The sequence below is a fragment of the Passer domesticus genome, chromosome 7 (assembly GCF_036417665.1).
Source record: "Passer domesticus isolate bPasDom1 chromosome 7, bPasDom1.hap1, whole genome shotgun sequence".
Lineage (NCBI taxonomy): Eukaryota > Metazoa > Chordata > Aves > Passeriformes > Passeridae > Passer > Passer domesticus.
In genome coordinates this window covers 24,943,434-25,086,688 of record NC_087480.1, presented here as the reverse complement: position 1 = coordinate 25,086,688, position 143,255 = coordinate 24,943,434, and positions in this window count along the sequence as shown.

Genomic DNA, 143,255 nt, shown 5'->3' with positions numbered 1-143,255 from the left:
AAACAAAAGTCACCAGGTCAGGTTCCTGATGTCAGTGTGCAGGAGGCACTTGGCACTGTCAAACCAGCCACAGTTGCCTGTGGGGGCACCTTGCATCTCGGCGGCATCCTGATCCATGCCGAATTCCAGCAGGCAGCCGGCCACTCCGGGCCATTAGACCTTGGACACGTACAATGGCCTTTCCCCAGAGAAATAAAAGTCACCCGGCCAGGTTCCTGATGTCAGTTTGCAGGAGGCACTTGGCACTGTCAAACCAGCCACAGTTGCCTGTGGGGGCTCCTTTCATCTGGGAGTTATCCGCATCCGTGCGGAATTTCAACAGGCAGCCGGCCACTCCAGGCCACCTGGCCCTGGAGTGGAGCGATGGCTTTTCCCCAGAGAAACAAAAGTCACCCGGCCAGGTTCCTGATGTCAGTTTGCAGGAGGCACTTGGCACTGTCAAACCAGCCACACGCACCTGTATGGGCACCTTGCATCTGGGAGGTATCCTCATCTGTGCGGAAGTTCAGCAGGCTGCCGGCCACACCAGGCCACCGGGCACTGGACACGAACGATGCCCTTTCCCGTGAGAAACAAAAGTCACAAGGCCAGGTTCCTGATGTCAGTTTGCAGGAGGCGCTTGGCACTGTCAAACCAGCCACAGTTGCCTGTGGTGGTACTTTCCATCTGGGAGGTATCTTCAACAGTGCGGAATTTCAGCAGGCAGCCAGCCACTCTGGACCACCCGTCCATGGATAGGAACGAAAGGCTTTCCGCTGAGAAACAAAAGACACCAGTCCAGGTTCCTGATGTCAGTTTGCAGGAGGCACTTGGCACTGTCAAACCAGCCACAGGTGCCTGTGGGGGCACTTTTCATCTGGGAGGCATCCCGATCCATGCGGAATTTCAGCAGGCAGCCGGCCACTCCGGGCCACCAGGCCCTGGACAAGAACCACGGCTTTTCCCTAGGGAAACAAAAGTCACCCGGCCAGGTTCCTGATGTCAGTTTGCAGGAGGCACTTGGCACTGTCAAACCAGCCACAGTTGGCTGTGGGGGCACCTTGCATCTCGGCGGCATCCTGATCCATGCCGAATTCCAGCAGGCAGCCGGCCACTCCGGGCCATTAGACCTTGGACACGTACAATGGCCTTTCCCCAGAGAAATAAAAGTCACCAGGCCAGGTTCCTGATGTCAGTTTGCAGGAGGCACTTGGCACTGTCAAACCAGCCACAGTTGCCTGTGGGGGCTCCTTTCATCTGGGAGTTATCCGCATCCGTGCGGAATTTCAACAGGCAGCCGGCCACTCCAGGCCACCTGGCCTTGGAGTGGAGCGATGGCTTTTCCCCAGAGAAACAAAAGTCACCCGGCCAGGTTCCTGATGTCAGTTTGCAGGAGGCACTTGGCACTGTCAAACCAGCCACACGCACCTGTATGGGCACCTTGCATCTGGGAGGTATCCTCATCTGTGCGGAAGTTCAGCAGGCTGCCGGCCACACCAGGCCACCGGGCAATGGACATGAACGATGCCCTTTCCCGTGAGAAACAAAAGTCACCAGGCCAGGTTCCTGATGTCAGTTTGCAGGAGGCGCTTGGCACTGTCAAACCAGCCACAGTTGCCTGTGGTGGTACTTTCCATCTGGGAGGTATCTTCAACAGTGCGGAATTTCAGCAGGCAGCCAGCCACTCTGGGCCACCCGTCCATGGATAGGAACGAAAGGCTTTCCCCAGAGAAACAAAACTCACCCGGCCAGGTTCCTGATGTCAGTTTGCAGGAGGCACTTGGCACTGTCAAACCAGCCACAGGTGCCTGTGGGGGCACTTTTCATCTGGGAGGCATCCTGATCCATGCGGAATTTCAGCAGGCAGCCGGCCACTCCGGGCCACTGGGCTCTGAACAAGAATGATGGCCTTTCCCCAGAGAAACAAAACTCACAAGGCCAGGTTCCTGATGTCAGTTTGCAGGAGGCACTTGGCACTGTCAAACCAGCCACAGTTGCCTGTGGTGGCACCTTACATCTGGGAGGTATCCTGATCCGTGTGGAATTTCAGCAGGCAGCAGGCAAGTACGGGCCACCGGGCCCTGGACATGAACCATGGCCTTTCCCCTGAGAAAGAAAATCACCAGGCCAGGTTTCTGATGTCAGTTTGCAGGAAGCACTTGGCACTGTCAAACCAGCCACAGTTGCCTCTGGGGGCACCTTTCATCTCGGCGGCATCCTGGTCCGTGCAGAATTTCAGCAGGGGGCCGGCCACTCAGGACACCAGGCTCAGGATATGAACCATGGCCTTTCCCCAGAGAAACAAAAGTCACCAGGCCAGGTTCCTGATGTCAGTTTGCAGGAGGCACTTGGCACTGTCAAACCAGCCACAGGTGCCTGTGGGGCACCTTGCATCTCGGAGGTATCCTGATCCGTGCGGAATTTCAGCAGTCAGCCTGCCACTTTGGGCCACAGTTTGTAGGATATGAACCATGGCCTTTCCCCAGAGAAACAAAAGTCACCAGGTCAGGTTCCTGATGTCAGTGTGCAGGAGGCACTTGGCACTGTCAAACCAGCCACAGTTGCCTGTGGGGGCACCTTGCATCTCGGCGGCATCCTGATCCATGCCGAATTCCAGCAGGCAGCCGGCCACTCCGGGCCATTAGACCTTGGACACGTACAATGGCCTTTCCCCAGAGAAATAAAAGTCACCAGGCCAGGTTCCTGATGTCAGTTTGCAGGAGGCACTTGGCACTGTCAAACCAGCCACAGTTGCCTGTGGGGGCTCCTTTCATCTGGGAGTTATCCGCATCCGTTCGGAATTTCAACAGGCAGCCGGCCACTCCAGGCCACCTGGCCCTGGAGTGGAGCGATGGCTTTTCCCCAGAGAAACAAAAGTCACCCGGCCAGGTTCCTGATGTCAGTTTGCAGGAGGCACTTGGCACTGTCAAACCAGCCACACGCACCTGTATGGGCACCTTGCATCTGGGCGGTATCCTCATCTGTGCGGAAGTTCAGCAGGCTGCCGGCCACACCAGGCCACCGGGCACTGGACACGAACGATGCCCTTTCCCGTGAGAAACAAAAGTCACCAGGCCAGGTTCCTGATGTCAGTTTGCAGGAGGCGCTTGGCACTGTCAAACCAGCCACAGTTGCCTGTGGTGGTACTTTCCATCTGGGAGGTATCTTCAACAGTGCGGAATTTCAGCAGGCAGCCAGCCACTCTGGGCCACCCGTCCATGGATAGGAACGAAAGGCTTTCCCCTGAGAAACAAAACTCACCCGGCCAGGTTCCTGATGTCAGTTTGCAGGAGGCACTTGGCACTGTCAAACCAGCCACAGGTGCCTGTGGGGGCACTTTTCATCTGGGAGGCATCCTGATCCATGCGGAATTTCAGCAGGCAGCCGGCCACTCCAGGCCACCAGGCCCTGGACAAGAACCACGGCTTTTCCCTAGGGAAACAAAAGTCACCCGGCCAGGTTCCTGATGTCAGTTTGCAGGAGGCACTTGGCACTGTCAAACCAGCCACAGTTGGCTGTGGGGGCACTTTCCATCTGGGAGGCATCCCGATCCATGCGGAATTTCAGCAGGCAGCCGGGCACTCCAGGCCGCAAGGCCCTGGACATGAATCATGGTCTTTCCCCAGAGAAAGGAAAGTCACAAGGCCAGGTTCCTGATGTCATTTTGCAGGAGGCACATGGCACTGTCAAACCAGCCACAGGTGCCTGTGGGGGCACCTTGCATCTCGGCGGCATCCTGATCCATGCCGAATTCCAGCAGGCAGCCGGCCACTCCGGGCCATTAGACCTTGGACACGTACAATGGCCTTTCCCCAGAGAAATAAAAGTCACCCGGCCAGGTTCCTGATGTCAGTTTGCAGGAGGCACTTGGCACTGTCAAACCAGCCACAGTTGCCTGTGGGGGCTCCTTTCATCTGGGAGTTATCCGCATCCGTGCGGAATTTCAACAGGCAGCCAGCCACTCTGGGCCACCCGTCCATGGATAGGAACGAAAGGGTTTCCCCAGAGAAACAAAAGTCACCCGGCCAGGTTCCTGATGTCAGTTTGCAGGAGGCACTTGGCACTGTCAAACCAGCCACAGGTGCCTGTGGGGGCACTTTTCATCTGGGAGGCATCCTGATCCATGCGGAATTTCAGCAGGCAGCCGGCCACTCCGGGCCACTGGGCTCTGAACAAGAATGATGGCCTTTCCCCAGAGAAACAAAACTCACAAGGCCAGGTTCCTGATGTCAGTTTGCAGGAGGCACTTGGCACTGTCAAACCAGCCACAGTTGCCTGTGGTGGCACCTTACATCTGGGAGGTATCCTGATCCGTGTGGAATTTCAGCAGGCAGCAGGCAAGTACGGGCCACCGGGCCCTGGACATGAACCATGGCCTTTCCCCTGAGAAAGAAAATCACCAGGCCAGGTTCCTGATGTCAGTTTGCAGGAAGCACTTGGCACTGTCAAACCAGCCACAGTTGCCTCTGGGGGCACCTTTCATCTCGGCGGCATCCTGGTCCGTGCAGAATTTCAGCAGGGGGCCGGCCACTCAGGACACCAGGCTCAGGATATGAACCATGGCCTTTCCCCAGAGAAACAAAAGTCACCAGGCCAGGTTCCTGATGTCATTTTGCAGGAGGCACATGGCACTGTCAAACCAGCCACAGGTGCCTGTGGGGGCACTTTTCATCTGGGAGGCATCCCGATCCATGCGGAATTTCAGCAGGCAGCCGGCCACTCCAGGCCACCAGGCCCTGGACAAGAACCACGGCTGTTCCCTAGGGAAACAAAAGTCACCCGGCCAGGTTCCTGATGTCAGTTTGCAGGAGGCACTTGGCACTGTCAAACCAGCCACAGTTGCCTCTGGGGGCACTTTCCATCTGGGAGGTATCCCGATCCATGCGGAATTTCAGCAGGCAGCCGGCCACTCCGGGCCATTAGACCTTGGACACGTACAATGGCCTTTCCCCAGAGAAATAAAAGTCACCGGGCCAGGTTCCTGATGTCAGTTTGCAGGAGGCACTTGGCACTGTCAAACCAGCCACAGTTGCCTGTGGGGGCTCCTTTCATCTGGGAGTTATCCGCATCCGTGCGGAATTTCAACAGGCAGCCGGCCACTCCAGGCCACCTGGCCCTGGAGTGGAGCGATGGCTTTTCCCCAGAGAAACAAAAGTCACCCGGCCAGGTTCCTGATGTCAGTTTGCAGGAGGCACTTGGCACTGTCAAACCAGCCACACACACCTGTATGGGCACCTTGCATCTGGGAGGTATCCTCATCTGTGCGGAAGTTCAGCAGGCTGCCGGCCACACCAGGCCACCGGGCACTGGACACGAACGATGCCCTTTCCCGTGAGAAACAAAAGTCACCAGGCCAGGTTCCTGATGTCAGTTTGCAGGAGGCGCTTGGCACTGTCAAACCAGCCACAGTTGCCTGTGGTGGTACTTTCCATCTGGGAGGTATCTTCAACAGTGCGGAATTTCAGCAGGCAGCCAGCCACTCTGGGCCACCCGTCCATGGATAGGAACGAAAGGCTTTCCCCAGAGAAACAAAACTCACAAGGCCAGGTTCCTGATGTCAGTTTGCAGGAGGCACTTGGCACTGTCAAACCAGCCACAGGTGCCTGTGGGGGCACTTTTCATCTGGGAGGCATCCTGATCCATGCGGAATTTCAGCAGGCAGCCGGCCACTCCGGGCCACTGGGCTCTGAACAAGAATGATGGCCTTTCCCCAGAGAAACAAAACTCACAAGGCCAGGTTCCTGATGTCAGTTTGCAGGAGGCACTTGGCACTGTCAAACCAGCCACAGTTGCCTGTGGTGGCACCTTACATCCGGGAGGTATCCTGATCCGTGTGGAATTTCAGCAGGCAGCAGGCAAGTACGGGCCACCGGGCCCTGGACATGAACCATGGCCTTTCCCCTGAGAAAGAAAATCACCAGGCCAGGTTCCTGATGTCAGTTTGCAGGAAGCACTTGGCACTGTCAAACCAGCCACAGTTGCCTCTGGGGGCACCTTTCATCTCGGCGGCATCCTGGTCCGTGCAGAATTTCAGCAGGGGGCCGGCCACTCAGGACACCAGGCTCAGGATATGAACCATGGCCTTTCCCCAGAGAAACAAAAGTCACCAGGCCAGGTTCCTGATGTCAGTTTGCAGGAGGCACTTGGCACTGTCAAACCAGCCACAGGTGCCTGTGGGGCACCTTGCATCTCGGAGGTATCCTGATCCGTGCGGAATTTCAGCAGTCAGCCGGCCACTTTGGGCCACAGTTTGTAGGATATGAACCATGGCCTTTCCCCAGAGAAACAAAAGTCACCAGGTCAGGTTCCTGATGTCAGTGTGCAGGAGGCACTTGGCACTGTCAAACCAGCCACAGGTGCCTGTGGGGGCACCTTGCATCTCGGCGGCATCCTGATCCATGCCGAATTCCAGCAGGCAGCCGGCCACTCCGGGCCATTAGACCTTGGACACGTACAATGGCCTTTCCCCAGAGAAATAAAAGTCACCAGGCCAGGTTCCTGATGTCAGTTTGCAGGAGGCACTTGGCACTGTCAAACCAGCCACAGTTGCCTGTGGGGGCTCCTTTCATCTGGGAGTTATCCGCATCCGTGCGGAATTTCAACAGGCAGCCGGCCACTCCAGGCCACCTGGCCGTGGAGTGGAGCGATGGCTTTTCCCCAGAGAAACAAAAGTCACCCGGCCAGGTTCCTGATGTCAGTTTGCAGGAGGCACTTGGCACTGTCAAACCAGCCACACGCACCTGTATGGGCACCTTGCATCTGGGAGGTATCCTCATCTGTGCGGAAGTTCAGCAGGCTGCCGGCCACACCAGGCCACCGGGCACTGGACACGAACGATGCCCTTTCCCGTGAGAAACAAAAGTCACCAGGCCAGGTTCCTGATGTCAGTTTGCAGGAGGCGCTTGGCACTGTCAAACCAGCCACAGTTGCCTGTGGGGGCACTTTTCATCTGGGAGGCATCCCGATCCATGCGGAATTTCAGCAGGCAGCCGGCCACTCCGGGCCACCAGGCCCTGGACAAGAACCACGGCTTTTCCCTAGGGAAACAAAAGTCACCCGGCCAGGTTCCTGATGTCAGTTTGCAGGAGGCACTTGGCACTGTCAAACCAGCCACAGTTGGCTGTGGGGGCACTTTCCATCTGGGAGGCATCCCGATCCATGCGGAATTTCAGCAGGCAGCCGGGCACTCCAGGCCGCAAGGCCCTGGACATGAATCATGGTCTTTCCCCAGAGAAAGGAAAGTCACAAGGCCAGGTTCCTGATGTCATTTTGCAGGAGGCACATGGCACTGTCAAACCAGCCACAGGTGCCTGTGGGGGCACCTTGCATCTCGGCGGCATCCTGATCCATGCCGAATTCCAGCAGGCAGCCGGCCACTCCGGGCCATTAGACCTTGGACACGTACAATGGCCTTTCCCCAGAGAAATAAAAGTCACCGGGCCAGGTTCCTGATGTCAGTTTGCAGGAGGCACTTGGCACTGTCAAACCAGCCACAGTTGCCTGTGGGGGCTCCTTTCATCTGGGAGTTATCCGCATCCGTGCGGAATTTCAACAGGCAGCCGGCCACTCCAGGCCACCTGGCCTTGGAGTGGAGCGATGGCTTTTCCCCAGAGAAACAAAAGTCACCCGGCCAGGTTCCTGATATCAGTTTGCAGGAGGCACTTGGCACTGTCAAACCAGCCACACGCACCTGTATGGGCACCTTGCATCTGGGAGGTATCCTCATCTGTGCGGAAGTTCAGCAGGCTGCCGGCCACACCAGGCCACCGGGCAATGGACATGAACGATGCCTTTCCCGTGAGAAACAAAAGTCACCAGGCCAGGTTCCTGATGTCAGTTTGCAGGAGGCGCTTGGCACTGTCAAACCAGCCACAGTTGCCTGTGGTGGTACTTTCCATCTGGGAGGTATCTTCAACAGTGCGGAATTTCAGCAGGCAGCCAGCCACTCTGGGCCACCCGTCCATGGATAGGAACGAAAGGCTTTCCCCAGAGAAACAAAACTCACAAGGCCAGGTTCCTGATGTCAGTTTGCAGGAGGCACTTGGCACTGTCAAACCAGCCACAGGTGCCTGTGGGGGCACTTTTCATCTGGGAGGCATCCTGATCCATGCGGAATTTCAGCAGGCAGCCGGCCACTCCGGGCCACTGGGCTCTGAACAAGAATGATGGCCTTTCCCCAGAGAAACAAAACTCACAAGGCCAGGTTCCTGATGTCAGTTTGCAGGAGGCACTTGGCACTGTCAAACCAGCCACAGTTGCCTGTGGTGGCACCTTACATCCGGGAGGTATCCTGATCCGTGTGGAATTTCAGCAGGCAGCAGGCAAGTACGGGCCACCGGGCCCTGGACATGAACCATGGCCTTTCCCCTGAGAAAGAAAATCACCAGGCCAGGTTCCTGATGTCAGTTTGCAGGAAGCACTTGGCACTGTCAAACCAGCCACAGTTGCCTCTGGGGGCACCTTTCATCTCGGCGGCATCCTGGTCCGTGCAGAATTTCAGCAGGGGGCCGGCCACTCAGGACACCAGGCTCAGGATATGAACCATGGCCTTTCCCCAGAGAAACAAAAGTCACCAGGCCAGGTTCCTGATGTCAGTTTGCAGGAGGCACTTGGCACTGTCAAACCAGCCACAGGTGCCTGTGGGGCACCTTGCATCTCGGAGGTATCCTGATCCGTGCGGAATTTCAGCAGTCAGCCGGCCACTTTGGGCCACAGTTTGTAGGATATGAACCATGGCCTTTCCCCAGAGAAACAAAAGTCACCAGGTCAGGTTCCTGATGTCAGTGTGCAGGAGGCACTTGGCACTGTCAAACCAGCCACAGGTGCCTGTGGGGGCACCTTGCATCTCGGCGGCATCCTGATCCATGCCGAATTCCAGCAGGCAGCCGGCCACTCCGGGCCATTAGACCTTGGACACGTACAATGGCCTTTCCCCAGAGAAATAAAAGTCACCAGGCCAGGTTCCTGATGTCAGTTTGCAGGAGGCACTTGGCACTGTCAAACCAGCCACAGTTGCCTGTGGGGGCTCCTTTCATCTGGGAGTTATCCGCATCCGTGCGGAATTTCAACAGGCAGCCGGCCACTCCAGGCCACCTGGCCCTGGAGTGGAGCGATGGCTTTTCCCCAGAGAAACAAAAGTCACCCGGCCAGGTTCCTGATGTCAGTTTGCAGGAGGCACTTGGCACTGTCAAACCAGCCACACGCACCTGTATGGGCACCTTGCATCTGGGAGGTATCCTCATCTGTGCGGAAGTTCAGCAGGCTGCCGGCCACACCAGGCCACCGGGCACTGGACACGAACGATGCCCTTTCCCGTGAGAAACAAAAGTCACCAGGCCAGGTTCCTGATGTCAGTTTGCAGGAGGCGCTTGGCACTGTCAAACCAGCCACAGTTGCCTGTGGTGGTACTTTCCATCTGGGAGGTATCTTCAACAGTGCGGAATTTCAGCAGGCAGCCAGCCACTCTGGGCCACCCGTCCATGGATAGGAATGAAAGGCTTTCCGCTGAGAAACAAAAGACACCAGGCCAGGTTCCTGATGTCAGTTTGCAGGAGGCACTTGGCACTGTCAAACCAGCCACAGGTGCCTGTGGGGGCACTTTTCATCTGGGAGGCATCCCGATCCATGCGGAATTTCAGCAGGCAGCCGGCCACTCCGGGCCACCAGGCCCTGGACAAGAACCACGGCTTTTCCCTAGGGAAACAAAAGTCACCCGGCCAGGTTCCTGATGTCAGTTTGCAGGAGGCACTTGGCACTGTCAAACCAGCCACAGTTGGCTGTGGGGGCACTTTCCATCTGGGAGGCATCCCGATCCATGCGGAATTTCAGCAGGCAGCCGGACACTCCAGGCCGCAAGGCCCTGGACATGAATCATGGTCTTTCCCCAGAGAAAGGAAAGTCACAAGGCCAGGTTCCTGATGTCATTTTGCAGGAGGCACATGGCACTGTCAAACCAGCCACAGGTGCCTGTGGGGGCACCTTGCATCTCGGCGGCATCCTGATCCATGCCGAATTCCAGCAGGCAGCCGGCCACTCCGGGCCATTAGACCTTGGACACGTACAATGGCCTTTCCCCAGAGAAATAAAAGTCACCAGGCCAGGTTCCTGATGTCAGTTTGCAGGAGGCACTTGGCACTGTCAAACCAGCCACAGTTGCCTGTGGGGGCTCCTTTCATCTGGGAGTTATCCGCATCCGTGCGGAATTTCAACAGGCAGCCGGCCACTCCAGGCCACCTGGCCTTGGAGTGGAGCGATGGCTTTTCCCCAGAGAAACAAAAGTCACCCGGCCAGGTTCCTGATGTCAGTTTGCAGGAGGCACTTGGCACTGTCAAACCAGCCACACGCACCTGTATGGGCACCTTGCATCTGGGAGGTATCCTCATCTGTGCGGAAGTTCAGCAGGCTGCCGGCCACACCAGGCCACCGGGCAATGGACATGAACGATGCCCTTTCCCGTGAGAAACAAAAGTCACCAGGCCAGGTTCCTGATGTCAGTTTGCAGGAGGCGCTGGGCACTGTCAAACCAGCCACAGTTGCCTGTGGGGGCACTTTTCATCTGGGAGTTATCCGCATCCGTGCGGAATTTCAACAGGCAGCCGGCCACTCCAGGCCACCTGGCCTTGGAGTGGAGCGATGGCTTTTCCCCAGAGAAACAAAAGTCACCCGGCCAGGTTCCTGATGTCAGTTTGCAGGAGGCACTTGGCACTGTCAAACCAGCCACACGCACCTGTATGGGCACCTTGCATCTGGGAGGTATCCTCATCTGTGCGGAAGTTCAGCAGGCTGCCGGCCACACCAGGCCACCGGGCACTGGACACGAACGATGCCCTTTCCCGTGAGAAACAAAAGTCACCAGGCCAGGTTCCTGATGTCAGTTTGCAGGAGGCGCTTGGCACTGTCAAACCAGCCACAGTTGCCTGTGGTGGTACTTTCCATCTGGGAGGTATCTTCAACAGTGCGGAATTTCAGCAGGCAGCCAGCCACTCTGGGCCACCCGTCCATGGATAGGAACGAAAGGCTTTCCCCAGAGAAACAAAACTCACAAGGCCAGGTTCCTGATGTCAGTTTGCAGGAGGCACTTGGCACTGTCAAACCAGCCACAGGTGCCTGTGGGGGCACTTTTCATCTGGGAGGCATCCTGATCCATGCGGAATTTCAGCAGGCAGCCGGCCACTCCGGGCCACTGGGCTCTGAACAAGAATGATGGCCTTTCCCCAGAGAAACAAAAGTCACCCGGCCAGGTTCCTGATGTCAGTTTGCAGGAGGCACTTGGCACTGTCAAACCAGCCACAGTTGCCTGTGGTGGCACCTTACATCTGGGAGGTATCCTGATCCGTGTGGAATTTCAGCAGGCAGCAGGCAAGTACGGGCCACCGGGCCCTGGACATGAACCATGGCCTTTCCCCTGAGAAAGAAAATCACCAGGCCAGGTTTCTGATGTCAGTTTGCAGGAAGCACTTGGCACTGTCAAACCAGCCACAGTTGCCTCTGGGGGCACCTTTCATCTCGGCGGCATCCTGGTCCGTGCAGAATTTCAGCAGGGGGCCGGCCACTCAGGACACCAGGCTCAGGATATGAACCATGGCCTTTCCCCAGAGAAACAAAAGTCACCAGGCCAGGTTCCTGATGTCAGTTTGCAGGAGGCACTTGGCACTGTCAAACCAGCCACAGGTGCCTGTGGGGCACCTTGCATCTCGGAGGTATCCTGATCCGTGCGGAATTTCAGCAGTCAGCCGGCCACTTTGGGCCACAGTTTGTAGGATATGAACCATGGCCTTTCCCCAGAGAAACAAAAGTCACCAGGTCAGGTTCCTGATGTCAGTGTGCAGGAGGCACTTGGCACTGTCAAACCAGCCACAGTTGCCTGTGGGAGCACCTTGCATCTCGGCGGCATCCTGATCCATGCCGAATTCCAGCAGGCAGCCGGCCACTCCGGGCCATTAGACCTTGGACACGTACAATGGCCTTTCCCCAGAGAAATAAAAGTCACCAGGCCAGGTTCCTGATGTCAGTTTGCAGGAGGCACTTGGCACTGTCAAACCAGCCACAGTTGCCTGTGGGGGCTCCTTTCATCTGGGAGTTATCCGCATCCGTGCGGAATTTCAACAGGCAGCCGGCCACTCCAGGCCACCTGGCCCTGGAGTGGAGCGATGGCTTTTCCCCAGAGAAACAAAAGTCACCCGGCCAGGTTCCTGATGTCAGTTTGCAGGAGGCACTTGGCACTGTCAAACCAGCCACACGCACCTGTATGGGCACCTTGCATCTGGGCGGTATCCTCATCTGTGCGGAAGTTCAGCAGGCTGCCGGCCACACCAGGCCACCGGGCACTGGACACGAACGATGCCCTTTCCCGTGAGAAACAAAAGTCACCAGGCCAGGTTCCTGATGTCAGTTTGCAGGAGGCGCTTGGCACTGTCAAACCAGCCACAGTTGCCTGTGGTGGTACTTTCCATCTGGGAGGTATCTTCAACAGTGCGGAATTTCAGCAGGCAGCCAGCCACTCTGGGCCACCCGTCCATGGATAGGAACGAAAGGCTTTCCCCAGAGAAACAAAACTCACAAGGCCAGGTTCCTGATGTCAGTTTGCAGGAGGCACTTGGCACTGTCAAACCAGCCACAGGTGCCTGTGGGGGCACTTTTCATCTGGGAGGCATCCTGATCCATGCGGAATTTCAGCAGGCAGCCGGCCACTCCGGGCCACTGGGCTCTGAACAAGAATGATGGCCTTTCCCCAGAGAAACAAAACTCACAAGGCCAGGTTCCTGATGTCAGTTTGCAGGAGGCACTTGGCACTGTCAAACCAGCCACAGTTGCCTGTGGTGGCACCTTACATCTGGGAGGTATCCTGATCCGTGTGGAATTTCAGCAGGCAGCAGGCAAGTACGGGCCACCGGGCCCTGGACATGAACCATGGCCTTTCCCCTGAGAAAGAAAATCACCAGGCCAGGTTCCTGATGTCAGTTTGCAGGAAGCACTTGGCACTGTCAAACCAGCCACAGTTGCCTCTGGGGGCACCTTTCATCTCGGCGGCATCCTGGTCCGTGCAGAATTTCAGCAGGGGGCCGGCCACTCAGGACACCAGGCTCAGGATATGAACCATGGCCTTTCCCCAGAGAAACAAAAGTCACCAGGCCAGGTTCCTGATGTCAGTTTGCAGGAGGCACTTGGCACTGTCAAACCAGCCACAGGTGCCTGTGGGGCACCTTGCATCTGGGAGGTATCCTGATCCGTGCGGAATTTCAGCAGTCAGCCGGCCACTTTGGGCCACAGTTTGTAGGATATGAACCATGGCCTTTCCCCAGAGAAACAAAAGTCACCAGGTCAGGTTCCTGATGTCAGTGTGCAGGAGGCACTTGGCACTGTCAAACCAGCCACAGTTGCCTGTGGGGGCACCTTGCATCTCGGCGGCATCCTGATCCATGCCGAATTCCAGCAGGCAGCCGGCCACTCCGGGCCATTAGACCTTGGACACGTACAATGGCCTTTCCCCAGAGAAATAAAAGTCACCAGGCCAGGTTCCTGATGTCAGTTTGCAGGAGGCACTTGGCACTGTCAAACCAGCCACAGTTGCCTGTGGGGGCTCCTTTCATCTGGGAGTTATCCGCATCCGTGCGGAATTTCAACAGGCAGCCGGCCACTCCAGGCCACCTGGCCCTGGAGTGGAGCGATGGCTTTTCCCCAGAGAAACAAAAGTCACCCGGCCAGGTTCCTGATGTCAGTTTGCAGGAGGCACTTGGCACTGTCAAACCAGCCAGACGCACCTGTATGGGCACCTTGCATCTGGGAGGTATCCTCATCTGTGCGGAAGTTCAGCAGGCAGCCGGCCACTCCGGGCCACCAGGCCCTGGACAAGAACCACGGCTTTTCCCTAGGGAAACAAAAGTCACCCGGCCAGGTTCCTGATGTCAGTTTGCAGGAGGCACTTGGCACTGTCAAACCAGCCACAGTTGGCTGTGGGGGCACTTTCCATCTGGGAGGCATCCCGATCCATGCGGAATTTCAGCAGGCAGCCGGGCACTCCAGGCCGCAAGGCCCTGGACATGAATCATGGTCTTTCCCCAGAGAAAGGAAAGTCACAAGGCCAGGTTCCTGATGTCATTTTGCAGGAGGCACATGGCACTGTCAAACCAGCCACAGGTGCCTGTGGGGGCACCTTGCATCTCTGCGGCATCCTGATCCATGCCGAATTCCAGCAGGCAGCCGGCCACTCCGGGCCATTAGACCTTGGACACGTACAATGGCCTTTCCCCAGAGAAATAAAAGTCACCAGGCCAGGTTCCTGATGTCAGTTTGCAGGAGGCACTTGGCACTGTCAAACCAGCCACAGTTGCCTGTGGGGGCTCCTTTCATCTGGGAGTTATCCGCATCCGTGCGGAATTTCAACAGGCAGCCGGCCACTCCAGGCCACCTGGCCTTGGAGTGGAGCGATGGCTTTTCCCCAGAGAAACAAAAGTCACCCGGCCAGGTTCCTGATGTCAGTTTGCAGGAGGCACTTGGCACTGTCAAACCAGCCACACGCACCTGTATGGGCACCTTGCATCTGGGAGGTATCCTCATCTGTGCGGAAGTTCAGCAGGCTGCCGGCCACACCAGGCCACCGGGCAATGGACATGAACGATGCCCTTTCCCGTGAGAAACAAAAGTCACCAGGCCAGGTTCCTGATGTCAGTTTGCAGGAGGCGCTTGGCACTGTCAAACCAGCCACAGTTGCCTGTGGTGGTACTTTCCATCTGGGAGGTATCTTCAACAGTGCGGAATTTCAGCAGGCAGCCAGCCACTCTGGGCCACCCGTCCATGGATAGGAACGAAAGGCTTTCCCCAGAGAAACAAAACTCACCCGGCCAGGTTCCTGATGTCAGTTTGCAGGAGGCACTTGGCACTGTCAAACCAGCCACAGGTGCCTGTGGGGGCACTTTTCATCTGGGAGGCATCCTGATCCATGCGGAATTTCAGCAGGCAGCCGGCCACTCCGGGCCACTGGACTCTGAACAAGAATGATGGCCTTTCCCCAGAGAAACAAAAGTCACAAGGCCAGGTTTCTGATGTCAGTTTGCAGGAAGCACTTGGCACTGTCAAACCAGCCACAGTTGCCTCTGGGGGCACCTTTCATCTCGGCGGCATCCTGGTCCGTGCAGAATTTCAGCAGGGGGCCGGCCACTCAGGACACCAGGCTCAGGATATGAACCATGGCCTTTCCCCAGAGAAACAAAAGTCACCAGGCCAGGTTCCTGATGTCAGTTTGCAGGAGGCACTTGGCACTGTCAAACCAGCCACAGTTGCCTGTGGGGGCACCTTGCATCTCGGCGGCATCCTGATCCATGCCGAATTCCAGCAGGCAGCCGGCCACTCCGGGCCATTAGACCTTGGACACGTACAATGGCCTTTCCCCAGAGAAATAAAAGTCACCAGGCCAGGTTCCTGATGTCAGTTTGCAGGAGGCACTTGGCACTGTCAAACCAGCCACAGTTGCCTGTGGGGGCTCCTTTCATCTGGGAGTTATCCGCATCCGTGCGGAATTTCAACAGGCAGCCGGCCACTCCAGGCCACCTGGCCTTGGAGTGGAGCGATGGCTTTTCCCCAGAGAAACAAAACTCACCCGGCCAGGTTCCTGATGTCAGTTTGCAGGAGGCACTTGGCACTGTCAAACCAGCCACACGCACCTGTATGGGCACCTTGCATCTGGGAGGTATCCTCATCTGTGCGGAAGTTCAGCAGGCTGCCGGCCACACCAGGCCACCGGGCAATGGACATGAACGATGCCCTTTCCCGTGAGAAACAAAAGTCACCAGGCCAGGTTCCTGATGTCAGTTTGCAGGAGGCGCTTGGCACTGTCAAACCAGCCACAGTTGCCTGTGGTGGTACTTTCCATCTGGGAGGTATCTTCAACAGTGCGGAATTTCAGCAGGCAGCCAGCCACTCTGGGCCACCCGTCCATGGATAGGAACGAAAGGCTTTCCCCAGAGAAACAAAACTCACCCGGCCAGGTTCCTGATGTCAGTTTGCAGGAGGCACTTGGCACTGTCAAACCAGCCACAGTTGCCTGTGGGGGCACTTTTCATCTGGGAGTTATCCGCATCCGTGCGGAATTTCAACAGGCAGCCGGCCACTCCAGGCCACCTGGCCTTGGAGTGGAGCGATGGCTTTTCCCCAGAGAAACAAAAGTCACCCGGCCAGGTTCCTGATGTCAGTTTGCAGGAGGCACTTGGCACTGTCAAACCAGCCACACGCACCTGTATGGGCACCTTGCATCTGGGAGGTATCCTCATCTGTGCGGAAGTTCAGCAGGCTGCCGGCCACACCAGGCCACCGGGCACTGGACACGAACGATGCCCTTTCCCGTGAGAAACAAAAGTCACCAGGCCAGGTTCCTGATGTCAGTTTGCAGGAGGCGCTTGGCACTGTCAAACCAGCCACAGTTGCCTGTGGTGGTACTTTCCATCTGGGAGGTATCTTCAACAGTGCGGAATTTCAGCAGGCAGCCAGCCACTCTGGGCCACCCGTCCATGGATAGGAACGAAAGGCTTTCCCCAGAGAAACAAAACTCACAAGGCCAGGTTCCTGATGTCAGTTTGCAGGAGGCACTTGGCACTGTCAAACCAGCCACAGGTGCCTGTGGGGGCACTTTTCATCTGGGAGGCATCCTGATCCATGCGGAATTTCAGCAGGCAGCCGGCCACTCCGGGCCACTGGGCTCTGAACAAGAATGATGGCCTTTCCCCAGAGAAACAAAAGTCACCCGGCCAGGTTCCTGATGTCAGTTTGCAGGAGGCACTTGGCACTGTCAAACCAGCCACAGTTGCCTGTGGTGGCACCTTACATCTGGGAGGTATCCTGATCCGTGTGGAATTTCAGCAGGCAGCAGGCAAGTACGGGCCACCGGGCCCTGGACATGAACCATGGCCTTTCCCCTGAGAAAGAAAATCACCAGGCCAGGTTTCTGATGTCAGTTTGCAGGAAGCACTTGGCACTGTCAAACCAGCCACAGTTGCCTCTGGGGGCACCTTTCATCTCGGCGGCATCCTGGTCCGTGCAGAATTTCAGCAGGGGGCCGGCCACTCAGGACACCAGGCTCAGGATATGAACCATGGCCTTTCCCCAGAGAAACAAAAGTCACCAGGCCAGGTTCCTGATGTCAGTTTGCAGGAGGCACTTGGCACTGTCAAACCAGCCACAGGTGCCTGTGGGGCACCTTGCATCTCGGAGGTATCCTGATCCGTGCGGAATTTCAGCAGTCAGCCGGCCACTTTGGGCCACAGTTTGTAGGATATGAACCATGGCCTTTCCCCAGAGAAACAAAAGTCACCAGGTCAGGTTCCTGATGTCAGTGTGCAGGAGGCACTTGGCACTGTCAAACCAGCCACAGTTGCCTGTGGGGGCACCTTGCATCTCGGCGGCATCCTGATCCATGCCGAATTCCAGCAGGCAGCCGGCCACTCCGGGCCATTAGACCTTGGACACGTACAATGGCCTTTCCCCAGAGAAATAAAAGTCACCAGGCCAGGTTCCTGATGTCAGTTTGCAGGAGGCACTTGGCACTGTCAAACCAGCCACAGTTGCCTGTGGGGGCTCCTTTCATCTGGGAGTTATCCGCATCCGTGCGGAATTTCAACAGGCAGCCGGCCACTCCAGGCCACCTGGCCTTGGAGTGGAGCGATGGCTTTTCCCCAGAGAAACAAAAGTCACCCGGCCAGGTTCCTGATGTCAGTTTGCAGGAGGCACTTGGCACTGTCAAACCAGCCACACGCACCTGTATGGGCACCTTGCATCTGGGAGGTATCCTCATCTGTGCGGAAGTTCAGCAGGCTGCCGGCCACACCAGGCCACCGGGCAATGGACATGAACGATGCCCTTTCCCGTGAGAAACAAAAGTCACCAGGCCAGGTTCCTGATGTCAGTTTGCAGGAGGCGCTTGGCACTGTCAAACCAGCCACAGTTGCCTGTGGTGGTACTTTCCATCTGGGAGGTATCTTCAACAGTGCGGAATTTCAGCAGGCAGCCAGCCACTCTGGGCCACCCGTCCATGGATAGGAACGAAAGGCTTTCCCCAGAGAAACAAAACTCACCCGGCCAGGTTCCTGATGTCAGTTTGCAGGAGGCACTTGGCACTGTCAAACCAGCCACAGTTGCCTGTGGGGGCACTTTTCATCTGGGAGTTATCCGCATCCGTGCGGAATTTCAACAGGCAGCCGGCCACTCCAGGCCACCTGGCCTTGGAGTGGAGCGATGGCTTTTCCCCAGAGAAACAAAAGTCACCCGGCCAGGTTCCTGATGTCAGTTTGCAGGAGGCACTTGGCACTGTCAAACCAGCCACACGCACCTGTATGGGCACCTTGCATCTGGGAGGTATCCTCATCTGTGCGGAAGTTCAGCAGGCTGCCGGCCACACCAGGCCACCGGGCACTGGACACGAACGATGCCCTTTCCCGTGAGAAACAAAAGTCACCAGGCCAGGTTCCTGATGTCAGTTTGCAGGAGGCGCTTGGCACTGTCAAACCAGCCACAGTTGCCTGTGGTGGTACTTTCCATCTGGGAGGTATCTTCAACAGTGCGGAATTTCAGCAGGCAGCCAGCCACTCTGGGCCACCCGTCCATGGATAGGAACGAAAGGCTTTCCCCAGAGAAACAAAACTCACCCGGCCAGGTTCCTGATGTCAGTTTGCAGGAGGCACTTGGCACTGTCAAACCAGCCACAGGTGCCTGTGGGGGCACTTTTCATCTGGGAGGCATCCTGATCCATGCGGAATTTCAGCAGGCAGCCGGCCACTCCGGGCCACTGGGCTCTGAACAAGAATGATGGCCTTTCCCCAGAGAAACAAAAGTCACCAGGCCAGGTTCCTGATGTCAGTTTGCAGGAGGCACTTGGCACTGTCAAACCAGCCACAGGTGCCTGTGGGGCACCTTGCATCTCGGAGGTATCCTGATCCGTGCGGAATTTCAGCAGTCAGCCGGCCACTTTGGGCCACAGTTTGTAGGATATGAACCATGGCCTTTCCCCAGAGAAACAAAAGTCACCAGGTCAGGTTCCTGATGTCAGTGTGCAGGAGGCACTTGGCACTGTCAAACCAGCCACAGTTGCCTGTGGGGGCACCTTGCATCTCGGCGGCATCCTGATCCATGCCGAATTCCAGCAGGCAGCCGGCCACTCCGGGCCATTAGACCTTGGACACGTACAATGGCCTTTCCCCAGAGAAATAAAAGTCACCAGGCCAGGTTCCTGATGTCAGTTTGCAGGAGGCACTTGGCACTGTCAAACCAGCCACAGTTGCCTGTGGGGGCTCCTTTCATCTGGGAGTTATCCGCATCCGTGCGGAATTTCAACAGGCAGCCGGCCACTCCAGGCCACCTGGCCCTGGAGTGGAGCGATGGCTTTTCCCCAGAGAAACAAAAGTCACCCGGCCAGGTTCCTGATGTCAGTTTGCAGGAGGCACTTGGCACTGTCAAACCAGCCACACGCACCTGTATGGGCACCTTGCATCTGGGAGGTATCCTCATCTGTGCGGAAGTTCAGCAGGCTGCCGGCCACACCAGGCCACCGGGCACTGGACACGAACGATGCCCTTTCCCGTGAGAAACAAAAGTCACCAGGCCAGGTTCCTGATGTCAGTTTGCAGGAGGCGCTTGGCACTGTCAAACCAGCCACAGTTGCCTGTGGTGGTACTTTCCATCTGGGAGGTATCTTCAACAGTGCGGAATTTCAGCAGGCAGCCAGCCACTCTGGGCCACCCGTCCATGGATAGGAACGAAAGGCTTTCCCCAGAGAAACAAAACTCACCCGGCCAGGTTCCTGATGTCAGTTTGCAGGAGGCACTTGGCACTGTCAAACCAGCCACAGGTGCCTGTGGGGGCACTTTTCATCTGGGAGGCATCCTGATCCATGCGGAATTTCAGCAGGCAGCCGGCCACTCCGGGCCACTGGGCTCTGAACAAGAATGATGGCCTTTCCCCAGAGAAACAAAAGTCACCAGGCCAGGTTCCTGATGTCAGTTTGCAGGAGGCACTTGGCACTGTCAAACCAGCCACAGGTGCCTGTGGGGCACCTTGCATCTCGGAGGTATCCTGATCCGTGCGGAATTTCAGCAGTCAGCCGGCCACTTTGGGCCACAGTTTGTAGGATATGAACCATGGCCTTTCCCCAGAGAAACAAAAGTCACCAGGTCAGGTTCCTGATGTCAGTGTGCAGGAGGCACTTGGCACTGTCAAACCAGCCACAGTTGCCTCTGGGGGCACCTTGCATCTCGGCGGCATCCTGATCCATGCCGAATTCCAGCAGGCAGCCGGCCACTCCGGGCCATTAGACCTTGGACACGTACAATGGCCTTTCCCCAGAGAAATAAAAGTCACCAGGCCAGGTTCCTGATGTCAGTTTGCAGGAGGCACTTGGCACTGTCAAACCAGCCACAGTTGCCTGTGGGGGCTCCTTTCATCTGGGAGTTATCCGCATCCGTGCGGAATTTCAACAGGCAGCCGGCCACTCCAGGCCACCTGGCCCTGGAGTGGAGCGATGGCTTTTCCCCAGAGAAACAAAAGTCACCCGGCCAGGTTCCTGATGTCAGTTTGCAGGAGGCACTTGGCACTGTCAAACCAGCCACACGCACCTGTATGGGCACCTTGCATCTGGGAGGTATCCTCATCTGTGCGGAAGTTCAGCAGGCTGCCGGCCACACCAGGCCACCGGGCACTGGACACGAACGATGCCCTTTCCCGTGAGAAACAAAAGTCACCAGGCCAGGTTCCTGATGTCAGTTTGCAGGAGGCGCTTGGCACTGTCAAACCAGCCACAGTTGCCTGTGGTGGTACTTTCCATCTGGGAGGTATCTTCAACAGTGCGGAATTTCAGCAGGCAGCCAGCCACTCTGGGCCACCCGTCCATGGATAGGAACGAAAGGCTTTCCCCTGAGAAACAAAAGACACCAGGCCAGGTTCCTGATGTCAGTTTGCAGGAGGCACTTGGCACTGTCAAACCAGCCACAGGTGCCTGTGGGGGCACTTTTCATCTGGGAGGCATCCCGATACATGCGGAATTTCAGCAGGCAGCCGGCCACTCCGGGCCACCAGGCCCTGGACAAGAACCACGGCTTTTCCCTAGGGAAACAAAAGTCACCCGGCCAGGTTCCTGATGTCAGTTTGCAGGAGGCACTTGGCACTGTCAAACCAGCCACAGGTGCCTGTGGGGGCACCTTTCATCTGGGAGGCATCCTGATCCATGCGGAATTTCAGCAGGCAGCCGGCCACTCCGGGCCACTGGGCTCTGAACAAGAATGATGGCCTTTCCCCAGAGAAACAAAACTCACAAGGCCAGGTTCCTGATGTCAGTTTGCAGGAGGCACTTGGCACTGTCAAACCAGCCACAGTTGCCTGTGGTGGCACCTTACATCTGGGAGGTATCCTGATCCGTGTGGAATTTCAGCAGGCAGCAGGCAAGTACGGGCCACCGGGCCCTGGACATGAACCATGGCCTTTCCCCTGAGAAAGAAAATCACCAGGCCAGGTTCCTGATGTCAGTTTGCAGGAAGCACTTGGCACTGTCAAACCAGCCACAGTTGCCTCTGGGGGCACCTTTCATCTCGGCGGCATCCTGGTCCGTGCAGAAGTTCAGCAGGGGGCCGGCCACTCAGGACACCAGGCTCAGGATATGAACCATGGCCTTTCCCCAGAGAAACAAAAGTCACCAGGCCAGGTTCCTGATGTCAGTTTGCAGGAGGCACTTGGCACTGTCAAACCAGCCACAGGTGCCTGTGGGGCACCTTGCATCTCGGCGGCATCCTGATCCGTGCGGAATTTCAGCAGGCAGCCGGCCACTCCGGGCCATTAGACCTTGGACACGTACAATGGCCTTTCCCCAGAGAAATAAAAGTCACCAGGCCAGGTTCCTGATGTCAGTTTGCAGGAGGCACTTGGCACTGTCAAACCAGCCACAGTTGCCTGTGGGGGCTCCTTTCATCTGGGAGTTATCCGCATCCGTGCGGAATTTCAACAGGCAGCCGGCCACTCCAGGCCACCTGGCCTTGGAGTGGAGCGATGGCTTTTCCCCAGAGAAACAAAAGTCACCCGGCCAGGTTCCTGATGTCAGTTTGCAGGAGGCACTTGGCACTGTCAAACCAGCCACACGCACCTGTATGGGCACCTTGCATCTGGGAGGTATCCTCATCTGTGCGGAAGTTCAGCAGGCTGCCGGCCACACCAGGCCACCGGGCAATGGACATGAACGATGCCCTTTCCCGTGAGAAACAAAAGTCACCAGGCCAGGTTCCTGATGTCAGTTTGCAGGAGGCGCTTGGCACTGTCAAACCAGCCACAGTTGCCTGTGGTGGTACTTTCCATCTGGGAGGTATCTTCAACAGTGCGGAATTTCAGCAGGCAGCCAGCCACTCTGGGCCACCCGTCCATCGATAGGAACGAAAGGCTTTCCCGTGAGAAACAAAACTCACCCGGCCAGGTTCCTGATGTCAGTTTGCAGGAGGCACTTGGCACTGTCAAACCAGCCACAGGTGCCTGTGGGGGCACTTTTCATCTGGGAGGCATCCTGATCCATGCGGAATTTCAGCAGGCAGCCGGCCACTCCGGGCCACTGGGCCCTGAACAAGAATGATGGCCTTTCCCCAGAGAAACAAAACTCACAAGGCCAGGTTCCTGATGTCAGTTTGCAGGAGGCACTTGGCACTGTCAAACCAGCCACAGTTGCCTGTGGTGGCACCTTACATCTGGGAGGTATCCTGATCCGTGTGGAATTTCAGCAGGCAGCAGGCAAGTACGGGCCACCGGGCCCTGGACATGAACCATGGCCTTTCCCCTGAGAAAGAAAATCACCAGGCCAGGTTTCTGATGTCAGTTTTCAGGAAGCACTTGGCACTGTCAAACCAGCCACAGTTGCCTCTGGGGGCACCTTGCATCTCGGCGGCATCCTGATCCATGCCGAATTCCAGCAGGCAGCCGGCCACTCCGGGCCATTAGACCTTGGACACGTACAATGGCCTTTCCCCAGAGAAATAAAAGTCACCAGGCCAGGTTCCTGATGTCAGTTTGCAGGAGGCACTTGGCACTGTCAAACCAGCCACAGTTGCCTGTGGGGGCTCCTTTCATCTGGGAGTTATCCGCATCCGTGCGGAATTTCAACAGGCAGCCGGCCACTCCAGGCCACCTGGCCCTGGAGTGGAGCGATGGCTTTTCCCCAGAGAAACAAAAGTCACCCGGCCAGGTTCCTGATGTCAGTTTGCAGGAGGCACTTGGCACTGTCAAACCAGCCACACGCACCTGTATGGGCACCTTGCATCTGGGAGGTATCCTCATCTGTGCGGAAGTTCAGCAGGCTGCCGGCCACACCAGGCCACTGGGCACTGGACACGAACGATGCCCTTTCCCGTGAGAAACAAAAGTCACCAGGCCAGGTTCCTGATGTCAGTTTGCAGGAGGCGCTTGGCACTGTCAAACCAGCCACAGTTGCCTGTGGTGGTACTTTCCATCTGGGAGGTATCTTCAACAGTGCGGAATTTCAGCAGGCAGCCAGCCACTCTGGGCCACCCGTCCATGGATAGGAACGAAAGGCTTTCCCCTGAGAAACAAAAGACTCCAGGCCAGGTTCCTGATGTCAGTTTGCAGGAGGCACTTGGCACTGTCAAACCAGCCACAGGTGCCTGTGGGGGCACTTTTCATCTGGGAGGCATCCCGATCCATGCGGAATTTCAGCAGGCAGCCGGCCACTCCAGGCCACCAGGCCCTGGACAAGAACCACGGCTGTTCCCTAGGGAAACAAAAGTCACCCGGCCAGGTTCCTGATGTCAGTTTGCAGGAGGCACTTGGCACTGTCAAACCAGCCACAGTTGCCTCTGGGGGCACTTTCCATCTGGGAGGCATCCCGATCCATGCGGAATTTCAGCAGGCAGCCGGCCACTCCGGGCCATTAGACCTTGGCACGTACAATGGCCTTTCCCCAGAGAAATAAAAGTCACCGGGCCAGGTTCCTGATGTCAGTTTGCAGGAGGCACTTGGCACTGTCAAACCAGCCACAGTTGCCTGTGGGGGCTCCTTTCATCTGGGAGTTATCCGCATCCGTGCGGAATTTCAACAGGCAGCCGGCCACTCCAGGCCACCTGGCCTTGGAGTGGAGCGATGGCTTTTCCCCAGAGAAACAAAAGTCACCCGGCCAGGTTCCTGATGTCAGTTTGCAGGAGGCACTTGGCACTGTCAAACCAGCCACACGCACCTGTATGGGCACCTTGCATCTGGGAGGTATCCTCATCTGTGCGGAAGTTCAGCAGGCTGCCGGCCACACCAGGCCACCGGGCACTGGACACGAACGATGCCCTTTCCCGTGAGAAACAAAAGTCACCAGGCCAGGTTCCTGATGTCAGTTTGCAGGAGGCGCTTGGCACTGTCAAACCAGCCACAGTTGCCTGTGGTGGTACTTTCCATCTGGGAGGTATCTTCAACAGTGCGGAATTTCAGCAGGCAGCCAGCCACTCTGGGCCACCCGTCCATGGATAGGAACGAAAGGCTTTCCCCAGAGAAACAAAACTCACCCGGCCAGGTTCCTGATGTCAGTTTGCAGGAGGCACTTGGCACTGTCAAACCAGCCACAGGTGCCTGTGGGGGCACTTTTCATCTGGGAGGCATCCTGATCCATGCGGAATTTCAGCAGGCAGCCGGCCACTCCGGGCCACTGGGCTCTGAACAAGAATGATGGCCTTTCCCCAGAGAAACAAAAGTCACCAGGCCAGGTTCCTGATGTCAGTTTGCAGGAGGCACTTGGCACTGTCAAACCAGCCACAGGTGCCTGTGGGGCACCTTGCATCTCGGAGGTATCCTGATCCGTGCGGAATTTCAGCAGTCAGCCGGCCACTTTGGGCCACAGTTTGTAGGATATGAACCATGGCCTTTCCCCAGAGAAACAAAAGTCACCAGGCCAGGTTCCTGATGTCAGTTTGCAGGAGGCACTTGGCACTGTCAAACCAGCCACAGTTGCCTGTGGTGGCACCTTACATCTGGGAGGTATCCTGATCCGTGTGGAATTTCAGCAGGCAGCAGGCAAGTACGGGCCACCGGGCCCTGGACATGAACCATGGCCTTTCCCCTGAGAAAGAAAATCACCAGGCCAGGTTCCTGATGTCAGTTTGCAGGAAGCACTTGGCACTGTCAAACCAGCCACAGTTGCCTCTGGGGGCACCTTTCATCTCGGCGGCATCCTGGTCCGTGCAGAAGTTCAGCAGGGGGCCGGCCACTCAGGACACCAGGCTCAGGATATGAACCATGGCCTTTCCCCAGAGAAACAAAAGTCACCAGGCCAGGTTCCTGATGTCAGTTTGCAGGAGGCACTTGGCACTGTCAAACCAGCCACAGGTGCCTGTGGGGCACCTTGCATCTCGGCGGCATCCTGATCCGTGCGGAATTTCAGCAGGCAGCCGGCCACTCCGGGCCATTAGACCTTGGACACGTACAATGGCCTTTCCCCAGAGAAATAAAAGTCACCAGGCCAGGTTCCTGATGTCAGTTTGCAGGAGGCACTTGGCACTGTCAAACCAGCCACAGTTGCCTGTGGGGGCTCCTTTCATCTGGGAGTTATCCGCATCCGTGCGGAATTTCAACAGGCAGCCGGCCACTCCAGGCCACCTGGCCTTGGAGTGGAGCGATGGCTTTTCCCCAGAGAAACAAAAGTCACCCGGCCAGGTTCCTGATGTCAGTTTGCAGGAGGCACTTGGCACTGTCAAACCAGCCACACGCACCTGTATGGGCACCTTGCATCTGGGAGGTATCCTCATCTGTGCGGAAGTTCAGCAGGCTGCCGGCCACACCAGGCCACCGGGCAATGGACATGAACGATGCCCTTTCCCGTGAGAAACAAAAGTCACCAGGCCAGGTTCCTGATGTCAGTTTGCAGGAGGCGCTTGGCACTGTCAAACCAGCCACAGTTGCCTGTGGTGGTACTTTCCATCTGGGAGGTATCTTCAACAGTGCGGAATTTCAGCAGGCAGCCAGCCACTCTGGGCCACCCGTCCATCGATAGGAACGAAAGGCTTTCCCGTGAGAAACAAAACTCACCCGGCCAGGTTCCTGATGTCAGTTTGCAGGAGGCACTTGGCACTGTCAAACCAGCCACAGGTGCCTGTGGGGGCACTTTTCATCTGGGAGGCATCCTGATCCATGCGGAATTTCAGCAGGCAGCCGGCCACTCCGGGCCACTGGGCTCTGAACAAGAATGATGGCCTTTCCCCAGAGAAACAAAACTCACAAGGCCAGGTTCCTGATGTCAGTTTGCAGGAGGCACTTGGCACTGTCAAACCAGCCACAGTTGCCTGTGGTGGCACCTTACATCTGGGAGGTATCCTGATCCGTGTGGAATTTCAGCAGGCAGCAGGCAAGTACGGGCCACCGGGCCCTGGACATGAACCATGGCCTTTCCCCTGAGAAAGAAAATCACCAGGCCAGGTTTCTGATGTCAGTTTTCAGGAAGCACTTGGCACTGTCAAACCAGCCACAGTTGCCTCTGGGGGCACCTTGCATCTCGGCGGCATCCTGATCCATGCCGAATTCCAGCAGGCAGCCGGCCACTCCGGGCCATTAGACCTTGGACACGTACAATGGCCTTTCCCCAGAGAAATAAAAGTCACCAGGCCAGGTTCCTGATGTCAGTTTGCAGGAGGCACTTGGCACTGTCAAACCAGCCACAGTTGCCTGTGGGGGCTCCTTTCATCTGGGAGTTATCCGCATCCGTGCGGAATTTCAACAGGCAGCCGGCCACTCCAGGCCACCTGGCCCTGGAGTGGAGCGATGGCTTTTCCCCAGAGAAACAAAAGTCACCCGGCCAGGTTCCTGATGTCAGTTTGCAGGAGGCACTTGGCACTGTCAAACCAGCCACACGCACCTGTATGGGCACCTTGCATCTGGGAGGTATCCTCATCTGTGCGGAAGTTCAGCAGGCTGCCGGCCACACCAGGCCACTGGGCACTGGACACGAACGATGCCCTTTCCCGTGAGAAACAAAAGTCACCAGGCCAGGTTCCTGATGTCAGTTTGCAGGAGGCGCTTGGCACTGTCAAACCAGCCACAGTTGCCTGTGGTGGTACTTTCCATCTGGGAGGTATCTTCAACAGTGCGGAATTTCAGCAGGCAGCCAGCCACTCTGGGCCACCCGTCCATGGATAGGAACGAAAGGCTTTCCCCTGAGAAACAAAAGACTCCAGGCCAGGTTCCTGATGTCAGTTTGCAGGAGGCACTTGGCACTGTCAAACCAGCCACAGGTGCCTGTGGGGGCACTTTTCATCTGGGAGGCATCCCGATCCATGCGGAATTTCAGCAGGCAGCCGGCCACTCCGGGCCACCAGGCCCTGGACAAGAACCACGGCTTTTCCCTAGGGAAACAAAAGTCACCCGGCCAGGTTCCTGATGTCAGTTTGCAGGAGGCACTTGGCACTGTCAAACCAGCCACAGTTGGCTGTGGGGGCACTTTCCATCTGGGAGGCATCCCGATCCATGCGGAATTTCAGCAGGCAGCCGGGCACTCCAGGCCGCAAGGCCCTGGACATGAATCATGGTCTTTCCCCAGAGAAAGGAAAGTCACAAGGCCAGGTTCCTGATGTCATTTTGCAGGAGGCACATGGCACTGTCAAACCAGCCACAGGTGCCTGTGGGGGCACCTTGCATCTCGGAGGTATCCTGATCCGTGCGGAATTTCAGCAGGCAGCCGGCCACTCCGGGCCATTAGACCTTGGACACGTACAATGGCCTTTCCCCAGAGAAATAAAAGTCACAAGGCCAGGTTCCTGATGTCAGTTTGCAGGAGGCACTTGGCACTGTCAAACCAGCCACAGTTGCCTGTGGGGGCTCCTTTCATCTGGGAGTTATCCGCATCCGTGCGGAATTTCAACAGGCAGCCGGCCACTCCAGGCCACCTGGCCTTGGAGTGGAGCGATGGCTTTTCCCCAGAGAAACAAAAGTCACCCGGCCAGGTTCCTGATGTCAGTTTGCAGGAGGCACTTGGCACTGTCAAACCAGCCACACGCACCTGTATGGGCACCTTGCATCTGGGAGGTATCCTCATCTGTGCGGAAGTTCAGCAGGCTGCCGGCCACACCAGGCCACCGGGCAATGGACATGAACGATGCCCTTTCCCGTGAGAAACAAAAGTCACCAGGCCAGGTTCCTGATGTCAGTTTGCAGGAGGCGCTTGGCACTGTCAAACCAGCCACAGTTGCCTGTGGTGGTACTTTCCATCTGGGAGGTATCTTCAACAGTGCGGAATTTCAGCAGGCAGCCAGCCACTCTGGACCACCCGTCCATGGATAGGAACGAAAGGCTTTCCCCTGAGAAACAAAAGACACCAGGCCAGGTTCCTGATGTCAGTTTGCAGGAGGCACTTGGCACTGTCAAACCAGCCACAGGTGCCTGTGGGGGCACTTTTCATCTGGGAGGCATCCCGATACATGCGGAATTTCAGCAGGCAGCCGGCCACTCCGGGCCACCAGGCCCTGGACAAGAACCACGGCTTTTCCCTAGGGAAACAAAAGTCACCCGGCCAGGTTCCTGATGTCAGTTTGCAGGAGGCACTTGGCACTGTCAAACCAGCCACAGGTGCCTGTGGGGGCACCTTTCATCTGGGAGGCATCCTGATCCATGCGGAATTTCAGCAGGCAGCCGGCCACTCCGGGCCACTGGGCTCTGAACAAGAATGATGGCCTTTCCCCAGAGAAACAAAACTCACAAGGCCAGGTTCCTGATGTCAGTTTGCAGGAGGCACTTGGCACTGTCAAACCAGCCACAGTTGCCTGTGGTGGCACCTTACATCTGGGAGGTATCCTGATCCGTGTGGAATTTCAGCAGGCAGCAGGCAAGTACGGGCCACCGGGCCCTGGACATGAACCATGGCCTTTCCCCTGAGAAAGAAAATCACCAGGCCAGGTTCCTGATGTCAGTTTGCAGGAAGCACTTGGCACTGTCAAACCAGCCACAGTTGCCTCTGGGGGCACCTTTCATCTCGGCGGCATCCTGGTCCGTGCAGAAGTTCAGCAGGGGGCCGGCCACTCAGGACACCAGGCTCAGGATATGAACCATGGCCTTTCCCCAGAGAAACAAAAGTCACCAGGCCAGGTTCCTGATGTCAGTTTGCAGGAGGCACTTGGCACTGTCAAACCAGCCACAGGTGCCTGTGGGGCACCTTGCATCTCGGCGGCATCCTGATCCGTGCGGAATTTCAGCAGGCAGCCGGCCACTCCGGGCCATTAGACCTTGGACACGTACAATGGCCTTTCCCCAGAGAAATAAAAGTCACCAGGCCAGGTTCCTGATGTCAGTTTGCAGGAGGCACTTGGCACTGTCAAACCAGCCACAGTTGCCTGTGGGGGCTCCTTTCATCTGGGAGTTATCCGCATCCGTGCGGAATTTCAACAGGCAGCCGGCCACTCCAGGCCACCTGGCCTTGGAGTGGAGCGATGGCTTTTCCCCAGAGAAACAAAAGTCACCCGGCCAGGTTCCTGATGTCAGTTTGCAGGAGGCACTTGGCACTGTCAAACCAGCCACACGCACCTGTATGGGCACCTTGCATCTGGGAGGTATCCTCATCTGTGCGGAAGTTCAGCAGGCTGCCGGCCACACCAGGCCACCGGGCAATGGACATGAACGATGCCCTTTCCCGTGAGAAACAAAAGTCACCAGGCCAGGTTCCTGATGTCAGTTTGCAGGAGGCGCTTGGCACTGTCAAACCAGCCACAGTTGCCTGTGGTGGTACTTTCCATCTGGGAGGTATCTTCAACAGTGCGGAATTTCAGCAGGCAGCCAGCCACTCTGGGCCACCCGTCCATCGATAGGAACGAAAGGCTTTCCCGTGAGAAACAAAACTCACCCGGCCAGGTTCCTGATGTCAGTTTGCAGGAGGCACTTGGCACTGTCAAACCAGCCACAGGTGCCTGTGGGGGCACTTTTCATCTGGGAGGCATCCTGATCCATGCGGAATTTCAGCAGGCAGCCAGCCACTCCGGGCCACTGGGCTCTGAACAAGAATGATGGCCTTTCCCCAGAGAAACAAAACTCACAAGGCCAGGTTCCTGATGTCAGTTTGCAGGAGGCACTTGGCACTGTCAAACCAGCCACAGTTGCCTGTGGTGGCACCTTACATCTGGGAGGTATCCTGATCCGTGTGGAATTTCAGCAGGCAGCAGGCAAGTACGGGCCACCGGGCCCTGGACATGAACCATGGCCTTTCCCCTGAGAAAGAAAATCACCAGGCCAGGTTTCTGATGTCAGTTTTCAGGAAGCACTTGGCACTGTCAAACCAGCCACAGTTGCCTCTGGGGGCACCTTGCATCTCGGCGGCATCCTGATCCATGCCGAATTCCAGCAGGCAGCCGGCCACTCCGGGCCATTAGACCTTGGACACGTACAATGGCCTTTCCCCAGAGAAATAAAAGTCACCAGGCCAGGTTCCTGATGTCAGTTTGCAGGAGGCACTTGGCACTGTCAAACCAGCCACAGTTGCCTGTGGGGGCTCCTTTCATCTGGGAGTTATCCGCATCCGTGCGGAATTTCAACAGGCAGCCGGCCACTCCAGGCCACCTGGCCCTGGAGTGGAGCGATGGCTTTTCCCCAGAGAAACAAAAGTCACCCGGCCAGGTTCCTGATGTCAGTTTGCAGGAGGCACTTGGCACTGTCAAACCAGCCACACGCACCTGTATGGGCACCTTGCATCTGGGAGGTATCCTCATCTGTGCGGAAGTTCAGCAGGCTGCCGGCCACACCAGGCCACTGGGCACTGGACACGAACGATGCCCTTTCCCGTGAGAAACAAAAGTCACCAGGCCAGGTTCCTGATGTCAGTTTGCAGGAGGCGCTTGGCACTGTCAAACCAGCCACAGTTGCCTGTGGTGGTACTTTCCATCTGGGAGGTATCTTCAACAGTGCGGAATTTCAGCAGGCAGCCAGCCACTCTGGGCCACCCGTCCATGGATAGGAACGAAAGGCTTTCCCCTGAGAAACAAAAGACTCCAGGCCAGGTTCCTGATGTCAGTTTGCAGGAGGCACTTGGCACTGTCAAACCAGCCACAGGTGCCTGTGGGGGCACTTTTCATCTGGGAGGCATCCCGATCCATGCGGAATTTCAGCAGGCAGCCGGCCACTCCGGGCCACCAGGCCCTGGACAAGAACCACGGCTTTTCCCTAGGGAAACAAAAGTCACCCGGCCAGGTTCCTGATGTCAGTTTGCAGGAGGCACTTGGCACTGTCAAACCAGCCACAGTTGGCTGTGGGGGCACTTTCCATCTGGGAGGCATCCCGATCCATGCGGAATTTCAGCAGGCAGCCGGGCACTCCAGGCCGCAAGGCCCTGGACATGAATCATGGTCTTTCCCCAGAGAAAGGAAAGTCACAAGGCCAGGTTCCTGATGTCATTTTGCAGGAGGCACATGGCACTGTCAAACCAGCCACAGGTGCCTGTGGGGGCACCTTGCATCTCGGAGGTATCCTGATCCGTGCGGAATTTCAGCAGGCAGCCGGCCACTCCGGGCCATTAGACCTTGGACACGTACAATGGCCTTTCCCCAGAGAAATAAAAGTCACAAGGCCAGGTTCCTGATGTCAGTTTGCAGGAGGCACTTGGCACTGTCAAATCAGCCACAGTTGCCTGTGGGGGCTCCTTTCATCTGGGAGTTATCCGCATCCGTGCGGAATTTCAACAGGCAGCCGGCCACTCCAGGCCACCTGGCCTTGGAGTGGAGCGATGGCTTTTCCCCAGAGAAACAAAAGTCACCCGGCCAGGTTCCTGATGTCAGTTTGCAGGAGGCACTTGGCACTGTCAAACCAGCCACACGCACCTGTATGGGCACCTTGCATCTGGGAGGTATCCTCATCTGTGCGGAAGTTCAGCAGGCTGCCGGCCACACCAGGCCACCGGGCAATGGACATGAACGATGCCCTTTCCCGTGAGAAACAAAAGTCACCAGGCCAGGTTCCTGATGTCAGTTTGCAGGAGGCGCTTGGCACTGTCAAACCAGCCACAGTTGCCTGTGGTGGTACTTTCCATCTGGGAGGTATCTTCAACAGTGCGGAATTTCAGCAGGCAGCCAGCCACTCTGGGCCACCCGTCCATGGATAGGAACGAAAGGCTTTCCCCAGAGAAACAAAACTCACCCGGCCAGGTTCCTGATGTCAGTTTGCAGGAGGCACTTGGCACTGTCAAACCAGCCACAGGTGCCTGTGGGGGCACTTTTCATCTGGGAGGCATCCTGATCCATGCGGAATTTCAGCAGGCAGCCGGCCACTCCGGGCCACTGGGCTCTGAACAAGAATGATGGCCTTTCCCCAGAGAAACAAAACTCACAAGGCCAGGTTCCTGATGTCAGTTTGCAGGAGGCACTTGGCACTGTCAAACCAGCCACAGTTGCCTGTGGTGGCACCTTACATCTGGGAGGTATCCTGATCCGTGTGGAATTTCAGCAGGCAGCAGGCAAGTACGGGCCACCGGGCCCTGGACATGAACCATGGCCTTTCCCCTGAGAAAGAAAATCACCAGGCCAGGTTTCTGATATCAGTTTGCAGGAAGCACTTGGCACTGTCAAACCAGCCACAGTTGCCTCTGGGGGCACCTTGCATCTCGGCGGCATCCTGATCCATGCCGAATTCCAGCAGGCAGCCGGCCACTCCGGGCCATTAGACCTTGGACACGTACAATGGCCTTTCCCCAGAGAAATAAAAGTCACCAGGCCAGGTTCCTGATGTCAGTTTGCAGGAGGCACTTGGCACTGTCAAACCAGCCACAGTTGCCTGTGGGGGCTCCTTTCATCTGGGAGTTATCCGCATCCGTGCGGAATTTCAACAGGCAGCCGGCCACTCCAGGCCACCTGGCCCTGGAGTGGAGCGATGGCTTTTCCCCAGAGAAACAAAAGTCACCCGGCCAGGTTCCTGATGTCAGTTTGCAGGAGGCACTTGGCACTGTCAAACCAGCCACACGCACCTGTATGGGCACCTTGCATCTGGGAGGTATCCTCATCTGTGCGGAAGTTCAGCAGGCTGCCGGCCACACCAGGCCACCGGGCACTGGACACGAACGATGCCCTTTCCCGTGAGAAACAAAAGTCACCAGGCCAGGTTCCTGATGTCAGTTTGCAGGAGGCGCTTGGCACTGTCAAACCAGCCACAGTTGCCTGTGGTGGTACTTTCCATCTGGGAGGTATCTTCAACAGTGCGGAATTTCAGCAGGCAGCCAGCCACTCTGGGCCACCCGTCCATGGATAGGAACGAAAGGCTTTCCCCTGAGAAACAAAAGACTCCAGGCCAGGTTCCTGATGTCAGTTTGCAGGAGGCACTTGGCACTGTCAAACCAGCCACAGGTGCCTGTGGGGGCACTTTTCATCTGGGAGGCATCCCGATCCATGCGGAATTTCAGCAGGCAGCCGGCCACTCCGGGCCACCAGGCCCTGGACAAGAACCACGGCTTTTCCCTAGGGAAACAAAAGTCACCCGGCCAGGTTCCTGATGTCAGTTTGCAGGAGGCACTTGGCACTGTCAAACCAGCCACAGTTGGCTGTGGGGGCACTTTCCATCTGGGAGGCATCCCGATCCATGCGGAATTTCAGCAGGCAGCCGGGCACTCCAGGCCGCAAGGCCCTGGACATGAATCATGGTCTTTCCCCAGAGAAAGGAAAGTCACAAGGCCAGGTTCCTGATGTCATTTTGCAGGAGGCACATGGCACTGTCAAACCAGCCACAGGTGCCTGTGGGGGCACCTTGCATCTCGGCGGCATCCTGATCCATGCCGAATTCCAGCAGGCAGCCGGCCACTCCGGGCCATTAGACCTTGGACACGTACAATGGCCTTTCCCCAGAGAAATAAAAGTCACCAGGCCAGGTTCCTGATGTCAGTTTGCAGGAGGCACTTGGCACTGTCAAACCAGCCACAGTTGCCTGTGGGGGCTCCTTTCATCTGGGAGTTATCCGCATCCGTGCGGAATTTCAACAGGCAGCCGGCCACTCCAAGCCACCTGGCCTTGGAGTGGAGCGATGGCTTTTCCCCAGAGAAACAAAAGTCACCCGGCCATGTTCCTGATGTCAGTTTGCAGGAGGCACTTGGCACTGTCAAACCAGCCACACGCACCTGTATGGGCACCTTGCATCTGGGAGGTATCCTCATCTGTGCGGAATTCCAGCAGGCAGCCGGCCACTCCGGGCCATTAGACCTTGGACACGTACAATGGCCTTTCCCCAGAGAAATAAAAGTCACCAGGCCAGGTTCCTGATGTCAGTTTGCAGGAGGCACTTGGCACTGTCAAACCAGCCACAGTTGCCTGTGGGGGCTCCTTTCATCTGGGAGTTATCCGCATCCGTGCGGAATTTCAACAGGCAGCCGGCCACTCCAGGCCACCTGGCCCTGGAGTGGAGCGATGGCTTTTCCCCAGAGAAACAAAAGTCACCCGGCCAGGTTCCTGATGTCAGTTTGCAGGAGGCACTTGGCACTGTCAAACCAGCCACACGCACCTGTATGGGCACCTTGCATCTGGGAGGTATCCTCATCTGTGCGGAAGTTCAGCAGGCTGCCGGCCACACCAGGCCACCGGGCACTGGACACGAACGATGCCCTTTCCCGTGAGAAACAAAAGTCACCAGGCCAGGTTCCTGATGTCAGTTTGCAGGAGGCGCTTGGCACTGTCAAACCAGCCACAGTTGCCTGTGGTGGTACTTTCCATCTGGGAGGTATCTTCAACAGTGCGGAATTTCAGCAGGCAGCCAGCCACTCTGGGCCACCCGTCCATGGATAGGAACGAAAGGCTTTCCCCTGAGAAACAAAAGACTCCAGGCCAGGTTCCTGATGTCAGTTTGCAGGAGGCACTTGGCACTGTCAAACCAGCCACAGGTGCCTGTGGGGGCACTTTTCATCTGGGAGGCATCCCGATCCATGCGGAATTTCAGCAGGCAGCCGGCCACTCCGGGCCACCAGGCCCTGGACAAGAACCACGGCTTTTCCCTAGGGAAACAAAAGTCACCCGGCCAGGTTCCTGATGTCAGTTTGCAGGAGGCACTTGGCACTGTCAAACCAGCCACAGTTGGCTGTGGAGGCACTTTCCATCTGGGAGGCATCCCGATCCATGCGGAATTTCAGCAGGCAGCCGGGCACTCCAGGCCGCAAGGCCCTGGACATGAATCATGGTCTTTCCCCAGAGAAAGGAAAGTCACAAGGCCAGGTTCCTGATGTCAGTGTGCAGGAGGCACATGGCACTGTCAAACCAGCCACAGGTGCCTGTGGGGGCACCTTGCATCTCGGCGGCATCCTGATCCATGCCGAATTTCAGCAGGCAGCCGGCCACTCCGGGCCATTAGACCTTGGACACGTACAATGGCCTTTCCCCAGAGAAATAAAAGTCACCAGGCCAGGTTCCTGATGTCAGTTTGCAGGAGGCACTTGGCACTGTCAAACCAGCCACAGTTGCCTGTGGGGGCTCCTTTCATCTGGGAGTTATCCGCATCCGTGCGGAATTTCAACAGGCAGCCGGCCACTCCAAGCCACCTGGCCTTGGAGTGGAGCGATGGCTTTTCCCCAGAGAAACAAAAGTCACCCGGCCATGTTCCTGATGTCAGTTTGCAGGAGGCACTTGGCACTGTCAAACCAGCCACACGCACCTGTATGGGCACCTTGCATCTGGGAGGTATCCTCATCTGTGCGGAAGTTCAGCAGGCTGCCGGCCACACCAGGCCACCGGGCACTGGACATGAACGATGCCCTTTCCCGTGAGAAACAAAAGTCACCAGGCCAGGTTCCTGATGTCAGTTTGCAGGAGGCGCTTGGCACTGTCAAACCAGCCACAGTTGCCTGTGGTGGTACTTTCCATCTGGGAGGTATCTTCAACAGTGCGGAATTTCAGCAGGCAGCCAGCCACTCTGGGCCACCCGTCCATGGATAGGAACGAAAGGCTTTCCCCAGAGAAACAAAACTCACCCGGCCAGGTTCCTGATGTCAGTTTGCAGGAGGCACTTGGCACTGTCAAACCAGCCACAGGTGCCTGTGGGGGCACTTTTCCTCTGGGAGGCATCCTGATCCATGCGGAATTTCAGCAGGCAGCCGGCCACTCCGGGCCACTGGGCTCTGAACAAGAATGATGGCCTTTCCCCAGAGAAACAAAACTCACAAGGCCAGGTTCCTGATGTCAGTTTGCAGGAGGCACTTGGCACTGTCAAACCAGCCACAGTTGCCTGTGGTGGCACCTTACATCTGGGAGGTATCCTGATCCGTGTGGAATTTCAGCAGGCAGCAGGCAAGTACGGGCCACCGGGCCCTGGACATGAACCATGGCCTTTCCCCTGAGAAAGAAAATCACCAGGCCAGGTTTCTGATGTCAGTTTGCAGGAAGCACTTGGCACTGTCAAACCAGCCACAGTTGCCTCTGGGGGCACCTTTCATCTCGGCGGCATCCTGGTCCGTGCAGAATTTCAGCAGGCAGCCGGCCACTCAGGACACCAGGCTCAGGATATGAACCATGGCCTTTCCCCAGAGAAACAAAAGTCACCAGGCCAGGTTCCTGATGTCAGTTTGCAGGAGGCACTTGGCACTGTCAAACCAGCCACAGGTGCCTGTGGGGCACCTTGCATCTCGGAGGTATCCTGATCCGTGCGGAATTTCAGCAGTCAGCCGGCCACTTTGGGCCACAGTTTGTAGGATATGAACCATGGCCTTTCCCCAGAGAAACAAAAGTCACCAGGTCAGGTTCCTGATGTCAGTGTGCAGGAGGCACTTGGCACTGTCAAACCAGCCACAGTTGCCTCTGGGGGCACCTTGCATCTCGGCGGCATCCTGATCCATGCCGAATTCCAGCAGGCAGCCGGCCACTCCGGGCCATTAGACCTTGGACACGTACAATGGCCTTTCCCCAGAGAAATAAAAGTCACCAGGCCAGGTTCCTGATGTCAGTTTGCAGGAGGCACTTGGCACTGTCAAACCAGCCACAGTTGCCTGTGGGGGCTCCTTTCATCTGGGAGTTATCCGCATCCGTGCGGAATTTCAACAGGCAGCCGGCCACTCCAGGCCACCTGGCCCTGGAGTGGAGCGATGGCTTTTCCCCAGAGAAACAAAAGTCACCCGGCCAGGTTCCTGATGTCAGTTTGCAGGAGGCACTTGGCACTGTCAAACCAGCCACACGCACCTGTATGGGCACCTTGCATCTGGGAGGTATCCTCATCTGTGCGGAAGTTCAGCAGGCTGCCGGCCACACCAGGCCACCGGGCACTGGACACGAACGATGCCCTTTCCCGTGAGAAACAAAAGTCACCAGGCCAGGTTCCTGATGTCAGTTTGCAGGAGGCGCTTGGCACTGTCAAACCAGCCACAGTTGCCTGTGGTGGTACTTTCCATCTGGGAGGTATCTTCAACAGTGCGGAATTTCAGCAGGCAGCCAGCCACTCTGGGCCACCCGTCCATGGATAGGAACGAAAGGCTTTCCCCAGAGAAACAAAACTCACCCGGCCAGGTTCCTGATGTCAGTTTGCAGGAGGCACTTGGCACTGTCAAACCAGCCACAGGTGCCTGTGGGGGCACTTTTCATCTGGGAGGCATCCCGATCCATGCGGAATTTCAGCAGGCAGCCGGCCACTCCGGGCCACCAGGCCCTGGACAAGAACCACGGCTTTTCCCTAGGGAAACAAAAGTCACCCGGCCAGGTTCCTGAGGTCAGTTTGCAGGAGGCACTTGGCACTGTCAAACCAGCCACAGTTGCCTGTGGGGGCACCTTGCATCTCGGCGGCATCCTGATCCATGCCGAATTCCAGCAGGCAAGTACCGGCCACTCCAGGCCATTAGACCTTGGACACGTACAATGGCCTTTCCCCAGAGAAATAAAAGTCACCAGGCCAGGTTCCTGATGTCAGTTTGCAGGAGGCACTTGGCACTGTCAAACCAGCCACAGTTGCCTGTGGGGGCTCCTTTCATCTGGGAGTTATCCGCATCCGTGCGGAATTTCAACAGGCAGCCGGCCACTCCAGGCCACCTGGCCTTGGAGTGGAGCGATGGCTTTTCCCCAGAGAAACAAAAGTCACCCGGCCAGGTTCCTGATGTCAGTTTGTAGGTGGCACTTGGCACTGTCAAACCAGCCACACGCACCTGTATGGGCACCTTGCATCTGGGAGGTATCCTCATCTGTGCGGAAGTTCAGCAGGCTGCCGGCCACACCAGGCCACCGGGCAATGGACATGAACGATGCCCTTTCCCGTGAGAAACAAAAGTCACCAGGCCAGGTTCCTGATGTCAGTTTGCAGGAGGCGCTTGGCACTGTCAAACCAGCCACAGTTGCCTGTGGTGGTACTTTCCATCTGGGAGGTATCTTCAACAGTGCGGAATTTCAGCAGGCAGCCAGCCACTCTGGGCCACCCGTCCATGGATAGGAACGAAAGGCTTTTCCAGAGAAACAAAACTCACCCGGCCAGGTTCCTGATGTCAGTTTGCAGGAGGCACTTGGCACTGTCAAACCAGCCACAGGTGCCTGCGGGGGCACTTTTCATCTGGGAGGCATCCTGATCCATGCGGAATTTCAGCAGGCAGCCGGCCACTCCGGGCCACTGGGCTCTGAACAAGAATGATGGCCTTTCCCCAGAGAAACAAAAGTCACCCGGCCAGGTTCCTGATGTCAGTTTGCAGGAGGCACTTGGCACTGTCAAACCAGCCACAGTTGCCTGTGGTGGCACCTTACATCTGGGAGGTATCCTGATCCGTGTGGAATTTCAGCAGGCAGCAGGCAAGTACGGGCCACCGGGCCCTGGACATGAACCATGGCCTTTCCCCTGAGAAAGAAAATCACCAGGCCAGGTTTCTGATGTCAGTTTGCAGGAAGCACTTGGCACTGTCAAACCAACCACAGTTGCCTCTGGGGGCACCTTTCATCTCGGCGGCATCCTGGTCCGTGCAGAATTTCAGCAGGGGGCCGGCCACTCAGGACACCAGGCTCAGGATATGAACCATGGCCTTTCCCCAGAGAAACAAAAGTCACCAGGCCAGGTTCCTGATGTCAGTTTGCAGGAGGCACTTGGCACTGTCAAACCAGCCACAGTTGCCTGTGGGGTCACCTTTCATCTCGGCGGCATCCTGGTCCGTGCAGAATTTCAGCAGGGGGCCGGCCACTCAGGACACCAGGCTCAGGATATGAACCATGGCCTTTCCCCAGAGAAACAAAAGTCACCAGGCCAGGTTCCTGATGTCAGTTTGCAGGAGGCACTTGGCACTGTCAAACCAGCCACAGGTGCCTGTGGGGCACCTTGCATCTCGGAGGTATCCTGATCCGTGCGGAATTTCAGCAGTCAGCCGGCCACTTTGGGCCACAGTTTGTAGGATATGAACCATGGCCTTTCCCCAGAGAAACAAAAGTCACCAGGTCAGGTTCCTGATGTCAGTGTGCAGGAGGCACTTGGCACTGTCAAACCAGCCACAGTTGCCTGTGGGGGCACCTTGCATCTCGGCGGCATCCTGATCCATGCCGAATTCCAGCAGGCAGCCGGCCACTCCGGGCCATTAGACCTTGGACACGTACAATGGCCTTTCCCCAGAGAAATAAAAGTCACCAGGCCAGGTTCCTGATGTCAGTTTGCAGGAGGCACTTGGCACTGTCAAACCAGCCACAGTTGCCTGTGGGGGCTCCTTTCATCTGGGAGTTATCCGCATCCGTGCGGAATTTCAACAGGCAGCCGGCCACTCCAGGCCACCTGGCCTTGGAGTGGAGCGATGGCTTTTCCCCAGAGAAACAAAAGTCACCCGGCCAGGTTCCTGATGTCAGTTTGCAGGAGGCACTTGGCACTGTCAAACCAGCCACACGCACCTGTATGGGCACCTTGCATCTGGGAGGTATCCTCATCTGTGCGGAAGTTCAGCAGGCTGCCGGCCACACCAGGCCACCGGGCACTGGACACGAACGATGCCCTTTCCCGTGAGAAACAAAAGTCACCAGGCCAGGTTCCTGATGTCAGTTTGCAGGAGGCGCTTGGCACTGTCAAACCAGCCACAGTTGCCTGTGGTGGTACTTTCCATCTGGGAGGTATCTTCAACAGTGCGGAATTTCAGCAGGCAGCCAGCCACTCTGGGCCACCCGTCCATGGATAGGAACGAAAGGCTTTCCCCTGAGAAACAAAACTCACCCGGCCAGGTTCCTGATGTCAGTTTGCAGGAGGCACTTGGCACTGTCAAACCAGCCACAGGTGCCTGTGGGGGCACTTTTCATCTGGGAGGCATCCCGATCCATGCGGAATTTCAGCAGGCAGCCGGCCACTCCGGGACACCAGGCCCTGGACAAGAACCACGGCTTTTCCCTAGGGAAACAAAAGTCACCCGGCCAGGTTCCTGAGGTCAGTTTGAAGGAGGCACTTGGCACTGTCAAACCAGCCACAGGTGCCTGTGGGGGCACCTTGCATCTCGGCGGCATCCTGATCCATGCCGAATTCCAGCAGGCAAGTACCGGCCACTCCAGGCCATTAGACCTTGGACACGTACAATGGCCTTTCCCCAGAGAAATAAAAGTCACCAGGCCAGGTTCCTGATGTCAGTTTGCAGGAGGCACTTGGCACTGTCAAACCAGCCACAGTTGCCTGTGGGGGCTCCTTTCATCTGGGAGTTATCCGCATCCGTGCGGAATTTCAACAGGCAGCCGGCCACTCCAGGCCACCTGGCCTTGGAGTGGAGCGATGGCTTTTCCCCAGAGAAACAAAAGTCACCCGGCCAGGTTCCTGATGTCAGTTTGCAGGAGGCACTTGGCACTGTCAAACCAGCCACACGCACCTGTATGGGCACCTTGCATCTGGGAGGTATCCTCATCTGTGCGGAAGTTCAGCAGGCTGCCGGCCACACCAGGCCACCGGGCAATGGACATGAACGATGCCCTTTCCCGTGAGAAACAAAAGTCACCAGGCCAGGTTCCTGATGTCAGTTTGCAGGAGGCGCTTGGCACTGTCAAACCAGCCACAGTTGCCTGTGGTGGTACTTTCCATCTGGGAGGTATCTTCAACAGTGCGGAATTTCAGCAGGCAGCCAGCCACTCTGGGCCACCCGTCCATCGATAGGAACGAAAGGCTTTCCCCAGAGAAACAAAACTCACCCGGCCAGGTTCCTGATGTCAGTTTGCAGGAGGCACTTGGCACTGTCAAACCAGCCACAGGTGCCTGTGGGGGCACTTTTCATCTGGGAGGCATCCTGATCCATGCGGAATTTCAGCAGGCAGCCGGCCACTCCGGGCCACTGGGCTCTGAACAAGAATGATGGCCTTTCCCCAGAGAAACAAAACTCACAAGGCCAGGTTCCTGATGTCAGTTTGCAGGAGGCACTTGGCACTGTCAAACCAGCCACAGTTGCCTGTGGTGGCACCTTACATCTGGGAGGTATCCTGATCCGTGTGGAATTTCAGCAGGCAGCAGGCAAGTACGGGCCACCGGGCCCTGGACATGAACCATGGCCTTTCCCCTGAGAAAGAAAATCACCAGGCCAGGTTTCTGATGTCAGTTTGCAGGAAGCACTTGGCACTGTCAAACCAACCACAGTTGCCTCTGGGGGCACCTTTCATCTCGGCGGCATCCTGGTCCGTGCAGAATTTCAGCAGGGGGCCGGCCACTCAGGACACCAGGCTCAGGATATGAACCATGGCCTTTCCCCAGAGAAACAAAAGTCACCAGGCCAGGTTCCTGATGTCAGTTTGCAGGAGGCACTTGGCACTGTCAAACCAGCCACAGTTGCCTGTGGGGGCACCTTTCATCTCGGCGGCATCCTGGTCCGTGCAGAATTTCAGCAGGGGGCCGGCCACTCAGGACACCAGGCTCAGGATATGAACCATGGCCTTTCCCCAGAGAAACAAAAGTCACCAGGCCAGGTTCCTGATGTCAGTTTGCAGGAGGCACTTGGCACTGTCAAACCAGCCACAGGTGCCTGTGGGGCACCTTGCATCTCGGAGGTATCCTGATCCGTGCGGAATTTCAGCAGGCAGCCGGACACTTTGGGCCACAGTTTGTAGGATATGAACCATGGCCTTTCCCCAGAGAAATAAAAGTCACCAGGCCAGGTTCCTGATGTCAGTTTGCAGGAGGCACTTGGCACTGTCAAACCAGCCACAGTTGCCTGTGGGGGCTCCTTTCATCTGGGAGTTATCCGCATCCGTGCGGAATTTCAACAGGCAGCCGGCCACTCCAAGCCACCTGGCCTTGGAGTGGAGCGATGGCTTTTCCCCAGAGAAACAAAAGTCACCCGGCCAGGTTCCTGATGTCAGTTTGCAGGAGGCACTTGGCACTGTCAAACCAGCCACACGCACCTGTATGGGCACCTTGCATCTGGGAGGTATCCTCATCTGTGCGGAAGTTCAGCAGGCTGCCGGCCACACCAGGCCACCGGGCAATGGACATGAACGATGCCCTTTCCCGTGAGAAACAAAAGTCACCAGGCCAGGTTCCTGATGTCAGTTTGCAGGAGGCGCTTGGCACTGTCAAACCAGCCACAGTTGCCTGTGGTGGTACTTTCCATCTGGGAGGTATCTTCAACAGTGCGGAATTTCAGCAGGCAGCCAGCCACTCTGGGCCACCCGTCCATGGATAGGAACGAAAGGCTTTCCCCAGAGAAACAAAACTCACCCGGCCAGGTTCCTGATGTCAGTTTGCAGGAGGCACTTGGCACTGTCAAACCAGCCACAGGTGCCTGTGGGGGCACTTTTCCTCTGGGAGGCATCCTGATCCATGCGGAATTTCAGCAGGCAGCCGGCCACTCCGGGCCACTGGGCTCTGAACAAGAATGATGGCCTTTCCCCAGAGAAACAAAACTCACAAGGCCAGGTTCCTGATGTCAGTTTGCAGGAGGCACTTGGCACTGTCAAACCAGCCACAGTTGCCTGTGGTGGCACCTTACATCTGGGAGGTATCCTGATCCGTGTGGAATTTCAGCAGGCAGCAGGCAAGTACGGGCCACCGGGCCCTGGACATGAACCATGGCCTTTCCCCTGAGAAAGAAAATCACCAGGCCAGGTTTCTGATGTCAGTTTGCAGGAAGCACTTGGCACTGTCAAACCAGCCACAGTTGCCTCTGGGGGCACCTTTCATCTCGGCGGCATCCTGGTCCGTGCAGAATTTCAGCAGGGGGCCGGCCACTCAGGACACCAGGCTCAGGATATGAACCATGGCCTTTCCCCAGAGAAACATAGTCACCAGGCCAGGTTCCTGATGTCAGTTTGCAGGAGGCACTTGGCACTGTCAAACCAGCCACAGGTGCCTGTGGGGCACCTTGCATCTCGGAGGTATCCTGATCCGTGCGGAATTTCAGCAGTCAGCCGGCCACTTTGGGCCACAGTTTGTAGGATATGAACCATGGCCTTTCCCCAGAGAAACAAAAGTCACCAGGTCAGGTTCCTGATGTCAGTGTGCAGGAGGCACTTGGCACTGTCAAACCAGCCACAGTTGCCTGTGGGGGCACCTTGCATCTCGGCGGCGTCCTGATCCATGCCGAATTCCAGCAGGCAGCCGGCCACTCCGGGCCATTAGACCTTGGACACGTACAATGGCCTTTCCCCAGAGAAATAAAAGTCACCAGGCCAGGTTCCTGATGTCAGTTTGCAGGAGGCACTTGGCACTGTCAAACCAGCCACAGTTGCCTGTGGGGGCTCCTTTCATCTGGGAGTTATCCGCATCCGTTTGGAATTTCAACAGGCAGCCGGCCACTCCAGGCCACCTGGCCCTGGAGTGGAGCGATGGCTTTTCCCCAGAGAAACAAAAGTCACCCGGCCAGGTTCCTGATGTCAGTTTGCAGGAGGCACTTGGCACTGTCAAACCAGCCACACGCACCTGTATGGGCACCTTGCATCTGGGCGGTATCCTCATCTGTGCGGAAGTTCAGCAGGCTGCCGGCCACACCAGGCCACCGGGCACTGGACACGAACGATGCCCTTTCCCGTGAGAAACAAAAGTCACCAGGCCAGGTTCCTGATGTCAGTTTGCAGGAGGCGCTTGGCACTGTCAAACCAGCCACAGTTGCCTGTGGTGGTACTTTCCATCTGGGAGGTATCTTCAACAGTGCGGAATTTCAGCAGGCAGCCAGCCACTCTGGGCCACCCGTCCATGGATAGGAACGAAAGGCTTTCCCCTGAGAAACAAAACTCACCCGGCCAGGTTCCTGATGTCAGTTTGCAGGAGGCACTTGGCACTGTCAAACCAGCCACAGGTGCCTGTGGGGGCACTTTTCATCTGGGAGGCATCCCGATCCATGCGGAATTTCAGCAGGCAGCCGGCCACTCCCGGCCACCAGGCCCTGGACAAGAACCACGGCTTTTCCCTAGGGAAACAAAAGTCACCCGGCCAGGTTCCTGATGTCAGTTTGCAGGAGGCACTTGGCACTGTCAAACCAGCCACAGTTGGCTGTGGGGGCACTTTCCATCTGGGAGGCATCCCGATCCATGCGGAATTTCAGCAGGCAGCCGGGCACTCCAGGCCGCAGGGCCCTGGACATGAATCATGGTCTTTCCCCAGAGAAAGGAAAGTCACAAGGCCAGGTTCCTGATGTCATTTTGCAGGAGGCACATGGCACTGTCAAACCAGCCACAGGTGCCTGTGGGGGCACCTTGCATCTCGGCGGCATCCTGATCCATGCCGAATTCCAGCAGGCAGCCGGCCACTCCGGGCCATTAGACCTTGGACACGTACAATGGCCTTTCCCCAGAGAAATAAAAGTCACCAGGCCAGGTTCCTGATGTCAGTTTGCAGGAGGCACTTGGCACTGTCAAACCAGCCACAGTTGCCTGTGGGGGCTCCTTTCATCTGGGAGTTATCCGAATCCGTGCGGAATTTCAACAGGCAGCCAGCCACTCTGGGCCACCCGTCCATGGATAGGAACGAAAGGCTTTCCCCAGAGAAACAAAACTCACCCGGCCAGGTTCCTGATGTCAGTTTGCAGGAGGCACTTGGCACTGTCAAACCAGCCACAGGTGCCTGTGGGGGCACTTTTCATCTGGGAGGCATCCTGATCCATGCGGAATTTCAGCAGGCAGCCGGCCACTCCGGGCCACTGGGCTCGGAACAAGAATGATGGCCTTTCCCCAGAGAAACAAAACTCACAAGGCCAGGTTCCTGATGTCAGTTTGCAGGAGGCACTTGGCACTGTCAAACCAGCCACAGTTGCCTGTGGTGGCACCTTACATCTGGGAGGTATCCTGATCCGTGTGGAATTTCAGCAGGCAGCAGGCAAGTACGGGCCACCGGGCCCTGGACATGAACCATGGCCTTTCCCCTGAGAAAGAAAATCACCAGGCCAGGTTCCTGATGTCAGTTTGCAGGAAGCACTTGGCACTGTCAAACCAGCCACAGTTGCCTCTGGGGGCACCTTTCATCTCGGCGGCATCCTGGTCCGTGCAGAATTTCAGCAGGGGGCCGGCCACTCAGGACACCAGGCTCAGGATATGAACCATGGCCTTTCCCCAGAGAAACAAAAGTCACCAGGCCAGGTTCCTGATGTCAGTTTGCAGGAGGCACTTGGCACTGTCAAACCAGCCACAGGTGCCTGTGGGGCACCTTGCATCTCGGAGGTATCCTGATCCGTGCGGAATTTCAGCAGGCAGCCGGCCACTCCGGGCCATTAGACCTTGGACACGTACAATGGCCTTTCCCCAGAGAAATAAAAGTCACCAGGCCAGGTTCCTGATGTCAGTTTGCAGGAGGCACTTGGCACTGTCAAACCAGCCACAGTTGCCTGTGGGGGCTCCTTTCATCTGGGAGTTATCCGCATCCGTGCGGAATTTCAACAGGCAGCCGGCCACTCCAGGCCACCTGGCCTTGGAGTGGAGCGATGGCTTTTCCCCAGAGAAACAAAAGTCACCCGGCCAGGTTCCTGATGTCAGTTTGCAGGAGGCACTTGGCACTGTCAAACCAGCCACACGCACCTGTATGGGCACCTTGCATCTGGGAGGTATCCTCATCTGTGCGGAAGTTCAGCAGGCTGCCGGCCACACCAGGCCACCGGGCAATGGACATGAACGATGCCCTTTCCCGTGAGAAACAAAAGTCACCAGGCCAGGTTCCTGATGTCAGTTTGCAGGAGGCGCTTGGCACTGTCAAACCAGCCACAGTTGCCTGTGGTGGTACTTTCCATCTGGGAGGTATCTTCAACAGTGCGGAATTTCAGCAGGCAGCCAGCCACTCTGGGCCACCCGTCCATGGATAGGAACGAAAGGCTTTCCCCAGAGAAACAAAACTCACCCGGCCAGGTTCCTGATGTCAGTTTGCAGGAGGCACTTGGCACTGTCAAACCAGCCACAGGTGCCTGTGGGGGCACTTTTCATCTGGGAGGCATCCTGATCCATGCGGAATTTCAGCAGGCAGCCGGCCACTCCGGGCCACTGGGCTCGGAACAAGAATGATGGCCTTTCCCCAGAGAAACAAAACTCACAAGGCCAGGTTCCTGATGTCAGTTTGCAGGAGGCACTTGGCACTGTCAAACCAGCCACAGTTGCCTGTGGTGGCACCTTACATCTGGGAGGTATCCTGATCCGTGTGGAATTTCAGCAGGCAGCCGGCCACTCCGGGCCACTGGGCCCTGGACATGAACCATGGCCTTTCCCCTGAGAAAGAAAATCACCAGGCCAGGTTCCTGATGTCATTTTGCAGGAAGCACTTGGCACTGTCAAACCAGCCACAGTTGCCTCTGGGGGCACCTTTCATCTCGGCGGCATCCTGGTCCGTGCAGAATTTCAGCAGGGGGCCGGCCACTCAGGACACCAGGCTCAGGATATGAACCATGGCCTTTCCCCAGAGAAACAAAAGTCACCAGGCCAGGTTCCTGATGTCAGTTTGCAGGAGGCACTTGGCACTGTCAAACCAGCCACAGTTGCCTCTGGGGGCACCTTTCATCTCGGCGGCATCCTGGTCCGTGCAGAATTTCAGCAGGGGGCCGGCCACTCAGGACACCAGGCTAAGGATATGAACCATGGCCTTTCCCCAGAGAAACAAAAGTCACCAGGCCAGGTTCCTGATGTCAGTTTGCAGGAGGCACTTGGCACTGTCAAACCAGCCACAGGTGCCTGTGGGGCACCTTGCATCTCGGAGGTATCCTGATCCGTGCGGAATTTCAGCAGTCAGCCGGCCACTTTGGGCCACAGTTTGTAGGATATGAACCATGGCCTTTCCCCAGAGAAATAAAAGTCACCAGGTCAGGTTCCTGATGTCAGTGTGCAGGAGGCACTTGGCACTGTCAAACCAGCCACAGTTGCCTGTGGGGGCACCTTGCATCTCGGCGGCATCCTGATCCATGCCGAATTCCAGCAGGCAGCCGGCCACTCCGGGCCATTAGACCTTGGACACGTACAATGGCCTTTCCCCAGAGAAATAAAAGTCACCAGGCCAGGTTCCTGATGTCAGTTTGCAGGAGGCACTTGGCACTGTCAAACCAGCCACAGTTGCCTGTGGGGGCTCCTTTCATCTGGGAGTTATCCGCATCCGTGCGGAATTTCAACAGGCAGCCGGCCACTCCAGGCCACCTGGCCCTGGAGTGGAGCGATGGCTTTTCCCCAGAGAAACAAAAGTCACCCGGCCAGGTTCCTGATGTCAGTTTGCAGGAGGCACTTGGCACTGTCAAACCAGCCACACGCACCTGTATGGGCACCTTGCATCTGGGCGGTATCCTCATCTGTGCGGAAGTTCAGCAGGCTGCCGGCCACACCAGGCCACCGGGCACTGGACACGAACGATGCCCTTTCCCGTGAGAAACAAAAGTCACCAGGCCAGGTTCCTGATGTCAGTTTGCAGGAGGCGCTTGGCACTGTCAAACCAGCCACAGTTGCCTGTGGTGGTACTTTCCATCTGGGAGGTATCTTCAACAGTGCGGAATTTCAGCAGGCAGCCAGCCACTCTGGGCCACCCGTCCATGGATAGGAACGAAAGGCTTTCCCCTGAGAAACAAAAGACACCAGGCCAGGTTCCTGATGTCAGTTTGCAGGAGGCACTCGGCACTGTCAAACCAGCCACAGGTGCCTGTGGGGGCACTTTTCATCTGGGAGGCATCCCGATCCATGCGGAATTTCAGCAGGCAGCCGGCCACTCCGGGCCACCAGGCCCTGGACAAGAACCACGGCTTTTCCCTAGGGAAACAAAAGTCACCCGGCCAGGTTCCTGATGTCAGTTTGCAGGAGGCACTTGGCACTGTCAAACCAGCCACAGTTGGCTGTGGGGGCACTTTCCATCTGGGAGGCATCCCGATCCATGCGGAATTTCAGCAGGCAGCCGGGCACTCCAGGCCGCAAGGCCCTGGACATGAATCATGGTCTTTCCCCAGAGAAAGGAAAGTCACAAGGCCAGGTTCCTGATGTCATTTTGCAGGAGGCACATGGCACTGTCAAACCAGCCACAGGTGCCTGTGGGGGCACCTTGCATCTCGGCGGCATCCTGATCCATGCCGAATTCCAGCAGGCAGCCGGCCACTCCGGGCCATTAGACCTTGGACACGTACAATGGCCTTTCCCCAGAGAAATAAAAGTCACCAGGCCAGGTTCCTGATGTCAGTTTGCAGGAGGCACTTGGCACTGTCAAACCAGCCACAGTTGCCTGTGGGGGCTCCTTTCATCTGGGAGTTATCCGCATCCATGCGGAATTTCAACAGGCAGCCGGCCACTCCAGGCCACCTGGCCTTGGAGTGGAGCGATGGCTTTTCCCCAGAGAAACAAAAGTCACCCGGCCAGGTTCCTGATGTCAGTTTGCAGGAGGCACTTGGCACTGTCAAACCAGCCACACGCACCTGTATGGGCACCTTGCATCTGGGAGGTATCCTCATCTGTGCGGAAGTTCAGCAGGCTGCCGGCCACACCAGGCCACCGGGCAATGGACATGAACGATGCCCTTTCCCGTGAGAAACAAAAGTCACCAGGCCAGGTTCCTGATGTCAGTTTGCAGGAGGCGCTTGGCACTGTCAAACCAGCCACAGTTGCCTGTGGTGGTACTTTCCATCTGGGAGGTATCTTCAACAGTGCGGAATTTCAGCAGGCAGCCAGCCACTCTGGGCCACCCGTCCATGGATAGGAACGAAAGGCTTTCCCCAGAGAAACAAAACTCACCCGGCCAGGTTCCTGATGTCAGTTTGCAGGAGGCACTTGGCACTGTCAAACCAGCCACAGGTGCCTGTGGGGGCACTTTTCATCTGGGAGGCATCCTGATCCATGCGGAATTTCAGCAGGCAGCCGGCCACTCCGGGCCACTGGGCCCTGGACATGAACCATGGCCTTTCCCCTGAGAAAGAAAATCACCAGGCCAGGTTCCTGATGTCATTTTGCAGGAAGCACTTGGCACTGTCAAACCAGCCACAGTTGCCTCTGGGGGCACCTTTCATCTCGGCGGCATCCTGGTCCGTGCAGAATTTCAGCAGGGGGCCGGCCACTCAGGACACCAGGCTCAGGATATGAACCATGGCCTTTCCCCAGAGAAACAAAAGTCACCAGGCCAGGTTCCTGATGTCAGTTTGCAGGAGGCACTTGGCACTGTCAAACCAGCCACAGTTGCCTCTGGGGGCACCTTTCATCTCGGCGGCATCCTGGTCCGTGCAGAATTTCAGCAGGGGGCCGGCCACTCAGGACACCAGGCTAAGGATATGAACCATGGCCTTTCCCCAGAGAAACAAAAGTCACCAGGCCAGGTTCCTGATGTCAGTTTGCAGGAGGCACTTGGCACTGTCAAACCAGCCACAGGTGCCTGTGGGGCACCTTGCATCTCGGAGGTATCCTGATCCATGCCGAATTTCAGCAGTCAGCCGGCCACTTTGGGCCACAGTTTGTAGGATATGAACCATGGCCTTTCCCCAGAGAAATAAAAGTCACCAGGTCAGGTTCCTGATGTCAGTGTGCAGGAGGCACTTGGCACTGTCAAACCAGCCACAGTTGCCTGTGGGGGCACCTTGCATCTCGGCGGCATCCTGATCCATGCCGAATTCCAGCAGGCAGCCGGCCACTCCGGGCCATTAGACCTTGGACACGTACAATGGCCTTTCCCCAGAGAAATAAAAGTCACCAGGCCAGGTTCCTGATGTCAGTTTGCAGGAGGCACTTGGCACTGTCAAACCAGCCACAGTTGCCTGTGGGGGCTCCTTTCATCTGGGAGTTATCCGCATCCGTGCGGAATTTCAACAGGCAGCCGGCCACTCCAGGCCACCTGGCCCTGGAGTGGAGCGATGGCTTTTCCCCAGAGAAACAAAAGTCACGCGGCCAGGTTCCTGATGTCAGTTTGCAGGAGGCACTTGGCACTGTCAAACCAGCCACACGCACCTGTATGGGCACCTTGCATCTGGGCGGTATCCTCATCTGTGCGGAAGTTCAGCAGGCTGCCGGCCACACCAGGCCACCGGGCACTGGACACGAACGATGCCCTTTCCCGTGAGAAACAAAAGTCACCAGGCCAGGTTCCTGATGTCAGTTTGCAGGAGGCGCTTGGCACTGTCAAACCAGCCACAGTTGCCTGTGGTGGTACTTTCCATCTGGGAGGTATCTTCAACAGTGCGGAATTTCAGCAGGCAGCCAGCCACTCTGGGCCACCCGTCCATGGATAGGAACGAAAGGCTTTCCCCTGAGAAACAAAAGACACCAGGCCAGGTTCCTGATGTCAGTTTGCAGGAGGCACTTGGCACTGTCAAACCAGCCACAGGTGCCTGTGGGGGCACTTTTCATCTGGGAGGCATCCCGATCCATGCGGAATTTCAGCAGGCAGCCGGCCACTCCGGGCCACCAGGCCCTGGACAAGAACCACGGCTTTTCCCTAGGGAAACAAAAGTCACCCGGCCAGGTTCCTGATGTCAGTTTGCAGGAGGCACTTGGCACTGTCAAACCAGCCACAGTTGGCTGTGGGGGCACTTTCCATCTGGGAGGCATCCCGATCCATGCGGAATTTCAGCAGGCAGCCGGGCACTCCAGGCCGCAAGGCCCTGGACATGAATCATGGTCTTTCCCCAGAGAAAGGAAAGTCACAAGGCCAGGTTCCTGATGTCAGTTTGCAGGAGGCACTTGGCACTGTCAAACCAGCCACAGGTGCCTGTGGGGGCACTTTTCATCTGGGAGGCATCCTGATCCATGCGGAATTTCAGCAGGCCGCCGGCCACTCCGGGCCACTGGGCTCTGAACAAGAATGTTGGCCTTTCCCCAGAGAAACAAAACTCACAAGGCCAGGTTCCTGATGTCAGTTTGCAGGAGGCACTTGGCACTGTCAAACCAGCCACAGTTGCCTGTGGTGGCACCTTACATCTGGGAGGTATCCTGATCCGTGTGGAATTTCAGCAGGCAGCAGGCAAGTACGGGCCACCGGGCCCTGGACATGAACCATGGCCTTTCCCCTGAGAAAGAAAATCACCAGGCCAGGTTCCTGATGTAAGTTTGCAGGAAGCACTTGGCACTGTCAAACCAGCCACAGTTGCCTGTGGGGGCACCTTTCATCTCGGCGGCATCCTGGTCCGTGCAGAATTTCAGCAGGGGGCCGGCCACTCAGGACACCAGGCTCAGGATATGAACCATGGCCTTTCCCCAGAGAAACAAAAGTCACCAGGCCAGGTTCCTGATGTCAGTTTGCAGGAGGCACTTGGCACTGTCAAACCAGCCACAGGTGCCTGTGGGGGCACTTTTCATCTGGGAGGCATCCCGATCCATGCCGAATTTCAGCAGGCAGCCGGCCACTCCGGGCCACCAGGCCCTGGACAAGAACCACGGCTTTTCCCTAGGGAAACAAAAGTCACCCGGCCAGGTTCCTGATGTCAGTTTGCAGGAGGCACTTGGCACTGTCAAACCAGCCACAGTTGGCTGTGGGGGCACTTTCCATCTGGGAGGCATCCCGATCCTTGCGGAATTTCAGCAGGCAGCCGGGCACTCCAGGCCGCAAGGCCCTGGACATGAATCATGGTCTTTCCCCAGAGAAAGGAAAGTCACAAGGCCAGGTTCCTGATGTCATTTTGCAGGAGGCACATGGCACTGTCAAACCAGCCACAGGTGCCTGTAGGGGCACCTTGCATCTCGGCGGCATCGTGATCCATGCCGAATTCCAGCAGGCAGCCGGCCACTCCGGGCCATTAGACCTTGGACACGTACAATGGCCTTTCCCCAGAGAAATAAAAGTCACCGGGCCAGGTTCCTGATGTCAGTTTGCAGGAGGCACTTGGCACTGTCAAACCAGCCACAGTTGCCTGTGGGGGCTCCTTTCATCTGGGAGTTATCCGCATCCGTGCGGAATTTCAACAGGCAGCCGGCCACTCCAGGCCACCTGGCCTTGGAGTGGAGCGATGGCTTTTCCCCAGAGAAACAAAACTCACCCGGCCAGGTTCCTGATGTCAGTTTGCAGGAGGCACTTGGCACTGTCAAACCAGCCACACGCACCTGTATGGGCACCTTGCATCTGGGAGGTATCCTCATCTGTGCGGAAGTTCAGCAGGCTGCCGGCCACACCAGGCCACCGGGCACTGGACATGAACGATGCCCTTTCCCGTGAGAAACAAAAGTCACCAGGCCAGGTTCCTGATGTCAGTTTGCAGGAGGCGCTTGGCACTGTCAAACCAGCCACAGTTGCCTGTGGTGGTACTTTCCATCTGGGAGGTATCTTCAACAGTGCGGAATTTCAGCAGGCAGCCAGCCACTCTGGGCCACCCGTCCATGGATAGGAACGAAAGGCTTTCCCCAGAGAAACAAAACTCACCCGGCCAGGTTCCTGATGTCAGTTTGCAGGAGGCACTTGGCACTGTCAAACCAGCCACAGGTGCCTGTGGGGGCACTTTTCATCTGGGAGGCATCCTGATCCATGCGGAATTTCAGCAGGCAGCCGGCCACTCCGGGCCACTGGGCTCTGAACAAGAATGATGGCCTTTCCCCAGAGAAACAAAACTCACAAGGCCAGGTTCCTGATGTCAGTTTGCAGGAGGCACTTGGCACTGTCAAACCAGCCACAGTTGCCTGTGGTGGCACCTTACATCTGGGAGGTATCCTGATCCGTGTGGAATTTCAGCAGGCAGCAGGCAAGTACGGGCCACCGGGCCCTGGACATGAACCATGGCCTTTCCCCTGAGAAAGAAAATCACCAGGCCAGGTTTCTGATGTCAGTTTGCAGGAAGCACTTGGCACTGTCAAACCAGCCACAGTTGCCTCTGGGGGCACCTTTCATCTCGGCGGCATCCTGGTCCGTGCAGAATTTCAGCAGGGGGCCGGCCACTCAGGACACCAGGCTCAGGATATGAACCATGGCCTTTCCCCAGAGAAACAAAAGTCACCAGGCCAGGTTCCTGATGTCAGTTTGCAGGAGGCACTTGGCACTGTCAAACCAGCCACAGGTGCCTGTGGGGCACCTTGCATCTCGGAGGTATCCTGATCCGTGCGGAATTTCAGCAGTCAGCCGGCCACTTTGGGCCACAGTTTGTAGGATATGAACCATGGCCTTTCCCCAGAGAAACAAAAGTCACCAGGTCAGGTTCCTGATGTCAGTGTGCAGGAGGCACTTGGCACTGTCAAACCAGCCACAGTTGCCTGTTGGGGCACCTTGCATCTCGGCGGCGTCCTGATCCATGCCGAATTCCAGCAGGCAGCCGGCCACTCCGGGCCATTAGACCTTGGACACGTACAATGGCCTTTCCCCAGAGAAATAAAAGTCACCAGGCCAGGTTCCTGATGTCAGTTTGCAGGAGGCACTTGGCACTGTCAAACCAGCCACAGTTGCCTGTGGGGGCTCCTTTCATCTGGGAGTTATCCGCATCCGTTCGGAATTTCAACAGGCAGCCGGCCACTCCAGGCCACCTGGCCCTGGAGTGGAGCGATGGCTTTTCCCCAGAGAAACAAAAGTCACCCGGCCAGGTTCCTGATGTCAGTTTGCAGGAGGCACTTGGCACTGTCAAACCAGCCACACGCACCTGTATGGGCACCTTGCATCTGGGCGGTATCCTCATCTGTGCGGAAGTTCAGCAGGCTGCCGGCCACACCAGGCCACCGGGCACTGGACACGAACGATGCCCTTTCCCGTGAGAAACAAAAGTCACCAGGCCAGGTTCCTGATGTCAGTTTGCAGGAGGCGCTTGGCACTGTCAAACCAGCCACAGTTGCCTGTGGTGGTACTTTCCATCTGGGAGGTATCTTCAACAGTGCGGAATTTCAGCAGGCAGCCAGCCACTCTGGGCCACCCGTCCAAGGATAGGAACGAAAGGCTTTCCCCTGAGAAACAAAACTCACCCGGCCAGGTTCCTGATGTCAGTTTGCAGGAGGCACTTGGCACTGTCAAACCAGCCACAGGTGCCTGTGGGGGCACTTTTCATCTGGGAGGCATCCCGATCCATGCGGAATTTCAGCAGGCAGCCGGCCACTCCCGGCCACAAGGCCCTGGACAAGAACCACGGCTTTTCCCTAGGGAAACAAAAGTCACCCGGCCAGGTTCCTGATGTCAGTTTGCAGGAGGCACTTGGCACTGTCAAACCAGCCACAGTTGGCTGTGGGGGCACTTTCCATCTGGGAGGCATCCCGATCCATGCGGAATTTCAGCAGGCAGCCGGGCACTCCAGGCCGCAAGGCCCTGGACATGAATCATGGTCTTTCCCCAGAGAAAGGAAAGTCACAAGGCCAGGTTCCTGATGTCATTTTGCAGGAGGCACATGGCACTGTCAAACCAGCCACAGGTGCCTGTGGGGGCACCTTGCATCTCGGCGGCATCCTGATCCATGCCGAATTCCAGCAGGCAGCCGGCCACTCCGGGCCATTAGACCTTGGACACGTACAATGGCCTTTCCCCAGAGAAATAAAAGTCACCAGGCCAGGTTCCTGATGTCAGTTTGCAGGAGGCACTTGGCACTGTCAAACCAGCCACAGTTGCCTGTGGGGGCTCCTTTCATCTGGGAGTTATCCGAATCCGTGCGGAATTTCAACAGGCAGCCAGCCACTCTGGGCCACCCGTCCATGGATAGGAACGAAAGGCTTTCCCCAGAGAAACAAAACTCACCAGGCCAGGTTCCTGATGTCAGTTTGCAGGAGGCACTTGGCACTGTCAAACCAGCCACAGGTGCCTGTGGGGCACCTTGCATCTCGGAGGTATCCTGATCCGTGCGGAATTTCAGCAGTCAGCCGGCCACTTTGGGCCACAGTTTGTAGGATATGAACCATGGCCTTTCCCCAGAGAAACAAAAGTCACCAGGTCAGGTTCCTGATGTCAGTGTGCAGGAGGCACTTGGCACTGTCAAACCAGCCACAGTTGCCTGTTGGGGCACCTTGCATCTCGGCGGCGTCCTGATCCATGCCGAATTCCAGCAGGCAGCCGGCCACTCCGGGCCATTAGACCTTGGACACGTACAATGGCCTTTCCCCAGAGAAATAAAAGTCACCAGGCCAGGTTCCTGATGTCAGTTTGCAGGAGGCACTTGGCACTGTCAAACCAGCCACAGTTGCCTGTGGGGGCTCCTTTCATCTGGGAGTTATCCGCATCCGTTCGGAATTTCAACAGGCAGCCGGCCACTCCAGGCCACCTGGCCCTGGAGTGGAGCGATGGCTTTTCCCCAGAGAAACAAAAGTCACCCGGCCAGGTTCCTGATGTCAGTTTGCAGGAGGCACTTGGCACTGTCAAACCAGCCACACGCACCTGTATGGGCACCTTGCATCTGGGCGGTATCCTCATCTGTGCGGAAGTTCAGCAGGCTGCCGGCCACACCAGGCCACCGGGCACTGGACACGAACGATGCCCTTTCCCGTGAGAAACAAAAGTCACCAGGCCAGGTTCCTGATGTCAGTTTGCAGGAGGCGCTTGGCACTGTCAAACCAGCCACAGTTGCCTGTGGTGGTACTTTCCATCTGGGAGGTATCTTCAACAGTGCGGAATTTCAGCAGGCAGCCAGCCACTCTGGGCCACCCGTCCAAGGATAGGAACGAAAGGCTTTCCCCTGAGAAACAAAACTCACCCGGCCAGGTTCCTGATGTCAGTTTGCAGGAGGCACTTGGCACTGTCAAACCAGCCACAGGTGCCTGTGGGGGCACTTTTCATCTGGGAGGCATCCCGATCCATGCGGAATTTCAGCAGGCAGCCGGCCACTCCCGGCCACAAGGCCCTGGACAAGAACCACGGCTTTTCCCTAGGGAAACAAAAGTCACCCGGCCAGGTTCCTGATGTCAGTTTGCAGGAGGCACTTGGCACTGTCAAACCAGCCACAGTTGGCTGTGGGGGCACTTTCCATCTGGGAGGCATCCCGATCCATGCGGAATTTCAGCAGGCAGCCGGGCACTCCAGGCCGCAAGGCCCTGGACATGAATCATGGTCTTTCCCCAGAGAAAGGAAAGTCACAAGGCCAGGTTCCTGATGTCATTTTGCAGGAGGCACATGGCACTGTCAAACCAGCCACAGGTGCCTGTGGGGGCACCTTGCATCTCGGCGGCATCCTGATCCATGCCGAATTCCAGCAGGCAGCCGGCCACTCCGGGCCATTAGACCTTGGACACGTACAATGGCCTTTCCCCAGAGAAATAAAAGTCACCAGGCCAGGTTCCTGATGTCAGTTTGCAGGAGGCACTTGGCACTGTCAAACCAGCCACAGTTGCCTGTGGGGGCTCCTTTCATCTGGGAGTTATCCGAATCCGTGCGGAATTTCAACAGGCAGCCAGCCACTCTGGGCCACCCGTCCATGGATAGGAACGAAAGGCTTTCCCCAGAGAAACAAAACTCACAAGGCCAGGTTCCTGATGTCAGTTTGCAGGAGGCACTTGGCACTGTCAAACCAGCCACAGGTGCCTGTGGGGGCACTTTTCATCTGGGAGGCATCCTGATCCATGCGGAATTTCAGCAGGCAGCCGGCCACTCCGGGCCACTGGGCTCGGAACAAGAATGATGGCCTTTCCCCAGAGAAACAAAACTCACAAGGCCAGGTTCCTGATGTCAGTTTGCAGGAGGCACTTGGCACTGTCAAACCAGCCACAGTTGCCTGTGGTGGCACCTTACATCTGGGAGGTATCCTGATCCGTGTGGAATTTCAGCAGGCAGCAGGCAAGTACGGGCCACCGGGCCCTGGACATGAACCATGGCCTTTCCCCTGAGAAAGAAAATCACCAGGCCAGGTTCCTGATGTCAGTTTGCAGGAAGCACTTGGCACTGTCAAACCAGCCACAGTTGCCTCTGGGGGCACCTTTCATCTCGGCGGCATCCTGGTCCGTGCAGAATTTCAGCAGGGGGCCGGCCACTCAGGACACCAGGCTCAGGATATGAACCATGGCCTTTCCCCAGAGAAACAAAAGTCACCAGGCCAGGTTCCTGATGTCAGTTTGCAGGAGGCACTTGGCACTGTCAAACCAGCCACAGGTGCCTGTGGGGCACCTTGCATCTCGGAGGTATCCTGATCCGTGCGGAATTTCAGCAGGCAGCCGGCCACTCCGGGCCATTAGACCTTGGACACGTACAATGGCCTTTCCCCAGAGAAATAAAAGTCACCAGGCCAGGTTCCTGATGTCAGTTTGCAGGAGGCACTTGGCACTGTCAAACCAGCCACAGTTGCCTGTGGGGGCTCCTTTCATCTGGGAGTTATCCGCATCCGTGCGGAATTTCAACAGGCAGCCGGCCACTCCAGGCCACCTGGCCTTGGAGTGGAGCGATGGCTTTTCCCCAGAGAAACAAAAGTCACCCGGCCAGGTTCCTGATGTCAGTTTGCAGGAGGCACTTGGCACTGTCAAACCAGCCACACGCACCTGTATGGGCACCTTGCATCTGGGAGGTATCCTCATCTGTGCGGAAGTTCAGCAGGCTGCCGGCCACACCAGGCCACCGGGCAATGGACATGAACGATGCCCTTTCCCGTGAGAAACAAAAGTCACCAGGCCAGGTTCCTGATGTCAGTTTGCAGGAGGCGCTTGGCACTGTCAAACCAGCCACAGTTGCCTGTGGTGGTACTTTCCATCTGGGAGGTATCTTCAACAGTGCGGAATTTCAGCAGGCAGCCAGCCACTCTGGGCCACCCGTCCATGGATAGGAACGAAAGGCTTTCCCCAGAGAAACAAAACTCACCCGGCCAGGTTCCTGATGTCAGTTTGCAGGAGGCACTTGGCACTGTCAAACCAGCCACAGGTGCCTGTGGGGGCACTTTTCATCTGGGAGGCATCCTGATCCATGCGGAATTTCAGCAGGCAGCCGGCCACTCCGGGCCACTGGGCTCTGAACAAGAATGATGGCCTTTCCCCAGAGAAACAAAACTCACAAGGCCAGGTTCCTGATGTCAGTTTGCAGGAGGCACTTGGCACTGTCAAACCAGCCACAGTTGCCTGTGGTGGCACCTTACATCTGGGAGGTATCCTGATCCGTGTGGAATTTCAGCAGGCAGCAGGCAAGTACGGGCCACCGGGCCCTGGACATGAACCATGGCCTTTCCCCTGAGAAAGAAAATCACCAGGCCAGGTTTCTGATGTCAGTTTGCAGGAAGCACTTGGCACTGTCAAACCAGCCACAGTTGCCTCTGGGGGCACCTTTCATCTCGGCGGCATCCTGGTCCGTGCAGAATTTCAGCAGGGGGCCGGCCACTCAGGACACCAGGCTCAGGATATGAACCATGGCCTTTCCCCAGAGAAACATAGTCACCAGGCCAGGTTCCTGATGTCAGTTTGCAGGAGGCACTTGGCACTGTCAAACCAGCCACAGGTGCCTGTGGGGCACCTTGCATCTCGGAGGTATCCTGATCCGTGCGGAATTTCAGCAGTCAGCCGGCCACTTTGGGCCACAGTTTGTAGGATATGAACCATGGCCTTTCCCCAGAGAAACAAAAGTCACCAGGTCAGGTTCCTGATGTCAGTGTGCAGGAGGCACTTGGCACTGTCAAACCAGCCACAGTTGCCTGTGGGGGCACCTTGCATCTCGGCGGCGTCCTGATCCATGCCGAATTCCAGCAGGCAGCCGGCCACTCCGGGCCATTAGACCTTGGACACGTACAATGGCCTTTCCCCAGAGAAATAAAAGTCACCAGGCCAGGTTCCTGATGTCAGTTTGCAGGAGGCACTTGGCACTGTCAAACCAGCCACAGTTGCCTGTGGGGGCTCCTTTCATCTGGGAGTTATCCGCATCCGTTTGGAATTTCAACAGGCAGCCGGCCACTCCAGGCCACCTGGCCCTGGAGTGGAGCGATGGCTTTTCCCCAGAGAAACAAAAGTCACCCGGCCAGGTTCCTGATGTCAGTTTGCAGGAGGCACTTGGCACTGTCAAACCAGCCACACGCACCTGTATGGGCACCTTGCATCTGGGCGGTATCCTCATCTGTGCGGAAGTTCAGCAGGCTGCCGGCCACACCAGGCCACCGGGCACTGGACACGAACGATGCCCTTTCCCGTGAGAAACAAAAGTCACCAGGCCAGGTTCCTGATGTCAGTTTGCAGGAGGCGCTTGGCACTGTCAAACCAGCCACAGTTGCCTGTGGTGGTACTTTCCATCTGGGAGGTATCTTCAACAGTGCGGAATTTCAGCAGGCAGCCAGCCACTCTGGGCCACCCGTCCATGGATAGGAACGAAAGGCTTTCCCCTGAGAAACAAAACTCACCCGGCCAGGTTCCTGATGTCAGTTTGCAGGAGGCACTTGGCACTGTCAAACCAGCCACAGGTGCCTGTGGGGGCACTTTTCATCTGGGAGGCATCCCGATCCATGCGGAATTTCAGCAGGCAGCCGGCCACTCCCGGCCACCAGGCCCTGGACAAGAACCACGGCTTTTCCCTAGGGAAACAAAAGTCACCCGGCCAGGTTCCTGATGTCAGTTTGCAGGAGGCACTTGGCACTGTCAAACCAGCCACAGTTGGCTGTGGGGGCACTTTCCATCTGGGAGGCATCCCGATCCATGCGGAATTTCAGCAGGCAGCCGGGCACTCCAGGCCGCAGGGCCCTGGACATGAATCATGGTCTTTCCCCAGAGAAAGGAAAGTCACAAGGCCAGGTTCCTGATGTCATTTTGCAGGAGGCACATGGCACTGTCAAACCAGCCACAGGTGCCTGTGGGGGCACCTTGCATCTCGGCGGCATCCTGATCCATGCCGAATTCCAGCAGGCAGCCGGCCACTCCGGGCCATTAGACCTTGGACACGTACAATGGCCTTTCCCCAGAGAAATAAAAGTCACCAGGCCAGGTTCCTGATGTCAGTTTGCAGGAGGCACTTGGCACTGTCAAACCAGCCACAGTTGCCTGTGGGGGCTCCTTTCATCTGGGAGTTATCCGAATCCGTGCGGAATTTCAACAGGCAGCCAGCCACTCTGGGCCACCCGTCCATGGATAGGAACGAAAGGCTTTCCCCAGAGAAACAAAACTCACCCGGCCAGGTTCCTGATGTCAGTTTGCAGGAGGCACTTGGCACTGTCAAACCAGCCACAGGTGCCTGTGGGGGCACTTTTCATCTGGGAGGCATCCTGATCCATGCGGAATTTCAGCAGGCAGCCGGCCACTCCGGGCCACTGGGCTCGGAACAAGAATGATGGCCTTTCCCCAGAGAAACAAAACTCACAAGGCCAGGTTCCTGATGTCAGTTTGCAGGAGGCACTTGGCACTGTCAAACCAGCCACAGTTGCCTGTGGTGGCACCTTACATCTGGGAGGTATCCTGATCCGTGTGGAATTTCAGCAGGCAGCAGGCAAGTACGGGCCACCGGGCCCTGGACATGAACCATGGCCTTTCCCCTGAGAAAGAAAATCACCAGGCCAGGTTCCTGATGTCAGTTTGCAGGAAGCACTTGGCACTGTCAAACCAGCCACAGTTGCCTCTGGGGGCACCTTTCATCTCGGCGGCATCCTGGTCCGTGCAGAATTTCAGCAGGGGGCCGGCCACTCAGGACACCAGGCTCAGGATATGAACCATGGCCTTTCCCCAGAGAAACAAAAGTCACCAGGCCAGGTTCCTGATGTCAGTTTGCAGGAGGCACTTGGCACTGTCAAACCAGCCACAGGTGCCTGTGGGGCACCTTGCATCTCGGAGGTATCCTGATCCGTGCGGAATTTCAGCAGGCAGCCGGCCACTCCGGGCCATTAGACCTTGGACACGTACAATGGCCTTTCCCCAGAGAAATAAAAGTCACCAGGCCAGGTTCCTGATGTCAGTTTGCAGGAGGCACTTGGCACTGTCAAACCAGCCACAGTTGCCTGTGGGGGCTCCTTTCATCTGGGAGTTATCCGCATCCGTGCGGAATTTCAACAGGCAGCCGGCCACTCCAGGCCACCTGGCCTTGGAGTGGAGCGATGGCTTTTCCCCAGAGAAACAAAAGTCACCCGGCCAGGTTCCTGATGTCAGTTTGCAGGAGGCACTTGGCACTGTCAAACCAGCCACACGCACCTGTATGGGCACCTTGCATCTGGGAGGTATCCTCATCTGTGCGGAAGTTCAGCAGGCTGCCGGCCACACCAGGCCACCGGGCAATGGACATGAACGATGCCCTTTCCCGTGAGAAACAAAAGTCACCAGGCCAGGTTCCTGATGTCAGTTTGCAGGAGGCGCTTGGCACTGTCAAACCAGCCACAGTTGCCTGTGGTGGTACTTTCCATCTGGGAGGTATCTTCAACAGTGCGGAATTTCAGCAGGCAGCCAGCCACTCTGGGCCACCCGTCCATGGATAGGAACGAAAGGCTTTCCCCAGAGAAACAAAACTCACCCGGCCAGGTTCCTGATGTCAGTTTGCAGGAGGCACTTGGCACTGTCAAACCAGCCACAGGTGCCTGTGGGGGCACTTTTCATCTGGGAGGCATCCTGATCCATGCGGAATTTCAGCAGGCAGCCGGCCACTCCGGGCCACTGGGCTCGGAACAAGAATGATGGCCTTTCCCCAGAGAAACAAAACTCACAAGGCCAGGTTCCTGATGTCAGTTTGCAGGAGGCACTTGGCACTGTCAAACCAGCCACAGTTGCCTGTGGTGGCACCTTACATCTGGGAGGTATCCTGATCCGTGTGGAATTTCAGCAGGCAGCCGGCCACTCCGGGCCACTGGGCCCTGGACATGAACCATGGCCTTTCCCCTGAGAAAGAAAATCACCAGGCCAGGTTCCTGATGTCATTTTGCAGGAAGCACTTGGCACTGTCAAACCAGCCACAGTTGCCTCTGGGGGCACCTTTCATCTCGGCGGCATCCTGGTCCGTGCAGAATTTCAGCAGGGGGCCGGCCACTCAGGACACCAGGCTCAGGATATGAACCATGGCCTTTCCCCAGAGAAACAAAAGTCACCAGGCCAGGTTCCTGATGTCAGTTTGCAGGAGGCACTTGGCACTGTCAAACCAGCCACAGTTGCCTCTGGGGGCACCTTTCATCTCGGCGGCATCCTGGTCCGTGCAGAATTTCAGCAGGGGGCCGGCCACTCAGGACACCAGGCTAAGGATATGAACCATGGCCTTTCCCCAGAGAAACAAAAGTCACCAGGCCAGGTTCCTGATGTCAGTTTGCAGGAGGCACTTGGCACTGTCAAACCAGCCACAGGTGCCTGTGGGGCACCTTGCATCTCGGAGGTATCCTGATCCGTGCGGAATTTCAGCAGTCAGCCGGCCACTTTGGGCCACAGTTTGTAGGATATGAACCATGGCCTTTCCCCAGAGAAATAAAAGTCACCAGGTCAGGTTCCTGATGTCAGTGTGCAGGAGGCACTTGGCACTGTCAAACCAGCCACAGTTGCCTGTGGGGGCACCTTGCATCTCGGCGGCATCCTGATCCATGCCGAATTCCAGCAGGCAGCCGGCCACTCCGGGCCATTAGACCTTGGACACGTACAATGGCCTTTCCCCAGAGAAATAAAAGTCACCAGGCCAGGTTCCTGATGTCAGTTTGCAGGAGGCACTTGGCACTGTCAAACCAGCCACAGTTGCCTGTGGGGGCTCCTTTCATCTGGGAGTTATCCGCATCCGTGCGGAATTTCAACAGGCAGCCGGCCACTCCAGGCCACCTGGCCCTGGAGTGGAGCGATGGCTTTTCCCCAGAGAAACAAAAGTCACCCGGCCAGGTTCCTGATGTCAGTTTGCAGGAGGCACTTGGCACTGTCAAACCAGCCACACGCACCTGTATGGGCACCTTGCATCTGGGCGGTATCCTCATCTGTGCGGAAGTTCAGCAGGCTGCCGGCCACACCAGGCCACCGGGCACTGGACACGAACGATGCCCTTTCCCGTGAGAAACAAAAGTCACCAGGCCAGGTTCCTGATGTCAGTTTGCAGGAGGCGCTTGGCACTGTCAAACCAGCCACAGTTGCCTGTGGTGGTACTTTCCATCTGGGAGGTATCTTCAACAGTGCGGAATTTCAGCAGGCAGCCAGCCACTCTGGGCCACCCGTCCATGGATAGGAACGAAAGGCTTTCCCCTGAGAAACAAAAGACACCAGGCCAGGTTCCTGATGTCAGTTTGCAGGAGGCACTCGGCACTGTCAAACCAGCCACAGGTGCCTGTGGGGGCACTTTTCATCTGGGAGGCATCCCGATCCATGCGGAATTTCAGCAGGCAGCCGGCCACTCCGGGCCACCAGGCCCTGGACAAGAACCACGGCTTTTCCCTAGGGAAACAAAAGTCACCCGGCCAGGTTCCTGATGTCAGTTTGCAGGAGGCACTTGGCACTGTCAAACCAGCCACAGTTGGCTGTGGGGGCACTTTCCATCTGGGAGGCATCCCGATCCATGCGGAATTTCAGCAGGCAGCCGGGCACTCCAGGCCGCAAGGCCCTGGACATGAATCATGGTCTTTCCCCAGAGAAAGGAAAGTCACAAGGCCAGGTTCCTGATGTCATTTTGCAGGAGGCACATGGCACTGTCAAACCAGCCACAGGTGCCTGTGGGGGCACCTTGCATCTCGGCGGCATCCTGATCCATGCCGAATTCCAGCAGGCAGCCGGCCACTCCGGGCCATTAGACCTTGGACACGTACAATGGCCTTTCCCCAGAGAAATAAAAGTCACCAGGCCAGGTTCCTGATGTCAGTTTGCAGGAGGCACTTGGCACTGTCAAACCAGCCACAGTTGCCTGTGGGGGCTCCTTTCATCTGGGAGTTATCCGCATCCATGCGGAATTTCAACAGGCAGCCGGCCACTCCAGGCCACCTGGCCTTGGAGTGGAGCGATGGCTTTTCCCCAGAGAAACAAAAGTCACCCGGCCAGGTTCCTGATGTCAGTTTGCAGGAGGCACTTGGCACTGTCAAACCAGCCACACGCACCTGTATGGGCACCTTGCATCTGGGAGGTATCCTCATCTGTGCGGAAGTTCAGCAGGCTGCCGGCCACACCAGGCCACCGGGCAATGGACATGAACGATGCCCTTTCCCGTGAGAAACAAAAGTCACCAGGCCAGGTTCCTGATGTCAGTTTGCAGGAGGCGCTTGGCACTGTCAAACCAGCCACAGTTGCCTGTGGTGGTACTTTCCATCTGGGAGGTATCTTCAACAGTGCGGAATTTCAGCAGGCAGCCAGCCACTCTGGGCCACCCGTCCATGGATAGGAACGAAAGGCTTTCCCCAGAGAAACAAAACTCACCCGGCCAGGTTCCTGATGTCAGTTTGCAGGAGGCACTTGGCACTGTCAAACCAGCCACAGGTGCCTGTGGGGGCACTTTTCATCTGGGAGGCATCCTGATCCATGCGGAATTTCAGCAGGCAGCCGGCCACTCCGGGCCACTGGGCCCTGGACATGAACCATGGCCTTTCCCCTGAGAAAGAAAATCACCAGGCCAGGTTCCTGATGTCATTTTGCAGGAAGCACTTGGCACTGTCAAACCAGCCACAGTTGCCTCTGGGGGCACCTTTCATCTCGGCGGCATCCTGGTCCGTGCAGAATTTCAGCAGGGGGCCGGCCACTCAGGACACCAGGCTCAGGATATGAACCATGGCCTTTCCCCAGAGAAACAAAAGTCACCAGGCCAGGTTCCTGATGTCAGTTTGCAGGAGGCACTTGGCACTGTCAAACCAGCCACAGTTGCCTCTGGGGGCACCTTTCATCTCGGCGGCATCCTGGTCCGTGCAGAATTTCAGCAGGGGGCCGGCCACTCAGGACACCAGGCTAAGGATATGAACCATGGCCTTTCCCCAGAGAAACAAAAGTCACCAGGCCAGGTTCCTGATGTCAGTTTGCAGGAGGCACTTGGCACTGTCAAACCAGCCACAGGTGCCTGTGGGGCACCTTGCATCTCGGAGGTATCCTGATCCATGCCGAATTTCAGCAGTCAGCCGGCCACTTTGGGCCACAGTTTGTAGGATATGAACCATGGCCTTTCCCCAGAGAAATAAAAGTCACCAGGTCAGGTTCCTGATGTCAGTGTGCAGGAGGCACTTGGCACTGTCAAACCAGCCACAGTTGCCTGTGGGGGCACCTTGCATCTCGGCGGCGTCCTGATCCATGCCGAATTCCAGCAGGCAGCCGGCCACTCCGGGCCATTAGACCTTGGACACGTACAATGGCCTTTCCCCAGAGAAATAAAAGTCACCAGGCCAGGTTCCTGATGTCAGTTTGCAGGAGGCACTTGGCACTGTCAAACCAGCCACAGTTGCCTGTGGGGGCTCCTTTCATCTGGGAGTTATCCGCATCCGTTCGGAATTTCAACAGGCAGCCGGCCACTCCAGGCCACCTGGCCCTGGAGTGGAGCGATGGCTTTTCCCCAGAGAAACAAAAGTCACGCGGCCAGGTTCCTGATGTCAGTTTGCAGGAGGCACTTGGCACTGTCAAACCAGCCACACGCACCTGTATGGGCACCTTGCATCTGGGCGGTATCCTCATCTGTGCGGAAGTTCAGCAGGCTGCCGGCCACACCAGGCCACCGGGCACTGGACACGAACGATGCCCTTTCCCGTGAGAAACAAAAGTCACCAGGCCAGGTTCCTGATGTCAGTTTGCAGGAGGCGCTTGGCACTGTCAAACCAGCCACAGTTGCCTGTGGTGGTACTTTCCATCTGGGAGGTATCTTCAACAGTGCGGAATTTCAGCAGGCAGCCAGCCACTCTGGGCCACCCGTCCATGGATAGGAACGAAAGGCTTTCCCCTGAGAAACAAAAGACACCAGGCCAGGTTCCTGATGTCAGTTTGCAGGAGGCACTTGGCACTGTCAAACCAGCCACAGGTGCCTGTGGGGGCACTTTTCATCTGGGAGGCATCCCGATCCATGCGGAATTTCAGCAGGCAGCCGGCCACTCCGGGCCACCAGGCCCTGGACAAGAACCACGGCTTTTCCCTAGGGAAACAAAAGTCACCCGGCCAGGTTCCTGATGTCAGTTTGCAGGAGGCACTTGGCACTGTCAAACCAGCCACAGTTGGCTGTGGGGGCACTTTCCATCTGGGAGGCATCCCGATCCATGCGGAATTTCAGCAGGCAGCCGGGCACTCCAGGCCGCAAGGCCCTGGACATGAATCATGGTCTTTCCCCAGAGAAAGGAAAGTCACAAGGCCAGGTTCCTGATGTCAGTTTGCAGGAGGCACTTGGCACTGTCAAACCAGCCACAGGTGCCTGTGGGGCACCTTGCATCTCGGAGGTATCCTGATCCGTGCGGAATTTCAGCAGTCAGCCGGCCACTTTGGGCCACAGTTTGTAGGATATGAACCATGGCCTTTCCCCAGAGAAACAAAAGTCACCAGGTCAGGTTCCTGATGTCAGTGTGCAGGAGGCACTTGGCACTGTCAAACCAGCCACAGTTGCCTGTGGGGGCACCTTGCATCTCGGCGGCATCCTGATCCATGCCGAATTCCAGCAGGCAGCCGGCCACTCCGGGCCATTAGACCTTGGACACGTACAATGGCCTTTCCCCAGAGAAATAAAAGTCACCAGGCCAGGTTCCTGATGTCAGTTTGCAGGAGGCACTTGGCACTGTCAAACCAGCCACAGTTGCCTGTGGGGGCTCCTTTCATCTGGGAGTTATCCGCATCCGTGCGGAATTTCAACAGGCAGCCGGCCACTCCAGGCCACCTGGCCTTGGAGTGGAGCGATGGCTTTTCCCCAGAGAAACAAAAGTCACCCGGCCAGGTTCCTGATGTCAGTTTGCAGGAGGCACTTGGCACTGTCAAACCAGCCACACGCACCTGTATGGGCACCTTGCATCTGGGCGGTATCCTCATCTGTGCGGAAGTTCAGCAGGCTGCCGGCCACACCAGGCCACCGGGCACTGGACACGAACGATGCCCTTTCCCGTGAGAAACAAAAGTCACCAGGCCAGGTTCCTGATGTCAGTTTGCAGGAGGCGCTTGGCACTGTCAAACCAGCCACAGTTGCCTGTGGTGGTACTTTCCATCTGGGAGGTATCTTCAACAGTGCGGAATTTCAGCAGGCAGCCAGCCACTCTGGGCCACCCGTCCATGGATAGGAACGAAAGGCTTTCCCCTGAGAAACAAAAGACACCAGGCCAGGTTCCTGATGTCAGTTTGCAGGAGGCACTTGGCACTGTCAAACCAGCCACAGGTGCCTGTGGGGGCACTTTTCATCTGGGAGGCATCCCGATCCATGCGGAATTTCAGCAGGCAGCCGGCCACTCCGGGCCACCAGGCCCTGGACAAGAACCACGGCTTTTCCCTAGGGAAACAAAAGTCACCCGGCCAGGTTCCTGATGTCAGTTTGCAGGAGGCACTTGGCACTGTCAAACCAGCCACAGTTGGCTGTGGGGGCACTTTCCATCTGGGAGGCATCCCGATCCATGCGGAATTTCAGCAGGCAGCCGGGCACTCCAGGCCGCAAGGCCCTGGACATGAATCATGGTCTTTCCCCAGAGAAAGGAAAGTCACAAGGCCAGGTTCCTGATGTCATTTTGCAGGAGGCACATGGCACTGTCAAACCAGCCACAGGTGCCTGTGGGGGCACCTTGCATCTCGGCGGCATCTTGATCCATGCCGAATTCCAGCAGGCAGCCGGCCACTCCGGGCCATTAGACCTTGGACACGTACAATGGCCTTTCCCCAGAGAAATAAAAGTCACCAGGCCAGGTTCCTGATGTCAGTTTGCAGGAGGCACTTGGCACTGTCAAACCAGCCACAGGTGCCTGTGGGGGCACTTTTCATCTGGGAGGCATCCCGATCCATGCGGAATTTCAGCAGGCAGCCGGCCACTCCGGGCCACCAGGCCCTGGACAAGAACCACGGCTTTTCCCTAGGGAAACAAAAGTCACCCGGCCAGGTTCCTGATGTCAGTTTGCAGGAGGCACTTGGCACTGTCAAACCAGCCACAGTTGGCTGTGGGGGCACTTTCCATCTGGGAGGCATCCCGATCCATGCGGAATTTCAGCAGGCAGCCGGGCACTCCAGGCCGCAAGGCCCTGGACATGAATCATGGTCTTTCCCCAGAGAAAGGAAAGTCACAAGGCCAGGTTCCTGATGTCATTTTGCAGGAGGCACATGGCACTGTCAAACCAGCCACAGGTGCCTGTGGGGGCACCTTGCATCTCGGCGGCATCCTGATCCATGCCGAATTCCAGCAGGCAGCCGGCCACTCCGGGCCATTAGACCTTGGACACGTACAATGGCCTTTCCCCAGAGAAATAAAAGTCACCAGGCCAGGTTCCTGATGTCAGTTTGCAGGAGGCACTTGGCACTGTCAAACCAGCCACAGTTGCCTGTGGGGGCTCCTTTCATCTGGGAGTTATCCGCATCCGTGCGGAATTTCAACAGGCAGCCGGCCACTCCAGGCCACCTGGCCTTGGAGTGGAGCGATGGCTTTTCCCCAGAGAAACAAAACTCACCCGGCCAGGTTCCTGATGTCAGTTTGCAGGAGGCACTTGGCACTGTCAAACCAGCCACACGCACCTGTATGGGCACCTTGCATCTGGGAGGTATCCTCATCTGTGCGGAAGTTCAGCAGGCTGCCGGCCACACCAGGCCACCGGGCAATGGACATGAACGATGCCCTTTCCCGTGAGAAACAAAAGTCACCAGGCCAGGTTCCTGATGTCAGTTTGCAGGAGGCGCTTGGCACTGTCAAACCAGCCACAGTTGCCTGTGGTGGTACTTTCCATCTGGGAGGTATCTTCAACAGTGCGGAATTTCAGCAGGCAGCCAGCCACTCTGGGCCACCCGTCCATGGATAGGAACGAAAGGCTTTCCCCAGAGAAACAAAACTCACCCGGCCAGGTTCCTGATGTCAGTTTGCAGGAGGCACTTGGCACTGTCAAACCAGCCACAGGTGCCTGTGGGGGCACTTTTCATCTGGGAGGCATCCTGATCCATGCGGAATTTCAGCAGGCAGCCGGCCACTCCGGGCCACTGGGCTCTGAACAAGAATGATGGCCTTTCCCCAGAGAAACAAAACTCACAAGGCCAGGTTCCTGATGTCAGTTTGCAGGAGGCACTTGGCACTGTCAAACCAGCCACAGATGCCTGTGGTGGCACCTTACATCTGGGAGGTATCCTGATCCGTGTGGAATTTCAGCAGGCAGCAGGCAAGTACGGGCCACCGTGCCCTGGACATGAACCATGGCCTTTCCCCTGAGAAAGAAAATCACCAGGCCAGGTTTCTGATGTCAGTTTGCAGGAAGCACTTGGCACTGTCAAACCAGCCACAGTTGCCTCTGGGGGCACCTTTCATCTCGGCGGCATCCTGGTCCGTGCAGAATTTCAGCAGGGGGCCGGCCACTCAGGACACCAGGCTCAGGATATGAACCATGGCCTTTCCCCAGAGAAACAAAAGTCACCAGGCCAGGTTCCTGATGTCAGTTTGCAGGAGGCACTTGGCACTGTCAAACCAGCCACAGGTGCCTGTGGGGCACCTTGCATCTCGGAGGTATCCTGATCCGTGCGGAATTTCAGCAGGCAGCCGGCCACTTTGGGCCACAGTTTGTAGGATATGAACCATGGCCTTTCCCCAGAGAAACAAAAGTCACCAGGTCAGGTTCCTGATGTCAGTGTGCAGGAGGCACTTGGCACTGTCAAACCAGCCACAGTTGCCTGTGGGGGCACCTTGCATCTCGGCGGCATCCTGATCCATGCCGAATTCCATCAGGCAGCCGGCCACTCCGGGCCATTAGACCTTGGACACGTACAATGGCCTTTCCCCAGAGAAATAAAAGTCACCAGGCCAGGTTCCTGATGTCAGTTTGCAGGAGGCACTTGGCACTGTCAAACCAGCCACAGTTGCCTGTGGGGGCTCCTTTCATCTGGGAGTTATCCGCATCCGTGCGGAATTTCAACAGGCAGCCGGCCACTCCAGGCCACCTGGCCCTGGAGTGGAGCGATGGCTTTTCCCCAGAGAAACAAAAGTCACCCGGCCAGGTTCCTGATGTCAGTTTGCAGGAGGCACTTGGCACTGTCAAACCAGCCACACGCACCTGTATGGGCACCTTGCATCTGGGCGGTATCCTCATCTGTGCGGAAGTTCAGCAGGCTGCCGGCCACACCAGGCCACCGGGCACTGGACACGAACGATGCCCTTTCCCGTGAGAAACAAAAGTCACCAGGCCAGGTTCCTGATGTCAGTTTGCAGGAGGCGCTTGGCACTGTCAAACCAGCCACAGTTGCCTGTGGTGGTACTTTCCATCTGGGAGGTATCTTCAACAGTGCGGAATTTCAGCAGGCAGCCAGCCACTCTGGGCCACCCGTCCATGGATAGGAACGAAAGGCTTTCCCCTGAGAAACAAAAGACACCAGGCCAGGTTCCTGATGTCAGTTTGCAGGAGGCACTTGGCACTGTCAAACCAGCCACAGGTGCCTGTGGGGGCACTTTTCATCTGGGAGGCATCCCGATCCATGCGGAATTTCAGCAGGCAGCCGGCCACTCCGGGCCACCAGGCCCTGGACAAGAACCACGGCTTTTCCCTAGGGAAACAAAAGTCACCCGGCCAGGTTCCTGATGTCAGTTTGCAGGAGGCACTTGGCACTGTCAAACCAGCCACAGTTGGCTGTGGGGGCACTTTCCATCTGGGAGGCATCCCGATCCATGCGGAATTTCAGCAGGCAGCCGGGCACTCCAGGCCGCAAGGCCCTGGACATGAATCATGGTCTTTCCCCAGAGAAAGGAAAGTCACAAGGCCAGGTTCCTGATGTCATTTTGCAGGAGGCACATGGCACTGTCAAACCAGCCACAGGTGCCTGTGGGGGCACCTTGCATCTCGGCGGCATCCTGATCCATGCCGAATTCCAGCAGGCAGCCGGCCACTCCGGGCCATTAGACCTTGGACACGTACAATGGCCTTTCCCCAGAGAAATAAAAGTCACCAGGCCAGGTTCCTGATGTCAGTTTGCAGGAGGCACTTGGCACTGTCAAACCAGCCACAGGTGCCTGTGGGGGCACTTTTCATCTGGGAGGCATCCCGATCCATGCGGAATTTCAGCAGGCAGCCGGCCACTCCGGGCCACCAGGCCCTGGACAAGAACCACGGCTTTTCCCTAGGGAAACAAAAGTCACCCGGCCAGGTTCCTGATGTCAGTTTGCAGGAGGCACTTGGCACTGTCAAACCAGCCACAGTTGGCTGTGGGGGCACTTTCCATCTGGGAGGCATCCCGATCCATGCGGAATTTCAGCAGGCAGCCGGGCACTCCAGGCCGCAAGGCCCTGGACATGAATCATGGTCTTTCCCCAGAGAAAGGAAAGTCACAAGGCCAGGTTCCTGATGTCATTTTGCAGGAGGCACATGGCACTGTCAAACCAGCCACAGGTGCCTGTGGGGGCACCTTGCATCTCGGCGGCATCCTGATCCATGCCGAATTCCAGCAGGCAGCCGGCCACTCCGGGCCATTAGACCTTGGACACGTACAATGGCCTTTCCCCAGAGAAATAAAAGTCACCAGGCCAGGTTCCTGATGTCAGTTTGCAGGAGGCACTTGGCACTGTCAAACCAGCCACAGTTGCCTGTGGGGGCTCCTTTCATCTGGGAGTTATCCGCATCCGTGCGGAATTTCAACAGGCAGCCGGCCACTCCAGGCCACCTGGCCTTGGAGTGGAGCGATGGCTTTTCCCCAGAGAAACAAAAGTCACCCGGCCAGGTTCCTGATGTCAGTTTGCAGGAGGCACTTGGCACTGTCAAACCAGCCACACGCACCTGTATGGGCACCTTGCATCTGGGAGGTATCCTCATCTGTGCGGAAGTTCAGCAGGCTGCCGGCCACACCAGGCCACCGGGCAATGGACATGAACGATGCCCTTTCCCGTGAGAAACAAAAGTCACCAGGCCAGGTTCCTGATGTCAGTTTGCAGGAGGCGCTTGGCACTGTCAAACCAGCCACAGTTGCCTGTGGTGGTACTTTCCATCTGGGAGGTATCTTCAACAGTGCGGAATTTCAGCAGGCAGCCAGCCACTCTGGGCCACCCGTCCATGGATAGGAACGAAAGGCTTTCCCCAGAGAAACAAAACTCACCCGGCCAGGTTCCTGATGTCAGTTTGCAGGAGGCACTTGGCACTGTCAAACCAGCCACAGGTGCCTGTGGGGGCACTTTTCATCTGGGAGGCATCCTGATCCATGCGGAATTTCAGCAGGCAGCCGGCCACTCCGGGCCACTGGGCTCTGAACAAGAATGATGGCCTTTCCCCAGAGAAACAAAACTCACAAGGCCAGGTTCCTGATGTCAGTTTGCAGGAGGCACTTGGCACTGTCAAACCAGCCACAGATGCCTGTGGTGGCACCTTACATCTGGGAGGTATCCTGATCCGTGTGGAATTTCAGCAGGCAGCAGGCAAGTACGGGCCACCGGGCCCTGGACATGAACCATGGCCTTTCCCCTGAGAAAGAAAATCACCAGGCCAGGTTTCTGATGTCAGTTTGCAGGAAGCACTTGGCACTGTCAAACCAGCCACAGTTGCCTCTGGGGGCACCTTTCATCTCGGCGGCATCCTGGTCCGTGCAGAATTTCAGCAGGGGGCCGGCCACTCAGGACACCAGGCTCAGGATATGAACCATGGCCTTTCCCCAGAGAAACAAAAGTCACCAGGCCAGGTTCCTGATGTCAGTTTGCAGGAGGCACTTGGCACTGTCAAACCAGCCACAGGTGCCTGTGGGGCACCTTGCATCTCGGAGGTATCCTGATCCGTGCGGAATTTTAGCAGTCAGCCGGCCACTTTGGGCCACAGTTTGTAGGATATGAACCATGGCCTTTCCCCAGAGAAACAAAAGTCACCAGGTCAGGTTCCTGATGTCAGTGTGCAGGAGGCACTTGGCACTGTCAAACCAGCCACAGTTGCCTGTGGGGGCACCTTGCATCTCGGCGGCATCCTGATCCATGCCGAATTCCATCAGGCAGCCGGCCACTCCGGGCCATTAGACCTTGGACACGTACAATGGCCTTTCCCCAGAGAAATAAAAGTCACCAGGCCAGGTTCCTGATGTCAGTTTGCAGGAGGCACTTGGCACTGTCAAACCAGCCACAGTTGCCTGTGGGGGCTCCTTTCATCTGGGAGTTATCCGCATCCGTGCGGAATTTCAACAGGCAGCCGGCCACTCCAGGCCACCTGGCCCTGGAGTGGAGCGATGGCTTTTCCCCAGAGAAACAAAAGTCACCCGGCCAGGTTCCTGATGTCAGTTTGCAGGAGGCACTTGGCACTGTCAAACCAGCCACACGCACCTGTATGGGCACCTTGCATCTGGGCGGTATCCTCATCTGTGCGGAAGTTCAGCAGGCTGCCGGCCACACCAGGCCACCGGGCACTGGACACGAACGATGCCCTTTCCCGTGAGAAACAAAAGTCACCAGGCCAGGTTCCTGATGTCAGTTTGCAGGAGGCGCTTGGCACTGTCAAACCAGCCACAGTTGCCTGTGGTGGTACTTTCCATCTGGGAGGTATCTTCAACAGTGCGGAATTTCAGCAGGCAGCCAGCCACTCTGGGCCACCCGTCCATGGATAGGAACGAAAGGCTTTCCCCTGAGAAACAAAAGACACCAGGCCAGGTTCCTGATGTCAGTTTGCAGGAGGCACTTGGCACTGTCAAACCAGCCACAGGTGCCTGTGGGGGCACTTTTCATCTGGGAGGCATCCCGATCCATGCGGAATTTCAGCAGGCAGCCGGCCACTCCGGGCCACCAGGCCCTGGACAAGAACCACGGCTTTTCCCTAGGGAAACAAAACTCACAAGGCCAGGTTCCTGATGTCAGTTTGCAGGAGGCACTTGGCACTGTCAAACCAGGCACAGTTGCCTGTGGGGGCACCTTGCATCTCGGCGGCATCCTGATCCATGCCGAATTCCATCAGGCAGCCGGCCACTCCGGGCCATTAGACCTTGGACACGTACAATGGCCTTTCCCCAGAGAAATAAAAGTCACCAGGCCAGGTTCCTGATGTCAGTTTGCAGGAGGCACTTGGCACTGTCAAACCAGCCACAGTTGCCTGTGGGGGCTCCTTTCATCTGGGAGTTATCCGCATCCGTGCGGAATTTCAACAGGCAGCCGGCCACTCCAGGCCACCTGGCCCTGGAGTGGAGCGATGGCTTTTCCCCAGAGAAACAAAAGTCACCCGGCCAGGTTCCTGATGTCAGTTTGCAGGAGGCACTTGGCACTGTCAAACCAGCCACACGCACCTGTATGGGCACCTTGCATCTGGGCGGTATCCTCATCTGTGCGGAAGTTCAGCAGGCTGCCGGCCACACCAGGCCACCGGGCACTGGACACGAACGATGCCCTTTCCCGTGAGAAACAAAAGTCACCAGGCCAGGTTCCTGATGTCAGTTTGCAGGAGGCGCTTGGCACTGTCAAACCAGCCACAGTTGCCTGTGGTGGTACTTTCCATCTGGGAGGTATCTTCAACAGTGCGGAATTTCAGCAGGCAGCCAGCCACTCTGGGCCACCCGTCCATGGATAGGAACGAAAGGCTTTCCCCTGAGAAACAAAAGACACCAGGCCAGGTTCCTGATGTCAGTTTGCAGGAGGCACTTGGCACTGTCAAACCAGCCACAGGTTCCTGTGGGGGCACTTTTCATCTGGGAGGCATCCCGATCCATGCGGAATTTCAGCAGGCAGCCGGCCACTCCGGGCCACCAGGCCCTGGACAAGAACCACGGCTTTTCCCTAGGGAAACAAAACTCACAAGGCCAGGTTCCTGATGTCAGTTTGCAGGAGGCACTTGGCACTGTCAAACCAGCCACAGTTGGCTGTGGGGGCACTTTCCATCTGGGAGGCATCCCGATCCATGCGGAATTTCAGCAGGCAGCCGGGCACTCCAGGCCGCAAGGCCCTGGACATGAATCATGGTCTTTCCCCAGAGAAAGGAAAGTCACAAGGCCAGGTTCCTGATGTCATTTTGCAGGAGGCACATGGCACTGTCAAACCAGCCACAGGTGCCTGTGGGGGCACCTTGCATCTCGGCGGCATCCTGATCCATGCCGAATTCCAGCAGGCAGCCGGCCACTCCGGGCCATTAGACCTTGGACACGTACAATGGCCTTTCCCCAGAGAAATAAAAGTCACCAGGCCAGGTTCCTGATGTCAGTTTGCAGGAGGCACTTGGCACTGTCAAACCAGCCACAGTTGCCTGTGGGGGCTCCTTTCATCTGGGAGTTATCCGCATCCGTGCGGAATTTCAACAGGCAGCCGGCCACTCCAGGCCACCTGGCCCTGGAGTGGAGCGATGGCTTTTCCCCAGAGAAACAAAAGTCACCCGGCCAGGTTCCTGATGTCAGTTTGCAGGAGGCACTTGGCACTGTCAAACCAGCCACACGCACCTGTATGGGCACCTTGCATCTGGGCGGTATCCTCATCTGTGCGGAAGTTCAGCAGGCTGCCGGCCACACCAGGCCACCGGGCACTGGACACGAACGATGCCCTTTCCCGTGAGAAACAAAAGTCACCAGGCCAGGTTCCTGATGTCAGTTTGCAGGAGGCGCTTGGCACTGTCAAACCAGCCACAGTTGCCTGTGGTGGTACTTTCCATCTGGGAGGTATCTTCAACAGTGCGGAATTTCAGCAGGCAGCCAGCCACTCTGGGCCACCCGTCCATGGATAGGAACGAAAGGCTTTCCCCTGAGAAACAAAAGACACCAGGCCAGGTTCCTGATGTCAGTTTGCAGGAGGCACTTGGCACTGTCAAACCAGCCACAGGTGCCTGTGGGGGCACTTTTCATCTGGGAGGCATCCCGATCCATGCGGAATTTCAGCAGGCAGCCGGCCACTCCGGGCCACCAGGCCCTGGACAAGAACCACGGCTTTTCCCTAGGGAAACAAAAGTCACCCGGCCAGGTTCCTGATGTCAGTTTGCAGGAGGCACTTGGCACTGTCAAACCAGCCACAGTTGGCTGTGGGGGCACTTTCCATCTGGGAGGCATCCCGATCCATGCGGAATTTCAGCAGGCAGCCGGGCACTCCAGGCCGCAAGGCCCTGGACATGAATCATGGTCTTTCCCCAGAGAAAGGAAAGTCACAAGGCCAGGTTCCTGATGTCATTTTGCAGGAGGCACATGGCACTGTCAAACCAGCCACAGGTGCCTGTGGGGGCACCTTGCATCTCGGCGGCATCCTGATCCATGCCGAATTCCAGCAGGCAGCCGGCCACTCCGGGCCATTAGACCTTGGACACGTACAATGGCCTTTCCCCAGAGAAATAAAAGTCACCAGGCCAGGTTCCTGATGTCAGTTTGCAGGAGGCACTTGGCACTGTCAAACCAGCCACAGGTGCCTGTGGGGGCACTTTTCATCTGGGAGGCATCCCGATCCATGCGGAATTTCAGCAGGCAGCCGGCCACTCCGGGCCACCAGGCCCTGGACAAGAACCACGGCTTTTCCCTAGGGAAACAAAAGTCACCCGGCCAGGTTCCTGATGTCAGTTTGCAGGAGGCACTTGGCACTGTCAAACCAGCCACAGTTGGCTGTGGGGGCACTTTCCATCTGGGAGGCATCCCGATCCATGCGGAATTTCAGCAGGCAGCCGGGCACTCCAGGCCGCAAGGCCCTGGACATGAATCATGGTCTTTCCCCAGAGAAAGGAAAGTCACAAGGCCAGGTTCCTGATGTCATTTTGCAGGAGGCACATGGCACTGTCAAACCAGCCACAGGTGCCTGTGGGGGCACCTTGCATCTCGGCGGCATCCTGATCCATGCCGAATTCCAGCAGGCAGCCGGCCACTCCGGGCCATTAGACCTTGGACACGTACAATGGCCTTTCCCCAGAGAAATAAAAGTCACCAGGCCAGGTTCCTGATGTCAGTTTGCAGGAGGCACTTGGCACTGTCAAACCAGCCACAGTTGCCTGTGGGGGCTCCTTTCATCTGGGAGTTATCCGCATCCGTGCGGAATTTCAACAGGCAGCCGGCCACTCCAGGCCACCTGGCCTTGGAGTGGAGCGATGGCTTTTCCCCAGAGAAACAAAAGTCACCCGGCCAGGTTCCTGATGTCAGTTTGCAGGAGGCACTTGGCACTGTCAAACCAGCCACACGCACCTGTATGGGCACCTTGCATCTGGGAGGTATCCTCATCTGTGCGGAAGTTCAGCAGGCTGCCGGCCACACCAGGCCACCGGGCAATGGACATGAACGATGCCCTTTCCCGTGAGAAACAAAAGTCACCAGGCCAGGTTCCTGATGTCAGTTTGCAGGAGGCGCTTGGCACTGTCAAACCAGCCACAGTTGCCTGTGGTGGTACTTTCCATCTGGGAGGTATCTTCAACAGTGCGGAATTTCAGCAGGCAGCCAGCCACTCTGGGCCACCCGTCCATGGATAGGAACGAAAGGCTTTCCCCAGAGAAACAAAACTCACCCGGCCAGGTTCCTGATGTCAGTTTGCAGGAGGCACTTGGCACTGTCAAACCAGCCACAGGTGCCTGTGGGGGCACTTTTCATCTGGGAGGCATCCTGATCCATGCGGAATTTCAGCAGGCAGCCGGCCACTCCGGGCCACTGGGCTCTGAACAAGAATGATGGCCTTTCCCCAGAGAAACAAAACTCACAAGGCCAGGTTCCTGATGTCAGTTTGCAGGAGGCACTTGGCACTGTCAAACCAGCCACAGATGCCTGTGGTGGCACCTTACATCTGGGAGGTATCCTGATCCGTGTGGAATTTCAGCAGGCAGCAGGCAAGTACGGGCCACCGGGCCCTGGACATGAACCATGGCCTTTCCCCTGAGAAAGAAAATCACCAGGCCAGGTTTCTGATGTCAGTTTGCAGGAAGCACTTGGCACTGTCAAACCAGCCACAGTTGCCTGTGGGGGCACCTTTCATCTCGGCGGCATCCTGGTCCGTGCAGAATTTCAGCAGGGGGCCGGCCACTCAGGACACCAGGCTCAGGATATGAACCATGGCCTTTCCCCAGAGAAACAAAAGTCACCAGGCCAGGTTCCTGATGTCAGTTTGCAGGAGGCACTTGGCACTGTCAAACCAGCCACAGGTGCCTGTGGGGCACCTTGCATCTCGGAGGTATCCTGATCCGTGCGGAATTTTAGCAGTCAGCCGGCCACTTTGGGCCACAGTTTGTAGGATATGAACCATGGCCTTTCCCCAGAGAAACAAAAGTCACCAGGTCAGGTTCCTGATGTCAGTGTGCAGGAGGCACTTGGCACTGTCAAACCAGCCACAGTTGCCTGTGGGGGCACCTTGCATCTCGGCGGCATCCTGATCCATGCCGAATTCCATCAGGCAGCCGGCCACTCCGGGCCATTAGACCTTGGACACGTACAATGGCCTTTCCCCAGAGAAATAAAAGTCACCAGGCCAGGTTCCTGATGTCAGTTTGCAGGAGGCACTTGGCACTGTCAAACCAGCCACAGTTGCCTGTGGGGGCTCCTTTCATCTGGGAGTTATCCGCATCCGTGCGGAATTTCAACAGGCAGCCGGCCACTCCAGGCCACCTGGCCCTGGAGTGGAGCGATGGCTTTTCCCCAGAGAAACAAAAGTCACCCGGCCAGGTTCCTGATGTCAGTTTGCAGGAGGCACTTGGCACTGTCAAACCAGCCACACGCACCTGTATGGGCACCTTGCATCTGGGCGGTATCCTCATCTGTGCGGAAGTTCAGCAGGCTGCCGGCCACACCAGGCCACCGGGCACTGGACACGAACGATGCCCTTTCCCGTGAGAAACAAAAGTCACCAGGCCAGGTTCCTGATGTCAGTTTGCAGGAGGCGCTTGGCACTGTCAAACCAGCCACAGTTGCCTGTGGTGGTACTTTCCATCTGGGAGGTATCTTCAACAGTGCGGAATTTCAGCAGGCAGCCAGCCACTCTGGGCCACCCGTCCATGGATAGGAACGAAAGGCTTTCCCCTGAGAAACAAAAGACACCAGGCCAGGTTCCTGATGTCAGTTTGCAGGAGGCACTTGGCACTGTCAAACCAGCCACAGGTGCCTGTGGGGGCACTTTTCATCTGGGAGGCATCCCGATCCATGCGGAATTTCAGCAGGCAGCCGGCCACTCCGGGCCACCAGGCCCTGGACAAGAACCACGGCTTTTCCCTAGGGAAACAAAACTCACAAGGCCAGGTTCCTGATGTCAGTTTGCAGGAGGCACTTGGCACTGTCAAACCAGCCACAGTTGCCTGTGGGGGCACCTTGCATCTCGGCGGCATCCTGATCCATGCCGAATTCCATCAGGCAGCCGGCCACTCCGGGCCATTAGACCTTGGACACGTACAATGGCCTTTCCCCAGAGAAATAAAAGTCACCAGGCCAGGTTCCTGATGTCAGTTTGCAGGAGGCACTTGGCACTGTCAAACCAGCCACAGTTGCCTGTGGGGGCTCCTTTCATCTGGGAGTTATCCGCATCCGTGCGGAATTTCAACAGGCAGCCGGCCACTCCAGGCCACCTGGCCCTGGAGTGGAGCGATGGCTTTTCCCCAGAGAAACAAAAGTCACCCGGCCAGGTTCCTGATGTCAGTTTGCAGGAGGCACTTGGCACTGTCAAACCAGCCACACGCACCTGTATGGGCACCTTGCATCTGGGCGGTATCCTCATCTGTGCGGAAGTTCAGCAGGCTGCCGGCCACACCAGGCCACCGGGCACTGGACACGAACGATGCCCTTTCCCGTGAGAAACAAAAGTCACCAGGCCAGGTTCCTGATGTCAGTTTGCAGGAGGCGCTTGGCACTGTCAAACCAGCCACAGTTGCCTGTGGTGGTACTTTCCATCTGGGAGGTATCTTCAACAGTGCGGAATTTCAGCAGGCAGCCAGCCACTCTGGGCCACCCGTCCATGGATAGGAACGAAAGGCTTTCCCCTGAGAAACAAAAGACACCAGGCCAGGTTCCTGATGTCAGTTTGCAGGAGGCACTTGGCACTGTCAAACCAGCCACAGGTTCCTGTGGGGGCACTTTTCATCTGGGAGGCATCCCGATCCATGCGGAATTTCAGCAGGCAGCCGGCCACTCCGGGCCACCAGGCCCTGGACAAGAACCACGGCTTTTCCCTAGGGAAACAAAACTCACAAGGCCAGGTTCCTGATGTCAGTTTGCAGGAGGCACTTGGCACTGTCAAACCAGCCACAGTTGGCTGTGGGGGCACTTTCCATCTGGGAGGCATCCCGATCCATGCGGAATTTCAGCAGGCAGCCGGGCACTCCAGGCCGCAAGGCCCTGGACATGAATCATGGTCTTTCCCCAGAGAAAGGAAAGTCACAAGGCCAGGTTCCTGATGTCATTTTGCAGGAGGCACATGGCACTGTCAAACCAGCCACAGGTGCCTGTGGGGGCACCTTGCATCTCGGCGGCATCCTGATCCATGCCGAATTCCAGCAGGCAGCCGGCCACTCCGGGCCATTAGACCTTGGACACGTACAATGGCCTTTCCCCAGAGAAATAAAAGTCACCAGGCCAGGTTCCTGATGTCAGTTTGCAGGAGGCACTTGGCACTGTCAAACCAGCCACAGTTGCCTGTGGGGGCTCCTTTCATCTGGGAGTTATCCGCATCCGTGCGGAATTTCAACAGGCAGCCGGCCACTCCAGGCCACCTGGCCCTGGAGTGGAGCGATGGCTTTTCCCCAGAGAAACAAAAGTCACCCGGCCAGGTTCCTGATGTCAGTTTGCAGGAGGCACTTGGCACTGTCAAACCAGCCACACGCACCTGTATGGGCACCTTGCATCTGGGCGGTATCCTCATCTGTGCGGAAGTTCAGCAGGCTGCCGGCCACACCAGGCCACCGGGCACTGGACACGAACGATGCCCTTTCCCGTGAGAAACAAAAGTCACCAGGCCAGGTTCCTGATGTCAGTTTGCAGGAGGCGCTTGGCACTGTCAAACCAGCCACAGTTGCCTGTGGTGGTACTTTCCATCTGGGAGGTATCTTCAACAGTGCGGAATTTCAGCAGGCAGCCAGCCACTCTGGGCCACCCGTCCATGGATAGGAACGAAAGGCTTTCCCCTGAGAAACAAAAGACACCAGGCCAGGTTCCTGATGTCAGTTTGCAGGAGGCACTTGGCACTGTCAAACCAGCCACAGGTGCCTGTGGGGGCACTTTTCATCTGGGAGGCATCCCGATCCATGCGGAATTTCAGCAGGCAGCCGGCCACTCCGGGCCACCAGGCCCTGGACAAGGACCACGGCTTTTCCCTAGGGAAACAAAAGTCACCCGGCCAGGTTCCTGATGTCAGTTTGCAGGAGGCACTTGGCACTGTCAAACCAGCCACAGTTGGCTGTGGGGGCACTTTCCATCTGGGAGGCATCCCGATCCATGCGGAATTTCAGCAGGCAGCCGGGCACTCCAGGCCGCAAGGCCCTGGACATGAATCATGGTCTTTCCCCAGAGAAAGGAAAGTCACAAGGCCAGGTTCCTGATGTCATTTTGCAGGAGGCACATGGCACTGTCAAACCAGCCACAGGTGCCTGTGGGGGCACCTTGCATCTCGGCGGCATCCTGATCCATGCCGAATTCCAGCAGGCAGCCGGCCACTCCGGGCCATTAGACCTTGGACACGTACAATGGCCTTTCCCCAGAGAAACAAAAGTCACCAGGTCAGGTTCCTGATGTCAGTTTGCAGGAGGCACTTGGCACTGTCAAACCAGCCACAGGTGCCTGTGGGGCACCTTGCATCTCGGAGGTATCCTGATCCGTGCGGAATTTCAGCAGTCAGCCGGCCAATTTGGGCCACAGTTTGTAGGATATGAACCATGGCCTTTCCCCAGAGAAACAAAAGTCACCAGGTCAGGTTCCTGATGTCAGTGTGCAGGAGGCACTTGGCACTGTCAAACCAGCCACAGTTGCCTGTGGGGGCACCTTGCATCTCGGCGGCATCCTGATCCATGCCGAATTCCAGCAGGCAGCCGGCCACTCCGGGCCATTAGACCTTGGACACGTACAATGGCCTTTCCCCAGAGAAATAAAAGTCACCAGGCCAGGTTCCTGATGTCAGTTTTCAGGAGGCACTTGGCACTGTCAAACCAGCCACAGTTGCCTGTGGGGGCTCCTTTCATCTGGGAGTTATCCGCATCCGTGCGGAATTTCAACAGGCAGCCGGCCACTCCAGGCCACCTGGCCTTGGAGTGGAGCGATGGCTTTTCCCCAGAGAAACAAAAGTCACCCGGCCAGGTTCCTGATGTCAGTTTGCAGGAGGCACTTGGCACTGTCAAACCAGCCACACGCACCTGTATGGGCACCTTGCATCTGGGAGGTATCCTCATCTGTGCGGAAGTTCAGCAGGCTGCCGGCCACACCAGGCCACCGGGCAATGGACATGAACGATGCCCTTTCCCGTGAGAAACAAAAGTCACCAGGCCAGGTTCCTGATGTCAGTTTGCAGGAGGCGCTTGGCACTGTCAAACCAGCCACAGTTGCCTGTGGTGGTACTTTCCATCTGGGAGGTATCTTCAACAGTGCGGAATTTCAGCAGGCAGCCAGCCACTCTGGGCCACCCGTCCATGGATAGGAACGAAAGGCTTTCCCCAGAGAAACAAAACTCACCCGGCCAGGTTCCTGATGTCAGTTTGCAGGAGGCACTTGGCACTGTCAAACCAGCCACAGGTGCCTGTGGGGGCACTTTTCATCTGGGAGGCATCCTGATCCATGCGGAATTTCAGCAGGCAGCCGGCCACTCCGGGCCACTGGGCTCTGAACAAGAATGATGGCCTTTCCCCAGAGAAACAAAACTCACAAGGCCAGGTTCCTGATGTCAGTTTGCAGGAGGCACTTGGCACTGTCAAACCAGCCACAGTTGCCTGTGGTGGCACCTTACATCTGGGAGGTATCCTGATCCGTGTGGAATTTCAGCAGGCAGCAGGCAAGTACGGGCCACCGGGCCCTGGACATGAACCATGGCCTTTCCCCTGAGAAAGAAAATCACCAGGCCAGGTTTCTGATGTCAGTTTGCAGGAAGCACTTGGCACTGTCAAACCAGCCACAGTTGCCTCTGGGGGCACCTTTCATCTCGGCGGCATCCTGGTCCGTGCAGAATTTCAGCAGGGGGCCGGCCACTCAGGACACCAGGCTCAGGATATGAACCATGGCCTTTCCCCAGAGAAACAAAAGTCACCAGGCCAGGTTCCTGATGTCAGTTTGCAGGAGGCACTTGGCACTGTCAAACCAGCCACAGGTGCCTGTGGGGCACCTTGCATCTCGGAGGTATCCTGAACCGTGCGGAATTTCAGCAGGCAGCCGGCCACTCCGGGCCATTAGACCTTGGACACGTACAATGGCCTTTCCCCAGAGAAATAAAAGTCACCAGGCCAGGTTCCTGATGTCAGTTTGCCGGAGGCACTTGGCACTGTCAAACCAGCCACAGTTGCCTGTGGGGGCTCCTTTCATCTGGGAGTTATCCGCATCCGTGCGGAATTTCAACAGGCAGCCGGCCACTCCAGGCCACCTGGCCTTGGAGTGGAGCGATGGCTTTTCCCTAGGGAAACAAAAGTCACCCGGCCAGGTTCCTGATGTCAGTTTGCAGGAGGCACTTGGCACTGTCAAACCAGCCACACGCACCTGTATGGGCACCTTGCATCTGGGAGGTATCCTCATCTGTGCGGAAGTTCAGCAGGCTGCCGGCCACACCAGGCCACCGGGCAATGGACATGAACGATGCCCTTTCCCGTGAGAAACAAAAGTCACCAGGCCAGGTTCCTGATGTCAGTTTGCAGGAGGCGCTTGGCACTGTCAAACCAGCCACAGTTGCCTGTGGTGGTACTTTCCATCTGGGAGGTATCTTCAACAGTGCGGAATTTCAGCAGGCAGCCAGCCACTCTGGGCCACCCGTCCATGGATAGGAACGAAAGGCTTTCCCCAGAGAAACAAAACTCACCCGGCCAGGTTCCTGATGTCAGTTTGCAGGAGGCACTTGGCACTGTCAAACCAGCCACAGGTGCCTGTGGGGGCACTTTTCATCTGGGAGGCATCCTGATCCATGCGGAATTTCAGCAGGCAGCCGGCCACTCCGGGCCACTGGGCTCTGAACAAGAATGATGGCCTTTCCCCAGAGAAACAAAACTCACAAGGCCAGGTTCCTGATGTCAGTTTGCAGGAGGCACTTGGCACTGTCAAACCAGCCACAGTTGCCTGTGGTGGCACCTTACATCTGGGAGGTATCCTGATCCGTGTGGAATTTCAGCAGGCAGCAGGCAAGTACGGGCCACCGGGCCCTGGACATGAACCATGGCCTTTCCCCTGAGAAAGAAAATCACCAGGCCAGGTTTCTGATGTCAGTTTGCAGGAAGCACTTGGCACTGTCAAACCAGCCACAGTTGCCTGTGGGGGCACCTTTCATCTCGGCGGCATCCTGGTCCGTGCAGAATTTCAGCAGGGGGCCGGCCACTCAGGACACCAGGCTCAGGATATGAACCATGGCCTTTCCCCAGAGAAACAAAAGTCACCAGGCCAGGTTCCTGATGTCAGTTTGCAGGAGGCACTTGGCACTGTCAAACCAGCCACAGGTGCCTGTGGGGCACCTTGCATCTCGGAGGTATCCTGATCCGTGCGGAATTTCAGCAGTCAGCCGGCCACTTTGGGCCACAGTTTGTAGGATATGAACCATGGCCTTTCCCCAGAGAAACAAAAGTCACCAGGTCAGGTTCCTGATGTCAGTGTGCAGGAGGCACTTGGCACTGTCAAACCAGCCACAGTTGCCTGTGGGGGCACCTTGCATCTCGGCGGCATCCTGATCCATGCCGAATTCCAGCAGGCAGCCGGCCACTCCGGGCCATTAGACCTTGGACACGTACAATGGCCTTTCCCCAGAGAAATAAAAGTCACCAGGCCAGGTTCCTGATGTCAGTTTGCAGGAGGCACTTGGCACTGTCAAACCAGCCACAGTTGCCTGTGGGGGCTCCTTTCATTTGGGAGTTATCCGCATCCGTTCGGAATTTCAACAGGCAGCCGGCCACTCCAGGCCACCTGGCCCTGGAGTGGAGCGATGGCTTTTCCCCAGAGAAACAAAAGTCACCCGGCCAGGTTCCTGATGTCAGTTTGCAGGAGGCACTTGGCACTGTCAAACCAGCCACACGCACCTGTATGGGCACCTTGCATCTGGGCGGTATCCTCATCTGTGCGGAAGTTCAGCAGGCTGCCGGCCACACCAGGCCACCGGGCACTGGACACGAACGATGCCCTTTCCCGTGAGAAACAAAAGTCACCAGGCCAGGTTCCTGATGTCAGTTTGCAGGAGGCGCTTGGCACTGTCAAACCAGCCACAGTTGCCTGTGGTGGTACTTTCCATCTGGGAGGTATCTTCAACAGTGCGGAATTTCAGCAGGCAGCCAGCCACTCTGGGCCACCCGTCCATGGATAGGAACGAAAGGCTTTCCCCTGAGAAACAAAACTCACCCGGCCAGGTTCCTGATGTCAGTTTGCAGGAGGCACTTGGCACTGTCAAACCAGCCACAGGTGCCTGTGGGGGCACTTTTCATCTGGGAGGCATCCCGATCCATGCGGAATTTCAGCAGGCAGCCGGCCACTCCGGGCCACCAGGCCCTGGACAAGAACCACGGCTTTTCCCTAGGGAAACAAAAGTCACCCGGCCAGGTTCCTGATGTCAGTTTGCAGGAGGCACTTGGCACTGTCAAACCAGCCACAGTTGCCTGTGGGGGCACTTTCCATCTGGGAGGCATCCCGATCCATGCGGAATTTCAGCAGGCAGCCGGGCACTCCAGGCCGCAAGGCCCTGGACATGAATCATGGTCTTTCCCCAGAGAAAGGAAAGTCACAAGGCCAGGTTCCTGATGTCATTTTGCAGGAGGCACATGGCACTGTCAAACCAGCCACAGGTGCCTGTGGGGGCACCTTGCATCTCGGCGGCATCCTGATCCATGCCGAATTCCAGCAGGCAGCCGGCCACTCCGGGCCATTAGACCTTGGACACGTACAATGGCCTTTCCCCAGAGAAATAAAAGTCACCAGGCCAGGTTCCTGATGTCAGTTTGCAGGAGGCACTTGGCACTGTCAAACCAGCCACAGTTGCCTGTGGGGGCTCCTTTCATCTGGGAGTTATCCGCATCCGTGCGGAATTTCAACAGGCAGCCAGCCACTCTGGGCCACCCGTCCATGGATAGGAACGAAAGGCTTTCCCCAGAGAAACAAAACTCACCCGGCCAGGTTCCTGATGTCAGTTTGCAGGAGGCACTTGGCACTGTCAAACCAGCCACAGGTGCCTGTGGGGGCACTTTTCATCTGGGAGGCATCCTGATCCATGCGGAATTTCAGCAGGCAGCCGGCCAATCCGGGCCACTGGGCTCTGAACAAGAATGATGGCCTTTCCCCAGAGAAACAAAACTCACAAGGCCAGGTTCCTGATGTCAGTTTGCAGGAGGCACTTGGCACTGTCAAACCAGCCACAGTTGCCTGTGGTGGCACCTTACATCTGGGAGGTATCCTGATCCGTGTGGAATTTCAGCAGGCAGCAGGCAAGTACGGGCCACCGGGCCCTGGACATGAACCATGGCCTTTCCCCTGAGAAAGAAAATCACCAGGCCAGGTTTCTGATGTCAGTTTGCAGGAAGCACTTGGCACTGTCAAACCAGCCACAGTTGCCTCTGGGGGCACCTTTCATCTCGGCGGCATCCTGGTCCGTGCAGAATTTCAGCAGGGGGCCGGCCACTCAGGACACCAGGCTCAGGATATGAACCATGGCCTTTCCCCAGAGAAACAAAAGTCACCAGGCCAGGTTCCTGATGTCAGTTTGCAGGAGGCACTTGGCACTGTCAAACCAGCCACAGGTGCCTGTGGGGCACCTTGCATCTCGGAGGTATCCTGAACCGTGCGGAATTTCAGCAGGCAGCCGGCCACTCCGGGCCATTAGACCTTGGACACGTACAATGGCCTTTCCCCAGAGAAATAAAAGTCACCAGGCCAGGTTCCTGATGTCAGTTTGCCGGAGGCACTTGGCACTGTCAAACCAGCCACAGTTGCCTGTGGGGGCTCCTTTCATCTGGGAGTTATCCGCATCCGTGCGGAATTTCAACAGGCAGCCGGCCACTCCAGGCCACCTGGCCTTGGAGTGGAGCGATGGCTTTTCCCTAGGGAAACAAAAGTCACCCGGCCAGGTTCCTGATGTCAGTTTGCAGGAGGCACTTGGCACTGTCAAACCAGCCACACGCACCTGTATGGGCACCTTGCATCTGGGAGGTATCCTCATCTGTGCGGAAGTTCAGCAGGCTGCCGGCCACACCAGGCCACCGGGCAATGGACATGAACGATGCCCTTTCCCGTGAGAAACAAAAGTCACCAGGCCAGGTTCCTGATGTCAGTTTGCAGGAGGCGCTTGGCACTGTCAAACCAGCCACAGTTGCCTGTGGTGGTACTTTCCATCTGGGAGGTATCTTCAACAGTGCGGAATTTCAGCAGGCAGCCAGCCACTCTGGGCCACCCGTCCATCGATAGGAACGAAAGGCTTTCCCCAGAGAAACAAAACTCACCCGGCCAGGTTCCTGATGTCAGTTTGCAGGAGGCACTTGGCACTGTCAAACCAGCCACAGGTGCCTGTGGGGGCACTTTTCATCTGGGAGGCATCCTGATCCATGCGGAATTTCAGCAGGCAGCCGGCCACTCCGGGCCACTGGGCTCTGAACAAGAATGATGGCCTTTCCCCAGAGAAACAAAACTCACAAGGCCAGGTTCCTGATGTCAGTTTGCAGGAGGCACTTGGCACTGTCAAACCAGCCACAGTTGCCTGTGGTGGCACCTTACATCTGGGAGGTATCCTGATCCGTGTGGAATTTCAGCAGGCAGCAGGCAAGTACGGGCCACCGGGCCCTGGACATGAACCATGGCCTTTCCCCTGAGAAAGAAAATCACCAGGCCAGGTTTCTGATGTCAGTTTGCAGGAAGCACTTGGCACTGTCAAACCAGCCACAGTTGCCTGTGGGGGCACCTTTCATCTCGGCGGCATCCTGGTCCGTGCAGAATTTCAGCAGGGGGCCGGCCACTCAGGACACCAGGCTCAGGATATGAACCATGGCCTTTCCCCAGAGAAACAAAAGTCACCAGGCCAGGTTCCTGATGTCAGTTTGCAGGAGGCACTTGGCACTGTCAAACCAGCCACAGGTGCCTGTGGGGCACCTTGCATCTCGGAGGTATCCTGATCCGTGCGGAATTTCAGCAGTCAGCCGGCCACTTTGGGCCACAGTTTGTAGGATATGAACCATGGCCTTTCCCCAGAGAAACAAAAGTCACCAGGTCAGGTTCCTGATGTCAGTGTGCAGGAGGCACTTGGCACTGTCAAACCAGCCACAGTTGCCTGTGGGGGCACCTTGCATCTCGGCGGCATCCTGATCCATGCCGAATTCCAGCAGGCAGCCGGCCACTCCGGGCCATTAGACCTTGGACACGTACAATGGCCTTTCCCCAGAGAAATAAAAGTCACCAGGCCAGGTTCCTGATGTCAGTTTGCAGGAGGCACTTGGCACTGTCAAACCAGCCACAGTTGCCTGTGGGGGCTCCTTTCATTTGGGAGTTATCCGCATCCGTTCGGAATTTCAACAGGCAGCCGGCCACTCCAGGCCACCTGGCCCTGGAGTGGAGCGATGGCTTTTCCCCAGAGAAACAAAAGTCACCCGGCCAGGTTCCTGATGTCAGTTTGCAGGAGGCACTTGGCACTGTCAAACCAGCCACACGCACCTGTATGGGCACCTTGCATCTGGGCGGTATCCTCATCTGTGCGGAAGTTCAGCAGGCTGCCGGCCACACCAGGCCACCGGGCACTGGACACGAACGATGCCCTTTCCCGTGAGAAACAAAAGTCACCAGGCCAGGTTCCTGATGTCAGTTTGCAGGAGGCGCTTGGCACTGTCAAACCAGCCACAGTTGCCTGTGGTGGTACTTTCCATCTGGGAGGTATCTTCAACAGTGCGGAATTTCAGCAGGCAGCCAGCCACTCTGGGCCACCCGTCCATGGATAGGAACGAAAGGCTTTCCCCTGAGAAACAAAACTCACCCGGCCAGGTTCCTGATGTCAGTTTGCAGGAGGCACTTGGCACTGTCAAACCAGCCACAGGTGCCTGTGGGGGCACTTTTCATCTGGGAGGCATCCCGATCCATGCGGAATTTCAGCAGGCAGCCGGCCACTCCGGGCCACCAGGCCCTGGACAAGAACCACGGCTTTTCCCTAGGGAAACAAAAGTCACCCGGCCAGGTTCCTGATGTCAGTTTGCAGGAGGCACTTGGCACTGTCAAACCAGCCACAGTTGGCTGTGGGGGCACTTTCCATCTGGGAGGCATCCCGATCCATGCGGAATTTCAGCAGGCAGCCGGGCACTCCAGGCCGCAAGGCCCTGGACATGAATCATGGTCTTTCCCCAGAGAAAGGAAAGTCACAAGGCCAGGTTCCTGATGTCATTTTGCAGGAGGCACATGGCACTGTCAAACCAGCCACAGGTGCCTGTGGGGGCACCTTGCATCTCGGCGGCATCCTGATCCATGCCGAATTCCAGCAGGCAGCCGGCCACTCCGGGCCATTAGACCTTGGACACGTACAATGGCCTTTCCCCAGAGAAATAAAAGTCACCAGGCCAGGTTCCTGATGTCAGTTTGCAGGAGGCACTTGGCACTGTCAAACCAGCCACAGTTGCCTGTGGGGGCTCCTTTCATCTGGGAGTTATCCGCATCCGTGCGGAATTTCAACAGGCAGCCAGCCACTCTGGGCCACCCGTCCATGGATAGGAACGAAAGGCTTTCCCCAGAGAAACAAAACTCACCCGGCCAGGTTCCTGATGTCAGTTTGCAGGAGGCACTTGGCACTGTCAAACCAGCCACAGGTGCCTGTGGGGGCACTTTTCATCTGGGAGGCATCCTGATCCATGCGGAATTTCAGCAGGCAGCCGGCCAATCCGGGCCACTGGGCTCTGAACAAGAATGATGGCCTTTCCCCAGAGAAACAAAACTCACAAGGCCAGGTTCCTGATGTCAGTTTGCAGGAGGCACTTGGCACTGTCAAACCAGCCACAGTTGCCTGTGGTGGCACCTTACATCTGGGAGGTATCCTGATCCGTGTGGAATTTCAGCAGGCAGCAGGCAAGTACGGGCCACCGGGCCCTGGACATGAACCATGGCCTTTCCCCTGAGAAAGAAAATCACCAGGCCAGGTTTCTGATGTCAGTTTGCAGGAAGCACTTGGCACTGTCAAACCAGCCACAGTTGCCTGTGGGGGCACCTTTCATCTCGGCGGCATCCTGGTCCGTGCAGAATTTCAGCAGGGGGCCGGCCACTCAGGACACCAGGCTCAGGATATGAACCATGGCCTTTCCCCAGAGAAACAAAAGTCACCAGGCCAGGTTCCTGATGTCAGTTTGCAGGAGGCACTTGGCACTGTCAAACCAGCCACAGGTGCCTGTGGGGCACCTTGCATCTCGGAGGTATCCTGAACCGTGCGGAATTTCAGCAGGCAGCCGGCCACTCCGGGCCATTAGACCTTGGACACGTACAATGGCCTTTCCCCAGAGAAATAAAAGTCACCAGGCCAGGTTCCTGATGTCAGTTTGCCGGAGGCACTTGGCACTGTCAAACCAGCCACAGTTGCCTGTGGGGGCTCCTTTCATCTGGAAGTTATCCGCATCCGTGCGGAATTTCAACAGGCAGCCGGCCACTCCAGGCCACCTGGCCTTGGAGTGGAGCGATGGCTTTTCCCTAGGGAAACAAAAGTCACCCGGCCAGGTTCCTGATGTCAGTTTGCAGGAGGCACTTGGCACTGTCAAACCAGCCACACGCACCTGTATGGGCACCTTGCATCTGGGAGGTATCCTCATCTGTGCGGAAGTTCAGCAGGCTGCCGGCCACACCAGGCCACCGGGCAATGGACATGAACGATGCCCTTTCCCGTGAGAAACAAAAGTCACCAGGCCAGGTTCCTGATGTCAGTTTGCAGGAGGCGCTTGGCACTGTCAAACCAGCCACAGTTGCCTGTGGTGGTACTTTCCATCTGGGAGGTATCTTCAACAGTGCGGAATTTCAGCAGGCAGCCAGCCACTCTGGGCCACCCGTCCATCGATAGGAACGAAAGGCTTTCCCCAGAGAAACAAAACTCACCCGGCCAGGTTCCTGATGTCAGTTTGCAGGAGGCACTTGGCACTGTCAAACCAGCCACAGGTGCCTGTGGGGGCACTTTTCATCTGGGAGGCATCCTGATCCATGCGGAATTTCAGCAGGCAGCCGGCCACTCCGGGCCACTGGGCTCTGAACAAGAATGATGGCCTTTCCCCAGAGAAACAAAACTCACAAGGCCAGGTTCCTGATGTCAGTTTGCAGGAGGCACTTGGCACTGTCAAACCAGCCACAGTTGCCTGTGGTGGCACCTTACATCTGGGAGGTATCCTGATCCGTGTGGAATTTCAGCAGGCAGCAGGCAAGTACGGGCCACCGGGCCCTGGACATGAACCATGGCCTTTCCCCTGAGAAAGAAAATCACCAGGCCAGGTTTCTGATGTCAGTTTGCAGGAAGCACTTGGCACTGTCAAACCAGCCACAGTTGCCTGTGGGGGCACCTTTCATCTCGGCGGCATCCTGGTCCGTGCAGAATTTCAGCAGGGGGCCGGCCACTCAGGACACCAGGCTCAGGATATGAACCATGGCCTTTCCCCAGAGAAACAAAAGTCACCAGGCCAGGTTCCTGATGTCAGTTTGCAGGAGGCACTTGGCACTGTCAAACCAGCCACAGGTGCCTGTGGGGCACCTTGCATCTCGGAGGTATCCTGATCCGTGCGGAATTTCAGCAGTCAGCCGGCCACTTTGGGCCACAGTTTGTAGGATATGAACCATGGCCTTTCCCCAGAGAAACAAAAGTCACCAGGTCAGGTTCCTGATGTCAGTGTGCAGGAGGCACTTGGCACTGTCAAACCAGCCACAGTTGCCTGTGGGGGCACCTTGCATCTCGGCGGCATCCTGATCCATGCCGAATTCCAGCAGGCAGCCGGCCACTCCGGGCCATTAGACCTTGGACACGTACAATGGCCTTTCCCCAGAGAAATAAAAGTCACCAGGCCAGGTTCCTGATGTCAGTTTGCAGGAGGCACTTGGCACTGTCAAACCAGCCACAGTTGCCTGTGGGGGCTCCTTTCATTTGGGAGTTATCCGCATCCGTTCGGAATTTCAACAGGCAGCCGGCCACTCCAGGCCACCTGGCCCTGGAGTGGAGCGATGGCTTTTCCCCAGAGAAACAAAAGTCACCCGGCCAGGTTCCTGATGTCAGTTTGCAGGAGGCACTTGGCACTGTCAAACCAGCCACACGCACCTGTATGGGCACCTTGCATCTGGGCGGTATCCTCATCTGTGCGGAAGTTCAGCAGGCTGCCGGCCACACCAGGCCACCGGGCACTGGACACGAACGATGCCCTTTCCCGTGAGAAACAAAAGTCACCAGGCCAGGTTCCTGATGTCAGTTTGCAGGAGGCGCTTGGCACTGTCAAACCAGCCACAGTTGCCTGTGGTGGTACTTTCCATCTGGGAGGTATCTTCAACAGTGCGGAATTTCAGCAGGCAGCCAGCCACTCTGGGCCACCCGTCCATGGATAGGAACGAAAGGCTTTCCCCTGAGAAACAAAACTCACCCGGCCAGGTTCCTGATGTCAGTTTGCAGGAGGCACTTGGCACTGTCAAACCAGCCACAGGTGCCTGTGGGGGCACTTTTCATCTGGGAGGCATCCCGATCCATGCGGAATTTCAGCAGGCAGCCGGCCACTCCGGGCCACCAGGCCCTGGACAAGAACCACGGCTTTTCCCTAGGGAAACAAAAGTCACCCGGCCAGGTTCCTGATGTCAGTTTGCAGGAGGCACTTGGCACTGTCAAACCAGCCACAGTTGCCTGTGGGGGCACTTTCCATCTGGGAGGCATCCCGATCCATGCGGAATTTCAGCAGGCAGCCGGGCACTCCAGGCCGCAAGGCCCTGGACATGAATCATGGTCTTTCCCCAGAGAAAGGAAAGTCACAAGGCCAGGTTCCTGATGTCATTTTGCAGGAGGCACATGGCACTGTCAAACCAGCCACAGGTGCCTGTGGGGGCACCTTGCATCTCGGCGGCATCCTGATCCATGCCGAATTCCAGCAGGCAGCCGGCCACTCCGGGCCATTAGACCTTGGACACGTACAATGGCCTTTCCCCAGAGAAATAAAAGTCACCAGGCCAGGTTCCTGATGTCAGTTTGCAGGAGGCACTTGGCACTGTCAAACCAGCCACAGTTGCCTGTGGGGGCTCCTTTCATCTGGGAGTTATCCGCATCCGTGCGGAATTTCAACAGGCAGCCAGCCACTCTGGGCCACCCGTCCATGGATAGGAACGAAAGGCTTTCCCCAGAGAAACAAAACTCACCCGGCCAGGTTCCTGATGTCAGTTTGCAGGAGGCACTTGGCACTGTCAAACCAGCCACAGGTGCCTGTGGGGGCACTTTTCATCTGGGAGGCATCCTGATCCATGCGGAATTTCAGCAGGCAGCCGGCCAATCCGGGCCACTGGGCTCTGAACAAGAATGATGGCCTTTCCCCAGAGAAACAAAACTCACAAGGCCAGGTTCCTGATGTCAGTTTGCAGGAGGCACTTGGCACTGTCAAACCAGCCACAGTTGCCTGTGGTGGCACCTTACATCTGGGAGGTATCCTGATCCGTGTGGAATTTCAGCAGGCAGCAGGCAAGTACGGGCCACCGGGCCCTGGACATGAACCATGGCCTTTCCCCTGAGAAAGAAAATCACCAGGCCAGGTTTCTGATGTCAGTTTGCAGGAAGCACTTGGCACTGTCAAACCAGCCACAGTTGCCTCTGGGGGCACCTTTCATCTCGGCGGCATCCTGGTCCGTGCAGAATTTCAGCAGGGGGCCGGCCACTCAGGACACCAGGCTCAGGATATGAACCATGGCCTTTCCCCAGAGAAACAAAAGTCACCAGGCCAGGTTCCTGATGTCAGTTTGCAGGAGGCACTTGGCACTGTCAAACCAGCCACAGGTGCCTGTGGGGCACCTTGCATCTCGGAGGTATCCTGAACCGTGCGGAATTTCAGCAGGCAGCCGGCCACTCCGGGCCATTAGACCTTGGACACGTACAATGGCCTTTCCCCAGAGAAATAAAAGTCACCAGGCCAGGTTCCTGATGTCAGTTTGCCAGAGGCACTTGGCACTGTCAAACCAGCCACAGTTGCCTGTGGGGGCTCCTTTCATCTGGGAGTTATCCGCATCCGTGCGGAATTTCAACAGGCAGCCGGCCACTCCAGGCCACCTGGCCTTGGAGTGGAGCGATGGCTTTTCCCTAGGGAAACAAAAGTCACCCGGCCAGGTTCCTGATGTCAGTTTGCAGGAGGCACTTGGCACTGTCAAACCAGCCACACGCACCTGTATGGGCACCTTGCATCTGGGAGGTATCCTCATCTGTGCGGAAGTTCAGCAGGCTGCCGGCCACACCAGGCCACCGGGCAATGGACATGAACGATGCCCTTTCCCGTGAGAAACAAAAGTCACCAGGCCAGGTTCCTGATGTCAGTTTGCAGGAGGCGCTTGGCACTGTCAAACCAGCCACAGTTGCCTGTGGTGGTACTTTCCATCTGGGAGGTATCTTCAACAGTGCGGAATTTCAGCAGGCAGCCAGCCACTCTGGGCCACCCGTCCATCGATAGGAACGAAAGGCTTTCCCCAGAGAAACAAAACTCACCCGGCCAGGTTCCTGATGTCAGTTTGCAGGAGGCACTTGGCACTGTCAAACCAGCCACAGGTGCCTGTGGGGGCACTTTTCATCTGGGAGGCATCCTGATCCATGCGGAATTTCAGCAGGCAGCCGGCCACTCCGGGCCACTGGGCTCTGAACAAGAATGATGGCCTTTCCCCAGAGAAACAAAACTCACAAGGCCAGGTTCCTGATGTCAGTTTGCAGGAGGCACTTGGCACTGTCAAACCAGCCACAGTTGCCTGTGGTGGCACCTTACATCTGGGAGGTATCCTGATCCGTGTGGAATTTCAGCAGGCAGCAGGCAAGTACGGGCCACCGGGCCCTGGACATGAACCATGGCCTTTCCCCTGAGAAAGAAAATCACCAGGCCAGGTTTCTGATGTCAGTTTGCAGGAAGCACTTGGCACTGTCAAACCAGCCACAGTTGCCTGTGGGGGCACCTTTCATCTCGGCGGCATCCTGGTCCGTGCAGAATTTCAGCAGGGGGCCGGCCACTCAGGACACCAGGCTCAGGATATGAACCATGGCCTTTCCCCAGAGAAACAAAAGTCACCAGGCCAGGTTCCTGATGTCAGTTTGCAGGAGGCACTTGGCACTGTCAAACCAGCCACAGGTGCCTGTGGGGCACCTTGCATCTCGGAGGTATCCTGATCCGTGCGGAATTTCAGCAGTCAGCCGGCCACTTTGGGCCACAGTTTGTAGGATATGAACCATGGCCTTTCCCCAGAGAAACAAAAGTCACCAGGTCAGGTTCCTGATGTCAGTTTGCAGGAGGCACTTGGCACTGTCAAACCAGCCACAGTTGCCTGTGGGGGCACCTTGCATCTCGGCGGCATCCTGATCCATGCCGAATTCCAGCAGGCAGCCGGCCACTCCGGGCCATTAGACCTTGGACACGTACAATGGCCTTTCCCCAGAGAAATAAAAGTCACCAGGCCAGGTTCCTGATGTCAGTTTGCAGGAGGCACTTGGCACTGTCAAACCAGCCACAGTTGCCTGTGGGGGCTCCTTTCATCTGGGAGTTATCCGCATCCGTTCGGAATTTCAACAGGCAGCCGGCCACTCCAGGCCACCTGGCCCTGGAGTGGAGCGATGGCTTTTCCCCAGAGAAACAAAAGTCACCTGGCCTGGTTCCTGATGTCAGTTTGCATGAGGCACTTGGCACTGTCAAACCAGCCACACGCACCTGTATGGGCACCTTGCATCTGGGCGGTATCCTCATCTGTGCGGAAGTTCAGCAGGCTGCCGGCCACACCAGGCCACCGGGCACTGGACACGAACGATGCCCTTTCCCGTGAGAAACAAAAGTCACCAGGCCAGGTTCCTGATGTCAGTTTGCAGGAGGCGCTTGGCACTGTCAAACCAGCCACAGTTGCCTGTGGTGGTACTTTCCATCTGGGAGGTATCTTCAACAGTGCGGAATTTCAGCAGGCAGCCAGCCACTCTGGGCCACCCGTCCATGGATAGGAACGAAAGGCTTTCCCCTGAGAAACAAAACTCACAAGGCCAGGTTCCTGATGTCAGTTTGCAGGAGGCACTTGGCACTGTCAAACCAGCCACAGGTGCCTGTGGGGGCACTTTTCATCTGGGAGGCATCCCGATCCATGCGGAATTTCAGCAGGCAGCCGGCCACTTTGGGCCACCAGGCCCTGGACAAGAACCACGGCTTTTCCCTAGGGAAACAAAAGTCACCCGGCCAGGTTCCTGATGTCAGTTTGCAGGAGGCACTTGGCACTGTCAAACCAGCCACAGTTGGCTGTGGGGGCACTTTCCATCTGGGAGGCATCCCGATCCATGCGGAATTTCAGCAGGCAGCCGGGCACTCCAGGCCGCAAGGCCCTGGACATGAATCATGGTCTTTCCCCAGAGAAAGGAAAGTCACAAGGCCAGGTTCCTGATGTCATTTTGCAGGAGGCACATGGCACTGTCAAACCAGCCACAGGTGCCTGTGGGGGCACCTTGCATCTCGGCGGCATCCTGATCCATGCCGAATTCCAGCAGGCAGCCGGCCACTCCGGGCCATTAGACCTTGGACACGTACAATGGCCTTTCCCCAGAGAAATAAAAGTCACCAGGCCAGGTTCCTGATGTCAGTTTGCAGGAGGCACTTGGCACTGTCAAACCAGCCACAGTTGCCTGTGGGGGCTCCTTTCATCTGGGAGTTATCCGCATCCGTGCGGAATTTCAACAGGCAGCCAGCCACTCTGGGCCACCCGTCCATGGATTGGAACGAAAGGCTTTCCCCAGAGAAACAAAACTCACCCGGCCAGGTTCCTGATGTCAGTTTGCAGGAGGCACTTGGCACTGTCAAACCAGCCACAGGTGCCTGTGGGGGCACTTTTCATCTGGGAGGCATCCTGATCCATGCGGAATTTCAGCAGGCAGCCGGCCACTCCGGGCCACTGGGCTCTGAACAAGAATGATGGCCTTTCCCCAGAGAAACAAAACTCACAAGGCCAGGTTCCTGATGTCAGTTTGCAGGAGGCACTTGGCACTGTCAAACCAGCCACAGTTGCCTGTGGTGGCACCTTACATCTGGGAGGTATCCTGATCCGTGTGGAATTTCAGCAGGCAGCAGGCAAGTACGGGCCACCGGGCCCTGGACATGAACCATGGCCTTTCCCCTGAGAAAGAAAATCACCAGGCCAGGTTCCTGATGTCAGTTTGCAGGAAGCACTTGGCACTGTCAAACCAGCCACAGTTGCCTCTGGGGGCACCTTTCATCTCGGCGGCATCCTGGTCCGTGCAGAATTTCAGCAGGGGGCCGGCCACTCAGGACACCAGGCTCAGGATATGAACCATGGCCTTTCCCCAGAGAAACAAAAGTCACCAGGCCAGGTTCCTGATGTCAGTTTGCAGGAGGCACTTGGCACTGTCAAACCAGCCACAGGTGCCTGTGGGGGCACTTTTCATCTGGGAGGCATCCCGATCCATGCGGAATTTCAGCAGGCAGCCGGCCACTCCGGGCCACCAGGCCCTGGACAAGAACCACGGCTTTTCCCTAGGGAAACAAAAGTCACCCGGCCAGGTTCCTGATGTCAGTTTGCAGGAGGCACTTGGCACTGTCAAACCAGCCACAGTTGGCTGTGGGGGCACTTTCCATCTGGGAGGCATCCCGATCCTTGCGGAATTTCAGCAGGCAGCCGGGCACTCCAGGCCGCAAGGCCCTGGACATGAATCATGGTCTTTCCCCAGAGAAAGGAAAGTCACAAGGCCAGGTTCCTGATGTCATTTTGCAGGAGGCACATGGCACTGTCAAACCAGCCACAGGTGCCTGTGGGGGCACCTTGCATCTCGGCGGCATCCTGATCCATGCCGAATTCCAGCAGGCAGCCGGCCACTCCGGGCCATTAGACCTTGGACACGTACAATGGCCTTTCCCCAGAGAAATAAAAGTCACCGGGCCAGGTTCCTGATGTCGGTTTGCAGGAGGCACTTGGCACTGTCAAACCAGCCACAGTTGCCTGTGGGGGCTCCTTTCATCTGGGAGTTATCCGCATCCGTGCGGAATTTCAACAGGCAGCCGGCCACTCCAGGCCACCTGGCCTTGGAGTGGAGCGATGGCTTTTCCCCAGAGAAACAAAACTCACCCGGCCAGGTTCCTGATGTCAGTTTGCAGGAGGCACTTGGCACTGTCAAACCAGCCACACGCACCTGTATGGGCACCTTGCATCTGGGAGGTATCCTCATCTGTGCGGAAGTTCAGCAGGCTGCCGGCCACACCAGGCCACCGGGCAATGGACATGAACGATGCCCTTTCCCGTGAGAAACAAAAGTCACCAGGCCAGGTTCCTGATGTCAGTTTGCAGGAGGCGCTTGGCACTGTCAAACCAGCCACAGTTGCCTGTGGTGGTACTTTCCATCTGGGAGGTATCTTCAACAGTGCGGAATTTCAGCAGGCAGCCAGCCACTCTGGGCCACCCGTCCATCGATAGGAACGAAAGGCTTTCCCCAGAGAAACAAAACTCACCCGGCCAGGTTCCTGATGTCAGTTTGCAGGAGGCACTTGGCACTGTCAAACCAGCCACAGATGCCTGTGGGGGCACTTTTCATCTGGGAGGCATCCTGATCCATGCGGAATTTCAGCAGGCAGCCGGCCACTCCGGGCCACTGGGCTCTGAACAAGAATGATGGCCTTTCCCCAGAGAAACAAAACTCACAAGGCCAGGTTCCTGATGTCAGTTTGCAGGAGGCACTTGGCACTGTCAAACCAGCCACAGTTGCCTGTGGTGGCACCTTACATCTGGGAGGTATCCTGATCCGTGTGGAATTTCAGCAGGCAGCAGGCAAGTACGGGCCACCGGGCCCTGGACATGAACCATGGCCTTTCCCCTGAGAAAGAAAATCACCAGGCCAGGTTTCTGATGTCAGTTTGCAGGAAGCACTTGGCACTGTCAAACCAGCCACAGTTGCCTCTGGGGGCACCTTTCATCTCGGCGGCATCCTGGTCCGTGCAGAATTTCAGCAGGGGGCCGGCCACTCAGGACACCAGGCTCAGGATATGAACCATGGCCTTTCCCCAGAGAAACAAAAGTCACCAGGCCAGGTTCCTGATGTCAGTTTGCAGGAGGCACTTGGCACTGTCAAACCAGCCACAGGTGCCTGTGGGGCACCTTGCATCTCGGAGGTATCCTGAACCGTGCGGAATTTCAGCAGGCAGCCGGCCACTCCGGGCCATTAGACCTTGGACACGTACAATGGCCTTTCCCCAGAGAAATAAAAGTCACCAGGCCAGGTTCCTGATGTCAGTTTGCAGGAGGCACTTGGCACTGTCAAACCAGCCACAGTTGCCTGTGGGGGCTCCTTTCATCTGGGAGTTATCCGCATCCGTGCAGAATTTCAACAGGCAGCCGGCCACTCCAGGCCACCTGGCCTTGGAGTGGAGCGATGGCTTTTCCCTAGGGAAACAAAAGTCACCCGGCCAGGTTCCTGATGTCAGTTTGCAGGAGGCACTTGGCACTGTCAAACCAGCCACACGCACCTGTATGGGCACCTTGCATCTGGGAGGTATCCTCATCTGTGCGGAAGTTCAGCAGGCTGCCAGCCACACCAGGCCACCGGGCAATGGACATGAACGATGCCCTTTCCCGTGAGAAACAAAAGTCACCAGGCCAGGTTCCTGATGTCAGTTTGCAGGAGGCACTTGGCACTGTCAAACCAGCCACACGCACCTGTATGGGCACCTTGCATCTGGGAGGTATCCTCATCTGTGCGGAAGTTCAGTAGGCTGCCAGCCACACCAGGCCACCGGGCAATGGACATGAACGATGCCCTTTCCCGTGAGAAACAAAAGTCACCAGGCCAGGTTCCTGATGTCAGTTTGCAGGAGGCGCTTGGCACTGTCAAACCAGCCACAGTTGCCTGTGGTGGTACTTTCCATCTGGGAGGTATCTTCAACAGTGCGGAATTTCAGCAGGCAGCCAGCCACTCTGGGCCACCCGTCCATGGATAGGAACGAAAGGCTTTCCCCAGAGAAACAAAACTCACCCGGCCAGGTTCCTGATGTCAGTTTGCAGGAGGCACTTGGCACTGTCAAACCAGCCACAGGTGCCTGTGGGGGCACTTTTCATCTGGGAGGCATCCTGATCCATGCGGAATTTCAGCAGGCAGCCGGCCACTCCGGGCCACTGGGCTCTGAACAAGAATGATGGCCTTTCCCCAGAGAAACAAAACTCACAAGGCCAGGTTCCTGATGTCAGTTTGCAGGAGGCACTTGGCACTGTCAAACCAGCCACAGTTGCCTGTGGTGGCACCTTACATCTGGGAGGTATCCTGATCCGTGTGGAATTTCAGCAGGCAGCAGGCAAGTACGGGCCACCGGGCCCTGGACATGAACCATGGCCTTTCCCCTGAGAAAGAAAATCACCAGGCCAGGTTTCTGATGTCAGTTTGCAGGAAGCACTTGGCACTGTCAAACCAGCCACAGTTGCCTCTGGGGGCACCTTTCATCTCGGCGGCATCCTGGTCCGTGCAGAATTTCAGCAGGGGGCCGGCCACTCAGGACACCAGGCTCAGGATATGAACCATGGCCTTTCCCCAGAGAAACAAAAGTCACCAGGCCAGGTTCCTGATGTCAGTTTGCAGGAGGCACTTGGCACTGTCAAACCAGCCACAGGTGCCTGTGGGGCACCTTGCATCTCGGAGGTATCCTGATCCGTGCGGAATTTCAGCAGTCAGCCGGCCACTTTGGGCCACAGTTTGTAGGATATGAACCATGGCCTTTCCCCAGAGAAACAAAAGTCACCGGGTCAGGTTCCTGATGTCAGTGTGCAGGAGGCACTTGGCACTGTCAAACCAGCCACAGTTGCCTCTGGGGGCACCTTGCATCTCGGCGGCATCCTGATCCATGCCGAATTCCAGCAGGCAGCCGGCCACTCCGGGCCATTAGACCTTGGACACGTACAATGGCCTTTCCCCAGAGAAATAAAAGTCACCAGGCCAGGTTCCTGATGTCAGTTTGCAGGAGGCACTTGGCACTGTCAAACCAGCCACAGTTGCCTGTGGGGGCTCCTTTCATCTGGGAGTTATCCGCATCCGTTCGGAATTTCAACAGGCAGCCGGCCACTCCAGGCCACCTGGCCCTGGAGTGGAGCGATGGCTTTTCCCCAGAGAAACAAAAGTCACCCGGCCAGGTTCCTGATGTCAGTTTGCAGGAGGCACTTGGCACTGTCAAACCAGCCACACGCACCTGTATGGGCACCTTGCATCTGGGCGGTATCCTCATCTGTGCGGAAGTTCAGCAGGCTGCCGGCCACACCAGGCCACCGGGCACTGGACACGAACGATGCCCTTTCCCGTGAGAAACAAAAGTCACCAGGCCAGGTTCCTGATGTCAGTTTGCAGGAGGCGCTTGGCACTGTCAAACCAGCCACAGTTGCCTGTGGTGGTACTTTCCATCTGGGAGGTATCTTCAACAGTGCGGAATTTCAGCAGGCAGCCAGCCACTCTGGGCCACCCGTCCATGGATAGGAACGAAAGGCTTTCCCCAGAGAAACAAAACTCACCCGGCCAGGTTCCTGATGTCAGTTTGCAGGAGGCACTTGGCACTGTCAAACCAGCCACAGGTGCCTGTGGGGGCACTTTTCATCTGGGAGGCATCCCGATCCATGCGGAATTTCAGCAGGCAGCCGGCCACTCCGGGCCACCAGGCCCTGGACAAGAACCACGGCTTTTCCCTAGGGAAACAAAAGTCAGCCGGCCAGGTTCCTGAGGTCAGTTTGCAGGAGGCACTTGGCACTGTCAAACCAGCCACAGTTGGCTGTGGGGGCACTTTCCATCTGGGAGGCATCCCGATCCATGCGGAATTCCAGCAGGCAGCCGGCCACTCCGGGCCATTAGACCTTGGACACGTACAATGGCCTTTCCCCAGAGAAACAAAAGTCACAAGGCCAGGTTCCTGATGTCAGTTTGCAGGAGGCACTTGGCACTGTCAAACCAGCCACAGTTGCCTGTGGGGGCTCCTTTCATCTGGGAGTTATCCTCATCCGTGCGGAATTTCAACAGGCAGCCAGCCACTCTGGGCCACCCGTCCATGGATAGGAACGAAAGGCTTTCCCCAGAGAAACAAAACTCACCCGGCCAGGTTCCTGATGTCAGTTTGCAGGAGGCACTTGGCACTGTCAAACCAGCCACAGGTGCCTGTGGGGGCACTTTTCATCTGGGAGGCATCCTGATCCATGCGGAATTTCAGCAGGCAGCCGGCCACTCCGGGCCACTGGGCTCTGAACAAGAATGATGGCCTTTCCCCAGAGAAACAAAACTCACAAGGCCAGGTTCCTGATGTCAGTTTGCAGGAGGCACTTGGCACTGTCAAACCAGCCACAGTTGCCTGTGGTGGCACCTTACATCTGGGAGGTATCCTGATCCGTGTGGAATTTCAGCAGGCAGCAGGCAAGTACGGGCCACCGGGCCCTGGACATGAACCATTGCCTTTCCCCTGAGAAAGAAAATCACCAGGCCAGGTTCCTGATGTCAGTTTGCAGGAAGCACTTGGCACTGTCAAACCAGCCACAGTTGCCTCTGGGGGCACCTTTCATCTCGGCGGCATCCTGGTCCGTGCAGAATTTCAGCAGGGGGCCGGCCACTCAGGACACCAGGCTCAGGATATGAACCATGGCCTTTCCCCAGAGAAACAAAAGTCACCAGGCCAGGTTCCTGATGTCAGTTTGCAGGAGGCACTTGGCACTGTCAAACCAGCCACAGGTGCCTGTGGGGGCACTTTTCATCTGGGAGGCATCCCGATCCATGCGGAATTTCAGCAGGCAGCCGGCCACTCCGGGCCACCAGTCCCTGGACAAGAACCACGGCTTTTCCCTAGGGAAACAAAAGTCACCCGGCCAGGTTCCTGATGTCAGTTTGCAGGAGGCACTTGGCACTGTCAAACCAGCCACAGTTGCCTGTGGGGGCACTTTCCATCTGGGAGGCATCCCGATCCATGCGGAATTTCAGCAGGCAGCCGGGCACTCCAGGCCGCAAGGCCCTGGACATGAATCATGGTCTTTCCCCAGAGAAAGGAAAGTCACAAGGCCAGGTTCCTTTATGTCATTTTGCAGGAGGCACATGGCACTGTCAAACCAGCCACAGGTGCCTGTAGGGGGCACCTTGCATCTCGGCGGCATCCTGATCCATGCCGAATTCCAGCAGGCAGCCGGCCACTCCGGGCCATTAGACCTTGGACACGTACAATGGCCTTTCCCCAGAGAAATAAAAGTCACCGGGCCAGGTTCCTGATGTCAGTTTGCAGGAGGCACTTGGCACTGTCAAACCAGCCACAGTTGCCTGTGGGGGCTCCTTTCATCTGGGAGTTATCCGCATCCGTGCGGAATTTCAACAGGCAGCCGGCCACTCCAGGCCACCTGGCCTTGGAGTGGAGCGATGGCTTTTCCCCAGAGAAACAAAAGTCACCCGGCCAGGTTCCTGATGTCAATTTGCAGGAGGCACTTGGCACTGTCAAACCAGCCACACGCACCTGTATGGGCACCTTGCATCTGGGAGGTATCCTCATCTGTGCGGAAGTTCAGCAGGCTGCCGGCCACACCAGGCCACCGGGCACTGGACACGAACGATGCCCTTTCCCGTGAGAAACAAAAGTCACCAGGCCAGGTTCCTGATGTCAGTTTGCAGGAGGCGCTTGGCACTGTCAAACCAGCCACAGTTGCCTGTGGTGGTACTTTCCATCTGGGAGGTATCTTCAACAGTGCGGAATTTCAGCAGGCAGCCAGCCACTCTGGGCCACCCGTCCATGGATAGGAACGAAAGGCTTTCCCCAGAGAAACAAAACTCACCCGGCCAGGTTCCTGATGTCAGTTTGCAGGAGGCACTTGGCACTGTCAAACCAGCCACAGGTGCCTGTGGGGGCACTTTTCATCTGGGAGGCATCCTGATCCATGCGGAATTTCAGCAGGCAGCCGGCCACTCCGGGCCACTGGGCTCTGAACAAGAATGATGGCCTTTCCCCAGAGAAACAAAAGTCACCCGGCCAGGTTCCTGATGTCAGTTTGCAGGAGGCACTTGGCACTGTCAAACCAGCCACAGTTGCCTGTGGTGGCACCTTACATCTGGGAGGTATCCTGATCCGTGTGGAATTTCAGCAGGCAGCAGGCAAGTACGGGCCACCGGGCCCTGGACATGAACCATGGCCTTTCCCCTGAGAAAGAAAATCACCAGGCCAGGTTCCTGATGTCAGTTTGCAGGAAGCACTTGGCACTGTCAAACCAGCCACAGTTGCCTCTGGGGGCACCTTTCATCTCGGCGGCATCCTGGTCCGTGCAGAATTTCAGCAGGGGGCCGGCCACTCAGGACACCAGGCTCAGGATATGAACCATGGCCTTTCCCCAGAGAAACAAAAGTCACCAGGCCAGGTTCCTGATGTCAGTTTGCAGGAGGCACTTGGCACTGTCAAACCAGCCACAGGTGCCTGTGGGGCACCTTGCATCTCGGAGGTATCCTGATCCGTGCGGAATTTCAGCAGTCAGCCGGCCACTTTGGGCCACAGTTTGTAGGATATGAACCATGGCCTTTCCCCAGAGAAACAAAAGTCACCAGGTCAGGTTCCTGATGTCAGTGTGCAGGAGGCACTTGGCACTGTCAAACCAGCCACAGTTGCCTGTGGGGGCACCTTGCATCTCGGCGGCATCCTGATCCATGCCGAATTCCAGCAGGCAGCCGGCCACTCCGGGCCATTAGACCTTGGACACGTACAATGGCCTTTCCCCAGAGAAATAAAAGTCACCAGGCCAGGTTCCTGATGTCAGTTTGCAGGAGGCACTTGGCACTGTCAAACCAGCCACAGTTGCCTGTGGGGGCTCCTTTCATCTGGGAGTTATCCGCATCCGTGCGGAATTTCAACAGGCAGCCGGCCACTCCAGGCCACCTGGCCCTGGAGTGGAGCGATGGCTTTTCCCCAGAGAAACAAAAGTCACCCGGCCAGGTTCCTGATGTCAGTTTGCAGGAGGCACTTGGCACTGTCAAACCAGCCACACGCACCTGTATGGGCACCTTGCATCTGGGAGGTATCCTCATCTGTGCGGAAGTTCAGCAGGCTGCCGGACACACCAGGCCACCGGGCACTGGACACGAACGATGCCCTTTCCCGTGAGAAACAAAAGTCACCAGGCCAGGTTCCTGATGTCAGTTTGCAGGAGGCGCTTGGCACTGTCAAACCAGCCACAGTTGCCTGTGGTGGTACTTTCATTCTGGGAGGTATCTTCAACAGTGCGGAATTTCAGCAGGCAGCCAGCCACTCTGGGCCACCCGTCCATGGATAGGAACGAAAGGCTTTCCCCTGAGAAACAAAACTCACCCGGCCAGGTTCCTGATGTCAGTTTGCAGGAGGCACTTGGCACTGTCAAACCAGCCACAGGTGCCTGTGGGGGCACTTTTCATCTGGGAGGCATCCCGATCCATGCGGAATTTCAGCAGGCAGCCGGCCACTCCGGGCCACCAGGCCCTGGACAAGAACCACGGCTTTTCCCTAGGGAAACAAAAGTCACCCGGCCAGGTTCCTGATGTCAGTTTGCAGGAGGCACTTGGCACTGTCAAACCAGCCACAGTTGCCTGTGGGGGCACTTTCCATCTGGGAGGCATCCCGATCCATGCGGAATTTCAGCAGGCAGCCGGGCACTCCAGGCCGCAAGGCCCTGGACATGAATCATGGTCTTTCCCCAGAGAAAGGAAAGTCACAAGGCCAGGTTCCTGATGTCATTTTGCAGGAGGCACATGGCACTGTCAAACCAGCCACAGGTGCCTGTGGGGGCACCTTGCATCTCGGCGGCATCCTGATCCATGCCGAATTCCAGCAGGCAGCCGGCCACTCCGGGCCATTAGACCTTGGACACGTACAATGGCCTTTCCCCAGAGAAATAAAAGTCACCAGGCCAGGTTCCTGATGTCAGTTTGCAGGAGGCACTTGGCACTGTCAAACCAGCCACAGTTGCCTGTGGGGGCTCCTTTCATCTGGGAGTTATCCGCATCCGTGCGGAATTTCAACAGGCAGCCGGCCACTCCAGGCCACCTGGCCTTGGAGTGGAGCGATGGCTTTTCCCCAGAGAAACAAAAGTCACCCGGCCAGGTTCCTGATGTCAGTTTGCAGGAGGCACTTGGCACTGTCAAACCAGCCACACGCACCTGTGTGGGCACCTTGCATCTGGGAGGTATCCTCATCTGTGCGGAAGTTCAGCAGGCTGCCGGCCACACCAGGCCACCGGGCAATGGACATGAACGATGCCCTTTCCCGTGAGAAACAAAAGTCACCAGGCCAGGTTCCTGATGTCAGTTTGCAGGAGGCGCTTGGCACTGTCAAACCAGCCACAGTTGCCTGTGGTGGTACTTTCCATCTGGGAGGTATCTTCAACAGTGCGGAATTTCAGCAGGCAGCCAGCCACTCTGGGCCACCCGTCCATGGATAGGAACGAAAGGCTTTCCCCAGAGAAACAAAACTCACCCGGCCAGGTTCCTGATGTCAGTTTGCAGGAGGCACTTGGCACTGTCAAACCAGCCACAGGTGCCTGTGGGGGCACTTTTCATCTGGGAGGCATCCTGATCCATGCGGAATTATAGCAGGCAGCCGGCCACTCCGGGCCACTGGACTCTGAACAAGAATGATGGCCTTTCCCCAGAGAAACAAAACTCACAAGGCCAGGTTCCTGATGTCAGTTTGCAGGAGGCACTTGGCACTGTCAAACCAGCCACAGTTGCCTGTGGTGGCACCTTACATCTGGGAGGTATCCTGATCCGTGTGGAATTTCAGCAGGCAGCAGGCAAGTACGGGCCACCGGGCCCTGGACATGAACCATGGCCTTTCCCCTGAGAAAGAAAATCACCAGGCCAGGTTTCTGATGTCAGTTTGCAGGAAGCACTTGGCACTGTCAAACCAGCCACAGTTGCCTCTGGGGGCACCTTTCATCTCGGCGGCATCCTGGTCCGTGCAGAATTTCAGCAGGGGGCCGGCCACTCAGGACACCAGGCTCAGGATATGAACCATGGCCTTTCCCCAGAGAAACAAAAGTCACCAGGCCAGGTTCCTGATGTCAGTTTGCAGGAGGCACTTGGCACTGTCAAACCAGCCACAGGTGCCTGTGGGGCACCTTGCATCTCGGAGGTATCCTGATCCGTGCGGAATTTCAGCAGTCAGCCGGCCACTTTGGGCCACAGTTTGTAGGATATGAACCATGGCCTTTCCCCAGAGAAACAAAAGTCACCAGGTCAGGTTCCTGATGTCAGTGTGCAGGAGGCACTTGGCACTGTCAAACCAGCCACAGTTGCCTGTGGGGGCACCTTGCATCTCGGCGGCATCCTGATCCATGCCGAATTCCAGCAGGCAGCCGGCCACTCCGGGCCATTAGACCTTGGACACGTACAATGGCCTTTCCCCAGAGAAATAAAAGTCACCAGGCCAGGTTCCTGATGTCAGTTTGCAGGAGGCACTTGGCACTGTCAAACCAGCCACAGTTGCCTGTGGGGGCTCCTTTCATCTGGGAGTTATCCGCATCCGTGCGGAATTTCAACAGGCAGCCGGCCACTCCAGGCCACCTGGCCTTGGAGTGGAGCGATGGCTTTTCCCCAGAGAAACAAAAGTCACCCGGCCAGGTTCCTGATGTCAGTTTGCAGGAGGCACTTGGCACTGTCAAACCAGCCACAGTTGCCTGTGGGGGCTCCTTTCATCTGGGAGTTATCCGCATCCGTGCGGAATTTCAACAGGCAGCCGGCCACTCCAGGCCACCTGGCCTTGGAGTGGAGCGATGGCTTTTCCCCAGAGAAACAAAAGTCACCCGGCCAGGTTCCTGATGTCAGTTTGCAGGAGGCACTTGGCACTGTCAAACCAGCCACACGCACCTGTATGGGCACCTTGCATCTGGGCGGTATCCTCATCTGTGCGGAAGTTCAGCAGGCTGCCGGCCACACCAGGCCACCGGGCACTGGACACGAACGATGCCCTTTCCCGTGAGAAACAAAAGTCACCAGGCCAGGTTCCTGATGTCAGTTTGCAGGAGGCGCTTGGCACTGTCAAACCAGCCACAGTTGCCTGTGGTGGTACTTTCCATCTGGGAGGTATCTTCAACAGTGCGGAATTTCAGCAGGCAGCCAGCCACTCTGGGCCACCCGTCCATGGATAGGAACGAAAGGCTTTCCCCAGAGAAACAAAACTCACCCGGCCAGGTTCCTGATGTCAGTTTGCAGGAGGCACTTGGCACTGTCAAACCAGCCACAGGTGCCTGTGGGGGCACTTTTCATCTGGGAGGCATCCTGATCCATGCGGAATTTCAGCAGGCAGCCGGCCACTCCGGGCCACTGGGCTCTGAACAAGAATGATGGCCTTTCCCCAGAGAAACAAAAGTCACCCGGCCAGGTTCCTGATGTCAGTTTGCAGGAGGCACTTGGCACTGTCAAACCAGCCACAGTTGCCTGTGGTGGCACCTTACATCTGGGAGGTATCCTGATCCGTGTGGAATTTCAGCAGGCAGCAGGCAAGTACGGGCCACCGGGCCCTGGACATGAACCATGGCCTTTCCCCTGAGAAAGAAAATCACCAGGCCAGGTTCCTGATGTCAGTTTGCAGGAAGCACTTGGCACTGTCAAACCAGCCACAGTTGCCTCTGGGGGCACCTTTCATCTCGGCGGCATCCTGGTCCGTGCAGAATTTCAGCAGGGGGCCGGCCACTCAGGACACCAGGCTCAGGATATGAACCATGGCCTTTCCCCAGAGAAACAAAAGTCACCAGGCCAGGTTCCTGATGTCAGTTTGCAGGAGGCACTTGGCACTGTCAAACCAGCCACAGGTGCCTGTGGGGCACCTTGCATCTCGGAGGTATCCTGATCCGTGCGGAATTTCAGCAGTCAGCCGGCCACTTTGGGCCACAGTTTGTAGGATATGAACCATGGCCTTTCCCCAGAGAAACAAAAGTCACCAGGTCAGGTTCCTGATGTCAGTGTGCAGGAGGCACTTGGCACTGTCAAACCAGCCACAGTTGCCTGTGGGGGCACCTTGCATCTCGGCGGCATCCTGATCCATGCCGAATTCCAGCAGGCAGCCGGCCACTCCGGGCCATTAGACCTTGGACACGTACAATGGCCTTTCCCCAGAGAAATAAAAGTCACCAGGCCAGGTTCCTGATGTCAGTTTGCAGGAGGCACTTGGCACTGTCAAACCAGCCACAGTTGCCTGTGGGGGCTCCTTTCATCTGGGAGTTATCCGCATCCGTGCGGAATTTCAACAGGCAGCCGGCCACTCCAGGCCACCTGGCCCTGGAGTGGAGCGATGGCTTTTCCCCAGAGAAACAAAAGTCACCCGGCCAGGTTCCTGATGTCAGTTTGCAGGAGGCACTTGGCACTGTCAAACCAGCCACACGCACCTGTATGGGCACCTTGCATCTGGGAGGTATCCTCATCTGTGCGGAAGTTCAGCAGGCTGCCGGACACACCAGGCCACCGGGCACTGGACACGAACGATGCCCTTTCCCGTGAGAAACAAAAGTCACCAGGCCAGGTTCCTGATGTCAGTTTGCAGGAGGCGCTTGGCACTGTCAAACCAGCCACAGTTGCCTGTGGTGGTACTTTCATTCTGGGAGGTATCTTCAACAGTGCGGAATTTCAGCAGGCAGCCAGCCACTCTGGGCCACCCGTCCATGGATAGGAACGAAAGGCTTTCCCCTGAGAAACAAAACTCACCCGGCCAGGTTCCTGATGTCAGTTTGCAGGAGGCACTTGGCACTGTCAAACCAGCCACAGGTGCCTGTGGGGGCACTTTTCATCTGGGAGGCATCCTGATCCATGCGGAATTTCAGCAGGCAGCCGGCCACTCCGGGCCACCAGGCCCTGGACAAGAACCACGGCTTTTCCCTAGGGAAACAAAAGTCACCCGGCCAGGTTCCTGATGTCAGTTTGCAGGAGGCACTTGGCACTGTCAAACCAGCCACAGTTGCCTGTGGGGGCACTTTCCATCTGGGAGGCATCCCGATCCATGCGGAATTTCAGCAGGCAGCCGGGCACTCCAGGCCGCAAGGCCCTGGACATGAATCATGGTCTTTCCCCAGAGAAAGGAAAGTCACAAGGCCAGGTTCCTGATGTCATTTTGCAGGAGGCAGATGGCACTGTCAAACCAGCCACAGGTGCCTGTGGGGGCACCTTGCATCTCGGCGGCATCCTGATCCATGCCGAATTCCAGCAGGCAGCCGGCCACTCCGGGCCATTAGACCTTGGACACGTACAATGGCCTTTCCCCAGAGAAATAAAAGTCACCAGGCCAGGTTCCTGATGTCAGTTTGCAGGAGGCACTTGGCACTGTCAAACCAGCCACAGTTGCCTGTGGGGGCTCCTTTCATCTGGGAGTTATCCGCATCCGTGCGGAATTTCAACAGGCAGCCGGCCACTCCAGGCCACCTGGCCTTGGAGTGGAGCGATGGCTTTTCCCCAGAGAAACAAAAGTCACCCGGCCAGGTTCCTGATGTCAGTTTGCAGGAGGCACTTGGCACTGTCAAACCAGCCACACGCACCTGTGTGGGCACCTTGCATCTGGGAGGTATCCTCATCTGTGCGGAAGTTCAGCAGGCTGCCGGCCACACCAGGCCACCGGGCAATGGACATGAACGATGCCCTTTCCCGTGAGAAACAAAAGTCACCAGGCCAGGTTCCTGATGTCAGTTTGCAGGAGGCGCTTGGCACTGTCAAACCAGCCACAGTTGCCTGTGGTGGTACTTTCCATCTGGGAGGTATCTTCAACAGTGCGGAATTTCAGCAGGCAGCCAGCCACTCTGGGCCACCCGTCCATGGATAGGAACGAAAGGCTTTCCCCAGAGAAACAAAACTCACCCGGCCAGGTTCCTGATGTCAGTTTGCAGGAGGCACTTGGCACTGTCAAACCAGCCACAGGTGCCTGTGGGGGCACTTTTCATCTGGGAGGCATCCTGATCCATGCGGAATTATAGCAGGCAGCCGGCCACTCCGGGCCACTGGACTCTGAACAAGAATGATGGCCTTTCTCCAGAGAAACAAAACTCACAAGGCCAGGTTCCTGATGTCAGTTTGCAGGAGGCACTTGGCACTGTCAAACCAGCCACAGTTGCCTGTGGTGGCACCTTACATCTGGGAGGTATCCTGATCCGTGTGGAATTTCAGCAGGCAGCAGGCAAGTACGGGCCACCGGGCCCTGGACATGAACCATGGCCTTTCCCCTGAGAAAGAAAATCACCAGGCCAGGTTTCTGATGTCAGTTTGCAGGAAGCACTTGGCACTGTCAAACCAGCCACAGTTGCCTCTGGGGGCACCTTTCATCTCGGCGGCATCCTGGTCCGTGCAGAATTTCAGCAGGGGGCCGGCCACTCAGGACACCAGGCTCAGGATATGAACCATGGCCTTTCCCCAGAGAAACAAAAGTCACCAGGCCAGGTTCCTGATGTCAGTTTGCAGGAGGCACTTGGCACTGTCAAACCAGCCACAGGTGCCTGTGGGGCACCTTGCATCTCGGAGGTATCCTGATCCGTGCGGAATTTCAGCAGTCAGCCGGCCACTTTGGGCCACAGTTTGTAGGATATGAACCATGGCCTTTCCCCAGAGAAACAAAAGTCACCAGGTCAGGTTCCTGATGTCAGTGTGCAGGAGGCACTTGGCACTGTCAAACCAGCCACAGTTGCCTGTGGGGGCACCTTGCATCTCGGCGGCATCCTGATCCATGCCGAATTCCAGCAGGCAGCCGGCCACTCCGGGCCATTAGACCTTGGACACGTACAATGGCCTTTCCCCAGAGAAATAAAAGTCACCAGGCCAGGTTCCTGATGTCAGTTTGCAGGAGGCACTTGGCACTGTCAAACCAGCCACAGTTGCCTGTGGGGGCTCCTTTCATCTGGGAGTTATCCGCATCCGTGCGGAATTTCAACAGGCAGCCGGCCACTCCAGGCCACCTGGCCTTGGAGTGGAGCGATGGCTTTTCCCCAGAGAAACAAAAGTCACCCGGCCAGGTTCCTGATGTCAGTTTGCAGGAGGCACTTGGCACTGTCAAACCAGCCACAGTTGCCTGTGGGGGCTCCTTTCATCTGGGAGTTATCCGCATCCGTGCGGAATTTCAACAGGCAGCCGGCCACTCCAGGCCACCTGGCCTTGGAGTGGAGCGATGGCTTTTCCCCAGAGAAACAAAAGTCACCCGGCCAGGTTCCTGATGTCAGTTTGCAGGAGGCACTTGGCACTGTCAAACCAGCCACACGCACCTGTATGGGCACCTTGCATCTGGGCGGTATCCTCATCTGTGCGGAAGTTCAGCAGGCTGCCGGCCACACCAGGCCACCGGGCACTGGACACGAACGATGCCCTTTCCCGTGAGAAACAAAAGTCACCAGGCCAGGTTCCTGATGTCAGTTTGCAGGAGGCGCTTGGCACTGTCAAACCAGCCACAGTTGCCTGTGGTGGTACTTTCCATCTGGGAGGTATCTTCAACAGTGCGGAATTTCAGCAGGCAGCCAGCCACTCTGGGCCACCCGTCCATGGATAGGAACGAAAGGCTTTCCCCAGAGAAACAAAACTCACCCGGCCAGGTTCCTGATGTCAGTTTGCAGGAGGCACTTGGCACTGTCAAACCAGCCACAGTTGCCTGTGGGGGCACTTTTCATCTGGGAGTTATCCGCATCCGTGCGGAATTTCAACAGGCAGCCGGCCACTCCAGGCCACCTGGCCTTGGAGTGGAGCGATGGCTTTTCCCCAGAGAAACAAAAGTCACCCGGCCAGGTTCCTGATGTCAGTTTGCAGGAGGCACTTGGCACTGTCAAACCAGCCACACGCACCTGTATGGGCACCTTGCATCTGGGAGGTATCCTCATCTGTGCGGAAGTTCAGCAGGCTGCCGGCCACACCAGGCCACCGGGCACTGGACACGAACGATGCCCTTTCCCGTGAGAAACAAAAGTCACCAGGCCAGGTTCCTGATGTCAGTTTGCAGGAGGCGCTTGGCACTGTCAAACCAGCCACAGTTGCCTGTGGTGGTACTTTCCATCTGGGAGGTATCTTCAACAGTGCGGAATTTCAGCAGGCAGCCAGCCACTCTGGGCCACCCGTCCATGGATAGGAACGAAAGGCTTTCCCCAGAGAAACAAAACTCACCCGGCCAGGTTCCTGATGTCAGTTTGCAGGAGGCACTTGGCACTGTCAAACCAGCCACAGGTGCCTGTGGGGGCACTTTTCATCTGGGAGGCATCCTGATCCATGCGGAATTTCAGCAGGCAGCCGACCACTCCGGGCCACTGGGCTCTGAACAAGAATGATGGCCTTTCCCCAGAGAAACAAAACTCACAAGGCCAGGTTCCTGATGTCAGTTTGCAGGAGGCACTTGGCACTGTCAAACCAGCCACAGTTGCCTGTGGTGGCACCTTACATCTGGGAGGTATCCTGATCCGTGTGGAATTTCAGCAGGCAGCAGGCAAGTACGGGCCACCGGGCCCTGGACATGAACCATGGCCTTTCCCCTGAGAAAGAAAATCACCAGGCCAGGTTCCTGATGTCAGTTTGCAGGAAGCACTTGGCACTGTCAAACCAGCCACAGTTGCCTCTGGGGGCACCTTTCATCTCGGCGGCATCCTGGTCCGTGCAGAATTTCAGCAGGGGGCCGGCCACTCAGGACACCAGGCTCAGGATATGAACCATGGCCTTTCCCCAGAGAAACAAAAGTCACCAGGCCAGGTTCCTGATGTCAGTTTGCAGGAGGCACTTGGCACTGTCAAACCAGCCACAGGTGCCTGTGGGGCACCTTGCATCTCGGAGGTATCCTGATCCGTGCGGAATTTCAGCAGTCAGCCGGCCACTTTGGGCCACAGTTTGTAGGATATGAACCATGGCCTTTCCCCAGAGAAACAAAAGTCACCAGGTCAGGTTCCTGATGTCAGTGTGCAGGAGGCACTTGGCACTGTCAAACCAGCCACAGTTGCCTGTGGGGGCACCTTGCATCTCGGCGGCATCCTGATCCATGCCGAATTCCAGCAGGCAGCCGGCCACTCCGGGCCATTAGACCTTGGACACGTACAATGGCCTTTCCCCAGAGAAATAAAAGTCACCAGGCCAGGTTCCTGATGTCAGTTTGCAGGAGGCACTTGGCACTGTCAAACCAGCCACAGTTGCCTGTGGGGGCTCCTTTCATCTGGGAGTTATCCGCATCCGTGCGGAATTTCAACAGGCAGCCGGCCACTCCAGGCCACCTGGCCCTGGAGTGGAGCGATGGCTTTTCCCCAGAGAAACAAAAGTCACCCGGCCAGGTTCCTGATGTCAGTTTGCAGGAGGCACTTGGCACTGTCAAACCAGCCACACGCACCTGTATGGGCACCTTGCATCTGGGCGGTATCCTCATCTGTGCGGAAGTTCAGCAGGCTGCCGGCCACACCAGGCCACCGGGCACTGGACACGAACGATGCCCTTTCCCGTGAGAAACAAAAGTCACCAGGCCAGGTTCCTGATGTCAGTTTGCAGGAGGCGCTTGGCACTGTCAAACCAGCCACAGTTGCCTGTGGTGGTACTTTCCATCTGGGAGGTATCTTCAACAGTGCGGAATTTCAGCAGGCAGCCAGCCACTCTGGGCCACCCGTCCATGGATAGGAACGAAAGGCTTTCCCCAGAGAAACAAAACTCACCCGGCCAGGTTCCTGATGTCAGTTTGCAGGAGGCACTTGGCACTGTCAAACCAGCCACAGGTGCCTGTGGGGGCACTTTTCATCTGGGAGGCATCCCGATCCATGCGGAATTTCAGCAGGCAGCCGGCCACTCCGGGCCACCAGGCCCTGGACAAGAACCACGGCTTTTCCCTAGGGAAACAAAAGTCACCCGGCCAGGTTCCTGATGTCAGTTTGCAGGAGGCACTTGGCACTGTCAAACCAGCCACAGTTGGCTGTGGGGGCACTTTCCATCTGGGAGGCATCCCGATCCATGCGGAATTTCAGCAGGCAGCCGGGCACTCCAGGCCGCAAGGCCCTGGACATGAATCATGGTCTTTCCCCAGAGAAAGGAAAGTCACAAGGCCAGGTTCCTGATGTCATTTTGCAGGAGGCACATGGCACTGTCAAACCAGCCACAGGTGCCTGTAGGGGCACCTTGCATCTCGGCGGCATCCTGATCCATGCCGAATTCCAGCAGGCAGCCGGCCACTCCGGGCCATTAGACCTTGGACACGTACAATGGCCTTTCCCCAGAGAAATAAAAGTCACCAGGCCAGGTTCCTGATGTCAGTTTGCAGGAGGCACTTGGCACTGTCAAACCAGCCACAGTTGCCTGTGGGGGCTCCTTTCATCTGGGAGTTATCCGCATCCGTGCGGAATTTCAACAGGCAGCCGGCCACTCCAGGCCACCTGGCCTTGGAGTGGAGCAATGGCTTTTCCCCAGAGAAACAAAATTCACGCGGCCAGGTTCCTGATGTCAGTTTGCAGGAGGCACTTGGCACTGTCAAACCAGTCACACGCACCTGTATGGGCACCTGGCATCTGGACGGTATCCTCATCTGTGCGGAAGTTCAGCAGGCTGCTGGCCACACCAGGCCACCGGGCACTGGACACGAACGATGCCCTTTCCCGTGAGAAACAAAAGTCACCAGGCCAGGTTCCTGATGTCAGTTTGCAGGAGGCGCTTGGCACTGTCAAACCAGCCACAGTTGCCTGTGGTGGTACTTTCCATCTGGGAGGTATCTTCAACAGTGCGGAATTTCAGCAGGCAGCCAGCCACTCTGGGCCACCCGTCCATGGATAGGAACGAAAGGCTTTCCCCTGAGAAACAAAACTCACCCGGCCAGGTTCCTGATGTCAGTTTGCAGGAGGCACTTGGCACTGTCAAACCAGCCACAGGTGCCTGTGGGGGCACTTTTCATCTGGGAGGCATCCCGATCCATGCGGAATTTCAGCAGGCAGCCGGCCACTCCGGGCCACCAGGCCCTGGACAAGAACCACGGCTTTTCCCTAGGGAAACAAAAGTCACCCGGCCAGGTTCCTGATGTCAGTTTGCAGGAGGCACTTGGCACTGTCAAACCAGCCACAGTTGGCTGTGGGGGCACTTTCCATCTGGGAGGCATCCCGATCCATGCGGAATTTCAGCAGGCAGCCGGGCACTCCAGGCCGCAAGGCCCTGGACATGAATCATGGTCTTTCCCCAGAGAAAGGAAAGTCACAAGGCCAGGTTCCTGATGTCATTTTGCAGGAGGCACATGGCACTGTCAAACCAGCCACAGGTGCCTGTAGGGGCACCTTGCATCTCGGCGGCATCCTGATCCATGCCGAATTCCAGCAGGCAGCCGGCCACTCCGGGCCATTAGACCTTGGACACGTACAATGGCCTTTCCCCAGAGAAATAAAAGTCACCAGGCCAGGTTCCTGATGTCGGTTTGCAGGAGGCACTTGGCACTGTCAAACCAGCCACAGTTGCCTGTGGGGGCTCCTTTCATCTGGGAGTTATCCGCATCCGTGCGGAATTTCAACAGGCAGCCAGCCACTCCAGGCCACCTGGCCTTGGAGTGGAGCGATGGCTTTTCCCCAGAGAAACAAAAGTCACCCGGCCAGGTTCCTGATGTCAGTTTGCAGGAGGCACTTGGCACTGTCAAACCAGCCACACGCACCTGTATGGGCACCTTGCATCTGGGCGGTATCCTCATCTGTGCGGAAGTTCAGCAGGCTGCCGGCCACACCAGGCCACCGGGCAATGGACATGAACGATGCCCTTTCCCGTGAGAAACAAAAGTCACCAGGCCAGGTTCCTGATGTCAGTTTGCAGGAGGCGCTTGGCACTGTCAAACCAGCCACAGTTGCCTGTGGTGGTACTTTCCATCTGGGAGGTATCTTCAACAGTGCGGAATTTCAGCAGGCAGCCAGCCACTCTGGGCCACCCGTCCATGGATAGGAACGAAAGGCTTTCCCCAGAGAAACAAAACTCACCCGGCCAGGTTCCTGATGTCAGTTTGCAGGAGGCACTTGGCACTGTCAAACCAGCCACAGGTGCCTGTGGGGGCACTTTTCATCTGGGAGGCATCCTGATCCATGCGGAATTTCAACAGGCAGCCGGCCACTCCGGGCCACTGGGCTCTGAACAAGAATGATGGCCTTTCCCCAGAGAAACAAAACTCACAAGGCCAGGTTCCTGATGTCAGTTTGCAGGAGGCACTTGGCACTGTCAAACCAGCCACAGTTGCCTGTGGTGGCACCTTACATCTGGGAGGTATCCTGATCCGTGTGGAATTTCAGCAGGCAGCAGGCAAGTACGGGCCACCGGGACCTGGACATGAACCATGGCCTTTCCCCTGAGAAAGAAAATCACCAGGCCAGGTTCCTGATGTCAGTTTGCAGGAAGCAATTGGCACTGTCAAACCAGCCACAGTTGCCTCTGGGGGCACCTTTCATCTCGGCGGCATCCTGGTCCGTGCAGAATTTCAGCAGGGGGCCGGCCACTCAGGACACCAGGCTCAGGATATGAACCATGGCCTTTCCCCAGAGAAACAAAAGTCACCAGGCCAGGTTCCTGATGTCAGTTTGCAGGAGGCACTTGGCACTGTCAAACCAGCCACAGGTGCCTGTGGGGCACCTTGCATCTCGGAGGTATCCTGATCCGTGCGGAATTTCAGCAGTCAGCCGGCCACTTTGGGCCACAGTTTGTAGGATATGAACCATGGCCTTTCCCCAGAGAAACAAAAGTCACCAGGTCAGGTTCCTGATGTCAGTGTGCAGGAGGCACTTGGCACTGTCAAACCAGCCACAGTTGCCTGTGGGGGCACCTTGCATCTCGGCGGCATCCTGATCCATGCCGAATTCCAGCAGGCAGCCGGCCACTCCGGGCCATTAGACCTTGGACACGTACAGTGGCCTTTCCCCAGAGAAATAAAAGTCACCAGGCCAGGTTCCTGATGTCAGTTTGCAGGAGGCACTTGGCACTGTCAAACCAGCCACAGTTGCCTGTGGGGGCTCCTTTCATCTGGGAGTTATCCGCATCCGTGCGGAATTTCAACAGGCAGCCGGCCACTCCAGGCCACCTGGCCCTGGAGTGGAGCGATGGCTTTTCCCCAGAGAAACAAAAGTCACCCGGCCAGGTTCCTGATGTCAGTTTGCAGGAGGCACTTGGCACTGTCAAACCAGCCACACGCACCTGTATGGGCACCTTGCATCTGGGCGGTATCCTCATCTGTGCGGAAGTTCAGCAGGCTGCCGGCCACACCAGGCCACCGGGCACTGGACACGAACGATGCCCTTTCCCGTGAGAAACAAAAGTCACCAGGCCAGGTTCCTGATGTCAGTTTGCAGGAGGCGCTTGGCACTGTCAAACCAGCCACAGTTGCCTGTGGTGGTACTTTCCATCTGGGAGGTATCTTCAACAGTGCGGAATTTCAGCAGGCAGCCGGCCACTCCGGGCCACTGGGCTCTGAACAAGAATGATGGCCTTTCCCCAGAGAAACAAAACTCACAAGGCCAGGTTCCTGATGTCAGTTTGCAGGAGGCACTTGGCACTGTCAAACCAGCCACAGTTGCCTGTGGTGGCACCTTACATCTGGGAGGTATCCTGATCCGTGTGGAATTTCAGCAGGCAGCAGGCAAGTACGGGCCACCGGGCCCTGGACATGAACCATGGCCTTTCCCCTGAGAAAGAAAATCACCAGGCCAGGTTCCTGATGTCAGTTTGCAGGAAGCACTTGGCACTGTCAAACCAGCCACAGTTGCCTCTGGGGGCACCTTTCATCTCGGCGGCATCCTGGTCCGTGCAGAATTTCAGCAGGGGGCCGGCCACTCAGGACACCAGGCTCAGGATATGAACCATGGCCTTTCCCCAGAGAAACAAAAGTCACCAGGCCAGGTTCCTGATGTCAGTTTGCAGGAGGCACTTGGCACTGTCAAACCAGCCACAGGTGCCTGTGGGGCACCTTGCATCTCGGAGGTATCCTGATCCGTGCGGAATTTCAGCAGTCAGCCGGCCACTTTGGGCCACAGTTTGTAGGATATGAACCATGGCCTTTCCCCAGAGAAACAAAAGTCACCAGGTCAGGTTCCTGATGTCAGTGTGCAGGAGGCACTTGGCACTGTCAAACCAGCCACAGTTGCCTGTGGGGGCACCTTTCATCTCGGCGGCATCCTGATCCATGCCGAATTCCAGCAGGCAGCCGGCCACTCCGGGCCATTAGACCTTGGACACGTACAATGGCCTTTCCCCAGAGAAATAAAAGTCACCAGGCCAGGTTCCTGATGTCAGTTTGCAGGAGGCACTTGGCACTGTCAAACCAGCCACAGTTGCCTGTGGGGGCTCCTTTCATCTGGGAGTTATCCGCATCCGTGCGGAATTTCAACAGGCAGCCGGCCACTCCAGGCCACCTGGCCCTGGAGTGGAGCGATGGCTTTTCCCCAGAGAAACAAAAGTCACCCGGCCAGGTTCCTGATGTCAGTTTGCAGGAGGCACTTGGCACTGTCAAACCAGCCACACGCACCTGTATGGGCACCTTGCATCTGGGAGGTATCCTCATCTGTGCGGAAGTTCAGCAGGCTGCCGGCCACACCAGGCCACCGGGCACTGGACACGAACGATGCCCTTTCCCGTGAGAAACAAAAGTCACCAGGCCAGGTTCCTGATGTCAGTTTGCAGGAGGCGCTTGGCACTGTCAAACCAGCCACAGTTGCCTATGGTGGTACTTTCCATCTGGGAGGTATCTTCAACAGTGCGGAATTTCAGCAGGCAGCCAGCCACTCTGGTCCACCCGTCCATGGATAGGAACGAAAGGCTTTCCGCTGAGAAACAAAAGACACCAGGCCAGGTTCCTGATGTCAGTTTGCAGGAGGCACTTGGCACTGTCAAACCAGCCACAGGTGCCTGTGGGGGCACTTTTCATCTGGGAGGCATCCCGATCCATGCGGAATTTCAGCAGGCAGCCGGCCACTCCGGGCCACCAGGCCCTGGACAAGAACCACGGCTTTTCCCTAGGGAAACAAAAGTCACCCGGCCAGGTTCCTGATGTCAGTTTGCAGGAGGCACTTGGCACTGTCAAACCAGCCACAGTTGGCTGTGGGGGCACTTTCCATCTGGGAGGCATCCCGATCCATGCGGAATTTCAGCAGGCAGCCGGGCACTCCAGGCCGCAAGGCCCTGGACATGAATCATGGTCTTTCCCCAGAGAAAGGAAAGTCACAAGGCCAGGTTCCTGATGTCATTTTGCAGGAGGCACATGGCACTGTCAAACCAGCCACAGGTGCCTGTGGGGGCACCTGGCATCTCGGCGGCATCCTAATCCATGCCGAATTCCAGCAGGCAGCCGGCCACTCCGGGCCATTAGACCTTGGACACGTACAATGGCCTTTCCCCAGAGAAATAAAAGTCACCAGGCCAGGTTCCTGATGTCAGTTTGCAGGAGGCACTTGGCACTGTCAAACCAGCCACAGTTGCCTGTGGGGGCTCCTTTCATCTGGGAGTTATCCGCATCCGTGCGGAATTTCAACAGGCAGCCGGCCACTCCAGGCCACCTGGCCCTGGAGTGGAGCGATGGCTTTTCCCCAGAGAAACAAAAGTCACCCGGCCAGGTTCCTGATGTCAGTTTGCAGGAGGCACTTGGCACTGTCAAACCAGCCACACGCACCTGTATGGGCACCTTGCATCTGGGCGGTATCCTCATCTGTGCGGAAGTTCAGCAGGCTGCCGGCCACACCAGGCCACCGGGCACTGGACACGAACGATGCCCTTTCCCGTGAGAAACAAAAGTCACCAGGCCAGGTTCCTGATGTCAGTTTGCAGGAGGCGCTTGGCACTGTCAAACCAGCCACAGTTGCCTGTGGTGGTACTTTCCATCTGGGAGGTATCTTCAACAGTGCGGAATTTCAGCAGGCAGCCGGTCACTCCGGGCCACTGGGCTCTGAACAAGAATGATGGCCTTTCCCCAGAGAAACAAAACTCACAAGGCCAGGTTCCTGATGTCAGTTTGCAGGAGGCACTTGGCACTGTCAAACCAGCCACAGTTGCCTGTGGTGGCACCTTACATCTGGGAGGTATCCTGATCCGTGTGGAATTTCAGCAGGCAGCAGGCAAGTACGGGCCACCGGGCCCTGGACATGAACCATGGCCTTTCCCCTGAGAAAGAAAATCACCAGGCCAGGTTCCTGATGTCAGTTTGCAGGAAGCACTTGGCACTGTCAAACCAGCCACAGTTGCCTCTGGGGGCACCTTTCATCTCGGCGGCATCCTGGTCCGTGCAGAATTTCAGCAGGCGGCCGGCCACTCAGGACACCAGGCTCAGGATAGGAACGATGGCCTTTCCCCAGAGAAACAAAAGTCACCAGGCCAGGTTCCTGATGTCAGTTTGCAGGAGGCACTTGGCACTGTCAAACCAGCCACAGGTGCCTGTGGGGCACCTTGCATCTCGGAGGTATCCTGATCCGTGCGGAATTTCAGCAGTCAGCCGGCCACTTTGGGCCACAGTTTGTAGGATATGAACCATGGCCTTTCCCCAGAGAAACAAAAGTCACCAGGTCAGGTTCCTGATGTCAGTGTGCAGGAGGCACTTGGCACTGTCAAACCAGCCACAGTTGCCTGTGGGGGCACCTTGCATCTCGGCGGCATCCTGATCCATGCCGAATTCCAGCAGGCAGCCGGCCACTCCGGGCCATTAGACCTTGGACACGTACAATGGCCTTTCCCCAGAGAAATAAAAGTCACCAGGCCAGGTTCCTGATGTCAGTTTGCAGGAGGCACTTGGCACTGTCAAACCAGCCACAGTTGCCTGTGGGGGCTCCTTTCATCTGGGAGTTATCCGCATCCGTGCGGAATTTCAACAGGCAGCCGGCCACTCCAGGCCACCTGGCCCTGGAGTGGAGCGATGGCTTTTCCCCAGAGAAACAAAAGTCACCCGGCCAGGTTCCTGATGTCAGTTTGCAGGAGGCACTTGGCACTGTCAAACCAGCCACACGCACCTGTATGGGCACCTTGCATCTGGGAGGTATCCTCATCTGTGCGGAAGTTCAGCAGGCTGCCGGCCACACCAGGCCACCGGGCACTGGACACGAACGATGCCCTTTCCCGTGAGAAACAAAAGTCACCAGGCCAGGTTCCTGATGTCAGTTTGCAGGAGGCGCTTGGCACTGTCAAACCAGCCACAGTTGCCTGTGGTGGTACTTTCCATCTGGGAGGTATCTTCAACAGTGCGGAATTTCAGCAGGCAGCCAGCCACTCTGGGCCACCCGTCCATGGATAGGAACGAAAGGCTTTCCGCTGAGAAACAAAAGACACCAGGCCAGGTTCCTGATGTCAGTTTGCAGGAGGCACTTGGCACTGTCAAACCAGCCACAGGTGCCTGTGGGGGCACTTTTCATCTGGGAGGCATCCCGATCCATGCGGAATTTCAGCAGGCAGTCGGCCACTCCGGGCCACCAGGCCCTGGACAAGAACCACGGCTTTTCCCTAGGGAAACAAAAGTCACCCGGCCAGGTTCCTGATGTCAGTTTGCAGGAGGCACTTGGCACTGTCAAACCAGCCACAGTTGCCTGTGGGGGCACTTTCCATCTGGGAGGCATCCCGATCCATGCGGAATTTCAGCGGGCAGCCGGCCACTCCAGGCCGCAAGGCCCTGGACATGAATCATGGTCTTTCCCCAGAGAAAGGAAAGTCACAAGGCCAGGTTCCTGATGTCATTTTGCAGGAGGCACATGGCACTGTCAAACCAGCCACAGGTGCCTGTGGGGGCACCTGGCATCTCGGCGGCATCCTGATCCATGCCGAATTCCAGCAGGCAGCCGGCCACTCCGGGCCATTAGACCTTGGACACGTACAATGGCCTTTCCCCAGAGAAATAAAAGTCACCAGGCCAGGTTCCTGATGTCAGTTTGCAGGAGGCACTTGGCACTGTCAAACCAGCCACAGTTGCCTGTGGGGGCTCCTTTCATCTGGGAGTTATCCGCATCCGTGCGGAATTTCAACAGGCAGCCGGCCACTCCAGGCCACCTGGCCTTGGAGTGGAGCGATGGCTTTTCCCCAGAGAAACAAAAGTCACCCGGCCAGGTTCCTGATGTCAGTTTGCAGGCGGCACTTGGCACTGTCAAACCAGCCACATGCACCTGTATGGGCACCTTGCATCTGGGAGGTATCCTCATCTGTGCGGAAGTTCAGCAGGCTGCCGGCCACACCAGGCCACCGGGCAATGGACATGAACGATGCCCTTTCCCGTGAGAAACAAAAGTCACCAGGCCAGGTTCCTGATGTCAGTTTGCAGGAGGCGCTTGGCACTGTCAAACCAGCCACAGTTGCCTGTGGTGGTACTTTCCATCTGGGAGGTATCTTCAACAGTGCGGAATTTCAGCAGGCAGCCAGCCACTCTGGGCCACCCGTCCATGGATAGGAACGAAAGGCTTTCCCCAGAGAAACAAAACTCACCCGGCCAGGTTCCTGATGTCAGTTTGCAGGAGGCACTTGGCACTGTCAAACCAGCCACAGGTGCCTGTGGGGGCACTTTTCATCTGGGAGGCATCCTGATCCATGCGGAATTTCAGCAGGCAGCCGGCCACTCCGGGCCACTGGGCTCTGAACAAGAATGATGGCCTTTCCCCAGAGAAACAAAACTCACAAGGCCAGGTTCCTGATGTCAGTTTGCAGGAGGCACTTGGCACTGTCAAACCAGCCACAGTTGCCTGTGGTGGCACCTTACATCTGGGAGGTATCCTGATCCGTGTGGAATTTCAGCAGGCAGCAGGCAAGTACGGGCCACCGGGCCCTGGACATGAACCATGGCCTTTCCCCTGAGAAAGAAAATCACCAGGCCAGGTTTCTGATGTCAGTTTGCAGGAAGCACTTGGCACTGTCAAACCAGCCACAGTTGCCTGTGGGGGCACCTTTCATCTCGGCGGCATCCTGGTCCGTGCAGAATTTCAGCAGGGGGCCGGCCACTCAGGACACCAGGCTCAGGATATGAACCATGGCCTTTCCCCAGAGAAACAAAAGTCACCAGGCCAGGTTCCTGATGTCAGTTTGCAGGAGGCACTTGGCACTGTCAAACCAGCCACAGGTGCCTGTGGGGCACCTTGCATCTCGGAGGTATCCTGATCCGTGCGGAATTTCAGCAGTCAGCCGGCCACTTTGGGCCACAGTTTGTAGGATATGAACCATGGCCTTTCCCCAGAGAAACAAAAGTCACCAGGTCAGGTTCCTGATGTCAGTGTGCAGGAGGCACTTGGCACTGTCAAACCAGCCACAGTTGCCTGTGGGGGCACCTTGCATCTCGGCGGCATCCTGATCCATGCCGAATTCCAGCAGGCAGCCGGCCACTCCGGGCCATTAGACCTTGGACACGTACAATGGCCTTTCCCCAGAGAAATAAAAGTCACCAGGCCAGGTTCCTGATGTCAGTTTGCAGGAGGCACTTGGCACTGTCAAACCAGCCACAGTTGCCTGTGGGGGCTCCTTTCATCTGGGAGTTATCCGCATCCGTGCGGAATTTCAACAGGCAGCCGGCCACTCCAGGCCACCTGGCCCTGGAGTGGAGCGATGGCTTTTCCCCAGAGAAACAAAAGTCACCCGGCCAGGTTCCTGATGTCAGTTTGCAGGAGGCACTTGGCACTGTCAAACCAGCCACAGGTGCCTGTGGGGGCACTTTTCATCTGGGAGGCATCCCGATCCATGCGGAATTTCAGCAGGCAGCCGGCCACTCCGGGCCACCAGGCCCTGGACAAGAACCACGGCTTTTCCCTAGGGAAACAAAAGTCACCCGGCCAGGTTCCTGATGTCAGTTTGCAGGAGGCACTTGGCACTGTCAAACCAGCCACAGTTGGCTGTGGGGGCACTTTCCATCTGGGAGGCATCCCGATCCATGCGGAATTTCAGCAGGCAGCCGGGCACTCCAGGCCGCAAGGCCCTGGACATGAATCATGGTCTTTCCCCAGAGAAAGGAAAGTCACAAGGCCAGGTTCCTGATGTCATTTTGCAGGAGGCACATGGCACTGTCAAACCAGCCACAGGTGCCTGTGGGGGCACCTTGCATCTCGGCGGCATCCTGATCCATGCCGAATTCCAGCAGGCAGCCGGCCACTCCGGGCCATTAGACCTTGGACACGTACAATGGCCTTTCCCCAGAGAAATAAAAGTCACCAGGCCAGGTTCCTGATGTCAGTTTGCAGGAGGCACTTGGCACTGTCAAACCAGCCACAGTTGCCTGTGGGGGCTCCTTTCATCTGGGAGTTATCCGCATCCGTGCGGAATTTCAACAGGCAGCCGGCCACTCCAGGCCACCTGGCCTTGGAGTGGAGCGATGGCTTTTCCCCAGAGAAACAAAAGTCACCCGGCCAGGTTCCTGATGTCAGTTTGCAGGAGGCACTTGGCACTGTCAAACCAGCCACACGCACCTGTATGGGCACCTTGCATCTGGGCGGTATCCTCATCTGTGCGGAAGTTCAGCAGGCTGCCGGCCACACCAGGCCACTGGGCACTGGACACGAACGATGCCCTTTCCCGTGAGAAACAAAAGTCACCAGGCCAGGTTCCTGATGTCAGTTTGCAGGAGGCGCTTGGCACTGTCAAACCAGCCACAGTTGCCTGTGGTGGTACTTTCCATCTGGGAGGTATCTTCAACAGTGCGGAATTTCAGCAGGCAGCCAGCCACTCTGGGCCACCCGTCCATGGATAGGAACGAAAGGCTTTCCCCAGAGAAACAAAACTCACCCGGCCAGGTTCCTGATGTCAGTTTGCAGGAGGCACTTGGCACTGTCAAACCAGCCACAGTTGCCTGTGGTGGCAGCTTACATCTGGGAGGTATCCTGATCCGTGTGGAATTTCAGCAGGCAGCAGGCAAGTACGGGCCACCGGGCCCTGGACATGAACCATGGCCTTTCCCCTGAGAAAGAAAATCACCAGGCCAGGTTTCTGATGTCAGTTTGCAGGAAGCACTTGGCACTGTCAAACCAGCCACAGTTGCCTCTGGGGGCACCTTTCATCTCGGCGGCATCCTGGTCCGTGCAGAATTTCAGCAGGGGGCCGGCCACTCAGGACACCAGGCTCAGGATATGAACCATGGCCTTTCCCCAGAGAAACAAAAGTCACCAGGCCAGGTTCCTGATGTCAGTTTGCAGGAGGCACTTGGCACTGTCAAACCAGCCACAGTTGCCTGTGGGGGCACCTTTCATCTCGGCGGCATCCTGGTCCGTGCAGAATTTCAGCAGGGGGCCGGCCACTCAGGACACCAGGCTCAGGATATGAACCATGGCCTTTCCCCAGAGAAACAAAAGTCACCAGGCCAGGTTCCTGATGTCAGTTTGCAGGAGGCACTTGGCACTGTCAAACCAGCCACAGGTGCCTGTGGGGCACCTTGCATCTCGGAGGTATCCTGATCCGTGCGGAATTTCAGCAGTCAGCCGGCCACTTTGGGCCACAGTTTGTAGGATATGAACCATGGCCTTTCCCCAGAGAAATAAAAGTCACCAGGTCAGGTTCCTGATGTCAGTGTGCAGGAGGCACTTGGCACTGTCAAACCAGCCACAGTTGCCTGTGGGGGCACCTTGCATCTCGGCGGCATCCTGATCCATGCCGAATTCCAGCAGGCAGCCGGCCACTCCGGGCCATTAGACCTTGGACACGTACAATGGCCTTTCCCCAGAGAAATAAAAGTCACCAGGCCAGGTTCCTGATGTCAGTTTGCAGGAGGCACTTGGCACTGTCAAACCAGCCACAGTTGCCTGTGGGGGCTCCTTTCATCTGGGAGTTATCCGCATCCGTGCGGAATTTCAACAGGCAGCCGGCCACTCCAGGCCACCTGGCCCTGGAGTGGAGCGATGGCTTTTCCCCAGAGAAACAAAAGTCACCCGGCCAGGTTCCTGATGTCAGTTTGCAGGAGGCGCTTGGCACTGTCAAACCAGCCACACGCACCTGTATGGGCACCTTGCATCTGGGCGGTATCCTCATCTGTGCGGAAGTTCAGCAGGCTGCCGGCCACACCAGGCCACCGGGCACTGGACACGAACGATGCCCTTTCCCGTGAGAAACAAAAGTCACCAGGCCAGGTTCCTGATGTCAGTTTGCAGGAGGCGCTTGGCACTGTCAAACCAGCCACAGTTGCCTGTGGTGGTACTTTCCATCTGGGAGGTATCTTCAACAGTGCGGAATTTCAGCAGGCAGCCAGCCACTCTGGGCCACCCGTCCATGGATAGGAACGAAAGGCTTTCCCCAGAGAAACAAAACTCACCCGGCCAGGTTCCTGATGTCAGTTTGCAGGAGGCACTTGGCACTGTCAAACCAGCCACAGGTGCCTGTGGGGGCACTTTTCATCTGGGAGGCATCCTGATCCATGCGGAATTTCAACAGGCAGCCGGCCACTCCGGGTCACTGGGCTCTGAACAAGAATGATGGCCTTTCCCCAGAGAAACAAAACTCACAAGGCCAGGTTCCTGATGTCAGTTTGCAGGAGGCACTTGGCACTGTCAAACCAGCCACAGTTGCCTGTGGTGGCACCTTACATCTGGGAGGTATCCTGATCCGTGTGGAATTTCAGCAGGCAGCAGGCAAGTACGGGCCACCGGGCCCTGGACATGAACCATGGCCTTTCCCCTGAGAAAGAAAATCACCAGGCCAGGTTCCTGATGTCAGTTTGCAGGAAGCACTTGGCACTGTCAAACCAGCCACAGTTGCCTCTGGGGGCACCTTTCATCTCGGCGGCATCCTGGTCCGTGCAGAATTTCAGCAGGGGGCCGGCCACTCAGGACACCAGGCTCAGGATATGAACCATGGCCTTTCCCCAGAGAAACAAAAGTCACCAGGCCAGGTTCCTGATGTCAGTTTGCAGGAGGCACTTGGCACTGTCAAACCAGCCACAGGTGCCTGTGGGGCACCTTGCATCTCGGAGGTATCCTGATCCGTGCGGAATTTCAGCAGTCAGCCGGCCACTTTGGGCCACAGTTTGTAGGATATGAACCATGGCCTTTCCCCAGAGAAACAAAAGTCACCAGGTCAGGTTCCTGATGTCAGTGTGCAGGAGGCACTTGGCACTGTCAAACCAGCCACAGTTGCCTCTGGGGGCACCTTGCATCTCGGCGGCATCCTGATCCATGCCGAATTCCAGCAGGCAGCCGGCCACTCCGGGCCATTAGACCTTGGACACGTACAATGGCCTTTCCCCAGAGAAATAAAAGTCACCAGGCCAGGTTCCTGATGTCAGTTTGCAGGAGGCACTTGGCACTGTCAAACCAGCCACAGTTGCCTGTGGGGGCTCCTTTCATCTGGGAGTTATCCGCATCCGTGCGGAATTTCAACAGGCAGCCGGCCACTCCAGGCCACCTGGCCCTGGAGTGGAGCGATGGCTTTTCCCCAGAGAAACAAAAGTCACCCGGCCAGGTTCCTGATGTCAGTTTGCAGGAGGCACTTGGCACTGTCAAACCAGCCACACGCACCTGTATGGGCACCTTGCATCTGGGAGGTATCCTCATCTGTGCGGAAGTTCAGCAGGCTGCCGGCCACACCAGGCCACCGGGCACTGGACACGAACGATGCCCTTTCCCGTGAGAAACAAAAGTCACCAGGCCAGGTTCCTGATGTCAGTTTGCAGGAGGCGCTTGGCACTGTCAAACCAGCCACAGTTGCCTGTGGTGGTACGTTCCATCTGGGAGGTATCTTCAACAGTGCGGAATTTCAGCAGGCAGCCAGCCACTCTGGGCCACCCGTCCATGGATAGGAACGAAAGGCTTTCCGCTGAGAAACAAAAGACACCAGGCCAGGTTCCTGATGTCAGTTTGCAGGAGGCACTTGGCACTGTCAAACCAGCCACAGGTGCCTGTGGGGGCACTTTTCATCTGGGAGGCATCCCGATCCATGCGGAATTTCAGCAGGCAGCCGGCCACTCCGGGCCACCAGGCCCTGGACAAGAACCACGGCTTTTCCCTAGGGAAACAAAAGTCACCCGGCCAGGTTCCTGATGTCAGTTTGCAGGAGGCACTTGGCACTGTCAAACCAGCCACAGTTGGCTGTGGGGGCACTTTCCATCTGGGAGGCATCCCGATCCATGCGGAATTTCAGCAGGCAGCCGGGCACTCCAGGCCGCAAGGCCCTGGACATGAATCATGGTCTTTCCCCAGAGAAAGGAAAGTCACAAGGCCAGGTTCCTGATGTCATTTTGCAGGAGGCACATGGCACTGTCAAACCAGCCACAGGTGCCTGTGGGGGCACCTGGCATCTCGGCGGCATCCTGATCCATGCCGAATTCCAGCAGGCAGCCGGCCACTCCGGGCCATTAGACCTTGGACACGTACAATGGCCTTTCCCCAGAGAAATAAAAGTCACCAGGCCAGGTTCCTGATGTCAGTTTGCAGGAGGCACTTGGCACTGTCAAACCAGCCACAGTTGCCTGTGGGGGCTCCTTTCATCTGGGAGTTATCCGCATCCGTGCGGAATTTCAACAGGCAGCCGGCCACTCCAGGCCACCTGGCCTTGGAGTGGAGCGATGGCTTTTCCCCAGAGAAACAAAAGTCACCCGGCCAGGTTCCTGATGTCAGTTTGCAGGCGGCACTTGGCACTGTCAAACCAGCCACATGCACCTGTATGGGCACCTTGCATCTGGGAGGTATCCTCATCTGTGCGGAAGTTCAGCAGGCTGCCGGCCACACCAGGCCACCGGGCAATGGACATGAACGATGCCCTTTCCCGTGAGAAACAAAAGTCACCAGGCCAGGTTCCTGATGTCAGTTTGCAGGAGGCGCTTGGCACTGTCAAACCAGCCACAGTTGCCTGTGGTGGTACTTTCCATCTGGGAGGTATCTTCAACAGTGCGGAATTTCAGCAGGCAGCCAGCCACTCTGGGCCACCCGTCCATGGATAGGAACGAAAGGCTTTCCCCAGAGAAACAAAACTCACCCGGCCAGGTTCCTGATGTCAGTTTGCAGGAGGCACTTGGCACTGTCAAACCAGCCACAGGTGCCTGTGGGGGCACTTTGAATCTGGGAGGCATCCTGATCCATGCGGAATTTCAGCAGGCAGCCGGCCACTCCGGGCCACTGGGCTCTGAACAAGAATGATGGCCTTTCCCCAGAGAAACAAAACTCACAAGGCCAGGTTCCTGATGTCAGTTTGCAGGAGGCACTTGGCACTGTCAAACCAGCCACAGTTGCCTGTGGTGGCACCTTACATCTGGGAGGTATCCTGATCCGTGTGGAATTTCAGCAGGCAGCAGGCAAGTACGGGCCACCGGGCCCTGGACATGAACCATGGCCTTTCCCCTGAGAAAGAAAATCACCAGGCCAGGTTTCTGATGTCAGTTTGCAGGAAGCACTTGGCACTGTCAAACCAGCCACAGTTGCCTGTGGGGGCACCTTTCATCTCGGCGGCATCCTGGTCCGTGCAGAATTTCAGCAGGGGGCCGGCCACTCAGGACACCAGGCTCAGGATATGAACCATGGCCTTTCCCCAGAGAAACAAAAGTCACCAGGCCAGGTTCCTGATGTCAGTTTGCAGGAGGCACTTGGCACTGTCAAACCAGCCACAGGTGCCTGTGGGGCACCTTGCATCTCGGAGGTATCCTGATCCGTGCGGAATTTCAGCAGTCAGCCGGCCACTTTGGGCCACAGTTTGTAGGATATGAACCATGGTCTTTCCCCAGAGAAACAAAAGTCACCAGGTCAGGTTCCTGATGTCAGTGTGCAGGAGGCACTTGGCACTGTCAAACCAGCCACAGTTGCCTGTGGGGGCACCTTGCATCTCGGCGGCATCCTGATCCATGCCGAATTCCAGCAGGCAGCCGGCCACTCCGGGCCATTAGACCTTGGACACGTACAATGGCCTTTCCCCAGAGAAATAAAAGTCACCAGGCCAGGTTCCTGATGTCAGTTTGCAGGAGGCACTTGGCACTGTCAAACCAGCCACAGTTGCCTGTGGGGGCTCCTTTCATCTGGGAGTTATCCGCATCCGTGCGGAATTTCAACAGGCAGCCGGCCACTCCAGGCCACCTGGCCCTGGAGTGGAGCGATGGCTTTTCCCCAGAGAAACAAAAGTCACCCGGCCAGGTTCCTGATGTCAGTTTGCAGGAGGCACTTGGCACTGTCAAACCAGCCACACGCACCTGTATGGGCACCTTGCATCTGGGCGGTATCCTCATCTGTGCGGAAGTTCAGCAGGCTGCCGGCCACACCAGGCCACCGGGCACTGGACACGAACGATGCCCTTTCCCGTGAGAAACAAAAGTCACCAGGCCAGGTTCCTGATGTCAGTTTGCAGGAGGCGCTTGGCACTGTCAAACCAGCCACAGTTGACTGTGGTGGTACTTTCCATCTGGGAGGTATCTTCAACAGTGCGGAATTTCAGCAGGCAGCCAGCCACTCTGGGCCACCCGTCCATGGATAGGAACGAAAGGCTTTCCCCAGAGAAACAAAACTCACCCGGCCAGGTTCCTGATGTCAGTTTGCAGGAGGCACTTGGCACTGTCAAACCAGCCACAGGTGCCTGTGGGGGCACTTTCCATCTGGGAGGCATCCCGATCCATGCGGAATTTCAGCAGGCAGCCGGCCACTCCGGGCCACCAGGCCCTGGACAAGAACCACGGCTTTTCCCTAGGGAAACAAAAGTCACCCGGCCAGGTTCCTGATGTCAGTTTGCAGGAGGCGCTTGGCACTGTCAAACCAGCTACAGGTGCCTGTGGGGGCACCTTGCATCTCGTCGGCATCCTGATCCATGCCGAATTCCAGCAGGCAGCCGGCCACTCCGGGCCATTAGACCTTGGACACGTACAATGGCCTTTCCCCAGAGAAATAAAAGTCACCAGGCCAGGTTCCTGATGTCAGTTTGCAGGAGGCACTTGGCACTGTCAAACCAGCCACAGTTGCCTGTGGGGGCTCCTTTCATCTGGGAGTTATACGCATCCGTGCGGAATTTCAACAGGCAGCCGGCCACTCCAGGCCACCTGGCCTTGGAGTGGAGCGATGGCTTTTCCCCAGAGAAACAAAAGTCACCCGGCCAGGTTCCTGATGTCATTTTGCAGGAGGCACTTGGCACTGTCAAACCAGCCACATGCACCTGTATGGGCACCTTGCATCTGGGAGGTATCCTCATCTGTGCGGAAGTTCAGCAGGCTGCCGGCCACACCAGGCCACCGGGCACTGGACATGAACGATGCCCTTTCCCGTGAGAAACAAAAGTCACCAGGCCAGGTTCCTGATGTCAGTTTGCAGGAGGCACATGGCACTGTCAAACCAGCCACAGTTGCCTGTGGTGGTACTTTCCATCTGGGAGGTATCTTCAACAGTGCGGAATTTCAGCAGGCAGCCAGCCACTCTGGGCCACCCGTCCATGGATAGGAACGAAAGGCTTTCCCCAGAGAAACAAAACTCACCCGGCCAGGTTCCTGATGTCAGTTTGCAGGAGGCACTTGGCACTGTCAAACCAGCCACAGGTGCCTGTGGGGGCACTTTGAATCTGGGAGGCATCCTGATCCATGCGGAATTTCAGCAGGCAGCCGGCCACTCCGGGCCACTGGGCTCTGAACAAGAATGATGGCCTTTCCCCAGAGAAACAAAACTCACAAGGCCAGGTTCCTGATGTCAGTTTGCAGGAGGCACTTGGCACTGTCAAACCAGCCACAGTTGCCTGTGGTGGCACCTTACATCTGGGAGGTATCCTGATCCGTGTGGAATTTCAGCAGGCAGCAGGCAAGTACGGGCCACCGGGCCCTGGACATGAACCATGGCCTTTCCCCTGAGAAAGAAAATCACCAGGCCAGGTTTCTGATGTCAGTTTGCAGGAAGCACTTGGCACTGTCAAACCAGCCACAGTTGCCTGTGGGGGCACCTTTCATCTCGGCGGCATCCTGGTCCGTGCAGAATTTCAGCAGGGGGCCGGCCACTCAGGACACCAGGCTCAGGATATGAACCATGGCCTTTCCCCAGAGAAACAAAAGTCACCAGGCCAGGTTCCTGATGTCAGTTTGCAGGAGGCACTTGGCACTGTCAAACCAGCCACAGGTGCCTGTGGGGCACCTTGCATCTCGGAGGTATCCTGATCCGTGCGGAATTTCAGCAGTCAGCCGGCCACTTTGGGCCACAGTTTGTAGGATATGAACCATGGCCTTTCCCCAGAGAAACAAAAGTCACCAGGTCAGGTTCCTGATGTCAGTGTGCAGGAGGCACTTGGCACTGTCAAACCAGCCACAGTTGCCTGTGGGGGCACCTTGCATCTCGGCGGCATCCTGATCCATGCCGAATTCCAGCAGGCAGCCGGCCACTCCGGGCCATTAGACCTTGGACACGTACAATGGCCTTTCCCCAGAGAAATAAAAGTCACCAGGCCAGGTTCCTGATGTCAGTTTGCAGGAGGCACTTGGCACTGTCAAACCAGCCACAGTTGCCTGTGGGGGCTCCTTTCATCTGGGAGTTATCCGCATCCGTGCGGAATTTCAACAGGCAGCCGGCCACTCCAGGCCACCTGGCCCTGGAGTGGAGCGATGGCTTTTCCCCAGAGAAACAAAAGTCACCCGGCCAGGTTCCTGATGTCAGTTTGCAGGAAGCACTTGGCACTGTCAAACCAGCCACAGTTGCCTGTGGGGGCACTTTTCATCTGGGAGGCATCCCGATCCATGCGGAATTTCAGCAGGCAGCCGGGCACTCCAGGCCGCAAGGCCCTGGACATGAATCATGGTCTTTCCCCAGAGAAAGGAAAGTCACCCGGCCAGGTTCCTGATGTCATTTTGCAGGAGGCACTTGGCACTGTCAAACCAGCCACAGTTGCCTGTGGGGGCTCCTTTCATCTGGGAGTTATCCGCATCCGTGCGGAATTTCAACAGGCAGCCGGCCACTCCAGGCCACCTGGCCTTGGAGTGGAGCGATGGCTTTTCCCCAGAGAAACAAAAGTCACCCGGCCAGGTTCCTGATGTCAGTTTGCAGGAGGCACTTGGCACTGTCAAACCAGCCACACGCACCTGTATGGGCACCTTGCATCTGGGCGGTATCCTCATCTGTGCGGAAGTTCAGCAGGCTGCCGGACACACCAGGCCACCGGGCACTGGACACGAACGATGCCCTTTCCCGTGAGAAACAAAAGTCACCAGGCCAGGTTCCTGATGTCAGTTTGCAGGAGGCGCTTGGCACTGTCAAACCAGCCACAGTTGCCTGTGGTGGTACTTTCCATCTGGGAGGTATCTTCAACAGTGCGGAATTTCAGCAGGCAGCCAGCCACTCTGGGCCACCCGTCCATGGATAGGAACGAAAGGCTTTCCCCAGAGAAACAAAACTCACCTGGCCAGGTTCCTGATGTCAGTTTGCAGGAGGCACTTGGCACTGTCAAACCAGCCACAGGTGCCTGTGGGGGCACTTTTCATCTGGGAGGCATCCTGATCCATGCGGAATTTCAGCAGGCAGCCGGCCACTCCGGGCCACTGGGCTCTGAACAAGAATGATGGCCTTTCCCCAGAGAAACAAAGCTCACAAGGCCAGGTTCCTGATGTCAGTTTGCAGGAGGCACTTGGCACTGTCAAACCAGCCACAGTTGCCTGTGGTGGCACCTTACATCTGGGAGGTATCCTGATCCGTGTGGAATTTCAGCAGGCAGCAGGCAAGTACGGGCCACCGGGCCCTGGACATGAACCATGGCCTTTCCCCTGAGAAAGAAAATCACCAGGCCAGGTTTCTGATGTCAGTTTGCAGGAAGCACTTGGCACTGTCAAACCAGCCACAGTTGCCTGTGGGGGCACCTTTCATCTCGGCGGCATCCTGGTCCGTGCAGAATTTCAGCAGGGGGCCGGCCACTCAGGACACCAGGCTCAGGATATGAACCATGGCCTTTCCCCAGAGAAACAAAAGTCACCAGGCCAGGTTCCTGATGTCAGTTTGCAGGAGGCACTTGGCACTGTCAAACCAGCCACAGGTGCCTGTGGGGCACCTTGCATCTCGGAGGTATCCTGATCCGTGCGGAATTTCAGCAGTCAGCCGGCCACTTTGGGCCACAGTTTGTAGGATATGAACCATGGCCTTTCCCCAGAGAAACAAAAGTCACCAGGTCAGGTTCCTGATGTCAGTGTGCAGGAGGCACTTGGCACTGTCAAACCAGCCACAGTTGCCTGTGGGGGCACCTTGCATCTCGGCGGCATCCTGATCCATGCCGAATTCCAGCAGGCAGCCGGCCACTCCGGGCCATTAGACCTTGGACACGTACAATGGCCTTTCCCCAGAGAAATAAAAGTCACCAGGCCAGGTTCCTGATGTCAGTTTGCAGGAGGCACTTGGCACTGTCAAACCAGCCACAGTTGCCTGTGGGGGCTCCTTTCATCTGGGAGTTATCCGCATCCGTGCGGAATTTCAACAGGCAGCCGGCCACTCCAGGCCACCTGGCCCTGGAGTGGAGCGATGGCTTTTCCCCAGAGAAACAAAAGTCACCCGGCCAGGTTCCTGATGTCAGTTTGCAGGAGGCGCTTGGCACTGTCAAACCAGCCACACGCACCTGTATGGGCACCTTGCATCTGGGCGGTATCCTCATCTGTGCGGAAGTTCAGCAGGCTGCCGGCCACACCAGGCCACCGGGCACTGGACACGAACGATGCCCTTTCCCGTGAGAAACAAAAGTCACCAGGCCAGGTTCCTGATGTCAGTTTGCAGGAGGCGCTTGGCACTGTCAAACCAGCCACAGTTGCCTGTGGTGGTACTTTCCATCTGGGAGGTATCTTCAACAGTGCGGAATTTCAGCAGGCAGCCAGCCACTCTGGGCCACCAGGCCCTGGACAAGAACCACGGCTTTTCCCTAGGGAAACAAAAGTCACCCGGCCAGGTTCCTGATGTCAGTTTGCAGGAGGCACTTGGCACTGTCAAACCAGCCACAGTTGGCTGTGGGGGCACTTTCCATCTGGGAGGCATCCCGATCCATGCGGAATTTCAGCAGGCAGCCGGACACTCCAGGCCGCAAGGCCCTGGACATGAATTAATGTCTTTCCCCAGAGAAAGGAAAGTCACAAGGCCAGGTTCCTGATGTCATTTTGCAGGAGGCACATGGCACTGTCAAACCAGCCACAGGTGCCTGTGGGGGCACCTTGCATCTCGGCGGCATCCTGATCCATGCCGAATTCCAGCAGGCAGCCGGCCACTCCGGGCCATTAGACCTTGGACACGTACAATGGCCTTTCCCCAGAGAAATAAAAGTCACCAGGCCAGGTTCCTGATGTCAGTTTGCAGGAGGCACTTGGCACTGTCAAACCAGCCACAGTTGCCTGTGGGGGCTCCTTTCATCTGGGAGTTATCCGCATCCGTGCGGAATTTCAACAGGCAGCCGGCCACTCCAGGCCACCTGGCCCTGGAGTGGAGCGATGGCTTTTCCCCAGAGAAACAAAAGTCACCCGGCCAGGTTCCTGATGTCAGTTTGCAGGAGGCACTTGGCACTGTCAAACCAGCCACACGCACCTGTATGGGCACCTTGCATCTGGGAGGTATCCTCATCTGTGCGGAAGTTCAGCAGGCTGCCGGCCACACCAGGCCACCGGGCAATGGACATGAACGATGCCCTTTCCCGTGAGAAACAAAAGTCACCAGGCCAGGTTCCTGATGTCAGTTTGCAGGAGGCGCTTGGCACTGTCAAACCAGCCACAGTTGCCTGTGGTGGTACTTTCCATCTGGGAGGTATCTTCAACAGTGCGGAATTTCAGCATGCAGCCAGCCACTCTGGGCCACCCGTCCATGGATAGGAACGAAAGGCTTTCCCCAGAGAAACAAAACTCACCTGGCCAGGTTCCTGATGTCAGTTTGCAGGAGGCACTTGGCACTGTCAAACCAGCCACAGGTGCCTGTGGGGGCACTTTTCATCTGGGAGGCATCCTGATCCATGCGGAATTTCAGCAGGCAGCCGGCCACTCCGGGCCACTGGGCTCTGAACAAGAATGATGGCCTTTCCCCAGAGAAACAAAACTCACAAGGCCAGGTTCCTGATGTCAGTTTGCAGGAGGCACTTGGCACTGTCAAACCAGCCACAGTTGCCTGTGGTGGCACCTTACATCTGGGAGGTATCCTGATCCGTGTGGAATTTCAGCAGGCAGCAGGCAAGTACGGGCCACCGGGCCCTGGACATGAACCATGGCCTTTCCCCTGAGAAAGAAAATCACCAGGCCAGGTTTCTGATGTCAGTTTGCAGGAAGCACTTGGCACTGTCAAACCAGCCACAGTTGCCTGTGGGGGCACCTTTCATCTCGGCGGCATCCTGGTCCGTGCAGAATTTCAGCAGGGGGCCGGCCACTCAGGACACCAGGCTAAGGATATGAACCATGGCCTTTCCCCAGAGAAACAAAAGTCACCAGGCCAGGTTCCTGATGTCAGTTTGCAGGAGGCACTTGGCACTGTCAAACCAGCCACAGGTGCCTGTGGGGCACCTTGCATCTCGGAGGTATCCTGATCCGTGCGGAATTTCAGCAGTCAGCCGGCCACTTTGGGCCACAGTTTGTAGGATATGAACCATGGCCTTTCCCCAGAGAAACAAAAGTCACCAGGTCAGGTTCCTGATGTCAGTGTGCAGGAGGCACTTGGCACTGTCAAACCAGCCACAGTTGCCTGTGGGGGCACCTTGCATCTCGGCGGCATCCTGATCCATGCCGAATTCCAGCAGGCAGCCGGCCACTCCGGGCCATTAGACCTTGGACACGTACAATGGCCTTTCCCCAGAGAAATAAAGTCACCAGGCCAGGTTCCTGATGTCAGTTTGCAGGAGGCACTTGGCACTGTCAAACCAGCCACAGTTGCCTGTGGGGGCTCCTTTCATCTGGGAGTTATCCGCATCCGTGCGGAATTTCAACAGGCAGCCGGCCACTCCAGGCCACCTGGCCTTGGAGTGGAGCGATGGCTTTTCCCCAGAGAAACAAAAGTCACCCGGCCAGGTTCCTGATGTCAGTTTGCAGGAGGCACTTGGCACTGTCAAACCAGCCACACGCACCTGTATGGGCACCTTGCATCTGGGCGGTATCCTCATCTGTGCGGAAGTTCAGCAGGCTGCCGGCCACACCAGGCCACCGGGCACTGGACACGAACGATGCCCTTTCCCGTGAGAAACAAAAGTCACCAGGCCAGGTTCCTGATGTCAGTTTGCAGGAGGCGCTTGGCACTGTCAAACCAGCCACAGTTGCCTGTGGTGGTACTTTCCATCTGGGAGGTATCTTCAACAGTGCGGAATTTCAGCAGGCAGCCAGCCACTCTGGGCCACCCGTCCATGGATAGGAACGAAAGGCTTTCCCCTGAGAAACAAATGACACCAGGCCAGGTTCCTGATGTCAGTTTGCAGGAGGCACTTGGCACTGTCAAACCAGCCACAGGTGCCTGTGGGGGCACTTTTCATCTGGGAGGCATCCCGATCCATGCGGAATTTCAGCAGGCAGCCGGCCACTCCGGGCCACCAGGCCCTGGACAAGAACCACGGCTTTTCCCTAGGGAAACAAAAGTCACCCGGCCAGGTTCCTGATGTCAGTTTGCAGGAGGCACTTGGCACTGTCAAACCAGCCACAGTTGCCTGTGGGGGCACTTTCCATCTGGGAGGCATCCCGATCCATGCGGAATTTCAGCAGGCAGCCGGGCACTCCAGGCCGCAAGGCCCTGGACATGAACCATGGTCTTTCCCCAGAGAAAGGAAAGTCACAAGGCCAGGTTCCTGATGTCATTTTGCAGGAGGCACATGGCACTGTCAAACCAGCCACAGCTGCCTGTGGGGGCACCTTGCATCTCGGCGGCATCCTGATCCATGCGGAATTTCAGCAGGCAGCCGGCCACTCCGGGCCACTGGGCTCTGAACAAGAATGATGGCCTTTCCCCAGAGAAACAAAACTCACAAGGCCAGGTTCCTGATGTCAGTTTGCAGGAGGCACTTGGCACTGTCAAACCAGCCACAGTTGCCTGTGGTGGCACCTTACATCTGGGAGGTATCCTGATCCGTGTGGAATTTCAGCAGGCAGCAGGCAAGTACGGGCCACCGGGCCCTGGACATGAACCATGGCCTTTCCCCTGAGAAAGAAAATCACCAGGCCAGGTTTCTGATGTCAGTTTGCAGGAAGCACTTGGCACTGTCAAACCAGCCACAGTTGCCTCTGGGGGCACCTTTCATCTCGGCGGCATCCTGGTCCGTGCAGAATTTCAGCAGGGGGCCGGCCACTCAGGACACCAGGCTCAGGATATGAACCATGGCCTTTCCCCAGAGAAACAAAAGTCACCAGGCCAGGTTCCTGATGTCAGTTTGCAGGAGGCACTTGGCACTGTCAAACCAGCCACAGGTGCCTGTGGGGCACCTTGAATCTCGGAGGTATCCTGATCCATGCGGAATTTCAGCAGTCAGCCGGACACTTTGGGCCACAGTTTGTAGGATATGAACCATGGCCTTTCCCCAGAGAAACAAAAGTCACCCGGCCAGGTTCCTGATGTCAGTTTGCAGGAGGCACTTGGCACTGTCAAACCAGCCACACGCACCTGTATGGGCACCTTGCATCTGGGCGGTATCCTCATCTGTGCGGAAGTTCAGCAGGCTGCCGGCCACACCAGGCCACCGGGCACTGGACACGAACGATGCCCTTTCCCGTGAGAAACAAAAGTCACCAGGCCAGGTTCCTGATGTCAGTTTGCAGGAGGCGCTTGGCACTGTCAAACCAGCCACAGTTGCCTGTGGTGGTACTTTCCATCTGGGAGGTATCTTCAACAGTGCGGAATTTCAGCAGGCAGCCAGCCACTCTGGGCCACCCGTCCATGGATAGGAACGAAAGGCTTTCCCCTGAGAAACAAAAGACACCAGGCCAGGTTCCTGATGTCAGTTTGCAGGAGGCACTTGGCACTGTCAAACCAGCCACAGGTGCCTGTGGGGGCACTTTTCATCTGGGAGGCATCCCGATCCATGCGGAATTTCAGCAGGCAGCCGGCCACTCCGGGCCACCAGGCCCTGGACAAGAACCACGGCTTTTCCCTAGGGAAACAAAAGTCACCCGGCCAGGTTCCTGATGTCAGTTTGCAGGAGGCACTTGGCACTGTCAAACCAGCCACAGGTGCCTGTGGGGGCACTTTCCATCTGGGAGGCATCCCGATCCATGCGGAATTTCAGCAGGCAGCCGGGCACTCCAGGCCGCAAGGCCCTGGACATGAATCATGGTCTTTCCCCAGAGAAAGGAAAGTCACAAGGCCAGGTTCCTGATGTCATTTTGCAGGAGGCACATGGCACTGTCAAACCAGCCACAGGTGCCTGTGGGGGCACCTTGCATCTCGGCGGCATCCTGATCCATGCCGAATTCCAGCAGGCAGCCGGCCACTCCGGGCCATTAGACCTTGGACACGTACAATGGCCTTTCCCCAGAGAAATAAAAGTCACCAGGCCAGGTTCCTGATGTCAGTTTGCAGGAGGCACTTGGCACTGTCAAACCAGCCACAGTTGCCTGTGGGGGCTCCTTTCATCTGGGAGTTATCCGCATCCGTGCGGAATTTCAACAGGCAGCCGGCCACTCCAGGCCACCTGGCCTTGGAGTGGAGCGATGGCTTTTCCCCAGAGAAACAAAACTCACCCGGCCAGGTTCCTGATGTCAGTTTGCAGGAGGCACTTGGCACTGTCAAACCAGCCACACGCACCTGTATGGGCACCTTGCATCTGGGAGGTATCCTCATCTGTGCGGAAGTTCAGCAGGCTGCCGGCCACACCAGGCCACCGGGCAATGGACATGAACGATGCCCTTTCCCCAGAGAAACAAAAGTCACCAGGCCAGGTTCCTGATGTCAGTTTGCAGGAGGCGCTTGGCACTGTCAAACCAGCCACAGTTGCCTGTGGTGGTACTTTCCATCTGGGAGGTATCTTCAACAGTGCGGAATTTCAGCAGGCAGCCAGCCACTCTGGGCCACCCGTCCATGGATAGGAACGAAAGGCTTTCCCCAGAGAAACAAAACTCACCCGGCCAGGTTCCTGATGTCAGTTTGCAGGAGGCACTTGGCACTGTCAAACCAGCCACAGGTGCCTGTGGGGGCACTTTTCATCTGGGAGGCATCCTGATCCATGCGGAATTTCAGCAGGCAGCCGGCCACTCCGGGCCACTGGGCTCTGAACAAGAATGATGGCCTTTCCCCAGAGAAACAAAACTCACAAGGCCAGGTTCCTGATGTCAGTTTGCAGGAGGCACTTGGCACTGTCAAACCAGCCACAGTTGCCTGTGGTGGCACCTTACATCTGGGAGGTATCCTGATCCGTGTGGAATTTCAGCAGGCAGCAGGCAAGTACGGGCGACCGGGCCCTGGACATGAACCATGGCCTTTCCCCTGAGAAAGAAAATCACCAGGCCAGGTTTCTGATGTCAGTTTGCAGGAAGCACTTGGCACTGTCAAACCAGCCACAGTTGCCTGTGGGGGCACCTTTCATCTCGGCGGCATCCTGGTCCGTGCAGAATTTCAGCAGGGGGCCGGCCACTCAGGACACCAGGCTCAGGATATGAACCATGGCCTTTCCCCAGAGAAACAAAAGTCACCAGGCCAGGTTCCTGATGTCAGTTTGCAGGAGGCACTTGGCACTGTCAAACCAGCCACAGGTGCCTGTGGGGCACCTTGCATCTCGGAGGTATCCTGATCCGTGCGGAATTTCAGCAGTCAGCCGGACACTTTGGGCCACAGTTTGTAGGATATGAACCATGGCCTTTCCCCAGAGAAACAAAAGTCACCAGGTCAGGTTCCTGATGTCAGTGTGCAGGAGGCACTTGGCACTGTCAAACCAGCCACAGTTGCCTGTGGGGGCACCTTGCATCTCGGCGGCATCCTGATCCATGCCGAATTCCAGCAGGCAGCCGGCCACTCCGGGCCATTAGACCTTGGACACGTACAATGGTCTTTCCCCAGAGAAATAAAAGTCACCCGGCCAGGTTCCTGATGTCAGTTTGCAGGAGGCACTTGGCACTGTCAAACCAGCCACAGTTGGCTGTGGGGGCACTTTCCATCTGGGAGGCATCCCGATCCATGCGGAATTTCAGCAGGCAGCCGGGCACTCCAGGCCGCAAGGCCCTGGACATGAATCATGGTCTTTCCCCAGAGAAAGGAAAGTCACAAGGCCAGGTTCCTGATGTCATTTTGCAGGAGGCACATGGCACTGTCAAACCAGCCACAGGTGCCTGTGGGGGCACCTTGCATCTCGGCGGCATCCTGATCCATGCCGAATTCCAGCAGGCAGCCGGCCACTCCGGGCCATTAGACCTTGGACACGTACAATGGCCTTTCCCCAGAGAAATAAAAGTCACCAGGCCAGGTTCCTGATGTCAGTTTGCAGGAGGCACTTGGCACTGTCAAACCAGCCACAGGTGCCTGTGGGGCACCTTGCATCTCGGAGGTATCCTGATCCGTGCGGAATTTCAGCAGGCAGCCGGCCACTCCGGGCCATTAGACCTTGGACACGTACAATGGCCTTTCCCCAGAGAAATAAAAGTCACCAGGCCAGGTTCCTGATGTCAGTTTGCAGGAGGCACTTGGCACTGTCAAACCAGCCACAGTTGCCTGTGGGGGCTCCTTTCTTCTGGGAGTTATCCGCATCCGTGCGGAATTTCAACAGGCAGCCGGCCACTCCAGGCCACCTGGCCTTGGAGTGGAGCGATGGCTTTTCCCTAGGGAAACAAAAGTCACCAGGCCAGTTTCCTGATGTCAGTTTGCAGGAGGCACTTGGCACTGTCAAACCAGCCACAGGTGCCTGTGGGGCACCTTGCATCTCGGAGGTATCCTCATCTGTGCGGAAGTTCAGCAGGCTGCCGGCCACACCAGGCCACCGGGCAATGGACATGAACGATGCCCTTTCCCGTGAGAAACAAAAGTCACCAGGCCAGGTTCCTGATGTCAGTTTGCAGGAGGCGCTTGGCACTGTCAAACCAGCCACAGTTGCCTGTGGTGGTACTTTCCATCTGGGAGGTATCTTCAACAGTGCGGAATTTCAGCAGGCAGCCAGCCACTCTGGGCCACCCGTCCATGGATAGGAACGAAAGGCTTTCCCCAGAGAAACAAAACTCACCCGGCCAGGTTCCTGATGTCAGTTTGCAGGAGGCACTTGGCACTGTCAAACCAGCCACAGGTGCCTGTGGGGGCACTTTTCATCTGGGAGGCATCCTGATCCATGCGGAATTTCAGCAGGCAGCCGGCCACTCCGGGCCACTGGGCTCTGAACAAGAATGATGG